Source organism: Mastigoproctus giganteus, chromosome 13 (assembly GCF_048544385.1).
Source record: "Mastigoproctus giganteus isolate SK-2022 chromosome 13, ASM4854438v1, whole genome shotgun sequence".
NCBI lineage: Eukaryota > Metazoa > Arthropoda > Arachnida > Uropygi > Thelyphonidae > Mastigoproctus > Mastigoproctus giganteus.
In genome coordinates this window covers 22,301,662-22,423,557 of record NC_143587.1, presented here as the reverse complement: position 1 = coordinate 22,423,557, position 121,896 = coordinate 22,301,662, and the positions used below count along the sequence as shown (strand labels likewise).

Here is a 121,896-nt window from a genome sequence, read left to right as displayed (position 1 = left end):
GGCACACTGGCTTAATCTGTCAGGCAGTGCCATCTCGGCACTATAGAAACAATTTCAGGAGACAGGAACCATTACAAGTAGAGCTGGCCAAGGTTGCCCGAGAGCTATTTCAAACAGAACAGACCGCTATATGAATATAGCATTAAAACGGAATGTCCTGTCATTAACTGCTCTTGAGGTTGCTGCAGCCACAGGTGAAACTATTTCCAACCGAACTGTGTTAAGAAAGCTTAATTGAAGTGGACGCTATTCAAGGAACCAGTAGATTGTATCCCATTAACCCAAAACCGCCGGGGAGCGCGAGGAAACTGGTGCCATGAACATGTCACGTGGAGCCCTGACGAATGGGACACAGTTTTGTTCTCTCATGGTTCCCGTTTTAGCCTGAAAACAGATTCTAGGTTGCACCTCTATGTTTTTTTGATAGGGGAACCTTAACTGCGCAATGGTACTGAGAACAGATCCTCGAACCCTATGTGTGACATTTTAGGGGTACGGTTGGCCAGATTTTCGTTTCATGCGCGCCCACGCCACTGCAGATAGAGCTTAAGAAGTGGAGGAATATCTTGCAACTGAAGATATCTAACGACTGCCGGATGCATTTTAGATGTATGTTCTGGCTAATACAATGGTTTTGATCAAGTTCTTCCACACCGTGAAAAAGCTTGACTTTGAGTTCTATCAAGATGGAATTATTTTTTTTATCTAATTAAATACCACAGAATAATACTGCTGGTATCTCGGGAGAGGATTGCATAATTGGTTTCTTTTTTTTTTTTTGTATCTTGGGACCTCGGGTTTTTTGTTCGATTAATGGACAAAACGAACGCAAATTAAATAAAATAACGACACAATTTGGCTGCCAGGTATCCTGTTTAGACGACTTGAACAGTTCAGTACATTTCTATATACGTTGTTATCGTTTAGGTAGAACAGAATTGATTAGACTGAAAGGATAGAATTCATAGGATGTCTGGTTCCTGGGCAAGGCGACGCTGTCACTCCACTTTCTAGTGGAACAACTCACCGCTTGGCAGGGATATAGGTACACTGCATTGACCTAACTCGATATCATTATGGATAAACGTCATGAGTTAATCGACTTTGAAAGAGGAATGACAGTGAGTACCAGACGCATGAGTCAATATCGCGGAGGTGGTCAGAAATTGCACTATCCCCGTTCGACAGTATCAAGAGCGTTTCGGGAATATGCCATTTGCGGCATAATATGTCATCGTGGACAGCGCTGTGGGCACAGAAAGGTGATGGTTGAACGTGGCCGTCGACGTCTGTCTTGCATTGTTTCAGCCAACTGGAGAGCGAAAGTGGCACAAATCACCGCCGACTTCAACCAGGAAGGTGCCAAAACTTCTCCACCAAGACTATCAGGCGATCATTAGCGGCAATAGGTTATGGGAGACGCCGACCAACTAGAGTCCCTTTGCTAACACCATGACACAGGACTCTAAGCCACAACTGGGCGAAAGAACATCGGCACTGGACCTTGGATGATTGGAGATGGTTCGCCTGGTCCAATGAGTCCTGTTTTCAGTTATCTCGAGAGGACGGGAGGGTGCGTCTGGCGGAAACCACACTAAGCTATACACCCGTCATGTCAACAGGGAACTGTTCAGGCAGATGGACGGTCGGTAATGGTCTGGGGCGTGTTCAACTGGCACACATTGGGACCTCAAGTAAGTGTAGACGCATCTTTGAACGGTCCAGGTTACGTGTCCATCCTTACAGACCATGCGCATCCCTTCATGATCGTGCACCCACAGAGTAATGGACCCTTCCAGCAGGAGAATGCGCCTCCCCACATAGCCGTAGTGACTAGAACACGGTTCGATGAGTATTCCTCAGATTTTACCACCATGGAATGGCCTCCCCGTTCACCGGACATGAACCTTATGGAGCATCTTTGGGATGCTGTGGAAAGGTCCGTTCGAGCTTTGAATCTTCCACCCAGGAATGCAACTGAGTTATGGACAGCGGTGCAGGAAGCGTGGATGAAAATACCTGTGGAACGCTTTCGTGAACTAGTGGAACTCAACGCCTCGCAGTGTGACTGCCCTTATCAGGGCGAAAGGTGGGCCTACCCGTTACTAGGTAGGTATCGCATGATTTCTGTCCACTCAGTGTAATCTCTATTGTCTTTACATAGATAGAATAATAAATTTCAAATGTTAAATGAAATTTCAATTTACGTATACAAATGATCATGACAGTATGCGGGTCAAAGCTGGGAGAAGCAACTTTGTGTGTAATTTTAACATCCCTTTAAAATTTTTTTTTTTATGTGGAGGATGTTTTCTCTTAAAAAAATTGACCGATCGAAGCTCTCCAATAAAATTAAATTACAAGTTGCAGATTATTATTTTGAATATATTTTCATTTCAGTTCCAGTATATTTTAGATTTGTCTTCTAAGTATAATCTCTCCTCTGCTAGAACCCCTTTTTTTTAGCTTAACGCGGAACTGCAGATGTGTCAAATCGATAGCTGCCTGGCTTTTTCTTAGGTGGTCACTTGGTAGCTCTAGACACAATAGAACACCTCGTTATCTTTGATGCTGTTGTTGTAATAGGACTTCAGGTTAACGACTTAGACCATATTGCTTGGTACATATTATGTCTGTAAATTGTGTGTGCGTGTGTGTGCGTGCGTGTGTGTGTGCGTGCGTGTGTTCTTTATTCGATTTGACTGTTTGTTGGACAAAGAATCCGAGTCTTGGAGAGGACTATTCTGGCGCCTGAGATAGACTCGCTTGGCCACTTTTTAAAGAAAAGCCCGCAAATATTCTTTCCGTCGTTGATGAGATTCGAATTCGAACTTATTTATCACCCTGTGTTGGGCGAACGGGAATTATACCAACTGTGCTACTTGTGTGTGCTCTTGGCTGCCTTTGGCACGCACACACTCTGTATGTTTGATTGTCATTTGAACATTAGCATTAGTAGAGGCATTTGATGCAAGAAAGCAAGCTTATGCAGCATCATCAAAAAAAAAAAATAATAAAGTAAAATAAATAAATAAAACATAACCACTTCCCCTTCACCCCTCTGTTCGTTCGAAATACCTGTCCAGCTGAGACTTAAACTTATTTAGGCTATCAACTTCCACGACAAGGGATGGAAGTCTGTTCCACCTACCAACCACCCGCTGGCTAAAGGCAAATTTCCACACATCTATCCTACATCTGTCTTTCCTCAATTTGAATTTATGCCCTCTCAGGTGATTATTCTGAGCAAGAGGAAGAATCCCATCAGCATTGAGCATGCTCAAACCATTCAAGGCTTTGTACACCTCTATCAGATCACCTCGCTGGTGCCTAGTCTCCAGACACTGTAATTTGCAAAACTTAAGCCTTTCTTCGTAAGAGCAACCGTTTGTTCCATTCACTAATCTTGTTGCCCTTCTCTGTACTCGTTCCAGCAGCTCTACATCCTTCTTGAAATGAGGCCTCCAGACCTGTATACAGTACTCTAGGTGTGGCCTGACCATTGCCTTATACAAGGGAATAATCACCTCCTTATCCCTGCTAGAAAAATTCCTATATATCATTGACAAGAACATATCTTTTTCTCAGCTGAACTGCGAAGTCAGCTTCATTATAGCATTTTTTTAAACGTAGCATTAATGGCAAAAATGAACTGAGTCTGTTTAAAAATTTGAGGTTTCATAAAATAACTTATTACTACTGTATATGTTATTTGTTGCCGCAATTTAAAATAATCCATTTGTGCGCATTTTGGGCTCTTTTATATGACTGTACTGTTGCAATGACCTCTATCGTTATGAATTAATGGACTTCAATTTAGACAGTTTTGGATCTGGCAAAAGTACAGTGAATGTTTACAATTCTTCAGTTGTCGTTGTGCAGTCAGAGTGGTTTCACAATGCTGTTGAGGACGAAAATCTGAGATTTGAATGAATCTGAAATGTCATTTGACTTGGATTCTGAAACCTGTAAGCGAATATCGTTTTTTTCTTTCTGGCTGGTGTCTCCGCATACTGCATTTCAGTAGGTAATGCAAAGTTGATAGCAATTGGTGATGGCAGAAATAGCCATGCCTGTTGTATCTGATGTGCAAACTAATAGTTTGCAGCCCACGAAAGAACAACCACCGGTAGAAAATCAATCTCCAGTTAAAAAAGAAAACGATCCTGCAATAAAAGAATCAGCATGTTCTGCAGATGGCACTAATTCCAACCTGGACAAGAACACGCTACTTGCTGTTCTACAGTTTTTGAAAAAACACAAACTGCAGGTAAGTAACATGTAGGTTAACGACTTCACTATGTGCAGTATACGTAATGTCTGAAGCGCCTACTTTTGATTTTAGCTGAGTGAAATCTGAAAAAAAATATATAAAACCAACGTGGGAGGCGAAATATTTTCTCTCTCCACCCGGTTTGTGTCTTTATAGCGATTTTATTATTGGAATTTCTTAATTTTATTCATCTTGAAGTGATATAAATTAAGAACCTCCCTGGCTATTTTAAATCTGCTAATGCATTTAAAAGTTGTAGTGTTTAAATGAAACACACATTTCTACTCAGGGTTAAATATAAAAATGCTTCTTAATACATTGTAATAAATATATTAAAATTTTATTATCGTTTAACTCTCATCTAATAAACACGCTATCAGTTCCCAAATTTAGGTTAAGTAAACTGACTGAGTCAAGGCTAAGTAAACTGACTGTAGACTGAGAAATGATATCATTTAACCATGTAGAACTTGAAAACTCAATTTCTTTAACTGTTATTTCTTTACGTACATGTACCTAAATTATTTGGTAATTTTCAGCATTTAGGATTAAAAAAAAAAAAAAAAAAAAGTGGGGACAGGGTGATAATCAACTTAGTACATTTTGTACAGTATTTCATTTCATATGTAGATAGTTTGAATATTGTTTATATGTACAAGTTAAATTCATTTTTTCCTCAGCTACATTTATCCTGAGTTTAATTTTCATAATTCTCTTTTTTAATATTTTTTAAAATGCTTATTCAGTTTGGCATAGCCAGAACTACAAGTGTGAGTTGACTGTGGTTCAAATTCATATGACCACAAAATTAACTCCAGTTAGTACAAGTTTCTGCCTGGTTAGCATTATCTAGTCCAATGTTTTTTCAAACTTCTGAGTATTAATTAGCCATATTGTGTAAGGAAGCCACATTTTACATAAAACAAATGTCTAGGATAAAGGTTTCTGAGATATACTAGCAATATTTTAGCATGATTTTAGGAATATTCAAGATTTTATACTTAAAAAAAGTTTTCAAAGTAAGTTGTACCTTGGGGTTCCTTAAAGGGATCCAGAATTTCTTAAAATGTTCCATTAATTTTATAATTGACTTTATGACTACACTAGCCAAATTGACTACACTAGCCAAAAAAAAAAAAAAAAAAGTAAATAAAGAATTGATTAGAAATAATAAATAAATAATTACATATCTGTTTGACTCTCTTCATGTACCTCTCCAACTAAGTTTTGTATTCTCCCAAAAGCTGTCACCCTTCACCTTCTCTGGAGACAATTTATCTCAGTAATTAATAATTTGCTGGCTAAAAGAGAAATTTCTGCAGCCCAGTTTAAGCTTCTTACCTGCAATTTAAATTTATGGTCCCTAGTCCTGGAATCATTTATGAAAGTGAAAATTTCTCCCTTGTTCATTTTACTTTCTCCTCACGGAGTCTTATGCACTTCAATCAGTTCTCTAGGTTCCAAGTTACCAAGTTCTGTAGTCCACATATTTGAAGTCTTGTCTTGTGTGGATGACCTTTTGCCAATCTCGCCACACTAATTTACTGTCTTCGGACCCTTTCAAGAAGCAAAGTCTTTTTTTTTTTTTTGGGGGGGGGTGTGGTCTGCATAATTGAACACATTCCAAGTGCAACAATTGCCTTATACAGTAGGATTAGGACCGCTCTATTTATACAAGCAAATGCTTGATGAATTATTGATAGGAAAGCATGTGCTTTCCTTTCTGTCTGGTTAAATTTCTTTCAAATTTTCATACTGACTGTATTGTAACTCCGAAATCCCTTTCATCTTGCTGCATTAAAACATAGCTACCACCTTCCTGATCATCCATAAAGTTTTTCCAATGGAGTACTGTTTAGGGCTTTCCACACCTTTTATCCCTTAGTCATTTAAGAAAATCAGAAACAACAGGGATCTCAGACAGTGAACTTCACGGAGCCGCACTTATGTTAGCTCAATCTGAAGAGTAAGCATTAATTAATACCCTCTGCTTCCTGCCCTGTAACCACTCTGTGATTCATTTAAGGATTTTCCAAGTGATTCCAGCATTTTCTACCTTGTACAATAATCTCTCTCTTGCGGGATTGAGACTAATGACTCAAAAATGTCAATTTTCTTACCTCCAGCTCATTAGTGACTCAATTAAAATGTTTAATCAGGTTGATTAAACACAATTTTGCCCTTTAAAAAACCATGTTGTGTTTCTTTTAGAGTTTCATTTTTATCTAAATGATCCTGTACTGCACTATTTTCTTTACCACTACTTTTTATGATTTTTTCTACCACTGAGGTCAAAGCTGGTTCGTAGTTTCCCACTTTACTCCTTGATTGCTTTTATGTATCGGCAATACTTTGGCACTTCTCCAATCCAAGGGAATATTTTCTGAGTCCAGGGTTTCTTTTTTTTTTTTTTTTTTTTTTTTTTATGCAGAACCCCTTTTGGAAATCTAAATTTTCCACGAAAATTGAATATCAATAAAAGCAGTAAAAAATGTGTACAAATTAAATAAAAAGTCAATTATAAAATTAATGGAACATTTGAAGAAATTCTGGATCCCTTTAAGGCAGAACTTACTTTGAACCCCAAGGCAGAACTTACTTTGAAAACTTTTTTGAAGTGTAAAAGTCTTGGTTATTTCTAAAATCATGCTAAAATATTGCTAGTATATCTCAGAAACCTTTATCCTAGACTTTTTTTTATGTAAAATGTGCCTCTCATTAAAAAGCAAACAAAAAAAATTGCAAAAGTTTCTCATTAAAATTTGAAACCCTAACTCTACCAGCCCCTAATATTGCAATATGTATCGCTGAGGCATTAAAATGCAATGGGATATTGATTCAGCATTTTGGATAATAAATTTGTAGCTGACTAATACATGTTTAATTTCCAGATTTAAATGCCTTCAATCATTCGCTACTAAAGTTACCATTTTTGGCCACTCTTTTTTTATATTTTAATCATTCTGATCCCTCACTAGTACCAGTAATGTAATTTTTTTTTCATTAAATTTAGTAACTTTTCTCCTAATAGACTAAATATGTACTCTCCATGATTTTGTTTCTAAAGGAACCAAGTATAGGCTAAAGATGGTTGTTTTCCTCTCTTGTCTTCCAGGTATGGGATGCATATAAATTATTAAGTGATACAGAATTCTGTCGTAGATATAAACTAGTTTGAAATTAAGTCACAAAGGAGGTTAGGAAAGCCAAGGCATATGAGAAATTTTTGACGAAGGATACAAAGAAAAACAGCAAAGACTTCTTTACTTATGTAAACACTAGAAGGAAGGGGATGAATCACATTGGTCTACTTGATATCAATAGTTTAACTGTTGATGATCCTGCTCTGGCTGCTAACAAACTGAATAGGTGTTTTGCATCTACATTCACACATGGGGAATTCTTTAGGGAAGTGGATGCTAGAAATTTATCAAACTCTTAACAGGGAGCTAAATGATTTTGTAATAAAGAGGTGAGAGGAAAGTGGAAGAGAAATTCTTGAAGTTAAACATAAAAAATGCACCTTGGGTGGATGGGGTCTATTCAGTTATATTAAGAGAGGCAGCAAAAGAGGGAAGCAGACCCTTAGCCATAATTTTGAGAGCATCCTTAAATACAAGGGATATCTCTGTGGATATCCGGTGTGCAAACATATCCGCAGTTCACAAAGGGGAACAAAGTGTGACGAGTAATCGCAGATCTATTAGCTTAATTTTTGTTCCAGGGAAAAAATAATGGAGTCGCTGAACAAAGAAGTGATGCAGGATCATCTAGACAGGAGTGAAGTTATACTTCAGTCATAGCATAGGTTTGTTAACAGTAAATCTTGTCTGACCAGTTTGATTGGCTACTACGATGTGGTTACAAAGGAACCGGATGCAAAAAATAATTTTGAAACTTGGATTTCAGGAAAGCTTTTGATACTGTCACATGTGAAGGACTGCTAATTGGAGTAGTGTGGCATTTAAGGGCAAGTTACTGCTATGGATAAAGGGATAGCTGAGCTGAGTGGGAAAAGACAGTGATTATCTAAGTTTGCAGATGATACAGGTTGGCAGGGTGGTTAATGACAGTAATGAAGGTATGCTGTTGCAACAAGATCGAGAAAAATTAAGCTGATGGGCCGAGAAATGGCAGTTAAAGTTGAACATTGACAAATGCAAGGTACTACATATGGGTAGCAGTAATCCCAGAGTAGCATTCCAGCTGTGTGGTACTATGCTCAGGATAGTGGAAAATGAAAAGGACTTAGGAGTAATTGTGCAGTAAGATATGAAAATTTCAGAGCATTGCAGACAGGCTGTCAGGACAGCTCATGGGGTTTTGTCAGTGATATACAGCAATTTTGCTAGCAGTGATAAGGAGGAGAATTATTTCATTGTATAAGGCAATGGTCGGGCCACATCTTGAGTACTGCATTCAGGTCTGGAGACCTCATTTTAGGAAGTATATAGAGCTGCTCAAATGGGTACTGGTGAGGGGAAGAAAGGTGTGCTTATTATCAAGAAAGGCATCGGTTTTGCAAATTGCTGCGTGTGGATACTAGGCCCTATGAAGTGATCTGTGCAGGTGTCAAAAATTCCCGAGAGAGAGAGAGAGAGAGAGAGAGAGAGAGAGAGAGAGAGAGAGAGAGAGAGAGAGAGAGAGAGAGAGAGAGAGAGAGAGAGAGAGAGATCACCAAGAAACATTTTAAAATATACTTTTTACATTTTTCAATATTTATTTTACTAAGCTATTGTTAACATCTCTCTTCAACTTTTCAGTGAGATCAAAAATCGGAGGAACTTCCATTTTTGATGGACCCCTAACTCCACACAGTAAAATTGTGTGGTCAGGGGAAGTTCCTCCCATTTTTGATGTGGCTTAAGCGTAATTCTTTTTATATTCTAGTGGCAATCAACAGACTTTTACTTTCACATGAAGCCATTTCTAATGCTTTCATCAGGATAGTCATTTTGCAGTACATGTGAGAAATTTAAATCCACCTTTAGATTTTATTTTAACAATATATTTTCATTTTTCTAAAAATAACTGAACTCTGTTTTAGCTAAGAAATAGTATACAAGCAAACAAATAACCCAGTTATGAATATTATGTGGGGTGAATCTCAATTTTTTTGAAATTAAGCACTCAACTCCATGTTTTTTATGCAATTTTAAATGGTTTATTGTGTTTCAAAAGTATAAAAACTTAAATCTATTTCCTACCAATACATGTTATTGCATGGCAGTTTTTTGATGTTTATGGGTATCTGTTAACGTGACAAAACTGATTTTATTTAAGTTTTGGCTTGATATGGATATCGCAAGTTGGATTTGTAAAGGTGAAGTGAATACAATATTATTTGGTATATTGGTCCTCCTATTGGCAGGAAACAGGTTTAAGATTTTCTACTTCTAGGATGCATTTAAAATTGCATAAAAGATTGTAGTCAAGGTCTTAATTTTAAAAATTTTTCTGAACTTTAATGACCAGTCGGGTAACTTTGTATGCTCCTGAATATTGTACTTATTCTTTAATGTTTTATTTCACATTAGGAAACAGAACTTATCCTAAGGAAAGAAGCAAAAATATTTGATGATGCTAAATTGGCTGAAGGAGCTCAGAATAGTTCTGATGTTAGCAGTGTGCTCTCAACATATAAAAGGTACTTTGTGTGTGTGTAAAATTTTTTTCTTTTTTTTAAATTATACTAAAACAGTTCTATTTCACTGGAACAAATTAATTGAATATAACTATAAGTGAAGCATGTATGAAAATTTTTTTTTAATAAATTGTAGCAGTAATTCCAACTGAAAAAGTGCACAAGAATTGGTTGACTTAAAAGGTTAAGGGTCCCAGTCCTTAAAAGCCTGGTTTTCTTGCACCACATGGGAAATGCAAAAAAAAAAAAAAAAAAAAATGTACAAATCCTGCTGAATTTTTCCAAGCTGTTTCAACTGCCTGTGGAGGTGACTTATTTCAATGAGTAATAACTTGACTAAAGGACAACTTCTTAGTCCCATGTCAAACTCATTCCCCTTAGTTTGAATTTATTTACACAGGTTCTAGACATTTAATACCTTAAATTTTACCTTTATTCATTTTATTCTATTCTCAGCTTTACAAACTTCAGTTAGATCCCCCTCAAGTTACCTATTTACCAAGCTCTGTACCTCTCATTTTTGAAGTATTTTCTCAGTGGGTGCCCTTTTTCTAATTTCACTTTATGACAGCATAGTGGTTTTGTCAGTTACTTGTTTGGGGAGGACTCAGTTTTAATCCTGTAAGAATCCTTAAAGGCCTTTTCAATTCAGGGTGGAGGGATTAGGGTTCTTCTTGCAAGTTGCTCCAAGTTATTCAGAATGAAAAACAAGTAAGTTGGCCCAATAGGGCCAACTTACTTGTTTTTCATTCACCTTACATTCAAACACCTTTCATTCACCTTACATTTTTCATTCAAACACCTTACATGTTTTGCAGTCTGAATAAATAATACAGTAAATACAAGTGCAATATGGTCTTAAATGCTGACATTCTGTATCAACAATAACAACAACATAAACTAGTGTTGCCCATCTTTGGACTTTTGAATAAGTCTCTGTCTTTTTTTTAGGTGTGACTACCATTTGGACCTTTGGAAGAGTCTCAGTGTGTTTTTTTTAAGTTTGATTATCTAGACATAGTATTCCAAGTGCACTCTCATTGCCTTATATTGTGGAATTGTAATCTCCTATCTCTCTGAGCAATTACTTAAAAATCAGCATACTGTCTTTCTGCACTGCACAGAGAACTTTGTCTGTCTATATCATAACTCCCAAATCTTTCTCTACAGGCAACCCTTGTATAATGTGGTTATTAGATTCCTGTAAAATGTTGTGTTGTGCGAAACCGTGTTATACAGGACTTCTTTCAGCGAAAAAACTTTGATTCTGATACAGTCCACAATTGAGAAATGTTTCCATGCCTCCATTACTTCAATAGATTTGGAATCAATTTTTTCCAAAATCCATCGTAAAGATTTTCTGATGGAATGAGTTTTAAAGGTGGATATATAATGCCTTGATCTAATGGCTGAATGAAAGAAGTTGTATTAACACAGTACAACTGTGGTGGTAGGAACATAACTTCAACGTTTGGATGACTTAAATCTTTGGGATGACCTGGTGTGCTATCCAATAGTAATAAAACTTTGAAATCTAGATCAACGATTTGCATTTCTTTAGGTATATATGTGTAAAGCATTTATTTGTTTTCAGCATATCTGTCTGTTCATCCATGTGCATGTAATATCTCAACTCTCTGTGGATCAATTTTCATGAAATTTTATATTTGGTTCTTTTAGAAATATTTGTCAAGCCATTCCAAATTCCATTAAAATTGTTTTTATAATTTAATAAATCCCGGATTAAAAGAAATCCTGCATATATTATCAAATGTATCATATAGGCAATGCACGTATTGTATTGTATATTGTAGCTGAAGTGCTGAATATTATGTTTGCTGTATGCTGATTGGCGGAACGAATGGGCAATATAGTGGATGTTTAGAAGTGAAATATGCTTATTCACGATTCACATAGTCATTGCTTTTTGCTTGTTTTTTTGTTATCAGTTTACTAATATGTAAATCATGAATTATTACCATTTGCTTATTATATTAATTGAAGCAGAAATGTTAAATATGTGTTATATATCAATGTTATTAAAATCCAGAAAGAAATAAGTAAACTCTTATGAAATCATTGACAATGTATACCTTCCAATGTAATATTCAGTGTGTGAATATTACATTGGAAGATATACGCAGTGAAGTGAAAACAATTATTTTTATTAGTTAATCAATTAGCAGTTAATTGGAAACCAGATAATTAGTTATTTTTGCTTCTGCTACAAATGGATAATTCAATTAATTTAAGAAATGAAAAATTTAATGAACCTGAAATATAATATTTTGTATGCATTAACTTTTTTTTTTTTTTAATCAGTGTGTTATGTTATATATTTGTATACACTCACATGGTCTTTTCAAAAATATGCTCCAGTGTTAACTGAGTATATTTACTAGAATGCATGGTATATCAATGTGTATGATGTTTCTGAACTCAGCAGTTTTGGGAGAGTAGAAATTGCTCGAAAACTGTTTTCAGTAAATGCTCCACTGGCATCCAGAACGTTCCTTAGTTGTCTTTGTAAATGTTTAGCTGCTCCAGCCAGAGTTTCTTCATTGATATTGTTCATAACTGTTAAAATTTCTTGCTTCATTTTTTTGAATTGTGTATGTGCATAGTTTTTTTGTAAATAGTATTCTTAAGAAAACTCCATAAGAAGTCAGAAAACTTAGTTGTCACTGAGAATGCCCAGTCACTAAATTGCTTACTGCAAATGTTCAGCATGCTTGCTATATGCTTTTGAGGACAAGCTTGGAAAGAAAGGGCACTTTGGAAGAATTGAAAAAAAAATTCATCCAGTGATAATTTCAAGCTGAAGCATCATGCCATACTGCATTTCTGGGGTAGTAATGGAGTTTCTGTTATTTCATGAAGGTATTATTTGCCTCTACATGAATATTCTGCTTGGTAACAACCATTCAGGCTCCACGAGCAGCACATTCTCCAGTGTTGCTGATTTCAGAGATGCCAAACACATTGCTATGTGTTTTGTATTTTGCCATGTATTTTGATATATATATGTATACACTTTAAACTTGAGCATCTTTTTGGGAAGCCCCTGTAGGTTGTGTATCATTATGATGTTTTTAAATTAAAAATGAAGTTAAATATTGCTTGATTACTTTTTACAGTGAAGGTGATCCAGATATATATGAAGAAACATATTCAAACTTGAGAAAGTTTGTTGAGTCCTCTTTGGATACTTACCGGGTAAGTAAACAAATAGCCTGTTTAAAGGAAAACAACTCTCAGTTAGATATAAGTAATTTGTATATCATGGGTGGGCAACCTCTGGCCAACTCCAACCCGTGAATGTGCGTGGTCTGGCCTGTGGTCATTTCAAAATATATATATATAATAAACTGCAGGCCATTTATTATATATATATATATATATATATATATATTTTTTTTTTTTTTTAATTAATTTAATTTCTGACATAAATTTAGAAAATACTCTGTGATTGCTACAACAAATATTGATCCAGATAGCGATTCACTGATAAAAATAATCAATATCAAATCTTTTATTAAATATTATAAAAATAAAATATTCGAGTCTTTGTTACTGGAATTGTATTTGTATTTTGTTATTATAATTGTAATTTTATCTTGAATTTGTATTTCATTTTTCTTATTAATAAAATTAATTATGTATGTATATGTATAAATATTACAATAAATAACAACATAAAACTGTTTGACAATTTGTTTTCATTATACACCATTTTAATAATCCTAAAAATTGTGCAAAGCTAAAAAAAATTGGCTCATGGGTACCTCACAGATATTTAATTTGTCCTGCCATTTATAAAGGTTGTACATCATAAACATTACTGTTGTCAACCAATAACTTACTGCTTTTGCTGTAGCAGTTTCTATCCTTTACAAATGAATCATGTACATGTATTTTATTTTATTATTATTCTTTTTTTTAGTGTTGTTTTCATTCAGTAATTTTTCAGAATGTTAACTAGTACCTTTTGCTTAAATTACAGGTTATCAGTTTATTTATTTTTGAATAATTAGCTCATAAGTATAGCGTAGCTTAATTTTCACCACTCACCTCATAGTAATCCGTTTGGTTTGATGAAACTTATAACAGGTACATAGTAGTTATAAAACTTTTAAATTCCGATTAATAGCTATTCGTAATCAGAATTTAAAAGTTTTATGACTACTATGTACCTGTTATAAGTTTCATCAAACCAAGCAGGTTACTATGAGGTGAGTGCTGAAAATTAAGCTACGCTATACTTATGATCTAGTTGTTACCTCACAGCACATAAGGAATCCTTAATATATCATCAGTCATTTTAGAATAATGTAAAAGCTTTCTATATGAGTGGCATTTAAAAAGCTTTACAACTCAGTTACATAAAAGGGTAATTATATTTATATTTAAATATGTGAATGATATGTCTACAGTTCTTTACTTAATACAAGAAAATTTTTCATTTCGGAATATTTAATGGAAAAGTTTTTTCCTCTTTTGTTCTTTGTCATTGAGCAATGGAAATCTAAAAGAACAAGAATTTGAATCTGTTATCTAATTTGCATCTGGAAGGAAATAATCCAAAGAAAATATGAATAAAAATTCTTTTGAGGATAGTACCTCTTATTATATTACAGTAATGAGGTGGTACACTAAATTTGAAGGTTTCATAGATTACTAGAAAAGGATGCATGTGTCCATTGGTAGAATTTAAAAGATCAGTCCTGAGGTTCTACACATAGCTAGAGTAGCTACAAGTGAGTCTCACAAAACTTGAAAACAAACTAATTCATGTAGAATGGTTCAGAATGCCATCAAAATATATTTGAGTAGCCAGATCTCTCAAATTTTTCTCCTGTGACTTATCTTTTCATAAATTTTAAATCTAACCTTTGGAACAGATGATAATGATGCAGTCAAGCCAGCTGTAAGTGACTATTTTGAGGAACAAGTACAGTATCAGAATTTTATTTAAAAAATATTGAATTTCTTTATAAAAAATGGAATAAGTGCACTGAAGTACAAGAACATTATATAGAAAATAAAATTATGCCTGAATATATTTCTTTATTATATCCAAGTTTCAAAACTTTTGAATTCCCCTCATTTCCTTCAAGATGCAAATTAGACAGATCCAAATTCTTGTTCTTTTAGATTTCCATTGCTCAGTGACAAAGAACAAAAGAAGAGGAAAAAACTTTTCCATTAAATATTCCGAAATGAAAAATTCTTTCTTTTATTTTTCTTATATTAAGTAAAGAAATGTAGAACTATTATTCACATTGGAGACATTAAAAATTTAAAATTTTGTTTAATAATCCAGTTTGATTACATATGCATATCATAATAATACAGTTTACTAAAGAGATGTATAAATCAAATGAAATAATAGTTTTTTCTACTGAAACAATTTTATTATTATAATATAGGAAAGCATAAATAACTGTACACTGTAGGTATTCATCTTTTAAACTTTCAGAGTAGCCATTTTCATTACTAATGTAAGTGCTCAAATTCATCATTCAAGAAACTTGATGATTTAAGTATTGGAATCTCTTGTCCGTGCTTGCAAGCACACATGCATGCACCTGTGTGAAAAAGAAGTAACAGAAATTAAGAATTTTTTGTTCTGTGATTGCATTTAAATTTTATTAAATATAGTGTTTTAATAATAAACTTTTTTTCCTATTTTTTTTTTAGCATGAATTAGCAATGGTACTCTATCCTGTCTTTGTTCATATGTATTTGGAGTTGGTCTATAATGAACATGAACAGCAAGGTAGGAACTTTAGTTTTAATAAATAATTGATTACTGTTACTTGATTCTGTATCCTAACTGTTGATTTAAGTATTATATTGGTTGGTGTTGTGCATTTAGGCTAGGAAATATGGTCATTTGACTATTATGATATTGTTAAATATTTTGTTTTGCCTCTCTTTGCAAATTTTTGTTTTCTTAATTTTATTTTCCTTCATGATGAGATGTATCTGTAATAAAAAAAAAAAAAAAATGCTAATTGACAAGAACAAATTAGCATTAATTCTATGTAAGAACACTTCTCATTTCATTAAGAATTCAATGATTTGATGAAAAGCAATTAGTAGTTGTTTGGCTTGTTTTGTTTTTGATTTTGGAAACTGAATTGACATAATAGTTGAATACATATCTTTTTATTTGGAATAGCGCATAAATTTTGAACTTGGGAGTCAAATATTTTTTTTGGAAATTTTTTATTAGGCAGCCAGGCTATATATCCTTAAGTAAATAGAAATAATTCTTCAAACATGATGCTTCCCATGTTACTAATCTTTCCTCTGCATAACCAGAATTCAGTTATTTAATCTGATCAATTATAACAGTTACATGAAGAAATAGTAAACTTTAATATTAAAATTAAGTCATTTTCTGAAAATAGCACAGTAACAAAATTAAAATTACTTGTTTATTGTGGCGGGAATTTTTCTCTGTAAACCCTAGTTTACAGTTGACAGAAATATTTGAAATATGTCCTTGTATATAAAAATTGGAATGATCAGTTTTTGAAATGATTATTAAAATTTATAGATCTGATCATTGAATATTATAAATCAAGGATGTAACAAAATAAGGACTTATGCTATATTCACAAAAAAATGAAATTATTATTATTAGTAGTAGTGGCACATGATGCAAGAAAGCAAGCTTATACAGTATCCAGAAAAAAAAAAAAAAAAAACCACATCACTTATCTGTCCTCTAATAGTTTTGTCTAATTCTTCCTTGAATTTATCCATTTCCTCAAAAAAGGATGGAAGCCTGTTCTAGCAATTAACCACCTGTTGGCTGAAGACAAACCTCTGCACATCTGTTCTGTAACCATCCTTTCTTAATTTGAATTTATGTCCAATTGTATGCAGTCTGAGCTAGAGGAAGAATCCCATCTGCATTGAGTTTGCTCAAACCATTCAAAGCCTTAAACACCTCAATCAGATCACCATGCAAGTGCCTAGTCTCTAGATGCTGCAATTTGCAGAACTGAAGCTCTTTCTTAGTAAGAGGACCTCTTTGTTTGTTTTCCTCACCAGTCTTGTTGTCCTTCTATGTACCTGTTGCAGCAGCTCTATATCCTTACTAAAATGAGCCACCAGACCTGTATACAGTACTCAAGATGTGCCTAACCATTGCCTTATACAATGGGATAATCACTTCCTTATATCTGCTAGCAAAGTGCCTGTATATCATTGGCAAAACGCCCATGTAGTCTCTCAAACTGGTTTTGCTCCTTTTTCTGCCTGTATAAGTAATAAGTATGACAATAAGTTAACACTCCTTGTACATATCTTGGAATCCATTATCTGTAACAGTAATCCCAAAATAACTTATACACTTGATGGAGTTGAACTAAAGCTGGTAGTGGAGGAAAGAGACTTTGGTATTACGATACAGTCAGATATGAAGTTCTCCAAGCATTGTAGACTGGTTGCAAGGAGGGCCCAAGGTGTTCCATCGATGATTTATCAAACAATCGCTAGTAGAGATAAGGACATCATAATCCCATTATATAAGGCTATTGTTAAACCACACTTGGAATACTGGGTTCAAGTATGGAGACTGCACCTAAAGAAAGACATTATTCTTCTTGAAATGGTCCAAAGACTGGTAACTTGTCTGGTGAGATCGGCAAAAGGGTGCCCATATGAGGAAAGACTTCGAATAGCTTGGAAACTAAGCAATGTTAGAGAAGACTTGATTGAGGTGTTTAAGGCTCTGAGAGGCATAATCAAAATGAATAAGGATGAAATTTTCATGGTTATAAATGATTCTAGAACAAGGGGCCATAATTTCAAGTTTCGGGGGCAGTTATTTAGACTGGATTGCAGGATATTTTATTTTAGCCAGCGAGTTATAAATTACTGGAATAAGTTATACCTACATGGGTGGTAGAGGCTGACAGTTTGGAGAAATTCAAAGGTCAGCTGGATAATTACCTAAGGGAGGAGGGAAATGCTTGGGTTGTCCATTTCCTTTTCTGTTATTATTTTTTTTAAATTCTTTTTTTTTTTTTTTTTTTTATTAACCAAAAATTGTGATTTTTTTTTTTTTTTTTTTTTTTTTTTTATAATGTTACAAAATTTGTTTATATATTAATGCTGAATGTTATGTGCAGTGTTGATGACCAAGTACTTTCATAACCACCTAAGTGTAGGGTTAACATCCGAGCGGCCGAGTTTGACTAGAGAGACAGCTAATGGTATCCCATAGTGCATGTTTAAAAAAAATCATGTCTACTTTTTTTGTGGGTGGGGCGTGGTTTTAGAAACTCACTACCTAACTCTGAGAGATTTGGCATTAAAAATAACTTTATTTCAGATCAATGTATTTGTGTGAATCAGTGTGTTTTCCACCATGAATTTTATAGAGAATAAATATATTGTGAACCTCATGGACCAAAATTTAGATAATTGTTTAGGATTAGCAGTTGCAAACTATACATCAGTTCTCAGACTTTCTGGAAAAAACTAATGCCAGAAATCTTACTTGCTTTTCCAGTATAGTCAAGTTTATTTCAGATTTTTTATGTACTTACCTAATTGCATCAATGCTGGATAATGAAACAATGTAATAAATTTTATAATAGCTTGCCTAGGAAGCAGGCTGTCAATCACTGCTGTGGGTTTTGAGAGTTCAACTCTATAATTAGTAAAATTCTTATTGCTCTAATTGTACAGCTTTAATAAAGTGAAATATGTTCAACTTTTTAAGCTTAAAATGTATATATATTATCTTTATGTTTTCATTATATATTTCAGCAATTCGATTTATGGAAAGATTTATTCTTGATCAAGAAGAATATTATCTTGATGATATCAAAAAACTCTCTTGTTTAAGGAAAAAGGAACATATGAAAGGCAATGGATTTATGGACAGTTTTAGGTATGTGTCATATTTGCTTTGAACATAAAGTCATAACTGTTGTTTTATTATTGTTATCCACTTGCAGTAGACATAGAACACCAGGGTTTGAAAAATCCAGGCATCAGGTTGCCTAGAATTTTACAGGTCAGTTTACTGGACATCATTACTGGTCAGCTGCAGGACATCATTACATTACAGGTTTGCAGGACTTCATTTTATGATTGCCACAACTTTTAACATTGGTATGGTGTGCTCTTTGTATGGCCACTAAACCATTGAGAGAATTCTGTTACTGAATGAGTTTTAATAATTGAAGGAACCTCACAAAGAATGTTAGTTAACCAATCATATTTATTTGTTGTAAGGATAGCACAAAAGCTAAAGTTATTTTGAGAGAGTATGTCATGATTAGTTTATTGTATCTCTTTTAGTTTATTTATTTTTTCTTCTACATAAAGGTATATGTTATTCAACTAATTTAAATTTGTAAAAGCAATAAAGTAGTCATTGTATACCTGGTATTTAAAAAAAAAATGAGAGATTTTGTTTCTTGATTATAAAATTGGAATGAGACTGTGGTCAGACCTCACCCACTTGGCAAAGTATATAATTATAAAATTATATACTTTACCAAATAAATAATTAAATAACCATAATTATGAATTATAAATTCTGCAAAAGAAATGAAGCACAGTGTACATTGTTTTGTTTCTTAAGCTTGCTGATGTTTGACTTTATTAGATTGTTTTGTTGCCCTTTCCCAATTGTTGGATAAAGAATTGGTGCCAGTAAAGTTTTTCATTACAGTCCAGTATAAAAGTAGCCAAAAACAAAAAAAAAAAAAACTGAGCAAGTCTGAGCTGCTGTTAATTTTTATGAAGATATTGAAATTTCAGATGACAGTGGAAGTGACGATGTCTGTATTCATCTCCACCCTCACTGAAATAAGAAACACCTTAAAGAAGTGTGATATGTGTCTTGTACAATGCTGTGCTGGGTATGTGTATTGCGTATTAAATGATTTTTAGCATCTTAATGTTTTTTCAAAAATTAAGTCATTTTGTTTGCATGGAAAATTTTAAAATAAATATTAAATAATTTGTTAATAAATGAGTACATAATTATGGCTGGTATATTGATGAAAAATTCAATATTCTAGTTGCTGTAGAAAAAAAAAAAAAAAAAAAAAAAAAAGGTATCTGACTTCAGTTGGTTTGTTTCCAAAAGAGTTGGTGTGGCTAAATAGTATTTATTAATATGGTCCTTCATCTTGGACAATGGAATTCAACCTTTTCAGGGGACAAAACAGATAAAGTAGTGACAGTTATGCACTGTACATGTTCTTCTAGCAGACTTCAAGATTATTGTTCACCATTGATTATGCATTTTTAAAAATATAATTTAATTTTTGTTATCAATATCATGATTTCAGTTAAATTTTTTTTTTATATATTTAATAAATAAATACAGAAATTTGATTATTATTACTTGTCACTATCATTCTTATTATATGGTTATTAATAATATATTAATTAATAATATTAATATATTATTAATAAATATTTATTATAAAATAAATATTGAGGAAGATGTATATAAACCATCATTATAAAGTAATACAGAAAACTCAAATACAGTAAATTTCCATTACAACAATTTTACTGCTTTTACTCATCTAACTGGGCCTTATACACTCAGTGTGTATAAGGCCCAGTCACACCATGTGTTAGCAGTTTTAAAAATTTTTTACAAGCTATTAATATATACACACGTATCTAAATTAGATAATATACTTTTAAACTTGTACTGCTAGTTAAAATGATTGTTATATATATATATATATATATATGTGTGTGTGTGTGTGTGTGTGTGTGTGTGTATATATAACAATTTGATGAGGCAACCTTTTTTTAAGGTTACCAGAATCTCTGTCTACTTTTGAATTTTAATTTTTTCATGGCACAGTATAACCACAGTTGTTTTTGCACCAGTAAATTCAAATCAATCCCATAACAACACTACTGCTTGTAGTGTTGTTATGGGATGTAAAAATGCTATTGCACTTTTATGGCTCTCTGTTCCATAGTTAATCTTGTGAACTGCTATGCATTTTTTAATGACTATAGCATTCTTCTTTAAACACTTTTCTACTTATATCACGTTTTTTAAGGTCCCAAGAAGGAATAAACCTGGATATAAGCCTCCTTTTTGGCTTTGGGAAAAAGATGATAGCGTCTAAATTCTAGAAATCTTTAATCATGCAGTTTGTTTGCAGGTTACTTATTTCATATTTAACATTAACTTTCATACTTAGCTATTCATCATTGCTTTTCCTTACTTTCATCAGCCTTTTGGATATGGCACATCATGGTCTTAGTTGCTCATGCACCATAAAAATCAATCAATCAAACCTTAGCATTTTTTTTTTTTTTTTTTAAATTCAATATTGTTTGTTCACTTTCCATGCATAGATATGGAAAACCACTGGAGGAGCCTTCCCCTAATGCTATGCACACACTGTGTTCAACATGGCAACAGTAAATTTCATTAATGGCAATATTATGTTAATGCTACATTTATCATGTTTACACAGTAGTACTCAAGATATGTTTAATTTAATTTACTAATCTTTTTAAAAATTCATTCTTTTTAAGCAAAAAAAAGGTTGAAGGTGCCAAAAGAAAAAAAAAAAAAAAAAGCAGGCATAATCCATTAAATGTGTAGGTCTTTAACTTGCATATAAGCCATTGCTTCATAAGCATTGTAGAAATATCTAAAAAATCAATATCCAAAATATGAAAAATATCCCCCAAAAAAGTTGGGGTCCCACTTATAACATTATAAGTAGGAGCTTATAATGCTCTTTGGGACCAAGCCTTCAAAATTGCTATGATAGGAGTTTACTGTATTACTAAAAATGGTTATTTTTAAGTCAGTGTGAAATTGTAATTATAAACTGTATTTTTAAATTCAGTAGAATACATAACATTTAGAGCTGCCCACATGGTTATGGACTGCCCCTGAGTTGTGTATTGTGGGTTGTGTTACGTACCCCTGATTTAGTTAAAATGCTACCTTTCTTAAAAGATTTTTCTTTCAACAAAGAAAAAAGCAGCTTGTTTTTCTCTTACATAAAGACGTATGGTTTTTTAACTGATTTAAATTTGTAAATGCAATAAATTACTGCATAGTTGAATATTTGCTTTGTGAACTATGCAATAGATGTTAAAACTTCTGCCAATTACTTTGAATGCCGTTACCACTACAACTGATAACCGGGATTGCAAGAACTACCGTGGCATCAGCCTCCTTCAAATCTTCAAAGGATGATCTTCAAAGGTCTTTATGAAGATCATCCAGTCAAGGCTGCAAAAACATCGCGAGCAAACCAGTCGAAGAACAGGCGGGATTTAGACCCGGGCGAGGATGCTGTGATCAAATCTTTGCCATCCGTCAGCTGATGGAGGAGAGGATCCGGTGTGGACAGCGAACCGTCATTGTTTTCATTGACTTTAAGTATGCTTTCGCTGTGTCCATCGGCCTGCCTTATGGAAACTACTAGAGGTCGAACATGTACCTTGAAAAGTCATCACACTCCTCCAAACTGCATACAACAGTTTAACCAGCCAGGTGCGCATCCAGAACGATTTATCTGAGGAATTTACCATCCAAACTGGAGTCCGCCAAGGGGATGTAGCCTCCCCGTTGCTTTTTCAACATCGTGGTCGACACCATTATGAGGCAAGCATTCAGAAACAGACGGGGCATACAATATGACAAGGATCACTATGTGACTGACCTGATGTTTGCCGATGATAGTGCTATCTTTGCTGGTAACGACTCTGAAGCCGCGGACATCCTCTACGACATTGCCCGCATTGCCCGGCCATACGGTTTGAAAATCAATGCTGATAAGACAAAGGCCCCGACAACAGATGGGTCGCAAGCCACCATCTATCTCGAAGGCGTCCAGATCAAGCAAGTGCAGGACTTTAAATACCTTGGGTCGCTGGTCCAGGAGAAGAAAGTTGCATCCACCACGGAAATCCACAGCAGAATTGGACAGGCGGCCACTGCGTTCGCCTCGCTCAAATGGTGTCTGTGGAAGAGGACCAACATTTCCTCAAAGACTAAAACCCGACTCTTCCGGACTTTGATCCTGCCCATTCTCCTTTACGGATCAGAAACATGGATTTGTCTCAAGCTAGATTTAAACAAACTTGAGGTATTCCAAATGCGATGCCTGCGGCAGATTTTGGGCATCTCACTTCGTGACTGCATCACTAATGATACCATCCGCACCAGATGCCAACAGCAACCAACCATTGCCGACCATATCCAGAAGCGAAGGCTTAGATGGTTTGGCCACGTATGTAGAATGGGCACGAACAGAATACCATCCACACTCCTTTGGAGACAACGACCCACCCAATGGAGCATCCAACGGACCGCGCCTAGGAAAACGTGGGCCAAGCAAGTGGAAAATGACTTGAAGAGCCGACGTCTCGACCTTAACCAGGCCAGGACTGACGCCATGGATCGTAAAGTATGGAAGAACATCACAGAGCAAGTCATTATAACGGTATTTTACGCTTTTCATACTCAGTCATCAAGGACTGAGTATGAAGGTACAAAGCTACTTAATTTCAACTACTCATTTCAACTAAATGACAGATAATATTATCTGTCATTTAGTTGAAATGATAGCTGTGCAAAGATAATACATTCAGTAATTTTATTGTTGTGCATTGTTCCAGAAAAGCTCAAGAGTATTGCAAATGAATTCTCTTTGGGTTTCATCTTTTAAATAAAGCTAAACGATGTGCAGCTTTTCAGTTGTTAGTTTTTTTTCATTGGACTCATTATAAACCAATTGCAAAACTACTATACTACCAGGATGATCACTGTGGTGGGGGAGGGGCATAATTGGGAATGTCACTGGGGAATCATAATCGGTATCTGACTTCAGTTGGTTTATGTTTCCAAAAGAGTTGGTGTGGCTAAATAGTATTTATTAATATGGTCCTTCATCTTGGACAGTAGAATTCAACCTTTTCAGGAGACAAAACAGATAAAATAGTGACAGTTATTCACTGTACGTGTTCTTATAGCAGACTTCATATGATAGGTCCATTAATGACAAACTGTTTGTATTTTTTTAGTGTTCTTTATGAATTTACTATACTTCAAAAGTGAAGAAAAATGATTGTTGGTGTCCACTGTCTCACAATATCAGTTTTCAAAATATGGGGCAGAAATGCCATGCATTACAGAAAAGTAGGGGTCAAGGGGCCCTGGGGCCCCTGCTGGCTCTTGACAGTCCTGTTCATTGCAATCATATTATGCTATGCCTAGAAGATTTTGAGATGACTATCATTATTGGAATTTTTATATATACAGCAAATTCTTGCTTATAACATTGTTCTACTCTTTTATTCTGGGCCAGGCCTGTCATCAGTCCTGTGAAGGGCCATGTATTTTTTTTAATGTCTGTAGCGCTCCTTGTTAAGGTGCCAAGAGAAAATAAATCTGGATATAACATTCCTTCCTCTTGTTTTGGGAAGGGATGGTAGAGAATAAATTCTAGGAGTCATTTTTATGGTGCAGTTTGTTTACTTCACAGAAAGCATTCCAGTTGCATGTTACATTCTTTATTTTATATTAACTAAAGTTTTGAAAATAGGTGGGTGCTCTTTATAACTCAGTTTAGCCATTTATCATCACATTTGCATGCTCACTTTTTTTTTTTCTTAATCGAAAATTGTTCATCCACTTTCCATGTTGGTATGTTAATTGGTTTCTTTTCTTTGTTTATTTATGTTAAACTTGGCATCAGTAAATTTCATTAATGACAGCATTATACCAAAATATTGACAGAATATGAAAAATAATCCTCCTTAGGACTGGTCTCCTTAAAAGTTCTATAAGGAATTTACAATATATATATATATATATATATATATATATATATATATATATATAGAAATAATCTTGCAATTTCATATATAGAAATATGCCTGCAGATGTTTTGTTGGTGACATACAAAATTGCCAGCTAGAAACTAGGCACAAGTTGGTAGAATTTGTCAGTAACCCTGGGAAGACATACCCACATATAGCAAAATAATGAAAATATTGGTATATCAATTTATAAATGTGGAGTCATTTTTGCAGGTGGTGACTAGATTTTAATTTTGTTGAGGCCTCCACTTTGCCAATACCTTGTATATACATTTGGTGTATACATATTTACCACTACCCCCCTCAATTTTTTTTAAAAAGTTGAATGTGGCTGAACAAAAATATCAAGTTAACTGTAATGTAGTTTTTGCATAGTTAATTAGTTTGACTGTAATTCAGTATGTCTGGTTTATTTATTAAAAAAAATAATTAAAAACCTAAAATTAAAATTTTATTTTAATATTTAAAACTTTAAAAGTTTAATAAAAAATTAAAAAGATGAAATTCAGCTAAGTGGATAGTTTTATTTTTATCTTTTAATAGATCAGGACAATTCACTGTACGTATGTCTAGAGATACTTATAACTTTCTCAAGCGCCATCTACAAGATAGAAAAAATCAAGTTCTGCAAAATATTATACAAGAGCACTTGTATCTAGATGGTAAGCAAAATATGAACTCTGATTTTTTTAAAATTTAATTTTACTCTAATGCAAACATAAAGGAACCTTTTCTTTAGCTCTATTGATGTGACATACATGGGCTATATATGGTATAATATTTATTTATTTATTTTTTTTTTGATTTTTTGAAATACTTCGTAGTTGTGTGTGGTGTTTGTGTCATGATCTTACACTGAAAATTAAATAACTAATATAAGTAATTGTGCCAGTCTTGTTAACTTTGACCAACTTAACTGAGATCTTTACTATGGGATTCTCCTAGTAAGTAACTTATGAGTGGCAGTTTTTAAATCTTTTTCTCAAAATTGCATACAGTCAAGTTGTTAATGAACCAATATGTTCACAAATTAAATAAATATATTTTTCTCAACCTTTCTCTACTGAACAATTTGTTTCCAAGAGTCTGTGGCTATATTAATAGGTAATTGCTTCATGTGCCAGAAAAGCCAATATGTGCAAGCTCCTTTCAAATATTTATTCCAACCTCTATTACCATTACAGTTACACACACAGAAGGGTTCTAGTCAATGCACTTATGTATTGTGTTTGAGCCAACAGACTTTACATTGCAATAACTTAAAACCAACTTAATGTCTTTGAGTGTTGAGGGGGTTAAATCTTTTTTAATAATTTTATACTGACATTGCAAAGAAAATATGATAATTTGCTTACAGTTGTTTCCAGCATTGTTCTATCAATGGCACTTTAAATCTAGCAACTATTACCATTAAACTTAATTCTGATACCTCGTCTTCATTATCTCATGAGTATAATTTTTTTTTTTTTTTTTTCATTGACAAAAATACTTTGGTTTCCCAGAACTCCTGTTGTTGTAAAATAATTGCATTTATTTCACAACTCGCTGATCCAGAAATAATACTATTCACTTTAATTGTACAATTAGTTTTATATGAAGTTTTATACAGTATTGTATAATACTGTACAATACATTAAATTCCACTTTTTTTTTTTTTTTTAATTCTCTGGCTACTACTATTACCACCATCCCCATGCGTTAGCAGGTATTAAGTATGTGTCCATTACTGTTAAATGTGTGTATCAGATGGGAAACAGTGTGCTTCTGACTACTGGAAAGTTTTTGATAAAGTTTTAACAAATAATCAGTATATCGATATACATACAGTAGAGCATTAAATCCGAACGTCAGTAATTCGAATGAGCCAGCATTTACTTATTTTTTTTATTATTATTTTTTTTTTTATGCTGGTGCCATAAAATAGAGTAATTGCCAGTTGATTGTGATCATGTTTGCAAATTGAGTTTTGATTCTATTAAATGGCAATTATAATAAGCAAAAATTGGAGGGATATTATCCACAGTCTATAAAAATGAAGGTATAAAAGTCAAACTTACATTTTTATTACCTTACCAATTAACAAAATTAAATGATGCTGAAAATCAGAAGAATATTATCCACAGGTTAGCAAAATAAAAATAAGTTTATGCTTACATGCATAGCTTAATATACATACAGTACCAACTAAACATAACACTTTGTAATCTGATATGGTTTAAAAATGATTTTATTCTGAATGTCAAGAGTATCGGGAATGAGAAGGCAATAAACTTGACACATTTCAGTGTAGTCAATCTCGCACAGTGGCAATCCAACATATCTAAAGGAGTTCATGCCAACGTTATCCTAGTGCAATGTAGTAGGATAGCAACTATCTGTAGCAATATGGACACAATTGTCAATAACATCAGAATGTTATATAAAAAACTGATCAATAACCATTTTCCTCCAGCATGTCTTTACTACCACTTTATCTCTACTACTACTTTGCTACCACTTTAGCAGAGCCCTCAGTATTATCAAATCAAAATATAATTACCAACCATATAAATAATATAATCAGCTATATTTGAAGATATTCTCCCTTAACTACCAGGGCTGTACACAGTGTATATACAGGGTGTCTCAAAAATATTGGTACAGACGTTTAGGGGAGGTAGGTAACATTTAAAGGAACGTGAATCGCATAGGAACCCATAACCGGAAACGTCACGGGAAAGTAGTAGCAGGGGCACAAGAAGCAGAAATGACACAAGACAGTAATTAGTGGCAAACATTTATTTGACATAATATTAACAATGGAGTAAGAGATGGATGCATTTCATGATGTTACAACAGATGCTCGAAGGTTCCACCATGAGACGCGATGCATGCATGACACCGACGCAGCATGGATTGGTGGACACGGTCGAACACACCTGGAGTTTTTTTGACAGTAGCAGCAGCACAGATGAGTCTCGCCACAAGATCCATTTCCGTCTCCACAGGCGATTCATGCACGATAGATTTGAGGCCCCCCCTCCCACAGAAAGAAATCAAGGCTCGATAAATCAGGTGAGCGGGGAGGCCAGGCAACGGGTCCACCACGGCCAATCCATCGATGCCCAAAACACCTGTTCAAATGGTCACGAACACACCTTCCATAATGTGCAGGTGCCCTGTCATGTTGAAACCAAATGTTGTCTCACATTTGCTGAAACATCAAGTAACCCCGGTAGAACTTGTTCAAGAAAGATCCAATATTTAGCGGTGCTCATGCGGGATGGTAACAGGTATGGGTCGACTAAGCAATCACCAACCATACCTGCCCACACATTTATTGCGAAGCAGTGTTGTGCCACATGGGGCGCACACTGTTTGGGTTGTTGTGAGCCCACACGTGAGCATTGTGCTGATTGAATAAGCCTTCCCAAGTGAAATAAGTCTCATCCGTGACCAAAACATAGGCTGGAAAATTCAAGTCTTGAACACTTTCTTGGAGAAACCACTGTGCAAAAGCCACATGTGCAGGATGATCTTGGAGAAGCAGTAACTGAACCTTTTGGATATGAAAGGGGTGTAAGGAATCGTCGTGCCAGACATGCTGTACACTGCAATGAGACACTCCTAAGGCAACAGCACATGTGCTGGTAGTAGGATTATTCTGGCCGGCATTCAACACACTTTCTTCCATAGCAGGAGTTTGTGTCCGCACTACTCCTGTTATCTCTAAATGACCCATAATCACACAAATTTTGATGCACACGTGCAAACAAATTGTGGTCCGGTACACGTTTGTCTGGGAAGCATTCTCCATAAATTTGTTGAGCGGCTCGTCCATTGCCCTCTGCTAATCCATACATTAAGTGCATGTCTGCCAGCTCACAATTCGTATATCGACGCATGCTCTTCATGCGGCGACTACTGCTTGAATGAGTAAACCAGAAACTTTCCCTCTCGCAAACTGATGAACAGCGCCATCTACCGACTTACGGTGACATTTCGGTTATGGGTTCCTATGTAATTCACATTCCTTTAGACGTTACCTACCTCCCCTAAACGTTTGTACCAATATTTTTGAGACACCCTGTATATAAAAATTAATTTTTTTTTTTTTTTTAGTTTGAACAGTTTATATAAGACAGTTCTTTTTCTGATATTCAACAACAGGTACAAAGGTAAATAACATTATCATAGATCGAAAAATCTTGTGCAAAAATTACGGTGCTATTAAATCTTATTACAATTTATTTGTATAGTATTCACATCGAATGACATTGAAACAACATTTATGTTGTTTTCTTATCAGTTTTATAGGAAATTATTAAAATGATTGTAGATCTAACATCTTTTGTTGGTGAATGTGTAATAGTGATAATTACACATTCAGCAACAAAAGAATTAATTATTTGACTGTAATAGGAAAAATATTAGTTCTTAACGTACTAAAGATAGATTTTTGCAGATATTTTGCTTTATTTTACATATGAATTTTTATTACTAAAAATGAACAGAGACCTGTTTATTTCTGTTAATGTTAGGAGTTGTGGGGGTGGGGTAAGGTTTATTATTGTGGGGGGTTTGGTGTATTATTGTTTTTTCTTGGTTGCCCTAATTTTCTTTATATTTTAATTATTATAATTTATCCCCTTTTTTTTATATATATCCCCGTAGTCCAATCCTCCCACTTTAGCATCTGACTTGTTTGTTCTCAGAAGATTACCTGACTCGTAGGGGACCTTAATTATTTTAAGTATTTCTCCACAGGATTGGCTGAGTTTCGGAATGACAGACTCCAACACTTGAATGTAAAATAAAACAATGTTTATTAACATATCATACAGAAATTAGCAATAGTGTTTGGTCAAACTATATTTGGCTGGTGACTTGTTAATTCATTAACCTTTATATGTGTAAATATCTTGTTCAAACTCAATTGTTTCATCATCAGATATTCTACTCTAATACACATTATTATTCATTATGTCATGGTGTCTCTTCATGTTCTTTACAGGGACTTCAATAGGTCGTGTCATACACTTTACATAGATTCTTCCCACTCTTCTTATGAACAGTCTGTATAATAAACCAACAACTACCAGCCAATGAACTGGCTCACAAAAACCTTCAGAGTTCGTGTCTCAATTTGTAAAAAAATTTCATTTATTCAATTAGACACCCTTTCTGCAATCAGGTCAACAGGAAATATTAATCAATTCAATTTAACATTACCCTTCTGAACAGTTAGTCCTCTATACCTTTATATATCACTTATTAATTAGCCCCTACTCAAATCAGAAATACTCTCCACAAACCAACTCATAATAAATTGAAATTTCAACCTTTAATTTCATACATATTATAAAAACCTTTCTCAACTTTAAACAATTTTCAGTTATCTATTATAATCTCTCCTTCCAGCAAGCATTAATATGAGGAGCTTCACTTCAAATTATAGGCTGCGTCCGTCTTAAATACATTACCCTTTTATTCATATATTCATTACTTAAACCTCCCTCCTTACTATGTATATCTATTTCTCCTAAAGTCCTTTCCTAAATAAATTAAGTACACCTATTTCGGTAAACTCTATAGCACTTACATGTTTGGCCTGGAACTTTCCTTCCTGCTCGGCTTCCTTTCATATCGGTCATTCAGGTACTGGAATGCGGGGGCGCTCATTTGGGGATCTCGGTGATTACGGTGTTTCCCTACCAGATACTGTACGGCTGGAATCAATCAGTGTCGCATACTCTTTATCGGTCAGCATTTCTTCTTCCGTGGATAGAGGGGTTTTCGAGTAGGTCAATGGTTCGACCACTCATTCGACTGGCTTTGCCTATATAATTCTCAGGGTGTGATTCTTCCTTCTTCCTCACTACGGCTTCCATGTTTACAGGTGAACATTCCTACGGGCTGTCGGGATACGCAGAATTTCTATCACTGCTTCCATCTACCTCAGGGCTGCAGCTATCACCCAAATTAGACTACCGCTCTGCTTTGTATCGTTCTCCAACTCATTCAAATCATCCTCCAGACCGCTCCGAAAACTTCTTCCGACTCCTCCGAAAACTTCTTCCGAATCTCACGAAAACCTTTCCAGAATGCCACGAAACTTCTTCCGAATGCCACGAAAGCTTCTCCCTGAATGCCACGAAAACTTCTTCCTAATCTCCCTCTCAAAATTCCCTCCACTTTCTTCCTGGCCAATAGGAGATCTGCGCATCCCTTTTCCTGTGCTCTCATTTGTCTCCTCTCATCTTCCGTGGGCGGGTCTTCTTCCCAACTTCCGTGGCCTAGAATATACGAGAACCATCTAGAACGAGAGGCGGAAGTTCAGGTTAACTGAGAAACGTCACAGCTCTTCCCGTGACCTCACGCGCGCACACCTGGTGACGTCGCCCACCTCTAATGGCGTTTCACCGTGAAATTTCTAAGAGAGCCAACTTAAGTGCTCTTGGCCCTTACTATGGTGCATCTGCCTGTCTTAATGGGGATTTGTCACGGTTATTTACTTTTACTGACTCGTCAAAGAATTTCCATACAAACAAACTACAACTAAACAGGGAGTGACTGGAAGGTATTTTTGAATTCCAGAGCTTCTTAACCCATGTTGTTTTTATCAGAAAACCACTATTCGTATTACAGTTAAATTCTCATAATATTTAACAATTTTTATTAATTAATGTAAGGACGGGTCCTTACAGAGTAAAAATACAATAGTTAATATAGTCACAGAATGCAGATCGCAGGTAGTATAAGTCATTTACTACTTTTGTGTTTTTTTTTTTTTTTTTTTTAACTGAATTCCTAATCTTTAAATACAGTCATGTATTGGCTTACATTTTAAGCTGATATTTTCTTCTTCAGAATTAAGTTCTGATGTTTCTTTTTATTTTTTTTTTTCAAATTACATCTGAAAACTTCACATTAAGAACTCCATTATCTAATTGACATCTGGTTATTTATGTAAAATTTTAGATGATTAGCTCATAATTCAGTAGTAGCTTGAAGCCAAATCAAATACCCAAGTTCATAACTATTGTTCTGTGGTAAGAAGAATGGGAATGATTGATTTTGCATTTTGCTTGCACTATTGTTAAACAATTGACCGATAACAAGAAGTAATCTTTGACTACTGTGTTAATTTTAACCCTGTACCTGGCATTCTGTTGTATTTTGTACACTGAACACAGTTAAAACTTGTATCTAACAAGAGGTTCAGTATGAATTTTAATATCCCTCTAGTTTGTGATATTCACTTTCAATTTCCTTTATTATAATTATTTTTTAATTAGAAAAGTTTAGCTGTAACTTTTGACAGAGATTTGGTTTCCTTCTTTTTTCATTCACTTGATACCACCAGATTTGGCTGTACAGTTAGTTGGGAAATATTTTTTATTTAGATAACAAGGCTTGTTTCTGATGATGTTTTTTGATCTTATTATGCAATTTAATATCAGAATTAAGATTACATTTTTAGTTTCTCATTTTGAACTTTCTTGCATTTTCCCCCTACAAACTGATGTGTGAAGTAAAGGACACACACACACACACACACACACACACACACACACACACACACACACACACACACACACACACACACACACACACACACACACACACACTCTCTCCTGTTATGTTTTTTTTTTTTTTTTTTTTTCATGCCTGCTGCATGGTTAAATTTTTCAATTATTTTAGATTAATGATGTTGTGGATACTTCTGAATTTAGTTGTCTTTTTATTCATATTAGTAAAATAGATGACATGTGACTAGCCATGCAAAAGCTAAAGGCGCTTTGTGTTCTAGTGATAAGATATTTAATATAATGATATAAGATATAAAATTATAGTAATAAAATATTTTAAATTTGACCCCACTCAGGTTTCCTTTATGCTTAGAAAAACTTACTGATAAACTGAAGAATATAAAGATTGAGTATAAAGAAATTTTTGTTACTTAATTTTTTGTAGAAGTATTGAATGTTGTTGTCGAGTAGTGTTTTGATATACAGTATAAGCATAAGTATAGTACTGTAGTATAAAATGACAAACAGTAACATGCATATAATTTTATAAAATAACATGGAAAAATGGCATTAGGCATATTAGCTGAATTCTCTGTCAGTGAAACTTTTAAAACATTTTATTTTAATCATCAGTTTATGAAGGTATCAGTAGAACAAAACAGCAGGTGGATAGTACAACTGGTGCTGTGATTGGAGAAGCTGCTAGACAAGGTAATGTTGAATTTTTTCACTTTAAAATTCAGATTGAAATTAATTAAATCAGTAACTATTTTTATTATTTAACTTTATGTAGAATATTAATATTGTCGACTCTGAAGGTGCATTTGCAAATGACAAAAATTTTAATAATGGTGAATACTCTGTTATTTTATGAAAACTCAAACATGAACTCTATTAAAACCTATAACTCAGGACTATATGTGAGTTGAAGGTTGAAACAACAGAAGATATTTGTTGACATTGGATTCTGATTTGTGTAGATCAATTTTTGAGAAACACATGTGGAGGAAGTTTGTTCTTTCACATGCATTTCTCAAAAATTCCTCATTTATCCCATGTTTATTCCAAGGAAGAAGAAGAAAAGTTAGTTCTGCAATTTTGCAGTTGGACAATAAATAGACATTGACTGGTTGGGACCCATCTTCAGATGTATAGAAGAGAACAGTGGAATTAGTAGCCAGTTCAGAAGAACAGTGCCAGTGGAAATATCCATAGAAAACATGCAGCAGAAACTGAATTCTATGAGACAAAGTGGAAAGATTTTATAAGAGATAGGTCATTAATTAACTCTTCTTTTGAATAGTCAGAGCTTGAGAGGTTTGGTAGCACCACTGGATATGGGAATAATAATCCACGATAGGACAGGCTTGAGATTTGTAGAGTCAGTAGCTGTTCAGAAGAAAAGTGAAAAAGGAGGTTTTTTTTTTTTTTTTTTTTTCCTTTAATGCAGAGAATGATATTTGATGTGCTGTGCTAGGAGAAATTAGAAGTCAGGATGATTTCAAATAGAGTTGTGTTCTTGTCTAGAAATCTGGATGTCCTCAAAAATGAGGATAGGAGCAGTAGACTTTTTTGTGAGAAATAACAGGACTGAGTTTTATAAGGAAGGATTGAAGTTAACTAAGTTTTCTTCACCCCATTGGAGAATTACATTGAGATTGGCATTTAAGGAATTTTTGATGGATATTTGAGACAAAGCTATTTTTTTCAGGGAAAGATTTCTCAAACTGGAAGGTGGTATCTTGCTAACATGACTTTCATCAACCGGTGAAATACCACCACTTTGCTTATTGGAGGCTTGAAGTGGTGAAACCCATGTTTAGTCTCTAGAGCAAAGTTTCCGGCATCCCCCTTCCCCCCATACTTCCCTTCAACCCATGCATGGTACTAAGTACTATAGGTTTTGATACCTTTCGTGTTTGGGGTTTTCATAAAAAAAAAGATAGGATTTCTACAGTCAGCAGAAAAAGGTCATTAATATACAAGAGGAAAAGAGTAGAAGAAAGAATTGAACCCTGGGGGGGGGAATAGACAAACATTAGTTATCCATTAGATGAGAGCTTGCTTAGAAAATCATTATGCCAAACACAATCAAAAGCCTTGGAATGTCAAGAGCAACTGCCTGAATTCCTCCAGACTTAATTTGTCCAAAGATGAGTAACATTAGCCAGTACTTCACCAGTGGATTGATTGATGGAATCCATATTTGTGATCATTGATCAGATGGATTTCTCCATTACTTGGGAAGGATTAGAGGTGAGTATGGGATGACGGAAGGGAAAAATTTGTTACACTTTTAGAAACTGGGTGGATTTGAACAAATTTCCATGCAGAAGAACACCAGTGGAAGAAGAAATTTTAAAAAGGTGATACAAAACAGGAACAAGCACAGGTGGGGAGAACAAGCAGAGAAATTCCATTGGCATCAAGGTTATTCAGAATTCTTCTAACATTCTTTGAAGACCATGCTAGGACATTGAGTGTTGTGTGTTTGGTATGGAGATGATTTACCAAAATCATTGATACAATTGTTTGCAGAAAAGTAGGCTGTAATAGCTTAGCCGTTATCTTGGCTGAGATTGCAATAAGAATCATCAGGTTGTAACAGAAGTGGAAGTATAGATGGAGAGAGGTTGCGATCAATGGCTTTTGTGATCAAGAAGGCTCAACTACCATTTGGACAAGAGGCAAGTTTTCTACTCTTAACCTGTTTAAAATGAAATTCAGATTGATTAATAATTGTTTTACAATTGTTGTGAATGTTAGTGTAGACAGAAAATGAAACTGGTGATTTGGATATGAGCTAATTGCAATATGCTACATTGTTATCTTGAACAGCCCTAGCAGATTTATTAAAAACTAAGGTTTAGATGAAAGATGAGATTTTAGGGTGGAATGCAGAATAAAGGATTTAATCCCTACAAGAATAATTTCACCAACACTATCTCAGAAAACATTAGAAGAGTTAAAACAGTAATTCAGCCAATAAGAAGAACAGAAATTGCACAGATCATCCTATTTTGCATTCTTGTAATGCTAAATTACATGAGGTTGAGAATGGCCATGGGAGGGAGTCAAGAGAGGGTGTTTAGGATTGTCTGGTATTTTGGTAGTTAAATGAACAAGTTGTGTGAGGTCATTAGTAATCGCAAGTCTCACCATCTCAACCAGCTGGATCTATGCAACTAAGGAATTGAAGATAGTTGTAAACATTAAAATGCCCCAAGAAAATTATCTCAATGTTAGGAAGGTTAGATTGTCAAAAAGGAAATTTCAAAGAAAGGTAGTAAGGAGGTTCTGAGTGATTTGTAAAGTTTGGGGAATTATTGAGGCAACATGAATTTAGCAAAATGGGATAAAGACCTTTTAAGCCAGAGGAAATCAACAGGAGGAAATTCAGATTAGGAAATCTCACATATATGCACAATACCATCTTTTGAAATTAATGGAATACTAGGGGGGCTTTGCCCCCTGTTCGCTTTGCTCGTCAACCCCTGCACATGCTTTTCTACGTAAAAGACACAGCTGTCAATGCATTGATCGATATCTAATCAGGAAATGACCTATGTAATTATTTACCTGTGCATTTGTAGTGACGTAATTGCCCCGCCCACTTGTACCACGCACGTGACCTGCATCTCTTTTCTCCCATTGGCAACCCCACCCCCCAACCATACAACATTCTCAAGGTGGAATAAATATAACTATGTAATTATTTACCTGCATTTACATAGGTCATGTAGGAAAAGGTATTTTGCTTTGAGTTCCATAATGTATGAGGAATATTGTTGCATATGAAAGAGCAGGACTAAAATATTTACAAACTATGTAAATATTTAAAATATTTACAAAATACTAAACTATATACAAATATAGAAACTATATCGGGCCCCTTCATCAGCTGACATTACAATGGAGCATCAAATGATGCTGGGCATGGTCATGTATTAGACAGTGAAGCACGTGCATGAGGTTGGTGAACATTATGGAGGCAGTTGTCTTTCAATGGAAGACAACAAGGTAATTATTTATCTGTGCATTTGTAGTGACACAATTGCTCTGCCCTCTTCCATTGACTCGAATAAGTGACGTGATTGCCCCGCCCTCTTCTCCCACTGACTCAAATAAACATCACTAGGAGAAAAACGTTTTTAATGTATAGATAGATAAGAGTAAATAATTAGGGCAAGTGAGATGAGTGGTGAAGTAAATTGGATACTGAGCAGTTTATATTACACTTAATATCTAAAGAGTAAATGAAGTAGGCTCTGTACACTCTGATGTTTCTCTAATGATGATGACATTCAAACTCAACTTAACTTTGGAGCTTGCAAACTTAAGCTCCAAACAACAAACTTAAGTTTGTTGTTTGTTTTCAAGTCTATAAAAGAGTAGTGAAGAATTAAATTAACCATTTTGGAATTTTAATGTTATTGTGTTTGTTTAACCCAAAGTGCTTATACCAAAATAAAAGTCACTGAAATACACTTCACAAAAATTAGCATAGACTCTAATCCAAAAAAATAAATACTAATACAATTGAAGCTCTATTATAACAATCCCCCAGGGGAAAAAGAAAATGGTTGTTATATCGGAAGAGTGTTATATCAGTTGTTCATAAAATAGCATTAGGTTAATGAGAAATTTGCCGGGACCAATCACATAGAACATTATAATGTGTGGGACATTAAAAGGAGTGTCGCTATATAGAGCTTCAGTTGTACAAATTTTCAAATAATTACCATATTTCCCCATGTATAAGACGCACCTTAATTTTGGGGTCCGAAATTTGAAACAAAATGTATTACATAAAGTTATTGAACTCAAGTTTTATTCATCATAAAATTCATACAACTCCTCATCACTGTCAAAACTTCCATCCATTAGCTTGTCCTCATCTGTGTCTGATGACGAATCACTGTCTTCATATATTGCCTCGTCCTCAGTTCCATCTATGGCATTTGAAATGCCACACTTCTTAAATGACTTGACAACGATCTCAATCTTGATATTATCCCAGGATCTTTTCACCCAGGTACAAACTTCTCCTATAGTTGGTTTCTTCACTCTTCCTGCTGGTGTCAAATTGTCCCCAGAAGACTTCATCCATTGGTTCCATTCGTCTCTCATGTCAGCTTTGAAGGGTTTGTTAATGCTGACATCAAGTGGTTGGAGATGGGATGTCAAGGTGTGATGGCAAGTTTTGTTTTTTGCTCTGCAGCAATCTTTGTATTTTTTGTTATGTGTGCCCTGAACTGATCAAGCACCAATAGGGCAGGTTTGCATAAGAGCCCACCTGATCTCCTGCTCCAAACTTTCTCAAACCAGATCTTCATCCCATCCTGATCCATCCAACCCTTGTCATGAACGTGGACAATCACTCCTCGAGGAATGTCTTCTTTTGGCATTGTTTTGCATTTGAAAATTGGCATAGGAGGCAGCTTGGTTCTGTGGGCACAACAAGCTAGAACAACTGTATAATGGCTCTTTTCATGTCCACTTGTCTTCATTGTTACAGTTTTCATCCCCTTCTTAACAACAGTTCTGTTACTTGGGACCTCAATTTGAAGGGGGACTTTGTCCATATTTGTAATCTGTCCCAACTCAAACTGACGTGTCTTCCGACATTGAATGATAAAACGATGAAATTCAAGGACCTTCTGCTCATAGCTTTCAGGCATCTTTTGGGCAAGTCTGGTGCATGTACACATGCTTATTCCATTCCGTTTCATGAACCTGAAGCACCAATTGTGTCCTCCTTTGAAATTAGTAACTTCTTTTTCATCAGCAATTCTTCTTGCCTAATGCTGAACTATCTTTGTGGACACAGGAATTCCAATTGCCCTTTGCTCCTCAATCTATATCTTCAATTCCCTCTCTAAATTAGGCCACTTTGTTGACTTGCCCCTCATGGCCTTCTGCCGTGGCATTTTCAGTAGGGTTTCTTCTTCCCGTAGCCAGTCTCAGATTGTTTTCTCAGTTGGAAGAGGACCAAACTTACGTTCAGCAGCACGATTTCCATTCACTTTTGAAAACTGGATCACTTTTAACTTGAATTCAGCACTGTACGAAAATTTTTTCTGAGCCATTTCTGGGCCGAATGTGGCAAAATGTAACCTAATATACCGGTAACAAGTGCGAAACAATGAGCACAAAGACAACAAGCGCGAAAAAGCGGGAAATGCAAGTAAAAAAAAAAAATCTACAACCACTGTATAAGACGCACCCAGTTTTTAGACCCCAAATTTTTCAAAAAAAGTGTCTTATACATGGGGAAATACGGTAGTTGTTTTCGATTTTGGCTTTTTGAAAGTAAAAATTATTAGGATATTAAATTATACTCAGATAAAATTGATAGCTTAAAATTAGTTTGCTTGATAAAAGGACATTTTAACTTAGTTACAGAATTGCATTACAATACCAACTTCCTTGTTTTGTTTTATTAGTGTACACCAGACTAGTTGTTGGTATAGCCTACTTATTTTCAAAGCATTCCTTTGAAATTCCAAAGGAATGCTTCAGCATGTATATGCAGTTTTCTTAATTTGATGTTTTGATCTACTGTATATTTTGATATAGTCAGATATCACATTTAGTAAACTTTTTGCCTGATACTTGTTGAAGTATACATAAACCATTTGGTAGTCCCCTAGGGGTCCTTAAGTTTAAATTTTGGAATATTTGCAGCCACCTTGGAAATAATTTTTTTAGTGTTGATATGCTGAGATATGTGTGTTTTAAGTGCCAAAGCAACTAAGGCTATGTAGTATTAGTATATTGTGTGTATTCTTCATTTGGTTTTCCGTTTGCCAAATTTCCTTACAACCCTTGCCTGAGACTGACTAACTCAGCCTTGTTGTGGAAAAAAGCATATAAAAATTCCTGGTATCATTGATCATTGATGGGATTCAAACTTAGGCATTTTCTACCTGCCGTGGGAGGATAGTGATTATAACCAGTGTGCCAAATTATTGCATTTCTTTACTACAAAGAAAAGAGAATAATAAAAAGAAAATAACTGTATTTTTACTGAGCAGCATTATTTAGATTAACATAGTAAAGTGTGTTATTCATTTGGCCTGTGTACATCATACCCTGTATTTCCTATATTTTTTTATTTATTTTCTTGCATCTTTGGATGCATCATCCTATTTTTCTGCAGAAGCTGTTCAATTTTGAATTGTTGGGCTATTGAAAATGCTGGTTATCCTAGTAGTGTTTCATTCAAAGATATGAGGCTCTAAGAAATGAGAAATTATCTTAATTTTAAGTCTTATCATAGTAAAATTCTGTTTTTTATTTATTTATAGCTAACAAGGCTAAAGTATATTATGGATTGTTGAAAGAGCCTGAATTACATATCCCAATAGAAGAAGAAGAGGAATCAGCTGAAGGAGATGATAAACCAAAGGTTTGCACTAATGGAATAATAAAATATTAAATATAATTTTAAATCAAAATATGATACAGGGAACCTTGATTATCTGTGCATATGATTATTGCTGTGGCTGTTGGTCTTTTATTGACTTGCCGTGAAAGGGCAAAACAATAGTGATTACAGTATTTAGTTGTATTTAAAAAATAAATATACTGTCGGTCCACTGTGCATTAACTTCCCCTCCCTGCACCATGCGTGATCATTTTCTTTGAAATGGCAGTAAAGTTTCACTTATTTTTAATCTGTACAGATATTTTGATTATAAAACAACAAATAAATGTGTAGTTTTATATTTAGAGAAATTTGGAACCAGTCTATGTGAAAACAGTTTCAATAGAGAAAAAATATGTATATTGTATTTCTTTTAGTTAATTTTATCATCTCTTCTTGTTTTAAAAAATGCAAAATTAAAAATTAAAATTTCTTTTGTATATATTTCTTGCACTGCTTCTATTTTTTTGTCTTGCACTGCATCTATTGGAATGAGCAGCAGCCTGGAAAATAAGATGCAGGATATTTCAGAGACTGCTGGAAATCATTGGGGTACAAGTAAACATATGGGTTGTGTTAGGATAGCTAAGAAAAAGAACAGGTGCATGTATACTTGCGCGTACACCAATGCTAGGATTTTAGTAAATAAATTTGATGCATTTGAGGTATTGCTCAAAACATCACAGGCATGTATTGTTGGGATTTCAGAGATGTGGTGTCACACAGATATAAGGAGTGCAGAACTGGAATTTGGGGAGTACAATGTCTACAGAAAGGATAGACAGAATACGAAGGGAGGAGGGGTTATGCTATTAGTTAAGAAACACATAAAATCTGAGGAAGTGAAGCCAGTCAACATCGCTGGACAGTGCAGTGTCGAGTCAATTTGGTGTGACATAAGCATTGGGAGATCAAAATTGAGAGTAGGAGTGTGCTATAGGCCTAATGACTCTGATGAGTATAATAAGAAACTGTACAGGGAAATAGAGTGGGCCAGTAAATCAGAGTCTTATAATGGGGGATTTTAATTTCCCAGATTGAATTTGGGGGCTGGTCACTCACACACTAGCAAGGCTTTTGTGGATTTATTGTTTTCTACATCAGCATGTTCGGGAGGCAACTAGAGGGAGTAATACTCTGGATTTGATTATCAGTAGTGATTCTTCATGCATTAAGAATCTGCAGATAAATGAACCACTAGGTGGTAGTGATCACAGTGTGCTGAAGTGGGATTTACTCAAAGAGGTAACTACCATTAGGGGTAAAGGGAAGGGTTATTGCTTTTGTAAAGGCGACTACGATGGACTGAGACAGTATTTAAATTCTATACAGTGGGACCAACTGATGATGTTACCAACAGCAAATTCAAAATGTGAAGCATTAAAAGAACTTATCTTGGAAGCTACTAGGCTTTACATACCAACTAAGAAATATTGTTCAAGGTTTAGGCCTAAATGGATGTCAGATGAACTAATGAGACATATGGCAGAGAAGAAAAATGCATGGGATACATACAAATTAACATGTGACACAGAAGCCTATGATAGATACAAGTTGATCTGTAACCAAGTTACAAAGGAGGTTAGGCAGGCGAAGGCAGATTACGAGAAATCTTTGGCAAGGGAGGCAAAGAAAAACAGCAAAGAATTCTTTACTTATGTAAACTCTAGAAGGAAGGGGATGAATCAGATTGGTCCACTTGATATCGATGGGTCAACTGTTGATGATCCTGCTCAGGTAGCTAACAAACTAAATGAATATTTTGCATCGACATTCACACATGAGGAGTTATTCAGCAAGGGGAATGCCAGAGGTGTATTCAACTCTGGCAGTAAGCTAGAGAATCTTGTAATAACTGGGAGTAAAGTGGAGGAGAAATTGTTGAAGATAAACACAAGAAAGGCACCTGGGGTGGATGGGATCTATCCAGTTATATTAAAGGAGGCAGCAAAGGAAATAAGCAAATCCTTAGCCATAATTATGAGAGCTTCCTTGGACTCAGGGGAGGTACCCATGGACTGGAGATGTGCAAATTTGACCCCAATTCACAAAGGAGGATCAAAGGCTGACACAAGTAATTATAGACCTGTGAGTTTAACTTCTGTTCCCAGAAAATTAATGGAGGCACTAGTTAAAGAAGCAATGCAGAATCATCTAGACAAGACTTCAGTTATAGCTCAGACACAGCATGGTTTTGTTAAGGGGAAGTCTTGCCTGACCAATTTGATTGGATACTATGATGCAGTCACAAAAGAACTGGATGCAGGTAATAACTTAATGTTATTAGTGGAGTCCCTCAGGGTTCAGTATTGGGTCCATTATTGTTTTCTGTATTTATAAATGATATTGATGATGCTATATCAAGCTTAATGTCCAAGTTTGCAGATGATAGGTTGGCAGGGTTGTCAAGGACACTACTGACACTATGTTGCTGCAACAGGATCTGGAAAGGTTCAGCAGATGGGCTGAGAGGTGGCAAATGAAGTTTAACATTGACAAATGTAAAGTACTACATATGGGGAAACAGCAACCCCAGAGCAACGTATCAACTCTGTGGTACTACACTGACAGTGGTAGAGAATGAAAGGGACCTGGGGTGGTTGTGCAGGCAGATATGAAGTTCTCTGAGCAGTGCAGACGGGCTGCAAGAGTAGCTCATGGTGTATTGTCAATGATATTTAGGAATTTTTCTAGCAGGGATAAGCAGGTGATTATTCCCTTGTATAAGGCAATGGTCAGGCCACACCTAGAGTACTGTATACAGGTCTGGAGGCCTCATTTCAAGAAGGATGTAGAGATGCTGGAACGAGTACAGAGAAGGGCAACAAGATTAGTGAATGGAACAAAGGGGTGCTCTTACGAAGAAAGGCTTAAGTTTTGCAAATTACAGTGTCTGAAGACTAGGCACCAGCGAGGTGATCTGATAGAGGTGTATAAATCCTTGAATGGTTTTAGCATGCTCAATGCTGATGGAATTCTTCCTCTTGCTCAGAATAGTCACCTGAGAGGGCATAAATTCAAATTGAGGAAAGACAGATGTAGGATAGAAGTGCGGAAATTTGCCTTTAGCCAGCACGTGGTTGGTGTGTGGAACAGACTTCCATCCCTTGTTGTGGAAGTTGATAGCCTAAATAAGTTTGTAAGGCTCAGCTGGACAGGTATGTTGAATGAACAGAGGGGTGAAGTGGAAGTGGTTATTTTTTATTTTATTTTTTTTTTTGGCTGATGCTGCATAAGCTTTCTTTCTTGCATCAAATGCCTCTACTAATGCTAATATACAATACTTTACATACAAACTGTGCATTTCCTGTTAAAAAGATGGTCTTTTTTGATTAATTTTCATTCTGCTCCCTGTCACTGGCATTGTATTGAACTTCTGCTGTATCTATAAAATCATAATGTAAAAATTAAAATTAGTTTTAAATTAATTTTTATGTTCTAACAAACCAAATACTGTTGATTTTTTTATCAACTGGCTCATCTACAATTCTTGATATCCACTACTCTATCTCAAAAACTAGTTGCCACCTGCATAATCTAGTAATGTATATATAATGATATATGGTGCAGTATCTCAAAACACTGTCAAAAAAACTTTTTTTTTTTTTTTTTTTTTTTTTTTAATATTTAATTTGAAAATTCTGGATGAATACATCATTTCATTTGAATTTAGTACTAGACTTTTTCTTTGGAAATCACCAATCATAAAATTGATTGGTGATGTTCTTTGCTACTACTTTGCCAGGCTGCTAAATTTTGGATACTAGAGTATCCAAAATTTTGGATGTGATATGAAAATGTACATCATGCAGTACTGTGAGAATTTTTGGTACGATAATACAAGTTATAAGAAGTGAACAAATTTAAGTCTTTAAAATTATTGGAGTAGATTATAGGTGAGCCTCTACCGAATGAATGAAAGTCACATACATACAGTGGAAGTTTAGGCTAAGCTACTTTCTGGAAGCTGGCATTTATGGAGAATTGTTCAACATTCACTGTTGTAAGTTAACTTTTATTTTTACCTGCTTGAATATTGTTTGTCTTCTTTTTACTTAATGACTTTTAGAGAATAAGTAACCTGGTGCTGGTCATCTGATAGGTGACCCCTGAAAATAATGATCCTGTGCTAACCTTTAATCAGTGATTAAAAGTCATAATTTTTTATATCTTCCTAAATGTAGTCATACCTCTTATAGCAATAGTTTTTGAATCAATAAAAATTTCAAGACCCTGTCAGGTGACTCACCACAGCTGGCAACTGTTTGTATGTTAGATCACCTTTTAGCTTCTGTCGGAAGTAAGTGCAGTATTGGATAGGCACCATTGGCATGAAGTTTCAAATCACATGTAGTAGTGGCATGTGATGCAAGAAAGCAGTGTATGAGCTTATGCAGTATCAGCCAAAAAAAAATCATACAACCATTCCCTCTAAATGTTTGTCCAGTTCCTCCTTAAATTTATTTAACTTATCAACTTCCACAACGACAGATGGAAGTTTGTTCCAGCAATTAACCACCCGCTGGTTAATTGCTGCACATCTATTCTACATCTGTCTTTCCTTAATTTGAATTTATGCTCCCTTAGGTTCGTAATCTGAACAAGTGGAAGGATCCCATCAGAATTCACCGTGCTCAACCCATTCAAGGCCTTATACACCTCAGTCAGATCGCTGTGCAGGTGCCTAGTCTCCAGCCATTGCAATTTGCAAAACTTAAGCTTCTCTTGGTAAGAGGATCTCTTCATTCCCCTCACCAATCTTGTTGCCCTTCTCTGTACGCGCTCAAGCAAATCTACATACTTCCTAAAATGAGGCCTCCAGACCTGTATGCAGTACTCAAGGTGTGGCCTGACCATTGCCTTATACAGAAGGACAATCACCTCCTTTTCCCTACTAGCAAAATTCCTATATATCATTGACAAAACCCCATGACCTGCCCTGGCATGTCATGGGGTTTTGTGAGCAATGCTGCCTGTCTGCATTGCTCAGAAAACTTCATATCTGACTGCACAATTACTCCCAGGTCTTTCATTTTCTACCACCTTAAGTATAGTATCACACAGTTGGTATGTTTCTCTGGGGTTACTTCTACCCATATGCAGTACTTTGCATTTGTCAAGGTTGCCATCACTGTCATTAACAACCCTGCCAACCTTTGTATCATCTGCAAACTTCAACACTAAGCCTGATATACCTTCATCAATATCATGGATAAATATACAAAACAACAGTGGACCCAACACCGAACCCTGTGGGACTCCGCTAATAACATTAGTCTATGAAGAGCAGCACCCATTGATTACCACCCTCTGTCTTCTCCCACTCAACCATCCTTTTATCCATTGTAGGAATTTACCCTTAATACCATTCTGCTCCAATTCGTACAGTAGTCTTCCATGCACAACAGTGTCAAATGCACTATAAACATGTTTGTTTATAGTGCAAAGTTACTTGTTTTTCCTTTGCTACTATACTAGGTATAAACATCTTATACTAAAAAAGTTTTGTACTAATTTTTTATAACGATTTGTTATTATTTTCATAAATAAAAGCAATAACATGAAATGTGACATTCACTCAAGATGTGCACTTCAAATTTGGAAAAATTTGAAAATGGAATCAAATACTTATGTTGTTTAAAAGTATTTGTTATACATAATAAGCAAAAAAACTACACTTGTACATGTTTAAAATTTTGTGCTTAATGGCAGTTAAAACTGGAAAATGGAAGAGTTAAGAGGTAATGGGTATATTTTGTCTAAAACTTTTTTCAGTTTTCAGCAAATTTTTTTTTTTAAATAAAAGACATAAAAACATAGCAATTTTTAAATATTTAATATTTTTATTGAAAGATAAAAAGCTACTTTAAGTATTGTAATCTGTTACAAGAGGATGAAATATTGATGTTGTTGAAGAATTCAAAACAACTCAAATTTTTTCCAGATATTTAAAAGAAAGTTGACTACTTGGCAGGTGACCCACCATTATGTTTTTTACAGTTAAGGGTGTTGCCAGCACCATAAGAGTGTAATACAAGGTGCCACTGCATTTTGTTAAGGACATAATCAGTTTTTGATAGTTTATTTTTTTGTCTGATATAATGCCCACATCTTTGTCTACTAACTGGATATAGACATTCTTAACTATTAATTCAAGGTAATTCAATCTACAATACCGTTTAGCATTATTATTATTTTTTTTTTTTTTCATTTTTAGCAGCACTGGTTAAGCTTATCATTAATCAGAGCTTGAGATCATCTTCAAAATATATGCAGTTAGTAGGGTTAAAGATTTGGGAGAATAATAGACGAATAAAGTATGTGTACATAATAGGTGAAAATTGAAGTACCTACCTTAAGGTACACAAAACATTTTATGTGGTTACTATTATAAAGCATTTCCACTTAAAATATTTGATGTTGTCTTGATAGTAAAAGTATAACGTCTATTTAAAAGCTTCTTCTGTAATGCAATTATTTTTATTATTTATTTATAATTTTTTGTGCTAAAAATGTATGAACAATGGATGAACAAAAGCCAGCAAAACCAAGAAAGCATTTACAATTATTTTTTGAATTGAGGCAGAGTTCTTAGAAATGCCCAAACAAATGAAAAAGGAGAAGTGTTACCTTTTGTCCCACAGTAACCCTGCTTCATTGTGGAGTAGAGTTAGTCAGACAATTTGTTTATATTGTAAAATGAAATGAAACAGATCTGCTTATGAACATTTATTTAATGTTTCATTATGTTTCATTATGTTTCAAAATATTATCTGTTTCTGAAGTAAATAAAAATTCCAAGAAACATTTCTTCAGTAACTGCTTTATATATCCAATAGTTAATATAATAAGCTACATCTGTTTTTGCATTATTTTTCAATGAAATCAAAACATTTCAGTATGGAAGAATTTTTTTTTTAAATTTGATAGTGACAGAATATTATGCAAACTTTCATTTTTTTATACACAGAAAAAAAAGCCAAAAAAAGATCCTGTGCTTTCAAAGAAATCTAGGAGTGATCCTAATGCACCTCCAAATAATAGAATTCCCCTTCCTGAATTGTAAGTACTCATTTCATGATATGCATCACCCAGTATTGATTAATGTCTGCATATGTACTATTCATTAACTTGTTAAAATCAAAACAGTAGGTTATGAATTATTGTCAGCACATGGAAAGGGAATAACTTATTTTAAATGCCATTGTCTTTTTTTTCATATAGGGAACTTATTTTAACAAAATCTTTCATTGCAAAAACATTATTAAAATGTGTCATATCTTGTTTTGGATGTGTACAGTACCAGATCTGTTATCCTTGGGACTAGTGACTTAGCAAGAGAAATTAGAACACATACAAAATAAATAATTAAAAATCTTCTTATATTAAGATTTACTGTATCTAAAAAGTTATTAATAAAAACAAATTTTAATACCACTGTAATTAAATTATCTGACTAAACAGAAAAAAAAAAAAAAAAAATACATAATTTTAAAAATTGTGTGGATAAGTGTTAAATAGTATATAATAAAATATACTAGAACCTATATATAAGCAAAATAAATTTATAAAATATGCTCTTAAAATAAAAATACCAGAACCTCAGTATGGGGGGTTTGAAATTTTGCCCTCTTAAATATCATATTTTTTTAAAACAAAGTATTTCAATATGATTTCAAAGCTTTTGATTCCATTGCAATATGTGAACAACTTGATAATACCCATGTTATAGCCTGAAATAAAATTTTAAATATATAAATGAAGAAAACTTTCCTTTTAAGGAATGCTGTGTAGAAAAGCGGTTAAAGAAAACAAAAAGTAAAAAATCACTGATCTAAAAACTGTATACCCACCAGTTGATTAAACAAGTCATAAACCAGTTGCTCTTTTTTCATTCCCTATGTGGTAAGGTAGAAAAACAAAGTTAATGTTGTTGTTGTTGTTAAGGGAGTTTAATGGCACATAAGCTACTATGGCTATAATGTGCCTAACAAAGTTAAATTTCATTCTTATGTATGATTTTTGTTCACCCTTTATTATTAATTTGAAATCATCTTTTTGTCCGATCTGTTAAAGACAGAAGTTACCAATGGAATTAAAATGCCAGTTGTGTTAACTGCTGAGAGCAGTCATATATATATATATATATTCAGTTTTTTTTTCTAAATTTAGAAATAGAATATTTAATTGAGCATTTAATTTACTTATTTTAATTAAAATACAAAAAAAAAAAATACAACAAGTGCCAGTTATAGTGATCATGTTTGCAAATTGAACTTTGATTCAAATAAGCGAAAATCGACAAATATTATCCAGAGGCTATAAAAATAAAGATATAAAGCACAAATTTGGACTTCATTGCCAAAGGTTTAATACCAATTAAATGATATGTGAAAATCGGAAGAAGATTCCGATTTTTACGTTCTGAACAAAATAAAAATAAATTTATCAACAGGTTAGCAAAATAAAAATAAATTTATACTTATGTACATATTAATTAAATGTAACCCTTTGTAATACGATTATAATTTAAAATAGTCACTTATTTTAGATTGCTTTAAATTATCACTGCAAAGTCTATTTATAGATTTTTCAATATTGTATAACAGTCTATATTCACGATCACTTGTACCAGTTTCTTCCAATGTCTTCTCAGGATGGTTATAGCTTCACGAGTTTGCCGTTTTATAACAGGAATTCGTTCGGGTTCATCTTCATTTTCCTCCTCCTTGGCGAAATTATCAGTAACAGACTGAGCAATTTCTTCATCTGTTAAAGCTGTAGTAACTTGTAGGTCACCATCTATGTACACCCAATCATTAAACTCCTGTTCACCCATGTCTTCAGGCTTTTCAACGTGATCAGTATTGTGACTTAGTTGCCCATCATAAATAATTAATCCACATTTTTTGAAACAGTTGCTAATGCAGGTTTTGGAAACTTCATTCCAGGCACTCATTGTCATATGAAGTGCATCTAGAAATCTGCTTTGCAATATCGGATGATGTTCCCAAACCTTCGTCTATAGATTGGATGATTCTTTGCCTCGTATCCGATCTATAAAAGGTCTTAAAAGTTTTTATTATTCCCTGGTCGAGAGGTTGAATCCGTGATGTGGTATTTAAAGGTAGAAAAACTAATTTAATGTTTTTGAAAGTCAACTTTGGATGAGCTGGGCAGCTGTCCAAAACAAATGCAATTTTTTTGTTTTTCTTATCCAATTTCAAATCCCATTTACGAAGATAATCTTCAAATAAAGCTGTCATCCAAGCATTGGTATTATTGGCATATTCAACAGGCAGCTGTTTTACTCCTTTAAAACATCTAGGTGATTTACTCTTGCCTGTAACTAACAGCTTCATCTTGATTGTTCCTGTAATGTTTCATGTTAAAAGAACTGTAATCCTGTCCTTGATCTTCTTTCCTGCAGACGCAGAGGAATTTTTAAAAACCATGCAGTGGTCTGGGGGGTAGCCCTGTAGTACAACCCTGTTTCCGTGCCCACCAAATACGGAGGATGCGGAAATGTCAGGGAATGACCACCGCATATCCCTGGAGCAATATGGCCTTAGTTGCTAATGTTCCTAAAAACCAAATAACAAACAACAACCCTGTTTCATCTCTATTAAAAATGTCTTCAGAATTAAGTCCTTAACACAGTTTTCCAAGAGGATTTCATCCAGGTGTCAGCTGCAGAACCATCGGAATCCTGTTTTCTCCGTGAAATTTTTCATAAACAATATCATGTCTCTCCTTCCATCTTGTCAGCTATCCATCCATTGCTTTAAACTCTTCATGTAGTTTTTCAGCAAAATCATTACCTCTTTGAAGAAGAATGCTACGAGTGATTAGCGCATTAAATGAGCTTGCCTGTTTGAACCAAAAGAACAGCTTCATCTACTGTTTGGTATATCCCTTCACGCTTCCTTTTTCTGGTTTCGCTAATCACATTAGTGTTTAATGTGTGATGTGATTTTAACAGTTTTGATAAAGATGACTGAGGCACTCCTGATTGTACTGCCACTTCCCTTTGAGACATATTGCGTAAGTTTAATTTATCGTACATTTCTGTAATTTGTAACTTATCTTTTTCACTCTAATTCACTCTTTCTGTTCACTGACTTTTTTTGGTAGTAAAATTTAAAACACACAGTAAAAAAGATAAGCCTCAATCAATAACAAAGCACACGGCACACACAAATTGGAACTAACACGACACACGCAAGTGAGATGAAGTTTAGATATAGAAATGAAGAGCAGATTTCAGCAAAGAGGAAACACATTTCACTATAATAACGTGAAAACACAGAAATCCAGCTATCGGTATTATCACAAACGAATAAGATCGAGTTTACTACCTGTTTATTGCACTAACAGAAAAGCCCAATAAACTGGAAACTGCAAATTGTTTTTATTGTTTTATGGTTGTGACCTCTATAAATGTGCTTTAGAAAAATATCACAGAGGTGTTCATAATTGATTCTTATAACTGAAAATGTGATTCTGATAAATATTGAAAGTGTAGTGCATTTTATTGATTTGGATCGGTTCTTTGAGATTTGATTTTATTGAGTGGCTGATTCTAATAACCAGTGATCACCATAACTGGCGCTTATTGTATATAAACTAATTATGAATTAAAATATATTGTTGAATAGTAATTGTTTTTTTTTTTTTTTTTTTAGGCGAGATGCTGATAAATTAGATAAAGTGAATGCCATAAGAGAAGCATCAAAAAGAATAAAGTTGGGTGCAGATTGCTTACCATCTATATGTTTTTATACATTTCTCAATTCACATCAAAAGTAAGTAGATAAAATGGTAAGGAAGCATATTATCCCATAGAATTTAGTTACGTAAGAGTTATTTAAATAAAGAATTGAAAAAGAGGGTAATCACATTGTTGGCTTTATTTCACAAAAAGGTGCTCATGTAATTCTGGAAAGAATTTATATTAAAGTTTTATTAATTCTGTTATTATAGTAATGTATGTAAATTTAACACGTTAATTGTCCATTTTCTAGTGTAACATGTACAGAGATTTCAGAAGATTCAAGTTTGTTGAGTGCTGGGTTTGCAGACTCCATTATTAGGATCTGGAGCTTAGCCACAAATAAATTAAAGGGAATGAAGCCAGCTGCAGAATTGGACCAGATTGATAAGGAAGCAGGTGTGTACTTTTGTTTTTGTATGAGCCTGTTGTATCAACTATTGCATTTTCTATTAGTTCTTGTTTTTTCCAAGACAAACTCCATAAGTTACTCTAGATACATTAGACCAGTGCTTGTGAACCAGTGCCACATACTACATATGCATAGGAAAATATATAGGCATGTAGCCACCCATAAACAGTACAGTTAAAAAAAAAACATTTTTAATGAGAAGGTCAGTTTTTTTTAGTCTGTCCCACATCCAGCATTGAAAAATTATGCAGCAAAGTTTTTATTATAAACTAAGTCTCAGTAAAAACAATTTACTAATTTTTTTTCCCACCTCCTGTAGCACTCAGTAATGTTTATTTCAGCCTATTTTGCCAAAGACTAGCAAAAGTTTGCTATCACTTCATCAGACAAAATGGTCACATCTTAGCAGCTCAGCAATAAACATTAATATGATATTATAGAGCAGTGGTTCCGAAACTTTGAAAGCTCAAGGACCCCTTCTATAAAGGAAATATTTTGGCGGACCCCTTATTTTTAGCTGTTAGTTTGTAGTCAGTAATTAATAAAGTACAGTAATAATAAGCAACTTTTTTTTCTTTAAAAATCATTTTTATTATAAAACAATTACATTTATGTATACAATAATTATGTATTTCAGTAACTGTGCAATGGATGGTGTTGTTTCTTTGCCACAAGATTTGCAATGTTAGGTTCAGTATTTGAAGTGTTGATTCTCAAGTCATGTTCCACATTCAGTTGGTTTCATTGTTTATTTTTTATATATAGCAACAAGCCCACTCACAAAGGTAAGTTGTACAAAAGGGAAATAATTTCTGAAGGGCTTTATCTGATAATTCTGGATAAATATTTTGGACTGATAACCAAAAATTAGTGAGACTGTTTTGTTTGAAAACAATTCTTAAGGAACTGTCACAGGATAGCTCTGTAAGTTTATCCTGTTTGGAAATTGTCAAATTGTTGATTTCGTGAATATTTTCACAACTAAATGGGTCCCTAATCCAGCTTTTATTAGATTCTGGTTGAGGCAAGTAATGTCTGAAAGTTTCTTTTAAATTTTTCAAGTGTATGGTAAAAATTTCAATTATATTTTCATGCACTTTTTCTACGGAGTTTTGTATAAAATGAAATAGAGTTGGAAAGGAATCAAAAACATTCTTTTTAAGTCTATTCTCCTACAATTCTATTTTTTTGATTATGGCCTCTATTTTATCTTCAACTTTAAAAACATCTATAGTCGTTCCTTGCAAACCTAAATTTAGTTCATTTAAGTAACAAAAAATATCAGCTAAATATGCAACCTTCACTAGCCAAGAGAAGTCATTAAAACACTCTTTCAAAGGGTAATTTTTTTTTTTTATCAATTAAAAATACTCTTATTTCATCACGAAGTTTAAAAATGCGATTCAAAACCTTCCCGCAAGGTTTTGAATTGCAACCAACAAACTTCAGTATGTAGTAGTAGTTGTTTATGATGACTTCCCATTTCATTACATAAAACTTGAAAAATTCTACTATTTAGTGGGCAAGCCTTAATAAAATTTGCTACAGATATAGCTTCATCCAATGTTTTTAAATCTGTCAGTATTTTTCTGGCAGCAAGTGATTCACGATGGATGCAACAGTGTGTCCAGATTGCATTTGGTGCTTCATTTTGAATTAAACTAAACGTCCTACTTACTTTTCCAGTCATACTCGAGCGCCATCTGTACTAATGCCAACACATTTTTACCAATTTAGTTCATTCATTTTTATGAAATCATTTAAACAAGTGAAAAGTGCTTGCCCTGTAGTGAGAGTTTGAAGAGCTTTACTACAAAACAAATCTTCATGAAATTTACTGTCATATTCGTATCGAATGAAGGCAAGTAAATTAGCATTGTTGGAAATATCCGTACTTTATCAAGTTGCAGTGAAAAATACTGACTCTTTCTTTCGCACACGTTCAATCAGTTGATCTACAATATTGTTAGAGACATTTCCGTGATTCGATCACTAATTGTAGTGTCTGGTAACAAAATTAATTTAAATCTTTTGCGGCTCTATCTCCCACTATTCGTGTAACCATTATCTTTGTGGCAGGTAGAATTAACTTGCAATTGTATGAGGTTTTCCTGATTTTGCTATTAAGAAAGAGACCTCATATGATGCGGTAATGGCCTGTTGATTGTTGCTACTAGTCACGGTTTTTCCTATGAGTTTCTGAGTTGCTTGTAATTCTTTTAATTTCATTTGAAAAAAATCAATTGATTTATTGGCGTATTGTTTGTTTTGTGTCCAGGTGGTGCCTAAGCTTTGCTGGTTTCATGGCTTCGTTTGATAATATGTCAAAACATATGACACATAAAGGATTATCAACATTGTCAACAAGTACTTGTAAACCCAAATGTTAAATATTCTACAGAGTACTTGCGTGTCTTCTTTAAAGTTTCTGAAGTTGAACAAGGCGTGCCGCCATCATCAGATAACTGAATTATTTCCGCGTTTACATTTTACTGATGTACTACTCTTTAACCAACGATCTATTTCCTGGAATAATAAATGTAATTTAAATACTAATAAAATATCAATAAAAATTGCATATAAGTTTCAAACAACACTGTTCAACTTACTTCAATTTTTCAACAGAACTTTCGCGATGTAAGGAACAGACAAGCTATTCATGGCCACAAAATCAGGCAACTGACAGTGAGTTCTGTCACCACCGATGGGGACATGCAGAACTGGCGAAGGGCGAGAATCTCTTGCTTCTGTGCATGCTCAGAGCAGAGAGTGGTAAAATGCGAGTTTCCCAGAATAACTCTTATTGTAGAGATCAGCTCATGGTTATCTTAATCTGATAGCAGAACTGCCTGGAACTGCTGCAATGCCAGTGTGAACAACTGCTAGAAAGAAAGAATCGCAACTAAGAGCACAAGACAACTAACAAATTCAGGGAAGTAATTTAATTTTTCACCTGCGGACCCCCCGAGTATGATCTCGCGGACCACAGTTTCGGAACCACTGTTGTAGAGGGTTCAGTTTTGAGAAAAACATGACGGATAGACAGGCAGATGTACAGAAAAAAATGTGGGAGCAAGGAATTCCAAAAGAAACTTAGATTGTATTATATTGGTATAGGATTTTAGGCCCAAACAAATTGTTAATAGCTTTGGAACAGTTCTTGGTGGGTCAGTAGCAATTCATTTCGAGGATCAGGATATTGCAGTGTTATTAAGCCTGTACTTTGAGAAAATTTTCAATGGCTTGACAAATCTTTCTTAGAAAGATTTGTCAAGAGCTAAATAAGCTAAATATAAAATTTCATTAAACTCCATCAATTGGGAGTTACATTATTACATGTGAATGGACGGTCAGATGGATAGACTGACATGAAGACAATAGGCTCTTTATGCATATATGTTGATTCTCCTAAAGGATATATTTTTAATTTTTGAATTCCTTTCAATATAAAACAAATATGCTTGAATATGTAGAGAAGGTTATGAAGGGTGAAATTATAATCTTCCAAGCAGAGTGAAAACAGAAAATTAGTCAACCAGAAATATTTAATGTACTATTAAAATTAAGTTGCTTGTAATTGCCACTTCATGGGTCATCACGTCATACCACTTTCAATTAGCAATATTTTGGAGCTGATAGGTGTGCTTATAGGTCAAAAATATTTCCAGTTTTGGGATAGGTTTTGTTTCTAAGCAAGTGTTCTGAGCATGCTCATTATTTCCTCTTAATGGTCAAATTTAAAGCCTGTTCCATTGGTTTCCCCCACCCCTCAAGTTATAGTATGCTATGTTGATTTCTGGTGATATAGACCTCTTTCCCCAAAAGAGTTTTACTGCCATGTTTATGCCAATGTAAAAAATGACAATAAATTAGGTGCATACCAAAATAAAGATGGCAATAAATGAGATATATGCTAACATAAAGGAGGCATACATTTCTTTCAAGATGGAACTAGAACAGAACAGTCACGCTCCCTTGGTGGATATGTGTGTCAATGATAATTTCCACATATTTTTTGTTTAATTGTAATATGGATAATCTTGTTTTGTAAACTCTAATCATGATAAATTATTTTTTCATAACAAAGAGTAAGTCTGTTTCATTTAAATTAAATCTTTCATTCTGCAGATTTAATTCATGACTGGCTTTGCCGTATTGGTACTGATGGGACATTTATTCATCTTTTGAACAGCCAGCACCATCATTAAAACATTGTGATGTAATCATTTCATTGACTCAAATTAATAGCATAGCTTAATTTGCTGTACTCACCTTTTTATATAATCTGCAATTGACGTGTTGAGATAGGATAAAGATGGTAGTTGAGTTTAAAAATTGGAATTAATATGGATACGTTTAAATTTTGGAAACGGAGTTTAAAATATTCCCAAGGAAATAGAGGTGCACGTCTTCATCCTTGGTTGTCATGAATTAAAAGTTGGAATGATAAAGCTAGGAAAGTTAAACTGAGGAGTTTAACTTTTAACAGTTTAACTTTCCTAGCTTTATCATTTCAACTTTTAAGTCATGACAACCAAGGATGAAGACGTGCACTTCTATTTCCTTGAGCATATTTTAAACTCCGTTTCCAAAATTTAAACGTATCCATATTAATTCCAATTTTTAAACTCAACTACCATTTTTATCCTATCTCAACACGTCAATTGCAGATTATATAAAAAGGTGAGTACCGCAAATTAAGCTATGCTATTAATTTGAGTCAATTTAAATCGGTACTTTAAGAATTCTACAATTTATCTAAGTAATCATTTCATTTATTCTTTTGAAAGGAGTTGTCTTTTATTTTGTAGTGTAACATAGGAACAACTCATTATGTTGATCCCTATAAGGTAACATGGCCATCATACATAACTTGTGTGTGTTAGAAAGGCCATTTATTGATGATTTAGGCATTGCACCATCATGGATATCTGTGATGACCACAAACACACTAAAGTTGCATTTATTTTTCATAAGGTGAGAGTTGTCCACAGACAAAAGTGACAGCATTAATCCATCATATTGTGAGGTTGTTACACTGATCTGCCTCAGTGTTACACTTCAAAATGTCTGAGAGCAGTTTTTGAATATGTATATTAGGTGCATTGGCATATATGTTGTAATGGGTCGGTTTTCACCCACCCATGACTATCTGTATGTAATAACTCTACTCATAGTGGATGAATTTTCACGAAATTGTATATTTGGGATTTTTGAAAAGATTTGTTGAGCCATCCCAATTTCATTAAAATTGTACTAATAGATATCCAACATATTTCTTTGTCTGTCTGCCCATTTGTGATAACTGAGCTTGGCAGATGAAATTTTATATCTTGCTCTTTTAGAATGATTTGTCAAGTCTTTCTAAATTTCATTAAAATCAGACCAATAGAAATCTGGTAGTTATTGCTTTTTTCTCTATATACATTACCATATTTTCTTTATTTTTATAGGTTGGAAGTCTTGTAATATATAATACATTAGTTGCTTACAAAAATAACTTTATAAGCTTTTACTCTTCTCTCAAGAACATTGTATTTTTATTCAGCATTTGAAAAAAGCAAATTTAAACATGGGCATAAACTTTTGTTGTTGGGAATAATTTACCATGTTTGTTTACCCTTTCTGATTGTGTGCTTTAAGGAGAAGCAAAGTGTTATATGTGAGGCGCTACCAAAAAGTTTGTATTTATAAACAAAAGTGTTGGTTTAAGTTATGCTTTCTTCATAACTTTTGCAACCTGTCTCTTTTGAAATAGTCCCCTGGGCATACTTGGTCAATATACTAGGCCCTGTGATTATGCTATTGTTCGAAGCATGCCTGATTCATTTGAATAATACCATCGTGTGTGTCCTTCAGTTTTTGGTGTATCTCCATTACAGTACAAAAACTCTTGCTCTCGCTCTTGCTTCAGTTTCAAAGGAAACTAGGAGAAATAACAAGGAGTATGGTTGGAGGCGTATGGTTATTTTGCCGTAAACTGTTGGACAGGCAGGTTTTATGTAAGCACCTCTGAATATTTAACACTACCTAAACATTGATTTTGATCAAGCATATTCTCCAAAGGATGTTCATAACATATTAAGTTTCTGAAACTGCTTTACCAAGCTTAAAATAAAATTATGTAAATTCATTTTAAATTGCTTTTAAAAAAAAGTCACAGAGCACATCCATTTCTTCATTAAGCCTTTTCACATACGTGATTAACTCAACATAAAATAGTGTTTGAGGGGAAACTACCATGAAAGTATACTCTAATTATCTAGCTAAAAAAATTTATACTATTATAGATAGTATGTTATGTGGACATTCTTTTAACTTTCATGAAACGGTTTTATTAATCAGTCAGCTGTGATCTTTTGGAAACTTGCAGTTTGAAAGCATATTTGGGAGTACTGAGAAAGGGAAATACATGAAACAAAAAAAAAAAAAAAAAAAGCATATATTTTGACAGAATTTATTTTTAAGTTTAAATTAGTAGTATAATTAGTCAGTATATGTGATTTCAATTATGCATAACTGATTCTGGTTAATATAGTAAAGGTACTGATCTGCCAACAGAGTATAGGATTAAAAAAATTTTATGCTGAAGTTTGACTAATTATATAATCCATATGAAGTAATACTATTTCTTTTAATAAGCATTTACCTGCACCAGAGTATAAATATTGTTATATGCTGCCCTGATGCAATTAAATGCTTATGTGGAATTATAAATGTTAAGGAAAAGCACCTGAAATACTTTGTTTGCTTTTAGATGATGTACTATATAGAATGATGGATGACAGAAATGCCAAAGATGTCAAGGTTCTTATGGGTCACAATGGTCCAGTGTATGCTACAAGTTTTAGTCCTGATCGCAATCTATTGCTCTCTTGTTCAGATGATGCAACAGGTAATTAAATAAATTATGTACCATATCTTTTGCCAACTATGATTATTTATATTATGAATTTCTTTGAAAAATGCAGTAACTTATCCTTTTCGTAGATAAATCACATGTCATAAGTGTTTTGGCATTTGATTTTATATATATATATTTTTTTTTTCTGGATTATAGATAAACTATCACCACAGCCTATTGTATTTGAACCAGGATTTTTTTTTTTTTTTTTAACCCTCACAACCATGGCTTGCTCTGCTCATTGCTTGTGCCACACTCCATGTTAATATAATCAGTTTGACAATTGACACTCATCTGGAGAGGTCTGGGTTCGGATTCTGTTAGACTGGAAAAAGTTTTTAAGTTCCCTTCAATTAAAGCAAAGCTGTAGGTAGATGATTTCAAGCAGAGGGTTGCATAGAGTTGTAAACTAGTATAACATATGAACTGGTGCACCATGACCAGAGTAGCCAATGTGCCAAAATCCTCCAAAACATCCAACTAATCATTTTTGTGCCAGATTCAAATTGTAGTGCTATATTATTAAACTTTCTTTTGTTCCACTTCCTATCTTTCCAATATTTTTTAATAATTCATCACTTTTCTGTCCAGTTAGCATCCTACAGATAAAGCATGTATATAATTTGGAATAAATTTATTGATTTATTTAATATATATGTTATATGCATTTATTGGTATTATTATATGTTTTGAGTTTTATATATATACTTGTACTTTTTTTTTTTTTCAGTTCGTTTGTGGAGTCTTCAGACATGGACAAATGTTGTATGCTACAAAGGACATTGCTTTCCTGTTTGGGATGTGAAGTTTAGGTAGGTGATATTTGTTTCATCTCATTACTATGTAAGTCAATCTTTGAAGCACTAAAAGTAGTCTGAAAGTTTAAGGTTGTCTTACATGTCAAGTATAGAATTCTAAACTTGAATTAGAGGCACATGCTTAGGGTTAGAAGACCTGAATTATTACCAATATATTACAATTTATTACATGCACTGGTGTTCAGAGAAAGTGCACGATCCCTTAAAATTGTAATTGTTGTCAGAATAATGTAAGTATATGGCAATATTTCTTACAGATTGCATCAGATAAGATTGACACGCATAGGTGATGATGTAATATTTTTAACTGTTACTTTCAGCTATATAAGCACGCTCTGCAAGAGTTGCAGTCAGGATGGTGAGTTACGTGCAGTTGACGCCACGAAGAAAGAGTGGTATTGTTGCTTTACGTGAGGAAGGATGTTCTTCCTGTCATATTGCTTATAGAGTGCTTTGTAATCAGTCGACAGTGAGTTGATTTCTTTCCAAACTCAAGAATACTGGTTCTGCTGATAGGAAAAAAAGGAACCAGATGCAAACGAGTCTCTATGCCAAAACAGGACAGCATTTTGAAGCACTTATGCCTTAAAAACCGTAAAGCTTCTTTGTCTGAGCTGAAAAAAGAGAGTGGGGAGAACATACCCATTCTCTTTTTTCAGTGGTAGCAAGTGCAGTAACAGTCAGAAGACACCTCTTCAAAAATGGACTTGTAGCCCGTCATCCTAAGAAGAAAGCCCTCCTCACACAAAAAATGAAAAAGGGCCCGATTAATTTGGTGTAAGGAGCATGTCAAATGGACCCCCTGAGCAGTGGAAGTCAGTTATTTTCTCGTATGAGAAGAAACTCACTCTGCATGGCTCTGATGGAAGACAATGATTCGCCTTAGATACAGTGAAGAATACCATCTAGACTGTATGGTCTACAATGTCATTTGGCTATGGGTGCATTTCGTATCACTTAGTAGGTCACCTGCAGTTTATAAAAGGTTCCATAAACGCCAATGGATACCTGGCTATATTGGAAGGCAAATTGCTGCCAACCATTAGAGACCATTTCAACCTGCCAAGTAACTGCATCTTTCAAGATGACTCTGCTCCTTGTCATCGGGTGAAAAGTGTAAGTAGGCACTTCTGTAGTTACTTTATCTCCATTTCTGGAAGAATGGTCCATTATAACTTTTAGCTGGCCAGGAAACAGCCTGGACCTGAATCCTATAGAGAACTGTTGTCATCGTGTGGAATCTGCAGGTGCCAGAAAGAAACCAAAGACCCTTCAAAAACTTCAGGAAGCCATAATTCATGTTTGCAACCACGAACTATCAGTTTATTATCTTTAGAAATTGATCTTGTCAATGCCTTGACGGTGTGCTGCTGTCATCAGGGCCAGAGGTGGTTCAGCTAAATATTAGTTTGCACCTGGTGAACTTTTCATTGTGTTTTCCATTTAAGATGATAAACTGAAGCAAATTGAGGGCTTCTCATAACATTTCTGCCATAATTGTCGTGTTTACCAAAACTGTTGTATAACGGTTGCAAATACTCATTTTGGAATATTTGAATATTTTGAGAGCACCTGTGAAATATTACTTAGCTTTACCTTAACTATTAATAAAATCTTGTTTATATTTCTATTTGCAATGCTTGTTATTAATGTAACACACACCATGAAAAAGGTTTAGAAATGTGAAATTCCTAGGTGATGCACTTTCTTTGAACACCAGTGTATGTATATTTTTACACAAATGGAGATGTTTCTCACCTTTTAAAACTCAATCATTTGTTCATCTTCAGCATCAAGTGAAAACAGTCATTCATGGAATTTGTTTGGCAGTTGTTTTCAGGTTTACTTTTGAGTTTCAGAGAGTAAACTTTCGAGATAAAAAAAAAAAACAAACAAAAAAAAAAACATGCTTCCATATTGAGGCACAAGTTACTCAGCCAAAAGTCTTTCTAAAACAAGAACCTTATCTAAAATGGCATAATCCCTTCAATCCTTTTGTGTTTAGCATTTTAAAGTCCAACACAGACGCTCAATTCATCACGGACGAATATTCTTGTGCTGCTAATGTCGTCAAATATGTGAACAAGACCAGTCGAGGGATTAGCAATTTACAACATGAAATTATGAATGTGCATCCCGAGTTTGACATCGTTGAAATTACAAGAAAATTAAGCATTAACATGTTCAACTCTGTCGAAATTATTAGTCAAGAGGCTGCTTGGTATTTGCTTCGTCAACCGATGTCCGAGAGTTCAGTTGTAACTTATAACTACTGTGTGGCCTATTGAGCGACAGCGTAATAGAAAATGGAACAAGAAAACATGGATGACGACATTTGGAAAGACAATTGGTTTGATAAGTATGAGAAAAGACCTCCAGAACTAGAAAATGTTACTTTAGTTGACTTTGTCAATTATACTTGCACCTTGGGACGTCAACATTGACTTTGTCAATATCCAAGAATACTTTCATATTGAAATTATGATATGGTCAACAATTTGAATGAAAATAAAAACGAGAGATGATTACTCTTCATTTACCTTTTTGAAGTGAAGAAGAGGAAATACTTTCTGAAATGAAATTCCTCCCTTTGTATGATGAACACGTTATTTTAGAACGTCATAAAAATTATTAATCTGATTTAGATATTCACAAAACTATGGAAATATGTCATACTGACATAGAATCCGATGCGGCCATCGTCAGTGATTTAAAACTTTGCAATGTTGATTCGTGAAGATGCTGATCCATTTAAAGATTGCCCCAGGCAGTGAAATGAATTCTGATCTTCGACTAGCAATTCTAAATCAGCTTGGTGCAATAGCAAAGAAACGAGAAAATTTAATGCCAAACGATCAGTTTTGGGATTTAATGTGAAAAGCTAATTTAAAACAGGAAGGAATTTTATATCATGTCATTTATACTTTATTTCAACCTAATCGTCAGCGTATCCAAATATTCCTTACTGGCCCTGCTGACTGTGGCAAGATGTTTGTGATTCGATTATTGATGGAAGTTTATAATCATTTTTCTAGCACCGATAATTTCTGTAATGGTTATATAACTTATGTTTCTACTGGAAAAGCTGCTGTAGCTATTAATGGCACTACCCTGCCCACCGCATTGAAAATTTTGAAATCGAAGAATTTACCTCTGTCTTATGAAGTTGCTCAATAATATTATACTCTTTTCAAATATGTATGAGTTTTAATTATCGATGAAGTTAGTATGATTGGAGCTGAACTTTTATTTCAGATAGATGTTCGTTCGGCTGCAACAAATTACAGGCTGTGTGGATCATAATTTCGATGGATTAGACTTTTTTTTTTTTTTTTTTGATTGGTTATTTGTGACAACTGCCCTCCGCAAAAGCAACGCCTATTTATCAGCAGATTAAGCGACGCGTTGCAGGCCCCAATTTTTGGTGTGGATTAAAATATTACAAATTCAATGAAGTGATGAGACAGTCTAATTCAGAATTCTTGAGACCGTTGACTAAAATCAGACTGTGTTCAGTTAACTGACAATGAATAGAAACTTATTGAGTTGAGATTTGTGAATCAAGAAGAAGCGAACAATTTGTGTTCTGACGGTATTCATTTATATTTGAAAGATAAATATGTGAATTATTATAACAATTCTGTGTTAAATTCGTCATCTGATACTAATATGTTGATTGCTCAAGACTTATTTGTTGGGTGCAGAATGTGAGGCTCATGTGCAATAAATTACCTATTGAACCTAATTAAACTGTCGGAAAAAAAAAATGCTTTAAAATGTTAAACGTGTTCGAATCCTTTCATTCCTAAAACCCTTTAACCTCGTTCACATAAAAATTTATGTGAAAACAAGGATGTTTTCACATAAAATGAAACCTCTTTTGTGCGTACAGGGTACACATGCTGCATCTTTTTTTGTTTCAGCTTTACCCACATAGCCTTGATGCTGATAACTGTGATATGCACCCAATCTTTCATAATTATTTTTGTAACTGTTCATACTACTTTTTTTCAATTCTCTGTAAAGGCTTTTTTAACTGGGGACTGTAGTTAGACATACATTGCTAGATGCAGATGTTGGGTTTCAGAATCTCATTTTTCCTCCCATATAATGCAAAGAATACACACTATTTATAGCAGTTAGTGTAACATGTTTCATGGCACAGTTGCCTGGGGCATTTACCTTAATGAACAAGGTATAAGACAGTATTATCAATTTAGATTAGCTCATAGATAACAGTATCATTTCTGATTATGGCCATAAGTCCAAGTCTTGGTAACTGAAAGCCTGCATCTATCATTGGAGGAAATAGAGCAACCCCTACAATGGAAATTGAATGCAGAGATGTGTATACTTTTCAGATTATTTCAATGCCTGCATTGAAATGTTATAATGTTGCAATCTTTACTGTTATGAACAATTACCATAAATTCAAGTATTTTACTAGTATTTCATTACTCTAACACTGTTTAGTGAGAGCAGCAAGTATAGAATTTAATATTTAACTAGTTATCACATTCAACAATAATAGCACTTAAAGTTGCACTTAAATCTGAAAAGTGTTGTAATTTTTTTATTTTTGAAAATACATTAGATCATTGATTATCTGTCTTTTACGGTGGAAGGGGAGCTGACATATAATCAGTTTCATCATATATTGCAAAGCTACTATATGGTCATAGATAATGATTGTTAATCAGTTAACCAATAAGAGAGTTGCAGGAAAGTATTCTGTTCATAGTGCTGAAAGGCACCATTACCGTGTGACTGATTACTTATCTCAGCTGCCCAACAGCACTTGCTGTTGTCAGCAAGCATTGTTGGGAAAAGTTTACCTGCTGCCCACAGGTGAACTTTCCATGCTCGTGGCCAGAGTTGAACAGTACTATCATAGGCCTCCGTTTGGTCTGGAGCGGGAGTGCAATGGCACATGCTCTTTGAGTACACCCGGGTTCAAGCTCCTGACTGCTAAATATGGTCGATCTGCCAATCCACACTGGACCAATGTGGTAGATTATGGTCCATTTCCCTCATCATGAATTGAGGAGGCTTCCATCCTGCAGTGGGTTGATAATGGTTGCAGTTTACCTTTTTATCTTTGTCTTCCTTTTGATGTTTTAAATATATAAATTTTGTTTATACTCTGGGAAAGCTGCATAGGAGTTAATCATATCCATCCAGTCTTTATTAGAAATGGGATAATAAAAATGGAGTATTTCATTTTTCTAATAATTTTTTAAAATATAAATGTACCCAAAGCTAGGTGTGTGCTTTTCAAATAAGTGATACAGCTGTGATGCCTCTGAATTGATCAGCAGAAGATCTAAGTTGGATGTTCGTTTGCCAGATAAGCAGTGGTCTTGTCTGCTGTATTCTAATAAATATTTTCAGTTTTTTTCCTAAAATTAATTTAGCATTTCAAACAAAACGTATATATGTATTTTATCTTTTTTGTATTTACAGTCCACACGGCTATTATTTTGCAACATGCGGACAGGATAGAACAGCACGCTTGTGGGCTACTGATAATCACCAACCATTGAGGGTATTTGCAGGTCATGTATCAGATGTTGATGTAAGTTTTTTTGGATAAGTATTAATATTTTCAAATTTATTAAATTTCTTCTGTGTAAATTTAAATTCGTTAGCACAAATTATAAAGTATATCATTAATTGGATTACTATTAGTTTAGGCCTTTTTTATTTTGTAAAATATAAAATTCCAAAATGCCGAGGAAGTCCTTCCTTCCCTAAAAAGAGGGCGGGTATGTTCCTGAGGCGAGTTGTTCCTGAGGAAAAATTTTTTAGAAAATCATGGTGCCAAATCTTCAAGTTTCTTGGGTTTTTTTTTATAAAGTTTTAAGCAGTTAGTTTTGAGTGACTTTTTTTTTTTTTTTTTTTTTTTTTTGCTCTTGAACATTTATCAAGAATTATGGGTCTGAAAAGAAAACATTAAAAAATTAATAAATGCAGTAATATCTCTAACACATTACAGATACTTATGTTTTATGTAAAAAAATAAATATATTTGTCATAATGAAATTTATTTGGAAATCATACTGTTTCACCAACATATGCAGTGACTTTCGGGACACCCTGTATATAAAATCTTTTTTTTACAAGAAACTTAGTTTTTGACTTAATTCCATCTCCCTTAAAATTGGTGGGTGTTACAGCAATATGGTTACCATATTTGAATTCAGCATTGTCAAATCTAGATCACCCCAAATTTTTAACAGTGAGTGAAAAAAAAAAAAATTTTAGTCTTACCTTTTCTTCTCCCTCCCTGTTGATTAATTATTATGTTTAATTTATTATTTTTTGCTCAACAGTTTTGCCATGCTACTGGCATTAATTTTGATTTATATGTAATATCAGTTGTGTGTGTGTGTGTGTGTATGTACGTACTGCAGTGCACAGTGTATCCTGCAGAAAGAGAAAAGTAATATATAATATGATTTTTCTTCCTTTTCTTTGTTCCACAACCTATGGTGAATTTAAGCAGCTTACCTTTGCTGTTTTTTACATCATTAATAATTAACAAACCAACGCAGTTTCACACAGCTCCACTTTTCCCACTGTCAAGTTTCTTGAATAATCTAATATTTTCCCACACCAAATAGTGACTTATTTTGTGTTTTGAACACCATAATAATCTGAGCCACTTGCATTTTAGCTAGTATATATAAGGACAATACATAGGTCAGATATTTTGCTAAGCTGACTATAAGCATGAAAGATATCACCAGGAATATAAAATGGAAACTCCAATGCCATTTGGATGAGTGGCCACTTAGAAATTAATTTGATTCTTGATTGGTGTGCTGAATAACCAGCAAGCCACTGCATTTCAATAATACAGTGGTTTACTGGGTTCATTTTATTAAAACTAGCTGTAGGACTTTAAAATTAGCAGTGCCAGATAATGGATTGGCCATCTTGTAGTGTTATCCTTCTTAGTGTTATTTATCCTTCTTAGGTTATTTGCAAGAATTTTCTATGCCATAATATTTCCTGGTCAAGTAAGATTGAATGTAGAAGTAAATTCTTTGTCTAAAGGTAAAACAGTACAGTAACTGTGGTGGAATTGGTCCAATAACAGGCAAAAAAGTCTCTTCAATTTTTTTTTTTTTTTTTTTTTTTGTAGTAGGACATTTAAGAGGGTATTCTGCCCATGCCTCTGCTTGCCTTGGAACCTTTGATCCAATACAGTCAGGATGATACGCTTTGTGGATCTATATCAAATACAGGCAACCCCCGTATAACACATTACTTCAACAACATGGTTGATAAATTGCAGCAATCCTCGCACAACACTGTACTTATATAACACGGTTTTGCTGTAACATGGTTAGAGAATTGTGGCAAACCTTGCATAACAGGATATTTTAAGAGGGTATTCTGCCCATGCCTCTGCTTGCCTTGGAACCTTTGATCCAATACAGTCAGGATGATACGCTTTGTGGATCTATATCAAATACAGGCAACCCCCGTATAACACATTACTTCAACAACATGGTTGATAAATTGCAGCAATCCTCGCACAACACTGTACTTATATAACACGGTTTTGCTGTAACATGGTTAGAGAATTGTGGCAAACCTTGCATAACAGGATATTTTTGAGCTTTTGTGCAGGGAAGCCCTACTATTATGTTGGATGTAATTTTTCAACATTTCCATTCTTCTTTGTGGATCCCCACTGTTTGACTCCCTAGTCGTTATGCAAAAAAAAATTATTAGGAAGTCCTCATATTTTATTTTAGGAAATCCGCATTAGGTTCTGTGCTTGTTTGAGATCATTAAAAATTGTGACTTCGAAGCATGCAGCTCGTGACTTTTAAGGTTTTTGTAAGGTTATTTTGGTTTTTATTTGATTGTTTATAAATTTTTTCAGGCATGTATTACTAAACTTTGTTCTTAAGAACCGTATTGGAATAATTTCTTTGTTGTGAATTAAATTCCAGCCTGAAATTATACCTAAGAAAAGTAAAAAAAACACTGCTCAAAAGAAACTTTATTCCTCTGGAATCAAAGATACAAATATTGGGTTGTCTTAAAAAAGAGGGGAAAGGTATCATGTGTGCAAAAAGTTTAAATTTAAATGAAGCAACAATCCGGACCATAAAAAAAAAAAAAAAAAAAAAAATTAGAACTGTTGTTGATGAAGGATCTTTAATTTCCCCAAATACGATAGCTCGTTTCCAGTCGCCAGTAATTGAGAAAATGGGAAAAAAAGCACTCAGTATTTGGATTGATGATAGCAGTAAAAAATGGATCCCATTAGACTGCAATGCAGTTAAACAAAAGACAAATTTTATAACCATTTAAAAGAAAACGGAGAATCTTCTGTTAAACCATAGTTTGTTGCCAGGAAAGGGTTGGTTTGAGTGATTTAAAAACTTCATTATCAGCACATCAGCTGATAATGAAGCTGCCAAGAAGTATGCTGGGAAATTTAAAAAAATTATTGAACGGCACAGATATACACCACACAGAAAGATGGTGTATTTTTGTTAGCTTTTGGAATGTAACTCCCCTTTTTGTACTGGTTCTTATTCCTGTATAACGCGGTTTCACACTACACAAGATTTTATAGGAACCTAACTACCGTGTTATACAAGGGTTACCTGTATAACAATTCCTGTCCAATCCATAGAGATTAAATTTGGTCTTATCAGAGAACATACAGATTCCTCTACACTGTTGCTGATTAGCAAGTTCTTTTAACTCAGGTAATTAGATATTTCTACCTTGTGGATTTGGTTAGTAAATGCTTCATTTGAAGTCAGTATTTCTTCAAACCATCATGATGAGTCTTTCTTGGATCGTTCTTTCACTTGCCTTTATACTGTATTTCTCTGTCACGTGGATTTGGTTTATGGACCTGGCATAACAGTTATGGGCATCTTAAGGGTCTCTCCTGTGCAGGAGGACTAATCTGTTTATCCCATCCAGATTTTATTTTGACATTTCTATTCTCACATTTGTTTTTAAGAATTCTTGATACAAAGACTGATTGCATTTTGTCTTGTTGTAAATACAGGAACTCCCTGACTTACGTAATACTCGACTTACGCAAATTTGACTTTACGTAAGTTTTTGCTGACTGGTGCAAACTTAAAAAAATTGCGGAAACTTATTTTGCATCCCGTAGGAATAAATGGAGGTATCATGAAAATATCGTAATGTGAACCCAATAACACATTGGTTTTTTTTTTTTTTTTTTTTTGGTAATTTGTTCCCAAGACCTTGGAAGTTGAAATTTTTGCTATATAACTAAGCTATTTATCTCTCTAAAATTTTGGTCATTTTTATAACGGAAATTGCACTGTAATTTCATTATAAGAATCAATTTTGAGTCTTTTGTGATATTTTTCAAAAACACATTTCTGGAGGTCACTACTATAAAACAATAAAAACAATTTGCACTTTCCAGTTTATTGGTCTTTTCTGTTAGTGTAATCAATTATAAACGGGTAGTAAACTTGATCTTATTGCATTTGCAATAATCCTGATAACTGGAATTCTGTGGGATTTTACGTTACTATGGTGAAATGTGTTCCCCCTGGCAGTGCTAGGAAACGAAACGAAACAAAATTGATTTAGAAATGAAGATGATTAATTAAGAAGTATGAAGCAGGACAAAGTTTGTCATCTATTGCATGGAATTAGGTCTTGCTGCTTCAACAGCGAATACTATTCTAAGGGACAGTGCGTGTATAAAAGAACATGTTAAAGGATCAACGTAATTCACACTGGGGGCAGTTTGTCCCAACAGATCACAAAACAGCTTTCAGGTGCTATATCGAAGATGGAAAAGCTATTAATAATATGGATAAAAATCAGATTCAGAAGCAAGTGCCCCTGAGTCCAATGGCCATTCATGCAAAAGCAAGAAGTATTTATGAGGATTTTAAGGATAAGTACGGCAAATCCCAAGCCAAGTTCATGCAAGCAACAGGTGGTTTAATACGTTCAAACATCGCACTGGTTTCCAAGACATTAAAGTCTCCAACGCTGATTCTTTAGCTGCAGAGAAATTTTGTGATGTGTTGGAAAAAACCCCATCTAAATCTCCACAACCCTCAACTTCCGCAGCGGCGTGCTTATCAGCTGGAGAGTCAATTCTGACAATGACGCTCGAAAGGTAAAACTTGCTGACGTTATGCCTAACGTCAGCAAGTTTTACCCCTCTTTTTGTAATTTTGAAATTTTTGTACACTTTTGTAATTTTTCCTGTGCATGAGATAAAAAAAAATTGAATAAATAATTCTATTTACATGTTCGTCAAATATTTCTTTTTTGCTTCTATCAAACTCAGTGCACATAGTTGCGAGTGAGGAATTTCCCTAAATGCTTATTTAGGGAAATTCCGACTTATGTAGTGTTCTGCGGAATGCAACTCTTACGTAAGCTGGGGAGTTCCTGTATATCAGAAGAGCCTTTTCTATCAAAAGCAGTAATTACATTTTCTTCCTCAAAACTGACAGTATGTTTCTGCAAATGAATGTCTGCATACACAGGATGATGCAAAAAAGTACATATAGCTTTAATGTTATCTAACCTTTTCGTACTATTAATAATGTCACCTAATATCTAGTTGCTGAAATCCTGATGTGGGATGGATGGCAACTCAAATTTTTTTTTTTACATGCGTTTTTTGTACCCTGTCTGGTGTCTATGGAGGAGAGGTTACATGGATTGTAGCACTACTGTAGTATATGACCAAACAAATATTTTTCCTCTGTAATAGAATATGTTTTCCTTCACAGGTAGCATGAACATGTACTTAAGTTATAATTGTAGTCTGGATATAAGGAAATTTTATTATAGACAAATATTTATCAACAATTTTTATATTATTTTATTTTATTTTTTTTTTTGATTTGGTAGTTGTTGGCGCATCGGCTTCTGTGGCCATATTGCACCTCCCAAGGTTTTTGCAGTACTTTGATCCAAGCCCGAGGCAGGAATCGAACCCGCGACCTTTGGGTTACCGGGCAGGTACTTTACCCACTCGGCTAGCCCGGTCGGCTTTTATATTATTATCTATATTTTGTTCAAAGCATTATTGTGCATTCATGTCAAATTCTCATTTTGTACTATATTTTTGCATACAGCTGAACTAGTGTATATCACTATAATGTATGCATTATTCTAAACAAATAAATTAGAGCTTATGTAACTTCAAAGGGTTGGACAGATACTTGGATGGTTGGGCGACTTTTTTTATTTAATTACTAATACTGCTTATGCTAGTTCAGATGTGCAAATAATGTTTAAACAGATGTTTATGTTTTCATTGTGACATTTTTATTGTATAGCTGTCTATAGTAATTGATAAGATGATTGAAAAGATTCACAGGATGTAACAGAAAATTGCATGAAAAAAAAAAATTTATTTCTCTAGATAATTATTTTGCTAGAATAAGATTTTAGTATTTTTTAAAAGATGTCTTTCACTGGGTGTTTATTTTGCAGTGTGTTCAGTTTCATCCAAATTCTAATTATGTGGCTACTGGATCTAGTGACAGAACAGTCCGTTTATGGGATGTTGCTACTGGTAGCTGTGTTCGCTTCATGACTGGCCACAAGGTATATTTATAATACATTATATATATTTAAAAATTTTTTGATATATGCATTAGAAGCAGTCTTAACCGACCTCCATCTAACTGAATCATTGGATTTCCCACTTTAACATAGTCTAATACCCACTGCATCAAACTAATGTTTTTATTGGAAAATGAAATTATGGATGATGCAAAAATCATATGCACCATGATAGAGACAGATGAAGAGATTGAGTCAAATTCAGGATCAAAAATTTCTCCTCCAGCTGCCAAAAACACTTAGATGCATCTTTATAAAAAAAAAAGTGGAGGATTATAAAGAATAATGTTACTTTTCATCATCTAAACAGTTTTCTATGCTAATTTTTGATGGAATGGGGGTTTGAAAAATGAATGGCGAGACTGAAATTACTGATTTTTAAATGAATGTATATGTATGTGCTTTAAGTGAAAATGAAATTCTTATGGTACGTATGTATACTTTTTTTTTTTTTTTATGATTCTCCACTGAATAACCAATTTTTTTGATTAATCAACCAGTGTCATGTAAGAGGGCTTCTACTGTGTGTGTAACTTTTCATGTAGAGATTGTACATGTGTGTTTAAAGGTTTTTTTTTTTTTTTTCTCTCATTTGTTTGACTCAAGTTATTTTAATAGGTTGTTTTCGCAAAGGAAAAATATTTTTCACTAATAGTGCAAAAATATTTTTGCACTGTTCACTAGAGTATCTTTAGCATACTTGTTGTTTAACATTGTCTCCCCCCCCATCCAACTGTGATGCACTTTTCCTAGTGGCGCTCGAGTTCTTTTACACTTCACAGAAAACTTTTGGCCTTTCTCTGCACAGTATACATCACCCCCATGAAAATGCTCCTTAATTTTTGGAAAGAGGAAGTCACTAAGAATCTAATATGGGGAAATAGTGGGACAATTGAGGAGTTTTTAAACCCTAGCTCTGCGATGACAGGCATTTCAGTAGTGGACATGCATTGATGAAACTGTCCTGGAAAAGGACAGCACATTGCAGCTTTCCTCCTTGATGGTTTTATGCAATTTTACTTTATGCCAGTATTATGTACAGTATTTTATAAAATATTGGCATTTTGTAGCTGCATGATCAAGGTGTAATCAACAAGCATTACTCCCTGAGTATCCCAAAAATGGAGGCCATTGTCCTGCTTTCTGACTGAACAAAATGAATTTCTTGGAGCAGAGATGTGTTTCCAGGTTATGCTCTGTTGCTTGGAGTGAAGGTGATGTACCATCTCATTGTAATTACAAACTGGAAAAATCTTTAGATTCTAGCTAAATTTCTCCAAGTTGTTCTGTTGTCCTTAGCAGGCTTTCTAGTCTTTACTTAATATTCATGGAACCCATTGCACAGAAACCTTTCTCTGCTTGAATTGTTGATCAGCATACCATATTTGCTCCCTTTTTAGATTTGCTAACAGCCTCTGCCATATGTTTAACAGGCATTCAGTGATTTTTAATCACTGTTTTCAGTGTCTGTTGTTTTTGAATTTACAGACGTTGATGAGCAGCCCAAATCATACTAGTCTTAATAGAATAATTTTCATCCTCCCTTTTCCATAATTTCAGCAAATTATGATAGTTATAGTCATAATGACTGAAAGTATTTGAAAATGGAAAAATTCTAATTTCTTGTTTCTCTGATTTCAGGGAACAATACATTGCTTAGCATTCTCAACATGTGGAAGATTTCTAGCATCTTCAGGTAGGGATTAAAGTTTTGTTTATTATTAAGTGTTTATCATTTTGATTAATTATGTGTTTATCATTTTGGTTAATCAGTTAACAGAGAGATTAATTAAATTCAAGAAATTGTTCGTTTTAAATTTCATTATCCCCACTCAAAAAGGATTTAAAATTTTAGCCAATAAAGTTTTTTGCCTAAAAAGCCAATTTATCAACAGTTAAAAAAGTATCTAAAATTTATTCTTACAGGATTAACAATAGACATTTATTTTGTGAAATCTGACATGGGAATTTAACATCTATTTTGGCATCTTTGAAGGGAAAGATAAACTAACCTATGTGAATCACGTGATGAGGTGAAAATACTCTTGCTTCTCTAGGCAGCTGATATCAGCGAAACTCATGCTATGGTATTGGATGATCTGTTTATAAGTAAATTCTGTGAAAATGAAAAACTCTTAAAATTCATTGTTTATATTTGTGTTAATTAGTGGCTATGTTAATTATTTTGTGGTTGGCCTTAAGTTCCAGGAATGAATTGACAAGAAGAAGAAGAATTGGAATACCATATTTTATGGTATTCCAAAGGTGTCTTTATATGCTCGAGTTAGGTTAGGATGAGATTACTTGAAAAGGATTGCGAGTATTAAAACTTAAAATAAGATCCCATAGAGGAAAGTGCACTTTTCTCTAGTGTGACAAACACTAGAGAAAAGTCACACTGAGATTAAAATTATCTTGCTGAACCAAGACTTCAAATATGAACTTTCAAATAACATAAATATGAGCTTTAATTCCCATAATGCAATTCAGACATGTGCATTGGAAATTTCATATTGATCAAGTTCCATATTAGTGAAAAGGTTGTAGGTATCTTAGTATTAAGGTGTGAAAGTTGTGTATTATATTTGAACCATTCAATTGCTAATGCTTCATAAGTGGTTAATTTATAGCTAGAAGATAATTTGACTAATGTTATAGTGGAATCAATCTGAGGTTGGTGTAAAGATTATCGGGCATGTTGGCTAAGTTTGATTCTGTGGTATTGTTTCCTAAACTGGCTCGATGATGAGCCCTACTATTGGATATGTTAGAGGCACCATATTTAATAGTGTACTGCCTATACAACATACAAGGTGCTACCCAAAAGTACCCGAAATGTATTTATAAAATAAATTAGACTCACCCTCGGTCTTATTTGCCGCTGTCACCTTCAAAGTAGTCCTCTTGAGTGTAAACACTGATCCCAGTGCTTCTCCCATGATTTGAATGCATCCTGAAAGTCCTTTGTCATATTGTTCAGCACCACCTGTGATTTGGCTTGGATAACCTCTACGCTGTCAAATCTTTGACCCTTCAGCTTGATTTTCATTCTTGGGAAAAGGAAGAAGTCGCAGGGGGCAAAGTCTGGCAAATAAGAATAAAGGGGGGGGATGGTTGTTGTTGTTGGATGCCAAAAACTGCACCACGGTGAGGGATGTGTGGGCCAGTGCATTGTCATGATGAAGGACACAGTTCTCTGTGCGCCACTTCTCTGGAAATTTCCTCCTGACAGCTTCCCGTCACGTCGGGCTGTCTTCGGTTGGGGAGAAGATGGGCTCTTCCACCGAGATGATTGTTATTTGGTTTCTGGGTCATACCCATATATCCAACTCTCGTCACCAGTGACAACTGTAGAAAGGAAGTTTTGATCAATCCTGGCCTGTTCTTGAAGATGTCTGCTAACTTCTGTGCGATGCTGCTTTTGGTCTTCACTCAGTAACCATGGCATGGACTTGCCACGGTCCTCATGTTCAACTCGTCTGACAAAATCCACTGATACGTGCTGTATGATAGTCCTACAATGCCACAAATATGGATGGTCTGCCTGCAGTCTTCACGGATCCCCCCCCCCGAACTTTTGCGACATTTTTCCGGGGTCGTACTTGATGATGGATGCCCAGAGCGATCGTTGTCATCAACCGACATTCGACCGTTTTTAAAATGGTTAAACCAGTAGTAGGTCTGCGTCTGGCCTAAAGCATTGTCACCAAAAGCTTGTTTCAACTTCTTATGGGTTTTTGCTGCTGTATCGTTAAGAAGGAAACAAGTTGATGCAAGCACGTTGCTCTCTCACATCAGCCATCGCAAGCTATGTGAGACACACTGCTAAAGAACTGTGCATAAATAATCAGTGACTCTATCCAGCCCAACACTACATGGCAGACTGATTCACAAAGGGTGCATGTAGTGTTACGTAGCACCACAAGTCAGTACTAGACGTAGTTCCTGCATAATGTTCAAATTTTGGGAACATTTGGGTAGCACCTCATGTTACATTCTTGATGGCTAGTTAGTTAGTTATTTGGTTTTTAGGAGCATTAGCAACTAAGGCCATATTGCTCCGGGATATGCGATGGTCATTCCCTGACCTTTCCGCATCCTTCGTATTTAGTGGTGACGGGCTCGAACCCCGGTCTAGTCTTGATGGCAAGAGATTAAATACACTATACTGTTAGTGTCTTGAATAGTGTATTTGAAGGTGTTAAAGTATGTGCTAATTTTATTATAAGATGAGAAAACTAAGATTAAGTCAATGTGTTATAAAACATGTTTATTAAGTTGTCTGGCCAATTGGCAGTGATGTTGAAGTTTAAATATTGTGTAATATATGTCTACTTTGGTACATAACATCAGACAATGCTAAAATATCTGTATTGGACAAATTAATGTGTGAACATGGGATGTATTAAGTACCCTGAAAATTTTGAAGTGGGGATATAATTTTAATGACATAAGAGAATAAGTTAGCAAAAGCTGAGTGTATCTTACACACAACCTTACACACCAACAAATAAATTAATTTACGTACTCTGAAAACTTGTTATTAGGAATAATATAATGCCACACATTTTTGGCACAATCGCATAAATCAAGTAGAACACTTTGATCTACTGTATTGTATTGACACTCAGCTTTCACTAACTTATCTTCTTATGATAAAATTATATCACATCTTACAAATATCTTGAGGTTCAGAGTATTTACTACAGCCTGCATTCACATGTTAATTAGTAATATTAATTTATCCAATACAGATATTTTAGCTTTGTTTTGGTGTTGTGTCGTTATGTACTAAATTCTATGTAGATTACACAATGTTTAAAATTAAAGAAAAGCTAACATGTGATACTAGCCTTAAGTAATGCACTACTCTCTCCATGGACAATATTGTCCCACTTGCATCTTTTCTCATCCAAACCAGACGTTTAGATTAAATCAGATATCTACAAAGAGATATATGGACTTCTGATGGGACTAGGAACTTCAGCCCTGTCAGAAATGTATTTAGCATCTCTAGATCATATCCTCAGTTAAACACAGTTAATTACTTAGTTAAATTGTTTCTACAGTTAAATTATTCATGAATTGGAAAGGGCCTCTGTCTCCTTGATTCATTTTTAAATATGTATACTTCAGTCGTACCAGAGCAATGGATAAAGAAAAACAAGGTTTGAGCAAAAATTCTTTAATTTTAGTTAAAGACAAGGAAACAAAAATAAATAGTGCACCGAACTGCTACACCAAAGGAGGGAAGATAACGTTTTTACCCTCAAGAGGAGGGACCGCAACTTCCTGCCCGTTAGCTGCAAGCACTTTATCCTGTGGGCCTGTAAGATTTTGAAGAGCTGTGGTGACATGCCCGGGTAGTAGGGGATAAAGGCAATGGAGGTGGCGTCATCGCTACAAGGGGCACTAGGGTGTGCTGCACAGTTAGGGCCCTGCAGGTCACACTTATCTAGGGCACTTGCAGGGTAGCCAGATCTGCTTTTATTTTAACAATCTCATCGCATCTTTTATTCATAGAATAGAAAGAGTCCAGGCATGAGTTAGTAAGGCTCATGCGTTAACGAGAAGCTGGCTATGAGAGTGTTGTAAACGGTAGTTAGCATTAGTAGGCATTTAATACAAGAAAGCAAGCTTATGCAGCATCAGCCAAAAAAAAAAATAAATAAATAAAAAAATAACCACTTCCACTTCACCCATCTGTTTGTTCAAAATACCTGTCCAGCTGAGCCTTAAACTTATTTAGGCTATCAACTTCCACGACAAGGGATGGAAGTCTGTTCCACCCACCAACCACCCGCTGGCTAAAGGCAAATTTCCGCACGTCTATCCTACATCTGTCTTTCCTCAATTTGAATTTATGCCCTCTCAGGTGATTATTCTGAGCAAGAGGAAGAATCCCATCAGCATTGAGCATGCTCAAACCATTCAAGGCTTTATACACCTCTATCAGATCACCTCGCTAGTGCCTAGTCTCCAGACACTGTAATTTTCAAAACTTAAGCCTTTCTTCGTAAGAGCGCCCCTTTGTTCCATTCACTAATCTTTTTGCCCTTCTCTGTACTCGTTCCAGCAGCTCTACATCCTTCTTGAAATGAGGCATCCAGACCTGTATACAGTACTCAAGGTGTGGCCTGACCATTGCCTTATACAAGGGAATAATCACCTCCTTATCCCTGCTAGAAAAATTCCTATATATCATTGACAATACACCATGAGCTACTCTTGCAGCCCATCTGCACTGCTCAGAGAACTTCATATCTGCCTGCACAACCACCCCCAGGTCCCTTTCATTCTCTACCACTGTCAGTGTAGTACCACAGAGTTGATACGTTGCTCTGGGGTTGCTGTTGGTGAATTAGCCATAACACATCGGTTTACGGTGGACTGAAGTTTTTAAACGCGTGTCCTCATGCCGAACAAGAGTATCTAAAAAGGGGAGAGTATTGCCCGATTCCAGTTCAATGGTGAATTGGATAAAGGCGACAGAGTTGAGCGCCTCCGTAGCCAGGTGGTCAGGAGCAGCAGTGCATAGTACACGCTTCTTGATTAGACTGGGGTTCGAGCCCGTGCCCACCAAATACGGAGGATGCGGAAAGGTCAGGGAATGACCACAGATATCCCCGGAGCAATATGGCCTTAGTTGCTAATGCGCCTGAAAACCAAATAACAAACAAACAGCGACAGATTTGGTCGCAAAAGGCAGTCCCCTGACCCGCAGGGAATGACGACAAACAAATCGTCGACAGATCGACACCAAAAGGCTATAGAATCTGGCAAATGCACAAACGCGCTACCCTCCAGTTCCGTAGCAATGTTTGCTGTGACTAAGCTGATGGGTGCACCGTTGCTGTGGTGTGACTGAAGTATATATATTTAAATTATTCATTTCAGTGTGCAGATGATAATCTCTGATTGACAAACTACAGAGGCTTTCTTAAAATTTAATTCTGTCCATCATAAACTAAAATACACACTTGAACAAGGTAATGGTATAAACTTTTTAAACTTAAAAATCTAAGTATAATAATCAATTAAAAACTTGCATTCATAGGGGAAAAAAATACACACTGGAAATTTTTGCACTTTTATTCACATCACTCATACAGTATTGAAAAATCTGTTTTGATATAAACAGGTTTGCAATGTAATAAAATATTGCCATAATGAAATTGTTTTACAAACAGAATTAGAGCATTTAACTAATGCTTTCTCAAGAAGAAAATATCCTTACAATTTAGTCCAAGAAACCATATACAAATTAAAAATAGATTAAAGAGTCATCCTGTAATAAAATAATGAGTTACTAACACAAAAATAATTCTTCCATATCATTGTCAATTGGCCAGACAACTTAACGTGTTTTCTAACACTGATCTCACTTTAGTTTTCTCATCTCATAATAAAATTAGTAAATACTTTAACAACTATAAAGGTACCTTCAAATACACTATTCATGACACTAAAAACATAGTGTATTTTAATCTCTTACCAACAAGAATGCAAGACATGTTATATAGACAGTACCACCTGTTAAATGTGGCACCTCTAACGTATCTAATGGTAGAGCTTATCGTCAAGCAAGTCTATGGAACAATACTATAGAACTGAACTTAGCCAACATGCCCAATAAACTTTCCACCATCCTCAGATTGATTCTGCTATAATATTAGTCAAATTATCTTCTAGCTATAAATTAACCTCTTATGAAGCATTAGCAATACAATGGCTCAAACATGATACACAACTTTCACATCCTAATACCTAGCTACCTATGATCATTTCACTAACTTGGAACTTGAAAAATATGAAATTTCCGATGCATATGTTTGAGTTGCACCATGGAAATTAAGACTCATATATTTATAACGCTCCTTCCTCTTATCATTCGTGAACTAACTGAAGATGTTATTTGAAAGTTCACATCTGAACTCTTGGTTTAGCAGGATAATTCCTGCTAAACCAAGAATTAGCAGAAGTTCCCAAACATTCTCAGTTCACGGTGCCCTTAGTGTATCAGTAATCTTTTCATGGTGTCCCTGGGGCAAAAGAAATATATAACAGTTCTGTTTATTAAGTAGTTAGGTCCAAACAACTTAATAAGTAATGTTGAAACTGTGAACTATCACGGGCTAGTAGTTCGGCAGTGTCTGACAGATGTAGAGTTTCACTGTGTTTCCCTTGAAAATTTAAAATAGCCTGCAGCACCCCTATGAGTTTTGCTGTGGTGCACAGTTTGGGAACTGCTGCTCTATGGGATTTCATTTTAATAAGTTTAATACCATTCTAACCTAATGAAAGCAGTAAGGGGCTAAGTTCCATAAAATAAGGTATTCCAATTCTTCTTGTTAACCTGTGCTCCTATAATGAAAGGAGCATAGATTAATTAAAGGAAAGAGGAATGTTGAAACAAATTTGTTAAAATCAACAGAAATTAAAATAAAAAACTATTCAAAAGGGAAAAAAAATGGTAGTTACTATGTTTCATCTCCTCGGGGGTGGCCACAAAGCTTCGATGACTACAGATACATAGCATTTTTATTGCTGCTCAACACAGATTGAACAATGTTGAATGATTGTGGCTTCTGAGCTATGGTTAGATTATTACCTGGCTGATATAATTTATGTGGAAATGGAGAGAAACTTGAAATACATAATATTATATCAGATGTTCTGCCTGTAATGTAGAACATCTGATATAATATTATATATTAAGTGTTATGTATTAAATATTTATTTAATACATAACACTTAATATTTACATTAAATATTATGTATTAAGTGTAAATATTTCAGACTTTTATTATTATTGTTATACCCATATTGTATTGTGATGTCAACTGTCACACAGTGACCTGCTGTTAAGCCCATACAACACATTGAACCCTCGCTCGCTACAAACATCCACCTTGCATAATCCTTTACAGTTCTGTTGGCAGGAGGTGGTTTGACCCATTTGACATTCTTTGAACACCTTAACCACAGTGGGCTGTGAGTAACCAACAAGATGTGTCGTTTCCGATGGGGAAGCAGAGCACCCAATGCACGAGCTCCCAGTCATGCCCTTTTATAATATCTTTACTGTGTCCCATAAAAAAAAAATTATCGTTTTGACTTGCACAATGAGATGCAAATTACCATTGCTCTAGCATACGAGTGTTTGGTTTTTGTACTGCGAGCTGTGGCATATTCCATTATGAATGGGATGCTCACAATTCAGTGAGCACTAAGTGTACATTGATGTAATAATTTTCGTACCAGTAAAGCCAGATAGCTTCAGTACATTGAATTAAAACATTATTGTACAAGTAGGTTATAACTTCATTTTGTGTGTGTGTGTGTGTGTGTGTGTGTGTGTGTGTGTGTGTGTGTGTGTGTGTGTGTGTGTGTGTGTGTGTGTGTGTGTGTGTGTGTGTGTGTAGCACTAGACAACTAGGGTTGCTACTTAGTGCATTGAACTCATTATGGAGGCACTTTGCTGGTTGGTTGTTTTGGTATTGCACTATTAAAAAAAAAAACACTGCACCAGTGGAGAAACACATTGCTATTTATTTAAAGTAAATGTCACTGCCCAGACCATGGTGTCATCCCTGCCTGGGGTCTCCTTGGTCAGTAGATAGCCACTGTGACAACCTGAACAACCCAATAAATATATCTACAGTAGGTGAGATAGTAGCAGTTAAAATAAACTCAAATAATTTAGGGTGACAGCCCAATGCCACAAGAGTTAACCCAAACCATTCAGGTTAGACATAGCTTCATTGTGACCATAGCAGTGAGCAGACCAGGTTTGCTGCTTAGTGCTCTGTTTTCTGCTGTGCATCAAGGAGACTGTAAACAGGGTTGAAACCAAATGGGGGTTTGGGTTGTGAAGTGTTGCATGTGTGTTGTGGGTTCCTTGCAGCAAATTTTTTTGTGAAATTTAAATCTTTTATAAAATTGAAAACATTTTTACATAAATGCTAATGTTGTCTTCTTATTTTGACATTATTGTTCAACACCAGATTAAAATTATTGCCAAAAATCAAAACAAAATTAAAAAAAAAAAAAACTAGTCGTTACTTTTTTTTTTTATGCAGCAATATCACTACAGCTGTTTATGTATCACTTGCTTTGGTTTTTATCAAATTCTGGATCTGAATTCCACAGAAATTCTTCAATTCTGGCTTTTGTAAGGCCATATCATATCAGACAATATGGGCTTAGCAATAACTGAGGTTACCAAGTGCAATCTGTCCAATTTTTCAAACAGTTTTTGTGCTGCCATCTATTATAAATTGTGTGTACAATTAGTTGTAAATTCAAATAAGAGATGGTAGCACGTACTAGTAAAATTTCATGACAGTTCTTACATTAAAGGAATGTTTGAAACAACCTTCAAAATGCAGATTTACATATGCACTTCTAGAGCCCACACACAGAAACTGTAGGTCTGCTGCATAATATAGTGGCAGATTCTAATATACAGTCTATTAATGATATATATTGCAGTTATATAACACACACACACACACACAACATACTTATATACAATTATTTAATAATTGTATTTGGTTAATTCTAAGCATGACATTGGTTGATAATTTAGTTAGAATGTCACATGATTCTTTAATTTAATTTATCTATTGTAAAATGTATTGCCAAAAACAAATTAAAAAAAAAAGTTACGTGAACCATTAATAAACTTCCCATTATAGCAAAAAGAAAAATGAACATACAGAGTGAGATTAATTATTACTCTTATGTTGTCAGGCATTTCTCTTTTTGTGCTACTTTCAACTACAATGGAAAGTTTAATCCAGTGGTTTTCAACCGGGTTGCCATGTAATTTTGGATTAAGTCAGTTAAACTTATTATTATTATTTTTTTGAAATTTATATATTTATTTCATTATAAAAAGGTGTATGGTATCCACTGTAAATTATAAAAAGATGTACGGTATCCATTTTACCGTATCTTTTTAATTTTGTGGTGATCTATAGTTAATGTTTATTTAGTACCTCTATATAAAGAATAAAATTATTATAAGTATATATAATTTGCATTATGAATTTTAATTTTGTTTATAATTATATTATTATAATAACTATCATAACATATTTTTTTTAATATTTTACACACACACACACAGAATCAGATTATTAAATGGTTGAAAACCACTGTGTTAAGTATTTCTTTTGGCCTAGGAGTGCTGTGAAAAATTACTGGGACACTAAGGGCGCCGAGAAACTTTGGGAACCTCTGGTTTAATCCCTCTTTTTTTTTCCTCAGATTATGTTGATGAGCATTATATATATATATATATATATAATCCAATTAGTTCAAAATTAAATAGAGATAAAAATATATATTAAAAATAAATAAGAAAAAATAGTAGAAAAGCTAACATCAGTGGCAGCAGAAAAGCACATTCCACTACATGTTGCTTATAATATTCTAAATTAAAATAGAATAATTGCCAGTAGCATAGCAAACCAGTAGAGTGAAAATGAACTAAACCAAATAAAATAATAATAACAGAAAAATATAGGGGGGGATAAAGGAGAGGGTAGTGTTGAAGCAACGTTCCTAAAATAATTTAGAAAATTAAGCCAATTAAAAGAAATTTTGCGGTGCACCATAGTAGGCACCAGTTTCCAAATTATGTAAAATCTCACTAAGGTGGAAACGTGGACTAACAACGTTACCAAAAAATTATAAAATAAAATAGACCTACCATTATGCCCCATCTCGACAGAGGACCACAAGGCCAATAATAGTCAGGGAATCACTGCATTTCGAACACTAAACAAATCCATACAACAATGGAATGATATTAAGATCAAACTGCCGATGCAGTAGATTTGCATAGCGGTGGTCTTTATGCAGCAAAAAAAAAAAAAAAAAAAAAAAATATATATATATATATATATATATATATATATATAGCGAGCAAATAGAATACGTGAACAGAATTTATAAATAACTAAACAATAGAATCTAGGAGCGAGAGAAATACTAAAAATACTAAAAGGAGATACTACTGGCTGATGATTTTATTTAAATATCATATTTATTTTAATTATCAGATATATATATATATATATTTATTTTTATTTATTTATTTATTTTTTTTCTCTCCTTCAAGGTACCGACAGAAAGATTCTGGTATGGGATGTAGCACATGGCCATCTTTTGGCAGAATTGAGTGATCACGCAAATACTGTCTATACATTGTGTTTTAGTAGAGATGGTAGTATCTTGGCATCAGGTAAATTATCACCAGTTTGTAGAAATAAAGTTAATATTTTCATTCTATAGAGATATTATCATAGCTGAGTTGTCAAATTTTCCCCATGCTTGTGCAGCACATGCTTGTACTGAAGAGTTGTGTGGCATGTGTTTGGATCCATGTGGTACCATAAAATATTCTTGTCTTGTAAACTCCTTTGACCCTATGTGTCCATCCTGGAGTATAAACAGAAAATTTATTTTTATTCATTTAATGTTTAGAGAATGAATGAATGCATAAATGTTAATCTATATGTGAATGCTCATTCCATGAATGGAAGTAGAAGAATTTTTTTTTATAAACAATTTAAAAACCCATGTTACTAACCATTAATTTTGAAATTATGTATGAAACTTTGATGTAATAGTATCCTGGTAAAACAAATGGGATGGCACTTCAATACAAAACACAAGTGTTTTGTACTGAAGTACTACATGTTATTAATATGAAAAAATATACAGGAACTCCGCGACTTACGTAAGGATTGCGTTCCGCGGAATGCAACCGTGCCGTGGGGATATATTTTCTTCCCTGCGCCATTTAAACAACTTTTTGTAATTTCCGCCCAGGCTTTATTAATGTTTAAGATGTTATAAGTTGGATTTTACGTAAGTTGGAATTTCTCCCATGCTTTTACAGCACTCACAACTGTGCTCGCTGAATTGATTTAATCAAAAAAGAAATGTTCAATGAACATGTAAATAGAATCATTTATTGTATTTATTCAATTTTTTATCTTGGATGCAGAAAAAATTACAAAAGCATGCAATTTAAAAAAATTTCAAAATTATAAAAAAAAGTGGAGACAGGCATAGCGTCAGTAAGTTTTACCTCTCAAGCATCATTGCCAGAATCAAATTCAGCCGATAAGTACGCTGCTGTGGAGGTTGAGGGCTGTGTACGTTTAGAAGGGGTTGGCCGCTCAACCTTATGAAAGAACATATTAATGGACGACTAGACGATGGCTTTTTTTCTTTTCATCATAGATTTCTTTCTAGCAAGCAAGCAAGAATCGTTCGCTGTCATAATCCATCTTCTCAAACCTTGCCATTGCCATCTGTCTGGTGATGAAGTGTCTCGGCTCCTCATTTGGTTTATCTAGAGCTTCATCAGCATTTTCTTCTTTCACTATCACTGCCTGCAAGTCGATAAGTTCTTCGTTAGATAATTCCTTCTCTTCCTCTGTTAACTCCTCCCCGTCTTTGGCAACAACCTCCAACTGAAGTAGCTCTGCAACCCAAACAATATTATCTGTAACCTCTTCATATGATTAGTCTTTTTCAAATCCTTCGAAGCTTTTTACGTGCTGTGGACATATTTTCTTCCATGCGGCATTTAAACAACTTTTGGTGATTTCCGCCCAGCCGCCTTATTAATGTTTAAGATGCCGTGGTAAATATTGTAAGATTTCCAAAAGTCTCTTAACGTAATTTTTCTCATTGTCTACTGCAGACAATGCCTGAGCAAATGTGCATAAATAATATGCTTTTAAATTCAAAATAACACCCTGATCCATAGGTTGGATGAGTGAAGTCTTGTTTAGTGGTAGAAATATGACTCGCGTTTGAATTGAAATCATCTAGATGTGTAGGATGTCTAGGAGCATTATCTGATAGAAGCAAAATCTTGAAAGGAACATCGTCTTTACAATATTTTTCAACCTTGGAAATGAAACAGCATTTAAACCAATCCTCAAAGAGAGAGATTGTTATCCATACTCTCTGGTTTAATTGGAAATGCACGGGTAGGGTGGCTTTATTGATGTCCTTAAATGCAAGACGGTTTCCAGAATGGTACACAAGCAGTGGTATTAATCCGTAATCTCCTGCTGCATTAGCCCCAAGCAAGAGTGTGGCCCTGTCTTTTGAAGCCTTGAAACCTGGCATTGTATTTTCCTCTTTGGCAATGTATGTTCGATCCGGTATTTTTTTTTCCAATACAGAGCAGTCTCGTCAATGTTAAAAATTTGGTAAAAATAGTTCACCAATTTTTTTCAACACATCACAATTTCTCTGCAGCTGCAGAATCAGCACTGGTGACTTCACCACATACTTTAACATTGTGGAAACCAGTATGATGCTTGAACCTATTAAACCACCTGTTGCTTGCCACGAACTTGGGTTGGGGTTTGCCATACTTATCCTTAATATTTTTATAAATACTTGTTGCTTTTGCTTGAATGGTCATTAGATTCTGGGGCACTTGCTTCTGAATCTGATTTTCCATCCATATTATTAACAGCTGTTCCATCTTCAATATAGCACTTGAACACTGTTTTGTGATCACTGTTGATCTTAAGTGCGTTAATCCTTTGACATGTTCTTTTATATGCACACTGTCCTTTAAAATAGTATTCACTGTTGAAGCAGCAAGACCTAATTCCCTTGCAATAGATGACAAACTTTGTCCTGCTTCGTACTTCTTAATCATTTTCATCTTCATTTCTAAATCGATTTTGTTTTGTTTCCTGGCACTACCACCACTTGCACTTTCCATTGGTCACTTTCCCTTCATCATTGTAATACACAAATAGGAATGAAGAGAAGTTTCTGAAAATTTGTTTTTTATATGATTGAAGATTTCAGTGACGGGGAACACATTTCACCATAATAGTGTAAGAACCCACACAATTGCAGTTATCGGTATTATCGCAAATGCATAAGATCGAGTTTACTACCCATTTATAATTAGATGCATCAACAGAAAAGCCCAATAAACTGGAAAGTGCAAATTGTTTTTATTATTTTATGGTTGTGACCTCCAGAAACGTGCTTTTGAAAAATATCAAAGGTGTTCAAAACTGATTCTTATAACAGGAACATATGATAACGATGAAGGGGTAGTGCAATTTCCATTATAAATATGACCTTCTGAAGGGATAAATAGCTTAGTAATATAGCGAAATTTTCAACTTCCAAGGACTTGGAAAGAATTGTAAAAAAAAAAAAAAATGTGTTATTGGGTTCACATTACGATATTTTCAAGATACCTCCATTTATTCCTACAGGATGCAAAATACATTTCCATGATTTTTTTTAAGTTTGTAACGGCCGACAAAAACTTACTAAAGTTGATTTTCTGTAAGCTGAGTATTACGTGAGTCAGGGAGTTCTCGTATTTTTTTGAATGGGATGAGGGTACATTAAAAAAGAAGTTTAATTAAATATAGTACACTGTCACTACATTGCAAAAAAATTTTTTATTCTGTACTTCAAAAAATAAAAACACCAAATACAAAAGGGGGAGCATTTCAGATTCATTTTACTCTAGCCTGTCTTAGTCATAAAACAGATGAAAAATAAGAAAATTCATATACACTTTTTTTCTGGCGTTTCTCCTCTGATTACATACACCAAGTTTCTATCTTTGGTTATCTTAAATTACTACTTTGTACGAGTTCAGTTGTGACAGCCCTATGTACCATTTAAATTTTTAAATGTACTCAAAAAATATACTCAAAAAGAAAAAAACAAATTTTGTATAAAAACAGTATATTCAAGAGATGAATTTTTAACATAAAAAGACAAAACTGCTCTGAGTGCAAAAAATTGTTTTGGTTGTTGGTATAGAGCTTAACGACACAAGGGCTACTGAGGTCAAATTGTGTCTGTTTTTTGTTTTGGAAACAAGAAGAAATTTTAACATTTTTGATCTGAAGAATACAGAGAACTAAACTTGGCAGTTAGAGGATGGAAATTCATAACATATCAGAAATCCATGAAAAACCACGATGTATTGAAGAAAAGAAGATTACAAAAATAGTCTGGAAATGCTCAACAGAATTCAAATTAATAGGGATGACAACATAGAATATTCAGTAAGTGACAACATTTCCTCCCTATCTTTTTAGTACAATCTGGGAACTTTTTGATCACCACTCATATATGATATCTGGAGTAAAAGCCTTATTTCGTTTATTTTTCTTAACAAAAATCTAACTGCATGCTAATATTATACATCGCTACTTTTCACAAAGTTTTCCAAAGATATTTTGGACTGTAAGATGCACCACAGTTTCAAAAGGCAGAATTGATAAAGCATATTTTAATTGCAACTTATCATTTGTACATAAGCTTTCTGGTACATATAGAACAATTTGATGCTGTTTCACAGTGTGTAGCTGGAAAACAGATTAGCTGCTATGTTTTTATATCATTTGCATATTTTACCACTACTGGTTATATCTCTACAGTATAGGAAAATTGTTTTTTAGAATTTCTTTAATATAAAGCACTACAACAAGCCCGCAAAGTTCCAAAATATGTGTGTAACTAAAAAGGAAATGCTACTAGCGTGACAAAAATTCAGGTCACCTTTCTCCATCTTGCTAGACTACAGTGGTTGGTAATGGAAGCATATGAATCATTATTGAACCCATTAATAAAAAAAACTCCTCAAATTTCTGTCAACAGCATTTCACATTTTTACTAGTAATGGTAAAAATTTGAAAAGTGTGACCCTTTCTGACATTACTGAAAAAATTTGTGATTTCTCATTAAAACTAGAATGCAAAGTTTGTTCTGTAATTGACATATCACTAATTGCTGAGAATGATAATTTTTGTATTGGCAAGTTCTTCTACTGTAAGGTACATAGCAATTGTAGTCTTGTACATTTTAGAAAGAGGTACATCTTACTGTCCAAAAAAAATATGGCACTTTTTAGTATACGAGCACGATATCCATCTAGTAAATCTTGAAAGTTGTCTGCTAAGAAAGTAAAAGGTAGTTGAATCTTGAATTTCTGTCAATGTAAAAACAAGAAGTAGATCTTCCTCTAAAGCAATCGATATCCATTATGTCAGCCTTATAAAAAGTAATTGTTATTTACTTTTAAATGTTTTCTTGATAAATAAATTCTTATGCTGCTTCCCTTCCCCGTTTTGCTCACAGCCATTAACTTACAATGTATTATAATAAATATTACTGTTTTGCAACAAAAATTATCATTCTGAACAATTTAAACTATTAAATTCCGAAGCTTATAGATATTCAAAGCAATGTGATGAAAAAAACGACAGTTTTATTATTATTATTATTGCATTTCCAAAGTTCAGTTTCAAGCAGCTTTTAATGAAGAATTTGTTGTTGAATTAATTGTTGTATTGTGACTATATTATGCTTAATATTTTGCATAATGTAATATGCGATCTCAACAAAGAACTGAGTTGTTATTTGCCTTTCCAAATTCTGATTTCAAGCGGCCTTTAATGAAGAATTTGAATTATTGTAACTTGGATTATATGAGTTATGCTTAATATTTTGCATAATATAGTGATAGGATAATGAAAAAAATATAATCATTTCATTTCATTTCAGGAGGACTAGATAACTGTGTAAAATTATGGGATGTTACAAAATTGTTTGAAGAGATCGACCTCGAAGACCTTAACATATCTCATGCACCAAATGTCAGGTGAGTCTCAACAAATAAAACTCATAAGTTTAATTAGAGTAAATAATAATGTTTTTAGAAGAAATGTCTACTGCTTCCTTCTCTCTTTTTAAAATTTTTGTGGACATAAAAACAGACAAAAAAAAAAAAAAAAAACTAAACATTTGAATTATGTTGGTGAATATGGTGTTCCTCCGAAAAAGGTAATTATGCTTTTTTCTTTTTTATTGAATTCTTAGTTCTAAAAGAATATATCAGTTATTCTTTTAGAGTATTTCAGTATTATATATATCATTGTTCCTTTTCCTTCTGTATGGAATACGATTGATATCAGACATTCTATATTTTCCATCATTACTATTCCTAATTTTTATGGTTCCATTTGTGTTGATCCTGAAACAAAAATATTCAAGCTTTAATTTTTGCAGTTGAATACATAGGCTGTGTCAATGTCTTTATTCTTGTATTTTATGTATATCTTTGGTTAATGTTTGGAAGGTTTTCAGTAGATGAAATGAAACAGTCTGGAAACTGTTTCACAGTTGTCATTTTATGTCACTAACTTTTTAAATATATTAAAAAATACTTTGTGTGATAAATGACAACCGCATATATCTCAGTGCACAGTGTTTAATTTTCTATTATTTAGAATTTTAATCTTGATTCTATTGGTTTCACCTTCCTTTTTATTAAGTTGCATGAAAATAACTCCATATCTGAAGCATGCTGGATAAATGATCCCATGTCTTCCAACCATACCTGTGACAGGTATAGTTGGAAGGCAACAGGACATCCATATGAGGAAAGACCTGAAATGCTACAGAGCTCGTAACTAGACACCTTAGGAGAGACCTAAAAGGCTCTGAGAGGTGATAGTAAAATGAATGAGGGCAAAATTTTTGCCGTTATAAAGGATTCCAGAACTTTGGGCTACAAATTAAAATTACAGTGGAAGTGGTTTTTATACTGGATTGTAGGAAGTTTTCTAATTAGCCAATGCATTGCTAAATACTGGAATAAGTTGTGTACATGGATATATGCAGCTGGAGAAGTACCTATGTGAGGAGGGAATCCCATACATAGGTTATTCTATTTATTTTTTGGCTGTTGTAGCAAAAGCATGATTGCATACAAAAGGCATCCTTGCATGATCTGCCTTAATGTGTGACCACTATATCATTGCTGCAATAATTACACTCAAACACCAGCCAAGCGATTAAAAATTTTACTATAAAATATAATAAAATACTGTGATATAAATATCGGGAGACTAAACTATTACAATAAAATAAAAAAAAAAATACGATAAAACAATGCTAAAATTGTTAATTTTTTAGTAAATTTTAACGATTTTAGCATTGTTTTTAATTGTTTTATCGTAACGTAATTTATTTTATTGTAATAGTTTAGTCTCCCGATATTCATAGTATTTTATTTTATTTTATAGTAAAATTTTTAATTGCTTGGCTGGTGTTTGAGTGTAATTATTGCAGTATGCAATTTCCCAGCCCCATAGGCCTGTTTGAAGACACTATATCATTGGCATTTACAGCTAATCATTTTGACAATAAATACATGGTATATTAAAGAGATACTTCTGAGGTGTGTACTCAGAAATGATTGGGTTGTTTTTCTTCTTAGGAAAAATGAACAGCAATTTCTATTGGAGATGTGTGAAAATTTATGCAGCTTTAGGCAGGGATATGTTATTATCATCTTTCGGCAAGAAATGCTATGATTTCAAGTAATGTATGCAATCATTGGATGTCCAGTTTCTGAATAATTGGATGATAAATTAATTTCCCCGATCTTAGTATATTAGATTTATTTTTTGCAGTTAGAGGACCTACTGCACTCACTTAAAAGTGATATAGTTACACAAGATATGTTGATTTGCACTTGACAACAGCAGCTGTAAAGGTATATGCATAAGAGAATGCACTGTTATTTGTAAGTCACAATTTGTTTTGTTGGTTGGCTGAAAATATTTACTGAATGCTAAACATAGTTTAGCATTTGGTAAATATCTAAATATTAAAATACTGATGTTCTTTTATGGAAACACTGTATATTATTTATATTTGTAATAGAATATAATAGAATTTATATTTTATTTTTTTAGTTTCCATAAATGTGGGGAAAAAATAGCGTAGAATACCACTCCTGAAAGGATTAGCAGCCTTTCGAGGGTGTTGTGCCAAATGTATTGCTCTAGATCAGGGGTCCCCAAACTTTTAGAGAAGCAGGCCATGTATGAATTTTTTGAATATTTGGTGGACTGGAGAAAATTCCTAATTACTGAAAACCACATTCTCTGCATAACTAATGCTATGCAGAGAAACAAATTTTATACCTACCTATATTTACGGATTCAAAAATACATAATGGTTATGTAATATAAAATATACCAGTTTTTTTTATCAAATTTTAATGATTACTTATTTATTGTACTAATCACAAAAATACAGTTAGTAATACAACAAAATTATAATAAATGTGGTGAATGTGGTTGTAGAGTGCGACTAAGTTTCGTAATTTAGGGTTTTAAAGTACTAGTTCCAATTCTTAAAATCATGTAAATGCAGGTCAGTTAAACATGATCATATTTTTGATTTTACATATTTCATTTCTGAAAAGGTCTGCTCACATGTACAGTAAGTGCCAGTTATAGTGATCACTGGTTATTAGAATCAGCCACTCAATAGAATCAGATTTTGAAGAACCGATCCAAATCAAAATGCAAGACACTTTCCTAGTTTATTAGAAACACATTTTCGGTTATAAGAATTCATTTTGAATGCCTCTGTGATATTTTTCTAAAGCACATTTCTGGAGGTCACAACCATAAAACAATAAAAACAATTTGCAGTTTTCGGTTTATTAGGCTTTTCTGTTAGTGCAATAAACGGGTAGGAAACTCAATCTTAATCATTTACGATAATACCGATAGTTGGAATTCTGTGTTTTCACGTTATTATAGTGAAATGTGTTTGCCCTTCCATGAAATCTGCTCTTCATTTCTATATCTGAACTTCGTCTCACTTGTGTGTGTTGTGTTAGTTCCAGTTTGCTTGTGTGGTGTGCTTTGTTGTTGATTGACTTTAAATTTTACTACCAAAAAAAAATTTCAGTGAACAGCAAGAGTAAATTTGAGTGTAAAAGATAAGTTACAAATTAAAGAAATGTATGATAAATTAAACTTAGGCAATAAGTCTCAAAGGCACTCCTAAAATTAGGAGTGTCTGAGTCATCTTTATCAAAATTGTTAAAATCATGTTACACATTAAACAGTAATATGATTAGTGAAAGCAAAAAGCATGAAGGGAAATACCAAACAGTAGATGAAGCTCTGTTAGTTTGGTTCAAACAAGCCAGCTCGTTTAATGCACCAATCAATCGTAGCATTCTTCAAAAATCTAATGATTTTTCTGAAAAACTACATGGAGTTTAAGGCGACGGATGGATAGCTGACAAGATGGAAGGAGAAGCATGATATTGTTTACAAAAAACTTCACGGGGAAAAACAGGATTCCAATGGTTCTCCAGCTGACATTGGTTGAAAACTTCTTGGCAAACTGCAAACTGTGTTAAGCACTTATAATCCTGAAGACATTTTTAATACAGATGAAACAGGGTTGTACTACACAGCTACCCCACACCACTAAATGATTTTTAAAAATTCCTCTCTGTCTGCAGGAAGGAAGATCAAGGACAGTCTGTAGCCAGGTGGGCAGGAGCAACAGTGCGTAGCACACGCTTCTTGGTTAGACCGGGGTTCGAGCCCGTGACCACCAAATACAGAGGATACGGAAAGGTCAGGGAATGACCACCGCATATCCCCGGAGCAATATGGCCTTAGTTGCTAATGCTCCTAAAAACCAGAACAACAACTATCGAGGGCAGCATTACAGTTCTTTTAACATGCAACATGATAGGAACAATCAAGATGAAGCTGTTAGTTATTGGCAAGAGTAAATCGTCTAGATGTTTTAAAGGAGTAAAACAGCTGCTTGTTGAATATGCCAATAATACCAATGCTTGGATGACAGCTTCTTTATTTGAAGATTATCTTCGTAAATGGGATTTGAAATTGGATAAGAAAAACAAAAGTTGCATTGGTTTTGAACAACTGCCCAGCTCATCCAAAGTTGACTTTCAAAAACATTGAATTAGTTTTTCTTCCCTCAAATACCACATCACTGATTCAACCTCGCAACCAGAGAATAATAAAAACCTTTGAGACCTTTTATAGATCGGATATGAGGTAGAGAATCATAGAGTATAGATGGTTTGGGAACATCATCTGATATTGCAAAGCAGATAACTGTTCTAGATGCACTTCATATAACAATGAGTGCCTGGAATGAAGTTTCCAAAACCTGCATTAGCAACTGTTTCAAAAAATATGGATTAATTATTTATGATGGGCAACTAAGTCATGATACTGATCATGTTGAAAAGCCTGAAGACATGGGTAAACAGGAGTTTAATGATTGGGTGTACATAGATGGTGATCTACAAGTTACTACAGTTTTAATAGATAAAGAAATTGCCCAGTCTCTTACTGATAATTTCACCTAGGAGGAAAATGAAGATGAACCTCAATGAATTCCTATTACAAAATGGCAAACTCATGAAGCTATAGCTGTCCTGAGGAGAGAGTTGGAAGAAACTGGTGCAAGTTGATAATGAATATAGACTGTTATGCAATATTGAAAAATCTATAAATAGATTTTGTAGTAATAATTTATAGCAATCTAAAGTGACTTTTAAATCATAACCATATTGCAAAGTGTTATGTTTAATTAATATGTATATTAATTAAGCTATATATGTAAGTAAATTTTTTATTTTGTTCGGAATGTAAAAGTCTGAATATTCTTCCGATTTTTGCATATCATTTAACTGGTATGAAACCTTTGGCAATAAAGTACAGATTTGTGCTTTATATCTTTATTTTTATAGCCTGTGGATAATATTTGTTGCTTTTCGCTTATTAGAATCGCCGTTTATTACAATCAAAATTCAATTTGCAAACGTGATCACTATAAGTGGCGCTTACTGTACTTCCGAAAATTGATGTAACCTTTCTTGCAAAATTTTTAATTTTTGGATAATCTGATGCAGATAATGTTGAATAAAATTGAATTAGATCTTCATTTTTAAATATTGTGTTCAGTGCATCATTAGATTGAAGATCTACTAACTCTAATTTTAAATTCTCATCAACATCGTTGATGGGTATGTCAAAAGGATTTTGAAAAAGTTCAAATGCCTTTTAATTATTTTTAAAATCAGAAAATCTGGCCACAGAATTTTCCTGCAGAAAACTTAACGTTTTGAACAAAATTTTCAGTGGAAAAATTACAACTATGCATATTTTTAGATAAATTATTGCAACATGGAAAATGTAAAAAATTATTCTGAAGTAGTTGCTTTTAAATAACTCCAGTTTTGTTTCAAATGCTTTGACATTATAATACAATTCATTGACAAGTTTGTCTTGTCCTTGTAGGTTTCATATTAAGAAAATTCAGATGTTCACATCTGTTAAAAAGGCAAGGTTTCACAACCATCTTTTTGCACCACAAAAATCAAATCAAATCCACAACCATTTGAGATCTGACAGTTCCGGAACAGGTTTGAATTTTTCATTCATACATAGATCTATTTTGATCCTAAGTTTAAAAAAAAATCACTTCAGCAAGTTACTGCAACTCGACCATCTTACTTCAGTGTGGTACAACAAATCACTATATTCAGCCTCAATTGTTTCAAGAAAATTTTTGAATTGCCAACGATTCAGACCAGTCTTGTGAATAAAATTTACTGTTGATATTACAGTTGACATGACTGAATCTATGCCCAAAAATATTCTGCACAGAATGCTGGTGAATTATACAATGAAATTGCATTGGTTTTTTTTTTAATATTTTTACTCTCAAGATATTTATGAAGCTGACCCATGAACCCAATTTTAGTAGCAACCATATTTTTAGCTCCATCCATCATAACCTCTGATAGCAAATCCCAATTCAATTCAAGGCTGTCAATTGCTTCTGACACACTCAAAAATATATTTTAACCTGTTGTATCTTTCAAGCTTTTTAATGCAACTAGCTCTTCAGTTACTGCAAAATTTTGATTTACACCTCAGATATAAATTAGTAATTGAACTGTATGGCTTGTATCTTCACTCTCATCAATTGCTATTGCAAAATGTGTGAATTCACGAACTTTTTCTACGAGTTGATTTTGAACATTGGCTCCTAAATCTTCAATTCTTCTCGTTACAATTGATGAAGATAAACTTACCAATGCAAAATTCTTTACTTTCTCAGGAAATACTTCTGCAATTGCCAAAAAAAATTCGTTTTACAAATTCTCCATCTGTGATGGCGCTTCCTTCTTCGGCAATGATTTGGGAGTTTTGAAAACTAGCTTTAACTGCAGATAAATTTTGATGAGCAAAAGTTCTAATCTTCTGTTGTTGACTTTGAAAAATTTCAGTTCTTGGAGTTTTTTCTGCTCCAAAGCTACTTTAAATTTATTGTAATTTGAGGCATGTTTTGTAGTGCAGTGACATTTTACCTTATATTCCTTGAACACTGACAAGGTCTTTGCAGATAGGATAAGTGCAAGTACCATTGAGCAATGCAAAAAAGTAATTGGCCGCTGCCCATTAAAAACACGACACTCAGCATCAACTTTTCTTTTTTTTTTTGACATTTTTATGGGGTCACTGGAATAAAAAAAAAAAAAAAGTCACGTGAAATTAATAATATAGTTTATTAGGCTGTTTGCCTAATAAACTACAGTATAATATAAAACTTATTAATTGTAATATAGTTTAATAAGGTGACGTTTCATGTATCTTATCGATACGCATCATCAGACCATGCTGTGGGGAGAACAGAAGGGCTACAAATTTGAATATTTTAGGATATTACAGTTGCAATTACTAATATTACAATTTGCAAATTACAATTATAAAGTATTAAGTTTTGAGTTGCTGTTACAATAGAAAACTGGAAATCTAAAGTAATACAAAGAGATTAAATTCATACCTGCTGACAGCCTCCTCTTGCCGATGCTATCAGAAACTTTGTGCACACAGGCTATCAGCAGTTAATTTATAGCAGAGGGATTAACTAATAGGATAGTGTCATGTTTTTAATCCTTAATCCGGACTTCTTGTATAGTAGAAGCCAGGGGTGACCTTTGCTCCCATACTGTGAACATCAGGGTTCATGTGCAGGCTGGTTCAGGATCTTACTGATACCAGTGATCAGACCATGCTGCTGGTGCTAGGTTTTATGCTGGATCTGGGATTCTTGCGTAGTGGAAGCCTAGGGTGACCTTTGCTTCCATACTCTGCACATCAGGGTTGGTTGTTGTTGTTATGGGGGTTTGATGGCGCATAAGCTACTATGGCTATAATGTGCCATCAGGGTTGGTGTGCAGGCTGGCAAGGAATTAGGAAATCCCTAATTACTGTCTCTAATGCCTATTGCTATTTAGTGACAGGGTTAAAGGTTAACAGATTATTTTAATGATGTTTCAAAGAATAGCTTTGGATGGAAATAATAGAATTAACATTAACAAGATTAAGCTGACTACACCGAGGAGTCAACACTATTAATCAACCGATGAATGTTAAAATCTCTAAAATGTGTTTTTCATAAATTTTTTTGTGATCTAATATAAACATTAATTTTTACGATCTAATTGGAATATCAGCTGGCTGTAGTTTGGGGACCCCTGCTCTAGACCAGGAGTTCCCAAACTTTTTTAGATGTGGCGCCCCACATCAGAAAGAAAAAACATTTTGGAGCCTTAATAAAAAAAAAAAAAATACACTAAAATTAGAAACAATTGGTCACTAGCACCAGATATATAGCACACACATTGACAGTCCAAGGTCACTCATAAAAGGCCAAATTTACTTTTATGCACAGTGTATTCTGATTCAATTTTATAGTTTTAGAAAAAAATATTAACATTGTAAAATTTCCTCGTGGAGCTCCAGATAACTATGGTGGAACCCAAGGGCTCCACGGAGCATAGTTTGAAAAAGGCTACTCTAGACTACCCCGTAAAAAAAAAAAAAAAAAAAAAAAAAAAAGAAAGAAAGAGGGAGGAGTCACTCAGATGTGATATTTTTAGTGCCAGCAGTGACGTTTTAAAATGGGGAAGGGGCATTTTGTGTATAGAAACTACTTGCTGTTAATTTTTAGACAAGGATGCATACAGGGTGAGTTGTGAAATTGAAAACTAAGCATGTCTGTATCCTTTGTGGCAATGCATTGCTGGGATAATTAAATGAATTCATGTAGTGGTGCCGTTGAGGACAGTATCTACTCCTGCCTTTGGCACCAGTTAGGTGTCCTCCATTATGGTGTAGTGCTTTTTCCCCCATCTCTTGTTTGGAGGCATCTGAGTTTGAAGCTCATTAGAGAGTGGAAGAATTCTTAGACTTCTACTATTGAGCTGAGTTTGCTAATTTCAGGCAGAGGGAGTAAGTTCCTCCCCCACGACTCATTCTGTACTTTTCAGCCCTCACCGGCATCCAAATTGACACATGAGAGAAGGCATGCATGCACACAAATATAAGAAAATGGAACAACATGGCCTAAGTTGATAATGGTTGCAAAAACCAATAACAATAAAGAAGGTGCTTACTCTTGGTCTAGAGCATTAAGTACTATATTCATACTTTTCCATACCCACTGTAATTTTAATTTTTGTTTAGGTAAAATTAATTTGTTTAATTAGTGAACTCAATATTTATTGAAATATTGAGTTCACTAATTAAATTTGTTGCCAGCATCTTGTTATTATTCTAAAGATCTGGAGGGTAATAAATTAAAGCTGAAAGCTGATAAAATACATATAAAACAAACTAATTGATCACACTTGGACTAAAAGTGGAAATTGCTAGATAGAGCAGAGAAAACAGTTTTTTCTGTACATTATTTATTAGTTTGTGTAATGCTTAAGTTTATCGCTGAAGTTTTTTATTTTTTTTTATTACAGAGTTAACAGTGATGGACTACTTCTGGGAAGCTATTGTACAAAGTCTACACCTGTATTGACGTTGCATTTCACGCGAAGAAACTTGCTCCTATCTTCAGGACCCTATATAAGCTAGGAGTTTTGTACATTAAATCCCCTTGTAGTTATACGTGTTCATTACCTTGTGAGCTTTCATGTATAATACCATCTGTATCATTTTTATATTAAGATCCGAAATAAATGTGTAAAGTTTATTGAATGAAAATAATAAAAAAAAAACTATTTCGTTACTTTGTTGTCAATAAAAATGTTATTGTGAACTTTTTTATATATTTCATTGTGAAAGTTGGAATATTGCCACAGGCACTCATTTGATGATTATATGAAGGATGCACTAAAGTATTGGTGCAGCATGAGAGAAAGAAATTATTCTCTCTCTGCTGATGGGTTTAAGCCCAGATTTTCTCTGAAGGGATAGAAAAGATAGTTTCCAGTCCCACCCTTCCGAAAAGAAATACGCAAGAAGTGATGTTTATTTTTTTAAACTTACTTTCTGACAAATTCAAGAAATTTCTTCAATTCTAATTCCACTTTTATGTGCAATATCATGATTAAAGAACAAGTGAAATCTGCAACATGCTATTTAACCCAATAGTTGGTACATCCCTAAAACTGGTGCATCTGAATCCTCCATAACAGCATGGAAATTTTTGGAATAAAGGCAATAAATAAATTAAAAACTGGGAACTTGACAATATATTTCTTATCTTTACAGTATAGAGAATAAAGAAGAAATAATATAATTTTGTAATTTTATTTTTTATAACATTGAACAAGGATTAAAAATCACAACGGCTAGAAGGTACTTTAATAAGCATATAAATGCACACAGAATCCTGCAGAATATATTTTAACCATATGACAAAACCTTAATACAGGAACTCCCCGACTTATGTTAATACTCGCCTTACGGAAATTCGACTTTACATAAACTTTTGCCAGTCAGTGCAAACTTTAAAAAAATCATGGAAATGTATTTTGCATCCCACAGGAATAAGTATCGCGAAAATATCGTAATGTGAACCGAATAGCATTTTCTTTCTTTCCTTTTTTTTTTTTTTTTTTTTTTTTTTTGTAATTCGTTTCAAGTCCTTGGAAGTTAAATTTTGCTATATTACTAAGCTATTTATTTCTCTAAAAGGTCATATTTATAATGGAAATTGCACTATCCCTTCATCGTTATCATATGTTCCTGTTATAAGAATCAGTTTTGAATGTCTTTGTGACATTTTTCTAAAGCACTTTTCTGGAGGTCACGACTATAAAACAAAAACAATTTGCACTTTTTGGTTTATTGGGCTTTTCTGTTAACACAATCTGTTATAAACTCAATCTTACTGCATTTGCAATAATACCAATAACTGGAATTCTGTGGGTTTTTACGTTATGGTATTATGGTGAAATGAGTTCTTCACTGAAACCTTCAATCATATAAACAAATTTTCAGAAACTTCTATTCATTCCTATTTACGTATTACAATGATGAAGAGAAAGTGGCCAATGAAAAGTGCAAGTGGTGGTGCTGCTGCCAGGAAACGAAACAAAATTGATTAAGTATGAAGCAGGACAAAATTTATCATCTATTGCAAGGGAATTAGGTCTTGATGCTTCAACAGTGAATACAATTTTAAAGTACAGTGCGTGTATAAAAGAACATGTCAAAGGATCAATGCACTTAAGATCAACAGTGATCACAAAACAAAGTTCAGGATCAGCTGTTAATAATATGGATGGAAAATCAGATTCAGAAGCGAGTGCCCCTGAGTCTAATAACCATTCAAGCAAAAGCAAGTATTTATAAAGATGTTAAGGATAAGTATGACGAGCCCCTACCCAAGTTCGTGGCAAGCAATGGGTGGTTTAATAGGTTCAAGCATTGCACTGGTTTCCACAAGGTTAAAGTATGTGGTAAGGTCACCAGTGCCGATTCTGCAGCTGCAGAGAAATTTTTTGATGTGTTGGAAAAAATTATTGATGAAGGTGGCTATTCAATGCAGCAAATTTTTAATGTTGACGAGACTGCTCTGTATGGAAAAAAAAAAAATGCCGAATCGAACATTCATTGCCAAAGAGGAAAAATACAATGCTAGGTTTCAAGGCATCAAAAGATAGGCCACATGCTCTTGCTTGGGGTTAATGCGCCAGGAGATTATAGATTAAAACCACTGCTTGTGTACCATTCTGGAAATCTTCGTGCATTTAAGGGCATCAATGAATCCACCCTACCCATGCATTTTCGATCGAACCAGAGAGCATGGATAACAATATCTCTCTTTGAAGATTGGTTTAAATTCTTCATTCCCAAGGTTGAAAAAGATTGTAAAGACAACGACATTCCTTTCAAGATTTTGCTTCTATTAGATAATGCTCGTGGACATCCTACACATCTAGATGTGTAGGATGTCCAGATGATTTCAATTCGAACGTTGAGAGTCATATTTCTACCGCCAAACATGACTTCACTCATCCAACCTATGGATCAGGGTGTTATTTTGAATTTAAAAGCATACTATTTATGTGCAACATTTGCTCAGGCATTGTCTTCCCCCAGAAATAGACAATGAGAAAAATTATGTTAAGAGACTTGGAAATCTTACAATATTTACCATGCCATCTTATCATTAATAAGGCCTGGGCAGAAATTACTAAAAGTTGTTTAAATGGTGCATGGAAGAAAATGTGCCCATGGCATGTAAAAGGCTTTGAAGGATTTGAGAAAGACGAATCACATGAAGAGGTTACAGATAAGATTGTAAAGTTTGCAGAGCTACTTAAGTTGGAACTTGATGCCAAAGACATGGAGTTAGAGGAAGAAGAGTAGGAATTATCTAACGAAGAACTTATTTATTTATTATTCAATTTATTACGTATGCTTCACCCCTGAACAGCCTTCAGCTAGGAGGGTGCCTATATACATTTGTACATTATAACTTAGATGGCAAACATAGAAGTAGTACATAAATTACGCATATTATTATTATTTCTATTTTATAGAAACAGTTTATATATAATATTATAAACATTAGTTTCCTTTTCCAACAAAATAACATCTAAAGTGAGCAAATATAGCAGATAAAAATATATACAGTGACACGAGCAAAAGGTAGAGACATATAAACATATACGCGTCCTAATATATGCATATACAGCCAATACCTATAAAACATAATTTAAAACAAATTAATTCTTCAGCAAAGTAGAGTTCATGGGCGATTCCATCCTGAAGGAGATAATCAGGAAACTTCTACAGTTTTATGTGGTGGTACATGTCCTGTATCTTCTCAGATCTGTACGCTTTCTCATCACAGAACTTGTGGGGATCAATCTTCAGGGTGTTGTACGTTTGGAGGATGTTAGACGGAAAACATCTTCTAAGCATAGTTAAATTCTGTAATAAGCTTCTTAGGGGAATCCATGAACTATTGCAAAGGATGCGGGAAAGCCTAGGACCTGCAACAAGATTATGGACATTTGGAGCGTCAAAGCGATCGGTGAGGAGTTGACAGAGATTACGCAGATTTCCTGTAATGAGCAACTGATTCCAAGGGGTGCAACCAAGGTTAGCATACATGATTGATCTCGAGATGGTGAAAGGGAGGCCATTAACACGGTTCAACCACCTTAAAATTCAGTACTCGATACCCATGAATTTTTTGATGTTAGTGAGGGAAGCAGAGGACCAGATCGTCGAGGCATACATGGGAATCGGAACAAGACATGTTTGTATGTAGTGAGTGGCAAGTTTTTGGTTGTTTACTCCAGTAAGTTCCTGTCTTATCGCCCACATTGCTGACAGAGTTTTTGCTTTAGTGTTGGCAAAGTGCTGTTGGAAGGTCAGGCCTTCATCCCAGGTGAGCCCTAGATCAGTGTGATGAGATTATTGACTTACAGACAGCGATATTGAAAGAAGAAAATGCTGACGAAGCTCGAGATGAACTAAATGAGTAGCTGAGACACTTTATCACCAGAGAGATGGCAATGACATTTCGTGAAATTGCATTGGTAATGGCGAGGTTTGAGAAGATGGATCCTGACAGTGAACGATTCTTAAAAGTTAACAGAGGGGTAAATGATATGCTTGCTACAAAGAAATATTCAATGAAAAGAAAGTCACCGTCCAGTGATCCATTAATATGTTCTTTCGTAAGGTTGAGCAGTCAACCCCTTCTAAATCTCCACAGCCTTCAACCTCTGTAGCGGCGTACTTATCAGCTGAAGACGTCGATTCTGGCAACGATGCTCGAGAGAGAAAACTTACTGACGCTATGCCTGGCTCCTTTTTTTGTAATTTTATAATTTTGAATTTTTTTAAATTGCACGCTTTATAATTTTTTCCTGTGCATCGGATAAAAGTACAATAAAGAATTCTATTTACATGTTCGTCGAACATTTCTTTTTTGATTCAATCAATCCAGCGAGCACAGTTGCAAGTGCTGCACAAGCATGGGGGAAATTCAGACTTACGTAGCATTCTGCAGAATGGAACACTTACGTAAGTCGGGGAGTTCCTGTATAAAATTAAGTTTCTAAATGTATGCTTTCTTTAAAAAAAATTTTAAATATTAAGGAATTTGATAGACAAATTTGCTTCTCCAACTTTCTTCTGCTTCATGAAATTTCTGTAATCAAGCACATATGATGTAATGTCCACTAACATCAGTAAAACAACAGATTACCAAAAAAAAAAAAAAAACAATATAATCCAACTAACACTTCAAACAAAAGATGTTAAATAAATTAATCTGTGTTCCTCTAGAAGTAATTTTTATGAGTTTTTATTATTTTTATTACAAACTCATTCTGTTCTTAAAAAATAAATCTATTGTTACGTGAACTAGCATGTGTGGAACGCCTAATTTTTTTTTTTTTATGTAAACCCCAAACACGAGAGGTATTAGAACCCTTAGTACTGTGCTTGGGTTGGAGGTTTGAAGAAGAAAGAAGATATTTGTTGACATTGGACTTGAACTTCTGTAGACTGTAATTTTCAGGAAATTCGTATGAAGGAAGGTTGTTCCAAAAAACAGCAGTTGAATGAATAAACGAGGAAGATGAAAAGTTGGTTCTGTGAGTTTAAAGTTGGACAGTAAATGGATGTTGGCTGGTGGCGGCACGTGTTCGGACTGTTTTGAAAGAGAGAGCGGGAATGATAGAAGCCAATTCGGAAGAACAGCGCCCATAGAAGTATCTGTAGAAGAGGCATGCAGCAGAAACAGTATGTCTATGAGACAGCGAGTGGAGAGACTCTGTTAGAGATGAATCATTAATTACCCTAACTGCCCTCTTCTGAATGGAATCAAGAAGCCTGAGAGAGGTTTTGGGGGCACCACCCCAGATGTGAGAACAATATTCCATGATAGGGTGGATTTGCGATTTGTACAGCGTGAACAAAGAGAAAACCAAGTTTTTTAGATGCATTGGAAGCGATATTTGTAATGTGCTTGTGCCAAGAGAGATTAGAAGTCAGGGTAATTTGCCTAGAAATCGAAGTGTTACCAAAGATAAGCATAGGAGCAGAAGAATCCTTTTTGCGAGTTATAAAAGAAGACTGAGTTTTAGAAGGATTGAAATCAACTAAGTTGTCTTTGTCCCACTGGAGAATTACCTGAAGATCGAAATTTAAGGAATTGGTAGCAGATTTTCGAGAAATTGAAGCTGATTAAACTGGGCAAAGTTTCTCAAAATGGAAAGTGGAATGCAATGTGCTATCATCGGTAAAACTATGGATACGATTTCCAGTCAGTGGAAGAAGGTCATTAATATACAAGAGGAAAAGAGTGGGGGAAAGAACTGAACCTTGAGGGACACCGGCATTAGTGGAGAAATTAGAAGAGAGAGAGCCATCTACCATCACCCTCAGTGAGCGATCAGAGAGAAAACTGGATAACCAATTACAAAAAACAGTTGGCAAACCATAAGATGGAAGCTTGTTTAGACGACCTTTATGCCAAACACGATCGAAAGCCTTTGAGATGTCAAGAGCAACTGCTTGTGTTTCACCGAACTTTTCCATTGACTTAGTCCATAAATGGGTAACATAAGCCAGAATATCACCAGTGGATCGACACTGACGAAATCCATACTGGCGATCGTTGATCAGATGGAAGGTTTCTAGGTAGTTTAAGAGTTGACGGTTAATTGATTTCTCCATTACTTTAGAAAGAGTAGAAGTAATTGCAATGGGACGATAATTGGATGAGAGGGATTTGTCACCCTTTTTAGGAACTGGCTGGATATGAGCAAATTTCCAAGCAGAAGGAAAACCACCTTTGGAATAAGAAAGTAAAAAGAGGCAGCAAAGAACAGGAGTAAGTTCAAGAGCACAGGCTTTGAGAACAAGTGGAGAAATACCATCGGGACCTGGTGCTTTCTTAGCATCAAGATTCGTCAAAATCCTTCTGACATCCTTTTGACGGAAGACCACAGAAGGCATTGAATGGAGAGTGTTGGGAATGGTGGGAGGTGTTTTACCAAGATTATTAATACACGAGTTGGAGGATAAATGGGATGCCAGCAAGTCAGCTTTATCCTTGGCTGGAATCACAACAGAACCATCTGGTTTTTGGACAGAGGTGGGAGCAGAGATGGGCAAAAGTTGCGGCCAATAGCTTTGGCAAGAGACCAGAATGCTCGGCTACCATTAGGGCAAGAAGCAAGTTTTCTACTCTTAGCCTGTTCAAACTCTAGTTTGGACTGATTAATAACTGCCTTACTATTGTTGCGAGCTTTGGTGTAGGCAGAAAATGAAACTGAAGAATTAGAAACAAGCCAATCACGATATGCAACGTTCTTCCCTTGAACAGCCTTAGCACATTTATTGAAAAACCAAGGTTTAGATAAAGGACGAGATTTTAAAGTGGAGTGTGGGATAAAGGATTCCATTCCTGCAAGAATAATTTCACTGACACGATCTGAGCAAGCGTTGAGATCAGAAGTTTTGAAACAGTAATCCGACCAGGGAAAAGAAGAAAAGAAATCTCGCAGGTCATCCCATTTTGCGTTCTTGTAATGCCAAACAGTACGAGTTTGGGAATAGCCATGAGATAGAGGCTCCATTGGAGAAGAGACAATCACCAATTTCTGATCTGAGGTGCCTAAAGGACCTCTCACTTCGACCGTGTACTTAGAAGGGTTGTTTGTGAGAAAAAGATCAAGCGTGTTGGCTGTATGGTTAGGATTGTCCGGCATTCTTGTAGGTAAATGAACAATCTGTGCAAGGTCATTAGTAATTGCAAAAGCCTCAGCATCTCGACCAGCTGGGTCAGTGTGACTAGAAAACGGAAACGGAAGCCAGCTGTAGTTGTGAACATTAAAATCACCAAGCAAAATTACCTCACTGTTAGGAAAGTTGGACTGGAGAAAGTCAAGTTGCAAAGAGAGGAAGTCAAAGAGCTCCAAGTGATTAGTGGAGTTGGGAGAACGGTAGAGACAACAGATGAATTTGACACAATGAGGTAGAGAGATTTTAAGCCAGAGAAGATAGAAAAGAGGAGATTCCAAATTACCAAGTCTCTGACAGGAAACATCGGAACGGACATATGCACAAATACCACCTTTGAGGCGAAAGGAATCGTACAGCGAATAATTTGGGCAACTGAGATGAGCAGTAGTTGAATCAACTGATAATTGAGATTCTGCCAGAAAAAAGTACATGGGGTTTGGCAGACTGCAAGTGGAAATGGACATCGTTGAGATTAGAATTGAGAACACGTATATTTGTGAAATGAATTAGGAGGTGTTTGGGAGGTTTAGATCTTTTTGCTGATAAGCTTACTCCATTAGTTTGACAATTCATGGTGTATTCAATAGTAAGAAAAAGTGCGTGGGACATGCTGTATCAAGTAATCAAATTTTTGGATATGGCGTACACGTGGTAAGAATATACCCAGATCCTTGACATAACTTGGCCTCTACAATGCCCCCCCCCTGCATATACACTACTTGGACTCCCTCCATTCACTATCTGGCAGAGTAGAAGTAGCAAGATCCGGAAGCATCCTAGAGAGTTACCAATAGGTTCGGTCCGGTGAATAAACTAGCGGCCGGCCTGCGAACACCGTTTTAGAGCTGTACCCTCGAAATGTAAGGAAGATTGGATCTCACCACGATGTTCATCATAACCTCAAAGTCATCAATCATACTGCATGATGGAAGAGATAGGGAAGGGTTGACTGGAACTTAGCTCTTGCGACTAAACATGGGTTCCACCACTTCAAGCCTCCAATAAGCAAAGTGGTGGTATTGCAACGGTTGATGAGAGTCATCTACCACCTAGTACTGCCTAGTAACACAGAGGGGCGGCATTCCTCCATGTGGTATGGGCGCCACACCTCGACCCCTGCTTACGTTGGTTCACACCTGGGTGGTCACCCAGAATATGCTTGAGCATGGAGGTTATACCCAGGATTACTAACAGTCCCACCATCGTGAAGGTGCAAGCAGAGGATTTGGCTGTCACAGACCGTCCTTACTTCGCCGAAATTTAGCACTGCTGGAGAAGAGAATCTCCAAGTTGTTAACTTGGTCACATTTTTTGATGATCACAGAGCTAGTGTATTCCGTATTTATTAGTTGTGGAGATTTGCAGGATGAGAAAGAGATTACTTTGCACTTCGAGGGGTTAGCAGACAAGCCATTCATAGATAGCTAGAGAGAATTTATTGAGGGCGCATTGAATCTGTTGAGAATTGGTTATCTCCTTCACTGTTCAGTAGATCTTAAGATCATTTGCGTAGAGAGCAACTTGAACATTGGTGGTGCAGATGAAAGAAAGAAGATCATTTATGAACACACGGAAAAGTAGAGGACCTGGGGGGGGGAGCCTTGTGGTACTCCACTTAGTGGAATGAAATGACCTGAGTTCACTTGATTGATGATAACGCTCAAGGAACGATGCGTTGCGTAATATAGCTCTGTAGCCATGAGAGAAAAGGGCTACGGATACCATATAGCTTAAGTTTTTCCAGAAGTTGTTTGTTCGGGACTTTATCAATCCATTAGTGAAGGTGGTTATCAAGAACTTCAGAGGTATATTGCCAGAAAGGAAGCAAATTTGTGACCACTGGCTTGCCACTGCAAAATCATGTTGATTCTAGTCAATGAAAGGCCTGAAGAATTCGATAAGATATAAGATATTTGTGTACCGCTGTGTCGAAGAGTTTAGCCAGACTGTTTTGCAAGGATATCGGTAATCGGTTACATAATTTTTATCACCTTTTTTGGAAAATTGGAACTATATTAACCTGCTGAAAGTGCTTAGGATACTTCTTCCCCAGCCTGAGAGACAAGTTGAAGGTCCCAACTATGAGGGGTTTTTAAGGTAGTGACAGTTTTTTTCCCAAATAAGCCAGGAATGTCATCTGAACCTCTAGTGTAGTCAGTTTTCATGCTTATTAATGCTGACTTTAAATCTTCATCTGTGATAAAGAGGTTGATTAGGATATCATCTTTAACAGGTCTGAAGTCAGGAAATGAGGCAGGTCTCAATGTTTGAATTCTGGAAAAATGTTTGCCAAACTCTTGAGCAATACTGAATTCGTCCGATAAGAGAAATCTACCTGAGTTATGGAGTTGTAGCCTTTTACTGGTTATATTCTTGTGCTTCATGAAATTCCAGAATGGTTTAATATCTCTGTGCATAAGTAGGCTATCCTGAACTGACTGTATACATCGACAGTACCAATCACGAGGATTATGGACGATAGCAGGGAGTATATGATGACAGCCCTGTCGATCAATTCGGCCCTGGAAAGATTGTGCAAGGCTCAAGGGGTATGATATGGAGCTCTTTGAGTAGACCGGGGTTCAAGCCCCTGACTGCTGAATACGGTCGATCTGCCAACCCGCACTGGACCAGCGTGGCAGATTATGGTCCATTTCCCTCAGCATGAATTGTTGAGGAGGCTTCCACCCTGCAGTGGATTGATAATGGCTGCACTTTACAAGGGGTAGAATTTTTTTCAGCCTGGTCTGTACTTGTTAACAGGAGAGACTGCTTCTACAGGGATGGGATACACATAAATAGAAAGGGTGCAAGAATATTTGCTGATGCTATCGAAGCAGTGTTAGGTGGGTCAGAAAACTGCTAGCTTGGAGGGATACAAAGACTAATAGATTAACAGTAGCCACTGGCAGAGGTGAAAGTGATTCTTGCACTGCTTCTATTGGAATGAGCTGCAGCCTGGAAAATAAGATGCAGGATGTTTCAGAGACTGCTGGGAATCATGGGGGTACAAGTAAACACATGGGTTGTGTTAGGGTAGCTAAGAAAAAGAACAGGTGCATGTATACTTGCGTGTACACCAAAGCTAGGAGTTTCGTAAATAAATTTGATGAATTTGAGGTATTGCTCAAAACATCAAAGGCAGATATTGTTGGGATATCAGAGACGTGGTGTCACACAGATATAAGGGATGCAGAACTGGAATTTGGGGAGTACAATGTCTACAGAAAGGATAGACAGGATAGGAAGGGAGGAGGGGTTATGCTATTAGTTAAGAAATACATAAAATCCAAGGAAGTGAAGCCAGTCAACATTGCTGGACAGTGCAGTGTCGAGTCAGTTTGGTGTGACATAAGCATTGGGAGATCAAAATTGAGAGTAGGAATGTGCTATAGGCCTAATGACTCTGATGAGTATAATAAGAAACAGTACAGGGAAATAGAGTGGGCCAGTAAATCAGAGAGTCTTATAATGGGAGATTTTAATTTCCCAGATATTGACTGGAATTTGTGGATTGGTCACTCACACTAGCAAAGGCTTTTGTGGATTTATTGGATGATTGTTTTCTAAATCAGCATGTTCGGGAGGCAACTAGAGGGAGTAATACTCTTGATTTGATTATCAGCAGTGATTCTTCATGCATTAAGAATCTGCAGATAAATGAACCACTAGGTGGCAGTGATCACAGTGTGCTGAAGTGGGATTTACTGAAAGAGGTAACTATCATCAGGGATAAAGGGAAGGATTTTTGCTTTCGTAAAGGCGACTACGATGGACTGAGAGAGTATTTAAATTCTATACAGTGGGACCAACTGATGATGTTACAAAACAGCAAACTCAAAATGGGAAACATTCAAAGAACTAATCTTGGAAGCTACTAGGCTTTACATACCAACTAAGAAATATTGTTCAAGGTTTAGGCCAAAATGGATGTCAGATGAACTAATGAGACACATGGCAGAGAAGAAAAATGAATGGGTGACATGGAAGCCTATGATAGATATAAGCTGGTCTGTAACCAAGTCACAAAGGAGATTGGGCAAGAAAGGCAGATTATGAGAAATACTTGGCAAAGGATGCAAAGAAAAACAGAAAAGAGTTCTTTACCTATATAAACTCTAGAAGAAAAGGAATGAATCAGATTGGTCCACTGAATATTGATGGTTCAGCAGTTGAGGATCCTGCTCAGGTGGCTAACAAACTAAACGGGTAGTTTGCATTTACATTCACACATGAGGAGTTATTCAGGAAGGGGAATGCCAGAGGTGAACTAAACTCTGGCAGTGACCTAGATGATTTTGTAATAACTGAGAGGAAGTGGAGGAGAAATTGTTGAAGATAAACATAAAAAAGGCACTCGGGGTGGATGGGATCTATCCAGTTATATTAAAGGAGGCAGCAAAGGAGGTAAGCAAACCCTTAGCCATAATTATGAGAGCTTCCTTGGACTCAGGGGAGGTAGCCACAGACTGGAGATGTGCAAATGTGACCCCAATTCACAAAGGAGGATCAAAGGGCGACACAAGTAATTATACACCTGTTAGTTTTACTTCTGTTCCAGGAAAATTAATGGAGGCACCGGTTAAAGAAGCACTGCAGGATCATCTAGACAAGAATTCAGTTATAGCTCGGACACAGCATGGTTTTGTTAAGGGAAAGTTTTGCCTGACCAATTTGATTGGATACTATAATGCAGTCACAAAAGAAATGGATGCAGGGAATAACTTTGATATCATATATTTGGATCTTAGAAAGGCTTTTGATACTGTTGCACATGGAAGACTGCTGCACAAATTGGAGCAGTGTGGCATTGAAGGCAAATTGCTGCTGTGGATAAAGGGGTGGTTGAGGGGGAGAAGACAGAGAGTGGTAATCAATGAACACTACTCATTGTGGACTAATGTTATTAGTGGAGTTCCTCAGGGTTCAGTGTTGGGTCCATTATTGTTTTCTGTATTTATAAATAATATTGATGATGGTACATCAAGCTTAATGTCCAAGTTTGCAGACGATACAAAGGTTGGCAGGGTTGTTAAGGACACTACTGACGCTATGCTGCTGCAACAGGATCTGGAAAGATTGAGCTGAGAGGTGGCAAATGAAGTTTAACATCGACAAATGTAAAGTACTACATATGGGAAACAGCAACCCCAGAGCAACGTATCAACTCTGTGGTACTACACTGACAGTGGTAGAGAATGAAAGTGACCTGGAGGTAATTGTGCAAGCAGATATGAAGTTCTCTGAGCAGTGCAGACGGGCTGCAAGAGTAGCTCATGGTGTATTTTCAATGATATACATTAATTTTTCTAGCAGGGATAAGGAACGTTCTCTTGATTATTCTCTTGTATAAGGCAATGGTCAGGCCACACCTTGAGTACTGTATACAGATCTGGAGACCTCATTTCAAGAAGGATGTAGAGCTGCTGGAACGAGTACAGAGAAGGGCAACAAATTAGTGAATGAAACAAAGGGTTGTTCTTACGAAGAAAGGCTTAAGTTTTGCAAATTACAGTGTCTGGAGACTAGGCACCAGCGAGGTGATCTGATAGAGGTGTATAAAGCCTTGAATGGTTTGAGCATGCTCAATGCCGATGAGATTCTTCCTCTTGCTCTGAATAATCACCTGAAAGGGCATAAATTCAAATTGAGGAACGACAGATGTAGGATAGATGTGCAGAAATTTGCCTTTAGCCAGCGGGTGGTTGGTTGGTGGAACAGACTTCCATCCCTTGTGGAAGTTGATAGCCTAAATAAATTTAAGTCTCGGCTGGACAGGTATTTGGAACGAACGGAGGGGTGAAATGAGAGTGGTTTTTTTTTTTTTTTTGGCTGATGCTGCATAAGCTTGCTTTCTTGCATCATGTGCCTCTACTGCCTGTATACATCGACAGTACCAATCACGAGGATTATGGACCAGAGTTCTCTTTTGATTAAGAAATATTTAAGTAATGGGAAAAGAAGGCAGTAAGTTCAGAAGTTAATTTTTTAAATGAATAAGGTCATGCCTATTTACAGTTTTTAAGCCTGTTACCGAGCGAATATTTGCTCTAATTTTATCCTGCATTTATATTATGGATAGTTGATTCATTGATGTATAATGAAGGAAGTGCTATTTCTATAATTTATCTAATAAAATGATAATTTCTAATGTGTCATTTAGTGGCAGAAACACTTGCTGTTATTTTTATTGTTTAATGCATTCAATGATATTTTTAGTGGGATCTATCCAGTGGGATATTAAAATTGAATAGTCAAGTATCACTGGTCAAAATAAGACTGTTTAACCCTGCAGTTATGGTGCTGTTATACAATCCTTCACTTATATCATGCTATAGTAAGATCACGGCTAATTATGGACCTTCAACTTACAACTTTGCTAAACCCAGCATCGTGAGGTTGTTGGACTGTATTAAACCAGTGGGCGACACTAGCACAGTAGGCCTCTTGAAGCCTACTGAGCATCTCCTGTCCAAGTCTATGCTGAATCTTGTAACCCTCTGATCGCACTCTATGATGACAAATTTCACTACTAAATTATGCTGTAAAAATCAAAAGTAGACCCATACATCCAACTTGGAAGAACCTATTTACTCCAGATTGGAAGAATTTGTGTGCTATTTATCCATCAGTGAATCATCCAGCTGACACATATCTGTTCATTACTTGATAACTGGCAGCTAGATCTTTCTAAGATAGCCATCACTAGTTTCACAATACCTCCATTAGCTTGTTGTACCCGAACATATGATTTGCTTTCTGCCTCATGGATTCTTTAGTGCGATTTGGTCTAGTTGTACCCAATCTTCCAGCAAAATATCACGTAGCCACAACGAAGTTGAAGGAAGAGGACTCCATGTCGAATAGCTCTTTCCAGCATATCCCACCCTTTCTCAATGGGATTGAGATTAGGTAAATGTGGAGGCACAGGAAGATGGTGGAAATCTATTAAAGATGCAATAAATATGATACAAAATTCAGGTATTCACTGGATGACATCCAGTCCGTGCCAAGAAAACATTCCCCATACCATGGTAGCACCTCCGGGTGCTTGGGTTGTCTTAACAAGGCAAGAAGGGTCCATCGCTTCGTGAAATTCTCGCCACACTCTCTGCCTGCCATCAGTGAAAAACAAAGTGTACCGCGATTCGTTTGACCACATGACTTTCTTCCATTGTTCCACTGTCCAATCACGACATTGTCGGCACCACTGCAGCGGATGTTTTTGTTTTTCTCTGAAACAAGTGGCTTCCGAATAGGCAGGCGACTGCAAATACCCAATTTAAACTGGATGTCCTGTTTTTCTGTACTGTCCTCCTTAGAGTACGATGGTTTGCTCTTGAAGTATTGTTTTTCTACCACCATTTATGCTTATGAGATGTGGAAGAACCGCTTGCTTTCAGGTACTTCCTGAAAGTTCCCATCAAACATCTTTGAGGTGGATGATTTTGAAAACCAGTTATGCCTTTCGTTTCTCGAATCGTGGTTACTCATAAACAAAAAACACTTTGAAAAAGGTTTTATGATATACACTTCTGCCTAAAAATTTCGAATTGCATTTCATTTTTCTTAATTTTCAAAGTTTTTATTAAAAAATGCCAACATGTTTACTAATTTTTATTGAAATATTTTCTATTATGCATAAAAATCCCAAACTTAAACAATATTGAAGAAATATTTAAGAAATTTCTAGAATATACAAGAATCTTCCAGAAAGATAAAATTCTGTAGTAAAACATTGTAAAAGATTCCTCAATGTTTAGAACTTTGTAGATGATTCGGGAATATTCTAGAAACTGGGAGTATTGTTTCAATATTATAGATGAATCTGGAGTGTTTTACAATAATATAAATTGTGGAGTAAGAGAAGTAATTTATAAAATCGAACAGCTGTCATTCAGAAAGTGTTTGGTGAAAGTTTTATTTGTGATAAACATGGCAAGAAATAAGGAACCGTGTGTTTAAAAAGAAGTGCTGTTATAATTCCGTATAAAGAAATTTATTCCCTGAAAAGTATTGTCAAAAAACTACGAATTTCATTTAAAGGAGTACGATTCAAGGAGACTGCCAGTTTATAGGACAAACCACGATCAGGATGACTGCGCGTAAAGATGGAAGCACAAGATAAGACCATAACACTCTTTTCTAAACGCAATTGGAGACTTACTTAACCTGAAATCCAAGCTGAGTTCAACAGGAACAGAGAAACTCCTGTATCCACTGCAAAACTTCGTCTTGAACAAACAGGACTTCATGGTCGTGTAGCTGTCCGAAACCTTTATTAAAACCTAAACATTGAAAGAAACGGTTGGCTTGGGTTAAGGGTCATCAACATTGGACAATTGAATAGTGGAAAAACGTACTGTGGAACGGATGAATTCAACTATACAATTTTTGAATCCAAGCGTAGAGTTTATGCGAGACGATTAACCGAATCAAAAATGGTGCCACACTGTTAAGTTCCTACAATGAAGCACGGTGATGGTTCCATCATGATCTAGGGTTGCTTCTGCTTTCCTGGAGTGAGTGACATCGTAAGAATTGAAGGAATTTTAAGAAAGGAAGGCTATGAAAACATTCTTGAGCATAATACAATATCCTCTGGATTTCGACTTTGTGGAAGAAATTGCATGTGAAAACAAGACCATGACCCGAAGCTCAGCTCTAAACTGTGCAGAGACTTTCTAGCAACTAAACAACAAGAAGGGGTATTGCAAATGATGGTGTGGACACTCCAATCGCCTGACTTAAACCCAGTAGAGTTTTTATGGGATCTAGACCAGCGGTTCCCAACAGGTGGTTCGCGGACCCCTGGGGGTTCGCAATAAAAATTCTGTAATGGCGTCTGCTTAGATTTACATAGGTATAGTATTGTAAACTACAAAATATAAGTAATAATAAACAATAAAGTAAAATAAAATTAAATAAAAAGTAAAAATTGCCAAGAAAGAAACCATATCTCCCATAATTCCTTATAATTAGTTTACTATCTTACAGTATATCGTGCTAAATAAATATGTTTATCATACTAAATTTTTTTTTCATTCTCAAGAATTATTTTTATGAATACTTGTTGACATTAAACTTGAACTTCTGTAGATTGTAATTTTCAGGAAATACGTTTAAAGGAAGGTGGTTCCAGCAAACAAAAAGTTGAATGGATAAATGAGGAAGAAGAAAAGTTGGTTCTGTGTGTTTGAAGTAGGACAGTAAATGGATGTTGGCTGACGGTGGCACGTGTTCGGACTGTTTTGAAACAGAGAGAGAGAGAGAGAGAGAGAGAGAGAGAGAGAGAGAGAGAGAGAGAGAGAGAGCGGGAATTATAGAAGCCAATTCAGAAGAACAGTGCCCATGGAAATATCTATAGAAAAAAGCATGCAACAGAAACAGTACGTCTATGAGAAAGCGAGTGGAGAGACTCTGTTAGAGATGAGTCATTAATTAACCTAACTGCCCTCTTCTGAATGGAATCAAGAAGCCTGAGAGAGGTTTTGGGGGCACCACACCAGATGTGGGAACAGTATTCCATGGTAGGGCGGATTTGCGATTTGTACAGAGTGAACAGCTGTTTGAAAGAAAAGTAGCGCCGAGAGCGAAAGAGAAAACCAAGTTTTTTAGACGCAGAGGAAGCAATATTTGTAATGTGCTTGTGCCAAGAGAGATTAGAAGTCAGGGTAATCCCCAAAATCTTGCCTAGAAATCGGAGCGTCATCGAAGATAAGCATAGGAGCAGAAGAATCCTTTTTGCGAGATATAAGACAGGACTGAGTTTTAGAAGGATTGAAATTAAGTTATCTTTGCCCCACTGGAGAATTATCTGGAGATCAGCATTTAAGGATTTGACAGTGGATACTCGAGAAGTTGAAGCTGTTTGAGCAGGGCAAGGTTTCTCAAACTGGAAGGTGGAATGCAATGTTCTGTCGTCAGCAAAACTATGGATAGGATTTCCAGTCAATGGAAGAAGGTCATTAATATACAAGAGGAAAAGAGTGGTAGAAAGAACTGAACCTTGGGGAACACTAGCATTAGTGAACAAGTTAGAAGACAGACAGCCGTCTACCATCACTTGCAGTGAGCGGTTAGAGAGACAACTGGATACCCCGTTACATAATACAGCTGGAAAACCATAGGATGGAAGCTTATTTAGAAGACCTTTATGCCAAACACGACCAAAAGCCTTTGAAATGTCAAGAGAAATGGCTTGAGTTTCACCAAACTTTTCCATTGAATTTGTCTATGGATGGTTAACATAAACCAGAATATCATCTTTCATCTCATCAACGGAATCCATACTGGCGATCGTTGATGAGATGAAAGATTTCCAGATAGTTTTAAGAGTTGGCAGTTAATTGATTTCTCCATTACTTTGGAAAGAGTAGAAGTAATCGCATTGGAACGATAATTGGATGGAAAGGATTTGTAACCATTTTTAGGAACTGGTTGGATATAAGTAAATTTCCAAGCAGAAGAAAAAACACCTTTGAAATAAGAAAGTGAAAAAAAGAAGACACGAAACAGGAGTAAGCTCAGGAATGCAGGTTTAGAGAACAAGTGGAGAAATACCTCAGGACCTGGAGTTTTCTTAGCATCAGATTCATCAAAATCCTTCTGACATCCTTTTGACGGAAGCCCACAGGAGGCATTTAATGGAGTGTGCTGGGAATGGTTTGAGGTGATTTTACTAAGATCATCAATACATGAGTTGAAGAAAAATAGGATGCTAGCAGGTCAGCTTTATCTTTGGCTGATGTGACAACAGAACCATCTGGTTTTGACAGAGGTGGGAGCAGAGATGGGCAAAAATTGCGGCCAATAGCTTTGGCAAGAGACCAAAATGCTCAGCTACCATTTGGAGGAAAAGCAAGTTTTCTACTAATTTTTAATAGTTATTAATTATTTCAATATTTTTGGCTCTAACGTTTTCAGTTCTTAATAAAAAACCTTAAAATACTTCGTAGTGCGTTTTTTATATATTAAACCTTACAGTGTCATAGCTAATTTCAAAAAAACTTAACGAAAACTGTCATACACTGTGATTCCAATCTTTTAGACGGGAGTGTATATAAATTTTACTTTATGTAATGCATTTCTCCTAAACTGGTACGTTATGTAATACAATGGTATGTTATTGAACACACTCGAACTGTTTTTTGTCTAAAATATTTACGTGGTATTTAATTCGGACCAAATTCTTCGATCAATAATGTCGGTGGTGTAAATGTTTGTCCACCAAAACCTGTGGTGGATATAAATTTATCTTTCTTCTTTACTTTTCTTATCTGTTTTCGCTTTATCTGTCTCCCAAATGCATTAACGGGCAAAGGGCTGCGCTGAAGAGCTACGTAAACAGGTCGAATGTCGACAAACTGATCGAACCAAAACAAACACTGTACTCTGTTGACAACAGCTGATTTCCGAGTTGCTGTCCATATAGAACCAAAGAGATGTTGTGAAGGTCTCGTGACAGTGATGTATTGAGACAGATCGATTCATATTGTGTTGCTCTTTTACGTTTCCTAAGAATTCCTTTTAATAAGATTCGAATAAAAGAACAATTGTTTTCAAGGCGCTATGATGCAAAAACATTTGACGTTCTAATATAGTAACTATCGGATATTTAACTAGTTAGTATCGATTTCGATTACACCAGAGGCATTCTCATCCCTTCACAAACACCTACCTCTCTACTTCATGCGAAATTGCTAGAAAACTAAAATCCAGAAGCTTAAAGAACCAATAAGCATTAGCAGGCAAAAGATATAATAGGCTCCTACCTACTACTACTGAAATATTGAACTAAGTTGATCAGGTCTTCTTGGGTCCACGGAAGGTAATCTAATTATAACGCGGCTGTTATAAGCAGGCGTATGTTTACATTATTAAAGTTTATTTAATAATTTTCATAATATTTTTATTTATTTATAAGGCAATGGTCTGGCCACACCTTGAGTACTGTATACAGGTCTGGAGGCCTCATTTTAGGAAGGATGTAGAGTTGTTGAGCGAGTACAGAGAAGGGCAACAATATTGGTGAGGGAAAAGGGATCCTCTTACCAAGAGAGGCTTAAGTTCTGCAAATTGTAGCGTTTGGAGACTTGGCACCCGCGAGGTAATCTGATTGAGGTGTTTAAGGCTTTGAATGGATTGAGTGAGCTCAATGCTGATGGGTGTCTTTCTCTTGTTCAGACTACAAACCTAAGGGGGCATAAATTCAAATTGGGGAAGAGGAGCTGCAGAATAGATACTTAATAAGTGGTTGATTGCTGGAACAAACTTCCATCTGTTGTTGTGGAAGTTGATAGCTTAAATAAATTCAAGGAAGTACTAGACATTGAAAGGGATGGATAAGTGAAATGGGATTTTTTTTTTTTTTATAATTTGGTCGCTACATTTTCGCTGAATGTGAAAACAAGTCCAAAGGAACATTGCCAATGTACTCCTTGAAAATTTCTTCCAGTTTATTAATGGTTCTTGATTTACCAGACAAACTCAAGAACTGTTAATAAACTGTTCTTCGTTTTGTCTGGTAAACTTTCACTTTGGCCCAGTTTCAAAAGAAAATATTAATCCAGGGCAAATTAAAGTTCTTTGCAGGAAGTGTGTTGCACCATATCCGCCAAATCCATCTGCTAGGAGAAATTAATATCAAACTAATTTCTTATAGGAGCACTAACAGCGTTCTGTGAGATTTTCTATGCTTTATGACTTCAGGAAAACGAAATTTCGAAACGTAGAAAGTATCTTTCGGAATGAATTCCTCGTATCTTGTAAAACGTGTGGGTTCGAAATTCTCTCATACGTCACTTTGGGACAACTTTGTCATCTTCACTATCTTTGGGACACCGTCACTGTGTCCCAAAGCACAATGGACTGTACAATGGAAAGATTTATTTAAGATAAGGATGAATTTCATTTAGACTATGATCTCTGATTCTTACTTTTAAAATAGCTACTCTGTTAACACCACGTGGTAATTTTGATTTGAGATGTTTACTGAAGTGTTTCCAAATTAATAAAGGTTGAGTACGTTTCGAGGTTCTGTGAGCCCTTTCTTCGGGTCTCTTGGTGAGCATAGAGAAATAAATAATTATAACGATTCATGGTGATATAAAAGAACCGATAATGTAAGGCAAGTTCATGGACCTCTTCTAATGAGTGCTATATTGAAGAAAAATGTATTCACCTTTTAATGAAAACCACTGTTGTTATCATAGTAAAGTTTAAGGAGCATCAGCGACTAATGCCATATTGCTTCGTGAATATTGTCTGTAAATGAATGAATGTATTCTGAGTTCGATCTTCTGTTTGCTGAATGAAAAACCCGAGTTTTTCAACCAGAAAACCTCGGGTTTTTCTGTAGTTTGGGATTAATGGGAGACGAACCACTGGCTTCCTTGTATAGAGTCCTCTTGAAATGAGCCTTCTTAACACAGTCCGGTTTGAAATGTTTTCACCTGTGGCCACAGCACAAAGCGGTCTGTTCTTGTTGATGTAGCGCTCGGGTGACCTTGGCCAGCTCTTCTTGTAATGGTTCCTGTCTCCTGAAACTGCTTCCTTAGTTTCGAGGTGACACTGCGTGACACATTAAACCAACGTGCCACTTTCGACTGCCCTGATTCAAGTCGCCCAACGGCTCGCCATCTCAAAGAATCATCTAAACGAGGATGACTTGCCATCCTGAGTACTGGAGATCTGTCTGTCCCACTGAGCAAGCCAAAATATGGGAATGAATCGATATGGTCGCAACGCTTGTTTTTATAGGCATGAATAATTTGCATAATGCGCGCTCTGTAAGTTGGTAGATCGATTTCTGTTGGATACTCGGAATTTGAATGGCCAGGATGCAAATTCTGAATATCAAATGTTCGCCTTCGGCGATACTGTCCATAATAATAAAATATTCATGAAAACAGTTTGTTCTGTTAATTTTTTCGAGCAGTGTATTTATATTACCACTAATTGTTACCAAGGTACATCAGAACTTAGAAAGGTCGCCAACCTTTCTTGGTTGATGATGGCAAACCAGTAGTTTTGATCAATGAATATCCAGTTCACCCACTGAGACGAAATCTCGCAATAAAAATTCAACTTGTTAAAACTACATGTTAATTATTTTGGACATTCTCCTTTAAGAATATGGGAATCAACAATTTACGTTTAATAGAGATACAAAAAGTTGTAACGAAATTTTCTTCTTCTTCTTCTTCTTCTTCTTCTTCTTCAAGAGGAGTGTTTCCATTTACAGTGGGTTTCCTCAGCCTACAAATTATTTTTTTGGTAGGAATTTTTTACAGCCATAAAGTGCGGTTCAAGATGTCTTGGTCGGTTAAGCCTCAGGCTGTCATGCACTCCCGTACTCCATACATCCATGTTCTCCTAGGTCTTCCTCTTTTCCTTCTTCCAGGAGGTATCCATTCCAGGATAGCAAAATTTTCTGCATCACTAATACCTCTAAAACATAAAAACCAAGGAATGTCTTGGATAAATCCTGTAAAACTCTTAATTTTTGATGAAAAGGAGAGTGGAAAAGTAAAATATCATTCTGGAAGAGAATTGCCGAAATCAATCAATTTAAAGGCAGCGACGAAAAAAAAAAAAGAGAGAAGAAAAATGCAATAAATATTTACTACCTCTTTTATCATGTGGCGCTGAAATTCAATCCAATCCAATTTCCTGCCCAATCGTTCCGACAAGTTGTTATATAAAACTTTATCCAATCTTTCGTTAAAGTTCCATTAAACTTCTTGTGGAGAATACCATTAAACAAAATGTAAATTGAACAACCACTCCCATTGAAATTTCCGACTTTAATATGCACACCTATGCGCTAGATGTTTCAATGTGCTTTGTAACCATGGGCTTCGATTCAAATTACGGGACTTCAATCATTTCTGAAGCAGGAAAGAAGTGGGAGAAATAGAACGAAATATCGCTTTGAACTAAACACAGTAGAAGAAAAAACATTTATTCAAATCAGCCAAATAAATTGAACTAACTAAAGCGTCTGTTGAATTCGAATGGCTTCAATAAATTCCCCACCCACAGGGAATAGAGTATAAACCAATGGGTGCCTCAATTCTGAAAAAAACGAAGCCTTATCCCTGGTACCAGAAAATTTCTGCCTTTTGAAAATACAAAAGACCATAATTTCTGCCCCTAAGGGACTGGAAAGAAACAGAAATAAAATTCTCTGATTCATGAAAGGAGAGCGAGAGGCAGGTCCACAAAACCAGGTAAGTCCAAGCCAGAAAATTCAAATGAGGTAAGTCTAGTCAGGTGTGTTTTATCAAAAAGTCAGCGCAGGTATGACCAAATTAAAAAGAATCCTGAGAAAAGAAGATCCGGTAATGGACTGGTGTCCTCGTGGGGAACACAGTTTGGTATAATCATCGTCCTCCCCGCAGCGAGTGGAAAAGACCTGAGTTCGAGTCCCGTCGATGAGGTGAGGAATTTATATGGGCATTTTTCACATTATGGTTGAGTTAGACTGTCTCAGGAGAAGGACATGGTTTTTTCTCCCGGAAACTCGGTTTTTTTCGTCCAGCAAACAGAAAATCGACCAGAGAACCAGCGCAATTTTCAGACAGTATACTGTACATGGAGCAATATGGCCTTAGTTGCTGATTCTCCTTAAACCCTACAAAAACAACAACACTGTCTTATTCACGCAAGTAGTAGGTGTTCTAATTTCAATAAAAGACGAGTGTACGTCATCCAGAATTAGTTCCAGCAAACTCAAAGAACCTCCCAGGTTTTAGTAAAGCCTTTTAAGTTCTTTCAAGCGTCTTATTTCGCCATAACAAAATGCTTTGGAAAGAGCTTTTAGACAAATGACCTTGGAGAGAATCTTTAAAGTTTCATGCCGAACTAATTAAGAAATATAACTCTATATATTTTGAAAGAAGCAAGAGTGTGGCCCCGGTATAGAATTGAATAAAAAAGGACGTGCTGAAGAAGATGAGGAAAAATGAGATTTAATTTTGTTTTCAATGATGGTCAAACGGGGAATGGAAGATGTTCTGTAAATATCCGCTGTAATATTTTAAGTTAGAAATTGCAAAACATATTTGTTCTGCAGCTTGACTTTTTTTCTATGCCTTTATTGCTTACCTTTATTAATTTCACTGTTTTATTTTATTTTTTTTTGGTAAAACGAAACGGGCTGTGAAGAGTTATTGCATTCTGTCTGTAAATTACACTGCTCTACCATAATATCTGGATACCCCACCGTTAACAGTTGGTCACGTGTCCAAAACACATACACTGTGCTGCAAGTTTATTAGGTACACCCCTGTGTGCACACAAATGGTTTGTCCCACGGCGTTGCAAGTCACATTACCACAGTTGTGGATATAAATGCAGCAAAACAACCTTTCCAGTATCAGATAAGCGTACAAACCGTAGCGAGAAAGGGGAAAAGGAGTGGTCTAACGGACTTCGAACGTGGCATGGTAGTAGGTGCAAGACGTGCTGGACAAAGCATCTCTGAAACGGCAGTGTTATGGTGTGGGTCCATTGATACCCATAGATTCACGCCTGAATGCCACATCGTATCTAAACATCGTTGCTGACCAAGTGCATCCGTTCATATTGACAGTTTATCCTCAATCAGGTGGTTACTTCCAGCAGGATAATGCGCCGGTGCACAAAGCCCAAACCACTATGCAATGGTTCCAGGAACATGACAATGACTAATCTTTGCTGCAGCGGCCCGCTCAGTCCATGGATCTCAATCCTATTGAACATCTTTGGGATGAGCTGGAAAGGGCTGTTCGCTGCAGGCCTACACCTCCTTCAAATCTCAAGGAACTGCGTGACACACTCATGTCTGCATGGTACTCCATTCCTGCACAACGTTTTCAGCATCTTGTTCAATCCATGGCTAGACGAATTCAGGCTGTTTTGAGGAGCTTTAAAGGAGGCTCAACTCGCTACTAGGTAGATGTACCTAATAAAATGGCAGCACAGTGTATATTCGTTGCAAGACAATTCGTTGTACGATAATTCGCTGTATGTGGCAATTTGGTGAAAGACAATTGGTGGCTACGACAATTCGTTGAGTACAGCAGTTGTCGTTGTCCTTGCAGTTGGGTCTTAGGCGCATCGGCGACTAAGGCCATATTACTCCATGCATATTGTTTGTAAATTACGTTCTGTGGTCGATTTTCTGTTTTCTGGATGGAAAAACCTGAATTTCTGGGAGAAAACCATGCTACCCTCCTCTGAGATCGACTAACTTAGCCACATTGTGAAAAAAAAGCCCACAAAAATTCCCCACTTCGTCAACGGGACTGGAACTCAGGTCTTTTCCACTTGGTGTGGGGAGGACGGCGATTCTACCAACCGTGCTCCTTACGAGGGCAGACTAAAATCAATTTTAGTCTGCCCTCGTAAGAGCAGTCTGTGCAGTCTGCACAGACTGCCCTTAATTAATCAATGCAGACTGCATTGATTAAAATAATCAATGAAGCGAAGGGTTTATGAAACAACAGAGGTTTTGTCAACTTAGAGAGGAGGAATGCAGAAGTTTAGAAAAAATACAATATTTTTTATCCATTTATTTGAATAAAAGGATTCACGCCGATCAATCTCACAGGCACGCCTAACCAGAGTGTTTTTCCATGTAGGGGGATTCGGACTCCAATTCTGAACCCTACACAATCTCCAGGGAAGGTTAACTGTCTACCCTTAACCCTT

General features: G+C 35.1%; 1 protein-coding gene across 1 annotated transcript; it reads left to right on the top strand.

Moving 5' to 3' along the window:
- The first annotated feature begins 3,839 nt into the window (after window positions 1-3,839).
- Taf5 (TATA-box binding protein associated factor 5) lies at window positions 3,840-97,114 on the top strand. The gene is made up of 19 exons (XM_090388144.1): window positions 3,840-4,270; window positions 9,811-9,920; window positions 13,055-13,133; window positions 15,618-15,696; window positions 18,708-18,831; window positions 25,317-25,435; window positions 32,918-32,995; window positions 39,595-39,695; window positions 46,684-46,775; window positions 50,399-50,518; window positions 50,738-50,883; window positions 57,654-57,791; window positions 58,531-58,612; window positions 64,082-64,193; window positions 70,103-70,216; window positions 71,876-71,930; window positions 82,365-82,487; window positions 87,827-87,923; window positions 96,939-97,114. Exons 1-19 carry the CDS (start codon window positions 4,055-4,057, stop codon window positions 97,051-97,053), a joined length of 2,100 nt encoding a protein of 699 aa, XP_090244270.1. The 5' UTR covers window positions 3,840-4,054; the 3' UTR covers window positions 97,054-97,114.
- The last annotated feature ends 24,782 nt before the right edge of the window (window positions 97,115-121,896 follow it).

Bases quoted from the DNA above. Each gene is read 5' to 3' on its own strand.
- Taf5 (XM_090388144.1), top strand. From the start codon at position 4,055: ATGGCAGAAATAGCCATGCCTGTTGTATCTGATGTGCAAACTAATAGT. The intron at 50,884-57,653 runs GTGTGTACTTTT...GTTTGCTTTTAG, and splicing joins CCAGATTGATAAGGAAGCAG to ATGATGTACTATATAGAATG. The intron at 58,613-64,081 runs GTAGGTGATATT...TTGTATTTACAG, and splicing joins GTTTGGGATGTGAAGTTTAG to TCCACACGGCTATTATTTTG.